Genomic DNA, 143,742 nt, shown 5'->3' on the forward strand with positions numbered 1-143,742 from the left:
TATTTAAGTTTTTGTTGACATTATAAATAATGCAATAGCGTACATCTATAGCGTACATCTACATAAAGTTTTTTGCAGTATTGAGAATAAATTTTTGAATAATTTCTGAGGAACAATATTAATAAGTCAAGGAGTCTTCACATCATAAATCCAGAATGATTAATATTGGAACAAGACATACTTTATCACTGATTGAAATTGGGTAATAGTTTCATTCTTAAAAAGCATGTAAACCTTATACAATACATTGCCTTGACATCTTTCTATCTTTAAATGCATTGCTTTTATTTGTTTCACATCTGTTTGGTGGCATGCAGTTCCAATCAGGATACCATGGGCCACAAAAAAAAAAAAAAAAAAAAAAAAAAAAAAAAAAAAAAAAGAGAAAGTTCTTATGGAGCTCATAGTGGAGCAAAAGAGACTGTAGGAGACTTTACAGACGTGAGGCGAGGCGTTTTTAGATAGCAGTGGCAGGATGTGTGATCTGTGGGATGTAACAGAGACTTAATGATCTCGGAGGGAAGTTATGAGGAAGTAAGACTATGATGTGATCTGAATGGCAAAGTAGGGACCAAGGGCAGGATTATGTCAGAGTTCTTCAAAGAGGCAGAACACTCAAACTGACAGGTATATGTATGCGTACGTATACACATGGCAAGTCACAACTGAGATTTATCACACCCAAAAATTTGTGCCCCCGTGGATTTTTTCCCACTTCTTATCCTCTCGCCACAACAACCTTTGATGTTCATATTCATCCTATAATTGTGGTAAAGCGTTTGTTTGTTTGTTTGTTTGTTTGTTTGTTTGTTTGAGACAGGGTTTCACTCTGTAGCCGTGGCTGGCTTGGTACTTGCTATGTAGCCCAGGCTAGCCTCAAGCACATGTCAATCCTCCTACCTTAGCCTCCCAAGTGCTGAGATTCAGACCTGAGACATTGTGCCTGGCTGTCCTAGAATTTTGAGTAAATAGAATTACAAACACTTGGAACCCAGAAGAATTAATACCATAGATTGCCTGGTGCAGGCTTCATTTTTTTTTTTTTCAGCCCTGGGGCTAGATCCCAGGGCCTTGTATATCCTCCATAAATGTTCTACTACTAACCACACCCCTAGCATGTTTTTTTAATTTTATTTTGAGGCAGGTTCTCACTATGTAGCTCAGGCTAGTCTGGAACTCACTGTGTAGCCCAGGCTGACCTTCATCTTGAGATTATCCCGTCTCTACCTAGTGATCTCTGCTGTTACAGGCAGGTGCCGCCGGGCCTTGTTCACATTGTTTTAGCTTTGAAGTCCTCTCTGAATAAGGATAGGAATCTTAGGTCCTGTCCTGAGAGACTCTGCATGGCCCCATTGCTCCTACTCTCTTATGACCTTCAGAACCATTTCTGTACTTTCTGCATCTTAACAGGTCTTGTTTGGCAGTATTTTTTTTTTATTTAAAACTATGAATTTCTCTTTTTTGAATATGAATAGTACTGTACCATGAAAATGTGAGTTCACACCTCTGTCACCCGTGAGAACCACTTGTCTATTCCAATGATCAAATGCCCACCAAATATGCTGCCCTGCTAAAGGATGTTCTGAAAAGGCACAGGGTAGCATTCCCTCATCCTACCTCTCCTTAAGTGCTTGCCTTTTATGGATACCAAATATTTAACGATTCCAAACCAAAGCAATTACTCATGTCTTTGTTTTACGTCCCTTGGCTTCCTGATATTATTTTTAATAGCTTCTCCATAACCATGTAGCAGCCTTATTTCTAAAAGGTCACTGGGCTCCGGGAAGTAATGACCCTTCAAATAGGCTAGCCAACAACTTCAAATAGCTGCGTGAGGCAGGACGGTCCCCAGCTGGGCTGTTAAGGCTGGCAATGGGACATTTAGATGTCACAGCAAAGATTTTAAAATAGCCATGTTGCAGACGCAGAAGAGAAGATGTTAAGTGTTGGAAATCTAGTGTGCCTTCATAGCGACATTTACAGTCTGACTAGTGAGAGCAGAGTGCGGGTACACACACGCACACAAGCGCGCCCGCACGCACCCACAGAGACAACCTCTTTGTCTTCTCTGTCTTCCGTGTGGTGTGTTTGTGTTCACCAGTATGTGTGCAGGAGGCCAGAGGTTAATGTAAGGTATCTCCTCAATTACTTTCCACAGGGTCTGTCACTGAACCGAGAGCCAAACTTAGCTGGCCAGTGAGCACCCGAGAGCTACTGTCTCTGCCTCCCCTTCACGCCCTTGGTACTAGAGATCACACGCACTTTACTCCCTGACTGCTCTTCCTTGGCCCCTCGCCTTTGCTCTTTGTAAGAGCCATGTTCTAACAACAGTTTCAAACTTTGTCTTCTCTTTCAGCTCAAGTCCCACAGCTTTTTAACCCACGCACAATCTATCAAGCAGCAGACCTCAAGAGGAAGATTTTTTTTTTTGAGACAGGGTTTCTCTGTGTAGCCTTGGCTGTCCTAGACTCTCTCTGTAGACCAGCCTGGCCTGAAGTCACAGAGATTCACCTGCCTCTGCTTTCTCAAGTGCTGGGATTACATACACGAGCATCATTGCACCGGCTAAGGATGATTTTTTTTTTCAGGTTGAGAAATAAAAAGAAAAAAGGAGAGAAGATATTCTGGTTACTGTAAAATCTGTGTAGGAGTTGAGTGAGCAGCAGTAAGCCGATGCACTATTTTAAGCCTCCTATACTCCTGTACACCTTCTGGCAACTTTATTACAAGGTTCCTTCTTGTAGAAGGATTTGATACAATGTCTTACAGTATAGAGTTTACAGGAAAATTCCCTCTGGTTTCAACCAGGAATAAATATTCTTTCCCCCAGAAACTAATGGCTTTAATCTTGGAGAGCACTCTGGTTATGTAAAATTGATCCCATATTTTCCCTTTCTCCTGGAACTGTTAACACTCATGGAGTCCAGCTTTATGGCTGCCCTAACAATAAGACTTTACAGCTTTCATTTGTTCCTGGCTTTGCTGTGCTCTTAAAATTTTATATTTTCTTTATTCTGATGTACCCATTTATTATTATTATCATTATTTATTATTATTATTATTATTATTATTATTATTATTATTATTATTATTATTATTTTACCACGATGGGCTATTGTAAAAGAATTCTGATACTTTACATTGTCTTTTTAAATGATAACATATACATAAAGTAAAGAATTTAAAGGGGGGAGCTACTCATTTTAGTAGGAATTTTGGGGCCTGTTTAATTAACAGAAATTTTATTATAATTTGAATTTTTATTGAGAGCAGTGTATTGGAGTATTGTAATGCGTCCATTCTGAATACTGGCTAAGGACAAGTTCAAATCTTTCCTAATGCCAGCATAACATAATGAGACCATGACTCAAAAAACCAAACCGAACTAAATAACAACTATGAAAACAAACCAGTCAAATATTTTCTAATTTCCTGATTGATCTAAGGTACTTTATCTGTGCCTCACTTCCCTTAAATGCAATAACAAAAATAACAATTTTTTATCAAATTAGATAAAAAGCGTTAAGCACATAGAACTGTGCCTGGCATATAGTTTAAGGTGAACAGTGTTAGATGTTAGGACTCACTGCTAAGCTTTTCCAATTTTTCTTGTAAGACAGGAAGCTCAGCCCCTTGACGTGCTGTGCATAGCAGGAGCACCTCCTCCTGCAGTATATAAGGTCCAGTTGCTAATCTCAGCTCTTTGTAATTAGGTTGTCACTGGCTTTTCGTCACAACCTAGTTAATAAATTATATGCATATTACCATGTGACAAATTATCTCCAAATTTGTCGGATTAAAATAAAATATAGAGGGCCAGAGAGTGGCTCAGCATCAGTTAAGAGCACTGGCTGCTGTTGCCGAGGACCTGAGTTCGACTCCCAGAACCCAATTGTCTGTAATTCCAGTTCCAGGGGCTCCAATGCTCTCTTCTGGCTTCCTCAGGCAAAACACCACACATATATTTTTTTAATGTAGTTTTTTAAAAATCTCACATTAGCAAGAGCCAAAGATCTGAGAAGGGCTTAGCTGGGGGCTTCTGTTTCCAAATCTCATAAGGCTACAGAGAGTCTCAGCTGAAGGCTGACCTGGGGCAGAGCAACTGCACCTTAGCTCAGCTCACTGGCTTGTTCGGTTTCAGTTCCTCCATGTGTTGCCCGTTGCCCGAGGCTTCCTTCGGCACCTCCTGTTTGTCCATCAGGACCAGCATGAAGGGCATTCTGCTATTCAGACAATAGTCGCAGGCTTTGGTAACATAATGTTTTGAAATTAAAACAAAAAATGTGGTCTTCTGTTTCTTAAGAGATGACTGCTACCTACTTGGAATTTCCTGAGTTTTCAGGAGTGAATTTGTTAGTCACAGTGAGCACCCTCAACTGCACCTGAGTTAACTAAGGAATTGACTCATTATGGGCCCACACAGTTTCGGAATCCCGGGGACTCTACTGGAAAGACCAACCAAGGGATTGATCACAGGGCCAGAGCTATTTATGGGATTTCTTCTCAAGAGAACAGAAGGAATAACATACTCTGGATTTATGTACTTGTCAAAGGCTTTGGGTTTCCTTTTTTTCCTTTCTCCTGACTATGGAAAGTAAACAGCCACAACATCCCATTGGCTCTTTACACAGAGGGAGGTGAAGTAATTTGCTTCGGGTCATGGGTCATATTAAGACCTTAAGTCTGTTGGATTTTCAGCCCTTTACTCATTTAATTTTATTTTCTGATTAGCCTGGTAGCTCCTAGACACCAGTCTTGGAAATGCTGTCATTGAGAGTGACACCACCCACCTATTGCTCTCCAAACATTCACAGCATGAATACATAACCACCAGGCCGATTTCTACCTGACAAGTTGGTGGATGGCTGCCATCCAGGCGCTCTCTCTCTCTCTCTCTCTCTCTCTCTCTCTCTCTCTCTCTCTCTCTCTCTCTCTCTCTCTCTCACACACACACACACACACGCACAGTTAGTAGGAATATCTTTGAACAAGACCCAAATATGAAAATTTTAAATTGAGATTTCCACTAGAATCCAGAAAGACCAGCTTCAAGCTTTACAAATGCTAAAACACAGTTTCCTTCCCACTTACGTTTTACTAGTTCTAACACCTAAAATGTCATTAAAACTTGAGCTTTGGAGAGGCAGGGAAGGTCTGTTGTCATCAAGAACAGGCCTAGCTGGTCCCCATTGTACTGACCCAGGAAAAGTGGCTTAGTCCTCTCAGGGCACTGTTCCCTATATAACAATAATAAAAATAACCCATCAGGATAAGGCTCCTCCTGAAGAGTGAAGGTGACAAATGGCAGAAATGTCTTTAATGTAAAGGGAAGTTGTGATTAGGTTAGACTAAGAAACCATTGGATAAAAAAAAAAATGTTGTGTTCTTAACATTATCTAGTGTCACTTCTTGGCCAGCAGGTCATTGTATGTGTGTTATTTTATGGCCACATTCTAAACTCTCCCAGGAAATGGTTCTTGTCACGATGCTTGACACACCCTTACATCACAGCACTGGGTCTGACAATATCACCTTCATCTTTATAGCTTGAAAAATAAAACCGCCCCACTTCCTCTAAGCGTTTACAGAGCACACAGTATTCTTTCCTCTGCAAAAGACTGGCCTCAGAGTGCATATTTTGAATGTTATTCTTTTGAGACAGAGAATTGCTGAGTGCCATTTTAGTGTGTTCCTTTGCTGGTTCTGTATCCTCTTCCTTCTTCCTCTTCCTTCTCTCCCCTCCCCCTCCTCCTCTTCCTCTTCCTCCTCCTCCTTCTTTATACAAATGCCTTTCTTGTAGGACAGAGAACACCACACAGGTCATTCCATTTCTCCCTGAAGATATTATAGTAGCATTCTGCCTTACGTGTTTCTTGGGAAAAGACAAGTCTAAGCTAATTATGGTACCAGAGTGAACTCGTTCAGTGCATCCACAGGAATGTGCCACCATTTGAGCCCTGTGGTACCATAACTCACAAGGCATTCGTCTCTAGCCTTAGGCAGTTGTACTCCTTCAACATGACGATGGACTCTCCAAATGTTGGACATTAAGATCTCTTGGGATTGGGCTTTGGTTGCTCTTTGGTTCACTTATCTTCTATTCTGTGTTAAAATGTATTGCTGACCTGCTGAGCACCGTTTAAGTTGGATACAGGCAACATGCCTGAGTCTAAATCATATGAGCTGATGGCTCTTCATTGGGAAGTTCAATGAAGCTTTATGTCACCCAACAGAGTGCTTGTTTTGGTGTCCTATCATATTATCCATCTCTCTTGTCCCTCTTGAGAAATAACCACATCCCAAAGAACTATAGCATGACATAGGCAGACAGAGTGGGCTTGAGAGAGGGAGGACTAGTGAGACACTGCTGTGTCACTAGTGTCCATGCCTGGTTGAAGTTGAGTAAATCTTTGTTGAATGACTGAATACAATGATCCTAAAGAATAAGTGGTGTTGGCCTTAGTGAGAAGTCATTGTAGTTTGGTCTGCTCCCATTCACTACCTACAGTCTTCCTTTCCTGTTTGCCAGTCTTCACTTTTGCTGTGGCTTAGGTAGAAGGGAGGAGGGCAATTTGCTTTGAGGGACCCTCACTTGTGGCTGATGGTAGCCCAGAACAAAGATGTTTGCCAAGACAAGGAGGAGAGGGGAGTAAAACAATAAAATAAGGGTAATGTTCTTAGTTGAGCATGATGGCGAATGCCTGCAATCCCAACACTTGGGAAGTGGGACAGGAGGATCAGGATGAGAGAGAGAGAGAGAGAGAGAGAGAGAGAGAGAGCCAGCCAACCAGGCTGGGAGGTACAGTTGCTTTGCACCGTGAGAGAGGTTGTTCCACAGGGCTTGCTGACCAGTCAGCCTACTTGACAAATTCCAGGCCAGTATGAGACCCTGTCCTAATGAAAAATAAGTAAATAAGAATGGTATCTACCACAGTTGAGTGGAGAGTGTGATATGACTTTCTCACGTACTCTGGTGCCTCACATTTGACCATGTCCCCTGGAGGGGGAGACCTAGTGGCACTCAGAGGAAGGACAGCAAGTAGCCAAGAAGAGACTTGATACCCTATGAGAATATACAGGGGGAGGTAATCCCCCTCAGGAACAGTCATAGGGGAGGGAAATAATGGGAAAATGGGGGGGAAGGAATGGGAGGATACAAGGGATGGGATAACCATTGAGATGTAAGAAGAATAAATTAAAAAAAAAAAAAAAAAAGAATAGTATCTAAGGAATGTCACCCAACATTGTCCTCTGGCCTCCTTATTCCAGTGGACACATATGTATGTACATTTCCCAAACCTGCATCTCTGGGCACATAAATTTTTTTTGTGCCCACACAAGATAATATTTTAATCCAGGGAGGGTTTTGCTTTGTGATGACGACTTGGTTTCTATGAGGAGAGCCTGATACAGCATGTCCATGACCTAGCAAAGGTTCCTTTAGACCCTCTGCAGGAGAGCCCAGCCACCAGTGAGCCCTCATCTTCTAGATCAGGCCAGGTCAGTCCTCTGGTGCTCACGGCTACTTGCCCCTCCAGATCCGCTAACTTGGATGCGATTCCAGTTTCAGCACCATGAGTAGAATCTAGGGCATCAAGTTATTTTGAAGATGAAGTGAGCTCGTGCATGAGAAGCACTTGGAATCATGCCACGGGAGTTATATAAACATTTGATGCCATCATGTTTTATTTTGACTAACTGACGGTAGCAAGCCCACGCACCTCCCTCCTGCCCTTCTTTCCTTGATTTTGTGGGGGGAAAGGATGCTTATAGGACAGGGAACATAGAATCTCCTGTTCACTAGACAAGACACCCACTGTGCTAACATCCTCACACCCCATTTTGGTTCTTTTTGTCTTCTTTTCCTGGGCTTGAGTGTATGTGGTCTGCATGTATATGTATGCATGTTCTTAAAAGTGTGTGGGGCATGTGTATGTGCACATGTATGCACACTGGGGTTGAGGCCTGAGTTTGATGTGAGGCATCTTCCTTGATCATTCTTCCACCTCAGTCTTCTGAGGCCGCGTTTCTCAGTCAAGCTGATTGTGGGTGTGGCCAGCCTCATTGGCATCATGCTCTGAGGGTACCCTGCCCTCCCCTTCTGAGGCTGGAATTACAGGTACAGATGGGCTGCCACCTCCACTTGGCATTTATGCAGGTTCTGGGGAGCCAAACTCCAGTTCTCTTGCTTATGTGGCCAGTGCTTCAACCACTGAACCACCCTCCCCTTTTTTCTTCTTTTTAAAGGGATTTTCTTCTTTTTTCTTTTTAAAATTAATTTTAACATGTATATTTATGTTATTACACATGAATAAAATAAACTACATACAGCAGGAAGAACCATGAGACAATCAGGAATTATATAAATCATAGTGAGTTGGCTCTTTGTATTTGTCAAACTCGAAGACAGCATCTTTCCTATCCTGTACGGTCTAAATTTCTGAATGAAAATCAATATATATCATATCTCATCTCTATTAACTTAAAACATTTATCTTGATCTAAAAATATTTTAACCCCTAACCAACTAAGCTTAATTGTAAGACTAAACTATCTCTTCAACACCATCAGAGGCTTGATAAGGGATAAAACTTAAATACCCAGGTGAACCGGAAGTGCAGGTTAGCAGCTTCCAAAATGAAAAAATGACCAAGACAGTTTACTGCCTGAACAGTCACCCAACAATTCTCTATAACGTTGGCGTATCATCTTCGGTCTTCTAGCCCAATATCTCTGACAGACATATTTGCAAGGCAGGAACTATTGAGGACTTGCTTGCCCTGTCTTGCCAGAGTTTGGCTGTAGGTTCTGCTTGCATCTAAGCTGCCCATTTTTAGGTAGAATTCTGTCTGTGGCAGAAATGAGGGCATTTTGCCCAGTGGCTGGTTTGTCACATTTGAAGCCAACTCCATAAGGAAGTTCTTTGATGTTGCTTGTCTTCTTTGAGGACTGCTGGGTCTTCCCAGGAGTTAACTTGTCTTGTTGTCAAAGAATCTTTAGAATAATAAAAACATCTCTAAATGCCATATTCTGTAGGTCTCCGAGGCTTTTGAATACCTTATTTAACTATTTTACCTTATGTATCTACAGAATCATATCTATCTGTTAGACCTAGGATATATATTCTTTTGATAAATTAGACTAGTTTTTGACATGACCACGATTTGCATCAATATACAAAATTCTATACCAATGAATTAAAAATAACCTTATTTGTGAGTAACAATTAAGGCCTTGAGCTGGGGAGTAGATTCAATAATCTGCATTTTGTTCTATCCTCCCTCAATATTCCTATATCCTCCTTTCTTTCTTTTCACCTCCTATCTCCTTACCTATGAAAGAAAGATAAAGAAAAAGAGAGACATCCCTGAATCCAACCTAGTTTTCTCTCTGTCTCAGACCAATAATAACTTATAACCACCTCATGATGAAAATAAGCATGTGTAGCCCAAGAGAGGAAACAGAAACCTACCCAACCGCCCCCCTTAGAGGAAATGGGACGTCGTTCTCTTAAGGTTTCTTCAGGATGATTTAGGGCGAATAGTACCTTTGAAGGCCCCCCAAAATTGAGGGAAAATGGTTAAGTAGGGATAGCATTTGTGGTCCAGTTTCTAAATGTTGAGAAATTCCAGGCTTAACAGGAGTCCTGTGTAGGACAGTCTGAAATGCTGGACCAATTGGGATCAGATGCTTTCTACACTGCAATCCTGAAAACTGTTTAATTCTGATCTGTGACAGCAACTGAGGCGCCTGGGGCTGGAACCTGGTGGGTGCAGGATGTTGGTGTCCAGCATGCTGAGAGGAACGCATCCTGTCAGGCCTGATCCAGCATCAGTGCCCAGTTCTTTTGCTCTGAAAGCATAATTTCTCACAAGCGTTGTACAGTTCTAGCATTATAATTGCATGAGGTGTGCGGGTTGCACAGAGAAATTAAGGCTGAATCTCTGCTCATTGTATGCGCAGAAGTAAGGCATCTGCAATCTTCCTTCATACTAAGAATGGCCTCTAATGATAATTCATAGAGAATCCGTGACCAACATGAGGCCTCGTCTATGCATAGACAGTTGTATCTCAGCCAGTCTCAGAGCTATTCTCATGTAGTGGGATTAGCAATATAAGTTACCTGCTTGTTCTGTAGTTTGAATTCTTTACATCCTGATTGCATGTCCCCCACCCCCAAAGGGAATTTCTTTTTGAACTGGTTCCACTAAGTCTCCTAAATTGGCATTGTGCCCGGAAATCCTCCTGCCTCAACTTTCCCAGGAGCTGATATTATAGGTGTGTGCCACCACACCTGAAAAAAAAAAAAGAAGTCTCATAATTTTGCTAAATTTTCCTCAGCAAGCAGAACAGACTTAGCAGCAGACACCAGTGGGAGCATAAACAGGTCTATTCACAGTCATGGAACATTCGCTTGCTGGGCGATGAGTACATAGTGAGTGTGGAGAGGGTGTCCCGAGGGCATCACATCCTTTCCTTCTGTGGGTGACAGATCCAGGCCTGGCCAATAGGAGTGTCCAATCGATCCTTTAGTCCATGATAACCCAAGGCTGGCCCAGATACTTGATTTTTGTTGTTGTTGTTGTTGAGGCACTGGGGTAGCCTCCAGTAAAGTGAACCAGTCCTTCTTAGGATTCTGCTGGTGGCAGAAACAAAGAGCAGGCTGGCCTTGAATTCTCAAATCCTAAAGCTGGAAGGGTAAGAAATGGTGGAGACAGCAAGACCTCGTAGAACAGGGTGTATAGGAAAGAGAGGGTAGCTCTTCCTCATGGTGAGATAGACTCCACCCCTGGATACGAATGAGTTGGTGAGTTCTCATATGTGAGGTAGAGAGTTGGCATGGTGACCAGTCACTTCACACCTAGTGCATACAAACAGATACTGTCTTGGCTTTCACCGCATTCTGAAAACTGGAGTAAAACCGCTGAAGGCTCTGGCAGATGCTACAGAGCTCTGGGTAGGGGGACCCTCTAGGTCAAGGGGTCAGAGAATGGATTGTATGAGCCACACCCTGAAGGATGCGTAGGAACTAAGCAGGTAATGGGCACGTGTGGAGAGGGATGAAGGTGAAACCAAAGAAGGGCGCCATCTTTGTATGATGAAGTAGTGGAGGGAAAAGATAGTGCACACCTGTAATCCCAGCACTCGGGAGGCAAAGGCAGGTGGATCTCTGTGAGTTTGAGGCCAGCCTGGTCTACAAAGTGAATCCAGGACAGCCAAGGCTACAGAGAGAACCCCTGTCTTGAAAAAAAAAAAAAAAGAATTTTTATCTCTTTCTGATCGCTTTGTCTTGCACCGAGGTAATGAAAAGTCATTAAAATATGTAGTCTAAGGGATGGCAGGGATTTCTATTTTAGAAAGGGCATTCTGTACAGAGTGGATTGGAAGGGGACAAGTCTAGAAATAGGGAACCTTTCCAGCTATGTAGGACATTGGTGTTGCTGGCCTCAGCTGAAATTAGAGCAAAGTGCATAAAATTGAGAAATCCCTGGAAGATGATTTGGTAGTCTGTGGTGCCTGGGCTTGCCTCCTCCTTCTCAGTGTTCTAGCTATGTACTTATGGCTTTTCCTCTGGCCCTTCATTACGGCCCTTCTCTCAGACTTGGGTAGTGGGCTGGGACACTTTCCGCTTCATTCACCATTATAGGCTTTTCCTTCCAGCTGTTTCTCCTTGTTGGTGTTTTTAATCAATTGTCTTTAGTTAGATTACTTGGTACCTCTATTTATTTATTTATTTATTTATTTATTTATTTATTTATTTATTCTTGTTTCAAAAAAAGTTTTTTTTCATGTTAGGCATAGCGGCTGATGCTTATGATTCAGCACTTGAAAGGCTGAAGCAGAAGGGTAGCCTGGTTTACAGAGTGAGACCTTAGGTAAAAAAACAAAAAAACAAAACAAAACAACAACAACAAAAATCAAACCAAAACTTAGTTTAAAAATTTCCGTTGTAGCTATTGCGCATATAAGGAGTCAAACAATCTACACAGTTTGCTACGGAACATAGTTCTCCAGGCAGAGACAGTTTGTAAGGGTCCACCCCCCCCTCGTTTGATGGGTATGTCTCCATCCTGCTCAGGCCTCAGTCCCACTAAGAATTTATTCGCCCACAGAACTACTCCCACCCAGGCTCCCTGTTTCTAAACACCGTGGAGATGCTACTCTTCCGTAGTCTTTGTATTTTGAACATTATCTAATGCCCCCTACCAAGGCAGAGAAGCACTGAGTGTCACCACTGTCCCACCACAGCGCTACCATACATGTCTGTGTCCCTCTTGTTCTCATCCCAACATGAAGCTAGACCACTCCCGTCCCATTCTGGATGGGAAAAGATTCCATGTTTTTATCCTAACTCTTTAAATAATAATTACAAGTGAGCCAGGTGGCACACGATGATCACTTGCCCTTTCTTGCACAACGTTTTATTTTCCCTGAGGTTAATAATTGCCATGCTCTTCTTCTCTTAATGTCTTCTAAAGTATAATTAATTTAACAACAAAATCTCCATGGTTGTGTAAACCCTCTCCCCATGATTGTAGACTTAGCATTCATCTATCATTTTCATCTTCTCAGAGAAGCTTTTCCTGTGTCCTCCCACTTGTTCCAGCCTGATTAGGCTGCTCTCTGGGGCTCCTGGATGCCCCCACCCCCTGCGACATGCAACTCCCTGTCTTCAGGATGATCCTAGAGACACTCTGTGTCTGCATCTTGAGTTGAATTTTATTTCTTCTGTCTTCTTCTGTTGCCTTCTTGTCTTGCTGGTATGTGCTTTACACTAGCTTCCTGAGAAACTAGACCCAGGACGTAAGTTCTGGAAAACAGAAAATATCTTCTTCCTTTATACTTAAGATCATTAAAAAAAAAAAACCGCTCTTTTGTTTTGTGTGTGTGTGTGTGTGTGTGTGTGTGTGTGTGTGTGTGTGTGTGCCTGCATGATTTTACATGTACCACGTGTGTGCAGGGGCTCATGGTGAACAGAGGGTGTCAAATTCCCAGGAACCGAGTTCCAGGTGGTGTGGGTGCTAGGAACCACACCTGGGTCCTCTGAAGAGCGATCAGCACTCTTAACCGCTAAGCCATCTCTCCATCCTCCTGGCTTTACACGGAGTTGATGTACAAGGCAGAATTTTGAGCCATAGATAATTTTCTCTCGGACTTCAGAAAGCAAGGACACCCCCCTCACCCCAATTTCCAAGCATTCTATTTTCTAATTCTTTATACGTGGCCCGCTCTCTACTCTGAAAGCTTTTATGATTTTTCTCTTTACCTCTTGTGTCTTTAAGTGTCACATATATGTGTTTTTCAGTGGCTCTTATTTTTTTTTCTTTTTAAGCCAGAAATAGTTATGTTGATTCATTTCCGATTCAGTCTCCAGCATAAGTGCACGTTCAGAGATGGTTGTGTCCAATATGACCTAAAGTATCATCTTCCTTCTTCTTATTGCTGGAGAATGTTACATTTTATTTTCCCACGTGATGGATAACCAAGCAGTGTATTCTTCCCTGAGAAGACTATTTCTCCTTCTCCCAGCATTCTTTAGTTGCCTCTAGTTCTTTGGGTGGGGTTGAGGCCTCTTAGTCCTTCCCATGTGCACTTTGGAAATGTTTGTTTATTGTTGTCCTTGTTTAGGTTGTATTTAAGCAGTCATGTTGGTGAGACTTCATGGGTGCAGAATGAAGCTTTTTGTTTTGGTTTGGTTTTAAAGATTTATATATTTATTATGTATACAGTGCTCTATCTGCATGTACACTTGCATGCCAGAAGAGGGCATCAGATCACATTACAGATGCTTGTGAGCCACCATGTGGTTGCTGGGAATTGAACTCAGGACCTCTAGAAGAGCAGACAGTGCTCTTAACCTCTGAGCCATCTGTCCAGCCCACTTTTTGTTTTTAAGCTATTGTGCTGGGCATTATGTGGGCCCTTTCCACTTGATAACATAAAAATTTCTGTTCTAAGAAAAATTATGGGATTATTTCTTCTGTTTTCCTTATTGCTTTCTTTTCTGTTAATTTTAAAAACGTTTTCCTCATAACTTTTTCTTGTTAAAGTGTTAGATATTCCTGAATATTTTTCTTATCTCCACAATCTTATACTCCCTTTGTCATTTCACTTTGCTCTCTGAAATTTCTTCACTTGATTTTCCAAATCTTGTACTGCCATGCTCATGTCTGCTAATGGTCTCTCTCAACTTGCAAATGTATCTTCTTGGCTTTCTGAGATGCTAGCTGTAGCTTTGTGGTGATGACTTTCTCTCTCTCTCTCTCTCTCTCTCTCTCTCTCTCTCTCTCTCTCTCTCTCTCTCTCTCTCTCCTTTTTTGTGATCTGTCTTGTACGCTGGAGATCTTCATCACCTGTCTGCTTGATCTTAGATGTGTGCATATTTTACAGAAGACAGCCTTGCAGTCAGCTTAACGCACTGCATGTGTGGGTGGGGCTTGTTTCTGGCCTTCATCTGTTTTGGAGGAATATTTAAAGTCTGAATCTTTCCTCTTGGATTGTTTAACAACTTCTTCTTCTTCTTTTTCAGTTTTTTTTTTTTTTTTTTTTTTTTTTTTTTGAGACAGGGTTTCTCTGTGTTATCTGGGCTGTCCTAGACTGGCTTTGTAGACCGGGCTGGCCTCAAACTCACAGTGACCCACCCACCTGTCTTTGCCTCCTGAGTGCTGGGATTATAGGCGTGCACCACCATGTCTGGCTAGGTTGCTTAACATCTATAGAAGATCATCCTTAAGTGCTTGGTAGGTAAGAGGCTGAGCTGCTTGAGTTCCTGCCTGGACTTAACCTGTAAACCATCTTTCCTTCCAGGAATCAACTCACCTTGTTTTTAAAAATTACTGAGTTTTAAATTATGTATATGTATATTTATGGGTAATGTGAGTGAGTATAGGTGCCCATGGCGGCCAGAGGCATTGACTCCCCCTGGAACTGGAGCTACTGGTGGTGGGAGTTGTCCCACACGGGACTGCGAATCGAACTCAGGTTCTCTGCAAGAGCAGTTTGCACTCTTAACCACTGCACGATCCCTGCAGCCTCTACTAACCTCTAAGATAACCTTCATGCACTGGGTCTATTTTCAGCTTACCTCATACTTCTGATTACTGTTTCCTTCCTGACTTTGGGGGAGCATGTTGAGTTTGTTATTGTTTCCCCCACTGCTGGCTTGAGGACTAAGTTTCTCAGATGAGCTAAACTGGCTCTCACTTGCCTATCCGCCTTCAAAATTCTAAAATTATGTTGATCACAATTTTCCAGTCACAGCTTTTCCAACCTCATCTTTGTAAATCTGTGCCTTTAGAACAAAACAAAGCAAAGCAAAGCAAAACACCACATGTCGATTTATTAGGACTTTAAAAGGAAGCTAAACTAAGCACAGAGGTTCAGCCTGCCCTCTTCACGGTCCCTCCATTAGGCTTCCTGGTTACCTCTGTGTGGTGGCTAACCTTTGTAGTCAGCTTGACACAGGTGGAAAGAGGGAACCTCAGTTGAGGATCGACCTCAGATTGGCCTGTGGGCATGTCTGTGATGCACTTTTATTGATTGCTAATCCACGCAGGAGGGTCCAACTTGCTGTGGGCAACCCATCCCTAGCAGGTGGGCCCTGACTGTTTGAGAAGTGTAGCTGGCTGTGAGGCCGGGAGTAAGCAGTGTTCCACCTGGCTTCGCTCCTGCCTTGAGCCTCTGCCTGGATGCGCCGAGAAGCTGAAATAAACCCTCTTGTTCCAGAATTGCTTTCGATCATGCTGTTTCTCACGGGAGTAGAGAACAAACAAGCGAGGGCCCTCTGCTTTTCTGGAACTATTTCTTGTTCCTTCTTCCTTGAAGGTCGTTACTAAACTCTTTTCGCCTTGAACGCTTCTTAGAGGATCTTTCAGCACTAACAAGATGAAATCCAACAGAGGTAAAAGTGCAAAGTTCTACATTCAAAAGAAACCAGCAATTAAAAGACACAGAATTAAGGAAGCATTGTTTAATCTCCATAAAGAGGAAAGCATGGAAGATGAAAATAACCCAGTGACATGATATGATATGATATATGACCATCCTTCAAATGGCAAGAGCGTGATGTGGTGGCCTGTGTTACAGGCGCATAATGCGCAGGACAGGAGTGAGGAAGTGTATTTGGAAAAGGCTCTCCCTATTCTTGCTGTTTGTCAGTGAAGTCTGTGGCATCCTCTATCCTGCTCTTTGAGAGGGACAATGACAACTTATGACAGAAATGGAGAAGAGTGAATGGGCAGAGAAGTGGCTGAGAAGTTCAGATGAGGACCGTAGGAGGCAAGTGACGATTCAGTGTGTGCACCTGGGATATAGGGGGAAAGTGTGACATGTCGCCTGGGCTGTAGGAGCGAGTCTGGGTGACCTGCGAAAGAATTTGGATCTCTCAGAAATGAGGGTGTCTGCTGAAAACACTAGGAACTATCTGGAGAGGATATGGATTGGTAACAGGAAGCTCTCCCTGTCTCTGGAAGGTTAGTGGTGAAATTGAGCAACTTTTAAAGTATCTTCTGGCTCTGAGTATGATTTAGAAACATCCCCCACCCCCACCTCCCATTTTAGAAAGAAATCAGAAGCTATCCAATCAGTACCTGGGCAAGTCCTCCAACCAAACCGTCTACTCCCTGTGGAACATGCCTTCTGGCCCATGCTAGCTTTTTATTGTCCAAAATACCATTGTTATTTCAGACAGCCTAACACATTTGAACACCAAGAACAAGAGTGCAAACCATGGAGACACATGTGATTGTACACCCTACCCTGGGAGTTTGTTTGTGAGGACAGCTTCCTAGAATTTATGCACTACGCATAGCTTCGAAGCACTCAGGTCTTAAAGGAACAGTGAACTTATTTTCCCTGTGGCATAAGAGACATTGTTGGCATAGCACAACAGGTAATGATATAATCCTGCCTTGGGAGTAAGCACACACCTTTAAGGGATGTGCTCTGTGATTTTAAGGGATGTCCTGAGATGGAAAAGTCTGTCACCTTTTATTGTCCGAATGCTACCTATAATTTATGAAGCTCGTATGTATTAATAAGGAAATGTAAGGTCTCACAGTGAGCCTATGTCCTCAGTAAGCATGCTCACTGAACCTTGGCTACTTCAGACTGACAATGCCTCCATTGTCCTCACAGTGTAAGGATTGGCCTGGTCCAAGTCCAAAGGTGAATGGTGCTAACGGAGCAGAGGCAAGCTGTGTGCATGCAAAGCACAGGAGAAGGCATGTGCTGTTGCCAGAGGTCAGGCTGAGTCAGGCACTGTAGAGAGAAGTCATGAGTCAAGGAGCGGAACAGACACAAAGTTCTGATTTGAGCAGGCGGGCTCTGGTCATCTAGCAGCACACGAGTACTGAGTTTGAAAGTCATTGTCTTTGTGGTTGTCTGGTGGGAGAAGAGGTCAGATTCTAGGCGGGGTCTGCTGATTTAATCAGAAAATAGGTCTGAAAGAATGCTGCACTTCCTCTTAATTAGCCAGGAAAAAAACGCAGTATGGTGACCTCATAACTCCTAATCCTCCCACCCCAAACACCAGTTAACTCATTCCCTTACACTCCTACTGGGGAAGGCAGCTCAGTGTAGGGCATAGGACGGGGGCAATTACCATGATATATTCTCACGCTTCCATTTTAGGTCTTGCTGTGCAAACGTTGAGGCAGCCTGGCCTGTTGGACCATCAGAAGTAAGGCACACTCGCTAACGGCCACGTCTGACCCCGTGAGTTTCTCTCCCTCTGTGGGCAAGCAAGAGCAGACTACCAAGGTCTTTTGGCTGGACATGAGTCAGGAGGTTATAGCTGTTCTTTGCATGACTAAACCCCCATTTCTTCCCGGGCAGGATGGATGACCACAGATGAAATGCTCTGTAAGCTGTGGCCAGGCCACTGAATCATCTGGCTTAAACCGACAGGCTGCTATTAGAGTAAATGACACAGTGATGAAAGGAGGCCAGAAAGGAAGTGCTGGTCGCCTTCTTTGTAAAGCTTTTCAGTTTCTTCCCCTAGACTCGACTTATTTTTAGGCACTATAATTATTCCTCTTGACCCATCAGACAGCGTTTTTTCTTACAGTTTTTTTTTTTTTTTTTTTTTTTTTTTTTGGGCAGGACTTGAGTATAACAACAGTATCCCCAGGAGCCTTCCTGGATGTCTCTAGAATGAGGAGGGGAAAAAAAGGGGGGAAATATGTAAAGGACTTGTTAAAAGCATGGCTGCAAAAACTTTTAAAGGGTATTTAATTCTTCTGAGTCACAGCTGCTCTTGGAGTCTGAACTGTTTTAGAAATTGACTTTAGAAATCTGTCTCTGTCTCTGTCTTCTATCTGTCTGTCTCTGTCTTGCTTTCCCTACTGTTGGAGATTGGATCTAGGGCTTTGTGCATCCTAGGCAAAGCTCCTCTCCTGAGCTGTACCCCTCTGACCTCTGAATTGCCTTTTTTTTTTTTTTTAAAGATTTCCATAGAAGAAATCTAACCAACCCTGTCCCATAGACAAACATGTAGGAGTTAGGCTTCTGAGAAGCTCGGTTCACTTCTTTCTAGGAAAGATGGAAAAACCCCAGGAGCCCTTGTGGTTTTACAGATTCACAGGAAAACACACCAATCACACCTTCAGTTGGCCCCATCTTAATATTGGCAGTAGGCTAGCGCTTTGTTGTTCAGGCTGGCCTCCAACCTGGCCTAAGCGATCCCTGTGACTTCATGGCTGGGTTTAGCTGTGTGCTTCTGCGTGCCAGCTGCCGACAGAGTCCTGAAGATGGTCCTAGGAGACGCTGTGTTTGGCAACTACAGAGGGAGTAGGAGTCGGAACTCTCTCACTGTTAGGCCACACTGCTTTTCAGACAAAGCTGATGCTTCCTCTCACGGTAAAGTTGTATCCAGATTGTGGTTTCTGTATGCTCAGAATCCAAAGCGTGAAGCTGATGTGATCTGTAGGGCTTGATACAGGTGACTGCAGGGAGGTTTTCATGAGGCAGGTTTATAAATGAATTAGAAAGACATTAGGGTAAAAACAAACAAGAAAACTCCCTTTAAAATGACTGCATCTCTCGTTGGTCCTCACTTCAAGATAATGTAATGATGATGTCAGAAGGGGTCTGTGCTACAGGTAACTGCGTAAGTTACACCCAGCAATCTCCCAAGAACAAGGAACAGAGCCAGCAAACAGGTTTGCCTAAGCTGGGATCTTCCTCAGTGATGGATAGAAGACTTGCCTAGCTCTGGATTCGATACAGGTGAGGGTGGGAGGCAGGATGGATGGATGGATGGATGGATGAAAATATAGTAGGTTGCCCAGCCGTCGGGGACATTTTCAAAGCTGGTGTCTCCAGTACTGTCCCAGACTGATATGAACCTATATGGCTGTGTCTCATGCAGGTCATGAGGAATTGACCTCATGAAGCCAGGAAGGCCTGACCGTGCCTACTCCAGTTTAGACCTGCTGCTGCTGCTTTTCCTTGCCCTATGAGAAGCCGAATCCTCAAGGACTGAAGAAAAATTGTCTTCTGACATGGGGCACAGGTGTGTGTGTGTGTGTGTGTGTGTGTGTGTGTGTGTGTGTGTGTGTGTGTAAAACTGATGAAAGACAATGGGGTTATCTTTTATCAACCACCTGTATGGGGGTTGGGCAAGGTGTTTAGCAGTTTGCTTAGGATACAGCTTCCTTTGTTTTCGAGCACTAAGGAGCCTGCCAGGGAGGTGCCATGTTGGGGCTACCTGGACATTGATAACACACTCATTGTTACTTTCACCCTGTGCTTTTGACAGGAAGTGGTACTTAGATGTCCTTTCAGGTTGGACTTGTGGCAGCTTTACAACCCTCTCTCCTTCCTTCCTCTTTTTGTTTTTGTTTTGAAAACAGGGTCTCACACACTGTAGCCTCAGCCTGCCTGGAACTCACTGTATAACTCAGGCTGGACTCAGACTTGCCACAATCCTCCTGCCTCAGCCACCCAGGTACTGGGATTATGGATTTGAGCCACAGCACCTGGAAGATTCATTTCTTTTCATGTCTTCATTAATGGGCTTTTGTTGAACCATTCTCGCTTTGCACTTTATGAGTCAAGATTTACTAATCTTTTTGTCTTAGCTTGTGTCTGCCCAGCACATTATTGGCCCTGAAAAACCTCCTTGTGTTTGTTGTTGGCGTCATAAATTACTGCTCAGAATATCAGACAGGCTTTGCAGGGCGCTGGCCTCAGATGTGTCCAGCACACTCTCATAAACACAGCGTGACTACTGTGCTCCTGTCAAGTTAATGACTCAGTTCAGCATCTGCTGGGCACTTGGAATAAAGATGTCAGCCTCCTCTGTCCATCATCCGAACCTATGGCAAACTGGAATTCACGGCTCATTTCCCTAACCTTTCCCCCAAGTTTCTCCATAGTGGAGAGTACTGGAGGGTACGAAATAACAATTGAGTTTCAAATCCGGGGTCCCTCCCCCTAGCTAAAGTACCAAAGTCCTATGACTAGAATACTTGGAAAAACAGAACTAAATCACAAACCTGACTCTCTCTCTCTCTCTCTCTCTCTCTCTCTCTCTCTCTCTCTCTCTCTCTGTGTGTGTGTGTGTGTGTGTGTCTGTCTGTGTCTCTGTCTGTCTGTCTCTCTCTCCTCGTCCTCCTCCTCCTCTTCGTTCTCCTCTTCCTCCTCCCTCTCCTCCTCTTCCTCCCTCTCCTCCTCTTCCTCCCTCTCCTCCCCTTCCTCCCTCTCCTCCTCTTCCTCCTCCTCCTCCTCCTCCTCCTTTCTTGAGACAAGGTTTCATTCCCTCCCTTGCTGCCCTGGTACTCTGGTACTTGCTGTGTAGCCCTGAGTGTTTTCAAACTAATGGTAATCCTCCTGCCTGAGCTTCCTGAATTCTGGGAAGTACAGATGGAAGACCACACATGGAGCTTAAATCTGCTTTCTTAAAAGATATATATGCCGGGCTAGCAAGATAACTCAGTGAGTGAAAGCCCTTGTCAGGCAAGCCTCAGCTCGGTCCCTCGGCTCCACTGTGGAAGGGGTAGACTCCATCCCAGAAGTTGTCTGCTGCTTTCACACACATAAACATAAACATAAAATAAAGTAAAATACAATTTAAACAAAGATTTGGCTAGGCGTGAGTCAGACCTATGGTGCTAGCACTCAGGAAACTGAGGCAAGAGGATTGCTGTGAGTTCAAGGCCAGCCCAGGCTATATGGTGAGTGACAGGCTGGTACGGTGGTAGGGGTTACAGTATGAGACTCTTGTCTCAAAAGTAAAAGAAAAGATTTCGTTTCCTATTTCTCACAACTGAGGAACATCTGGAAACTTTGTGTTCCGCTATGTGACAGCTAAGGAACGTAGCGCTCACAGCTCTTAAGTTAACTATGAATGCCCATGGGTTTGTCTCCTGAATCACATACTTGGTCCATGAGATTAGATAGAAGGAGGAAGGCTGCAGATAACACAGGAAGGTGGCCTGGAAGTCCTCCACCCCTGCCTGTGTCCCCAGATTTACCCAGGGATTGGAACCCTGGATGCACCCCTTTTATCTCCTTGCTTTCAACTCTACCTTTGCTTCCCTAGTTATACAATGAACTCTCCACAGAATGACTCTTTGTAAAAGGCTTGGCTCAGAATTTATAGGCATAACAGGCTTTCCTTGTCCAGTCTGGCCTCGGCTGTCCATGTGTGCATGGTTGTTCTGAGCTTTCCTTGTCCAGTCTGGCCTCGGCTGTCCATGTGTGCACGGTTGTTCTAAGCTTTCCTTGTCCAGTCTGGCCTCGGCTATCCATGTGTGCACAGTTGTTCTGAGTTTTCCACACCCTCTCACATCAACCATTTTCATGATGTCTCCACTGACATTCCTCAGTTCCCGCTCCCATTTTATCCCATAAATGAATTTGCCATTTTCCACCTCAGTGTTGTGGTGCATGCCTGTCATCCCAGCCCTTGGGAGGTGTAGACGCGAGGATCAAGCATTCAAAGTCATCCTTTTCTATAGGGCAAGTTCAAGCCAGCCTGGGCTACATGACATCTAGCTAAAACAAAACAAAATTTCCTCTTTATATTTGATCTTTTCTATAAGCCTACCATGTAGTAGACATTTTGTAAATATTTGTTAAAATTCAAGTGGAGGGCAGGAGAGATGGCTCAGCAGTTAAGAGCACAGACTGCTCTCCTGGAGGACTTGCAAGCTCCACCCTCAAATGCTGAGATGGGAGGTTCCTCATTACTGAGTAGGCAGGTGTTATGTGAGAGAGAGAGGAGGAGAGAGAGAGAGAGAGAGAGAGAGAGAGAGAGAGAGAGAGAGAGAGAGAGAGAGAGAATATGTGTTCTGTCTCTTGGGACTTCCTGAAGTTGTAGATACATCCAAAGATTGGACTTTCCTGGAAAGCATCCCCCAGTTTGCATCCTGCAGTCTACCTGGACAAACCGTTATTTTGATGCTTCTTTACACAAACATGCTGGTCTGAACTAATGGAAAAGAAGAAAAGACGATGTCTTTGAACGCCTACTACAATCTGCTTGCTTTAATGACAGATAGCTGAAGAGTGGTCCACTGAGTCAGCAGCAAGGGAAGTCAGAATCAAAACCGAGAGAGGTGTTGTCACCAAGGAATTCTTTCTCGGAGAGACTTCCCTATTCTTTTTATTGTCTTGGTAATGTCACACTGGGACTTGTCACTCGGAAGTCTGATAGATCTCTCCGTGGAAGGCACTAATTACCATCCTATGAAAAAAAAATAGATCTGAATTTAAATGCTGCTATTTAATCACCCAAACTATTTCAAAGGCTCATCAAGAAGCCTCAATGATGAGTGGTGTTCTGTCATGAATGAGCATCTCAGGAAACGCCACCGAAGCACACTGTGCGCTTGCCTTTGTACTGTGCAGTTCATCGCCATTGTTTTCCTAGCACAGTGCATTTCTGCATTTCTGCAGAAGAATGGCGGAAGGCAGGGGAGCAAAGGGATGGTTTCCACTCACTAGCAAATCTTTTTGGTGTGAGGTATAGGTGTGTGTGCATGCCCCCATGTGCATGTGTGTAGGTGTGCATGTGTGTAGGTGTGCATGTGTGTAGGTGTGCATATGTGTAGGTGTGCATGTGTGTAGGTGTGCATGCATCCATGTGCGTGTATAGGTGTGCATGTCCACGCACACATTGTGGAGCTGGAGGCTAGTGAGTATCCTCTTCTATCATTGGCTACGATTCCCACACACACACATCAGGAGTGGACAGGAGCTCACTGATTGGCTAGACTGGCTGGCCATAGAGTCTTAAAAGTCCTCCCATCTCTGCCTCCTGGTGCTGGGATTACAGATACACACCACCACAGCCAGCTTTTATGTAGGAGCGTGGGCTCTGAACTCAGGTCCTCACGCTTGTGAAACAGGCACAGTACCCACCGAGTGCCACCTCCCAGCCCCTCCGCGTGCCTAACTCCCATCATTTTGCACATAGAGTAGTGATGTATTCAGCACGTAACATTTTCAAGGAGATAAAGAGAGAAATCCTGTTGATTGACAGTGACAGCATGCCTGAGGAACCTAGCAATGAGGAGGAGGGAGTAAGAGAATTTGTAGGAGATCTTTATGGCCAACCCAGAACCACTTAAAATGCTTTTGTTGTGCAATTGAAGTGGACTGAATTGAAGAGCCTCTTTATTTTTCCACTCACTCTGAGTCAGCTGAGCTGTCATTTTCTCATTTGGCCACCAGATGGCCTTGATTCTTGCACAGGGGACATGTCCAGTGGGGCTGTGGACAGTCTGTCATGGGGCACCTCAGGTGGTGCATCAAAAATCAGTCCTACCTTAAGTATTCTTTGCTCTGCCAGGAACAACCCATTTCAGAGCCCATCTGCTCCTCCGTGTCCTGCTGTCATGCCTGCCAGATGGACACACTTCCCTTTGGGGATTTAAACAACCATTTGCACTAAACCTAATGAGCGCTGCATTATAAACGTCGCTGCTCCAGGCTCGTCTTCTGCCTTTGATAAGCTCTCTGAGTAGACTATAAAATTGTGACAAGCACTCCTCTCCTCCTTAATGTTCTGGTTGTAATAGAATGTTATGTCTCATTTTAGAATTACTCGGTCTATATAGCTTTATTCTAGAAAATAATGTTTCCATGTGCTTCGTGTTTTGCTGTGACTATAAAGAGCACTGATGGGAACATGGGGGTTTTGTATTTCAGAGTAAAATTAGAGGGCCAAAGAATGATTTCATAGTTCGTGTTATACATTCTTATTATAGAAATGCTTTTTGGTTGGCACTTTTGCCTGAAGCCTCTAAACCCTAACTGAATAGTAAGTTGAATAGTAAGTTGTAAGGGGCTGGGTGGCTCACCTGGCAAAGGCATCACCACCAAGCCTGATGACCTGAGTTCAGTCCCCAGAACCCGCATGATGGACGGGGAGAAGCGACACCTGCAAGTTGTCCTTTTATCACCCCTGGGCCTCAGCACACGCACACACATGAAAATGTAATAAAAAGAAGAAGTTGTTTGTGTGGGTATCTACCTGTAAAGTGCTCTCTCTCCATCACTTCTTTTTTTTCCATTTTAAATTTTGTTGTTGTTGTTGTTGCTGTTGTTATCATACAAAATAGTGAGCATCAATCGGGCGTGGTGGCCCACGCCTTTAATTCCAGCACTCAGGAGGCAGAGGCAGGTGGGTCTCTGTTGAGTTTGAGGCTAGCCTGGTCTACAAAGCAAGTCTAGGACAGCTAGGACTACAAGAAAAACCCTGTCTCAAAAAACCAAAATACGAAAGAAAGAAAGAAAGAAAGAAAGAAAGAAAGAAAGAAAGAAAGCAAACATAGTGAGCATCATGCCATCTTTCCTATATATGCAGCCTTGTGTTGACTGATGGTCACATCCCCATTGTCACCCTGGATTCCCTCTCTCCTGCTTACCTCTTCCTGTGAAACAGTTCAGTGTGTGAACTTGCTCCTCCTGAAAGGGCAGAGTGCATTTTTCAGATTATATTTTAATGTATTTCTGCAGAAACACAAACCCACAAAGAGGTGAAACCTAGCGGGAGACCTTGGTTATTGAGGAAGGAAGGACACATCCTCAGAGGGGACTCTGACGGTGCAGCTTCTTTCTCATCCTCTCGTTCCCAAGCAGCTATGAGGCGAGCAGCTTTCTCCACCACATCCTGCCCATGATGTACTGTGTCTCTACTGATCCAAAAGCAACACAGTCAGATGCCAATGGAAACATCCAGAACCGTGAGCCAAAAATCACCCTTCTCTCCTGTAGTTAGTTATCTAGGTGACAGAAAGCTGATTCACGCCATGGCCGGTGAAGATCTGCGCACCAGCTTTTAACAGTTTCTGTTACTTTGGTTTTTTTTTTTTTTTTTTTTTTCATCTTTATTTTCAAGCTTTTTACTTAAAAGTTTAAATTGTATTTTTCTTCCAAAGTGATTTTAAATGTAAATATTTTTAAGTGAGTAGTAAAGTTTAAAAAGTTCAAAAGAATAAAAATGAGAAGTAAATTCATTTACCACTTTAGTCTCCCAATTTCCTTTCTTTAAGGCAAGCACAAGGTAACCAGCCACATTCCGACTGGGTTTGAGGTTCATTCCATGGTAAGAATCCACATCTGACACTGTACATCCTGTCAATACCTCGTCATCAGGGTATGACACAACTGTTGTCAACACTCTATCATGGAGGACGGAGGAGCACATGATGTCCTGCCTTTCCCTGAGGAGCTATAGGCAGTTACTGGTTGTGGGAGTGAGAAAGAGATGTTTTCTTCAGTGGTGTCACCATTGATAAGTTGCCAGGCTGGTGAGATGGTTCAGTCAAGAATGTGCTTGCAGTACAAGGACGAGGACCCAAACTTGATCTGCAAAGCCTATGTAACAAGCAGGCAGCAGGCAGCAGGCAGCAGGCAGGCAGGCAGGCAGGCAAGCAGGCAGGCAGACAGGCAGTAGGCAGGCAGGCAGACAGGCAGTAGGCAGGCAGGCAGGCAGGCAGCAGGCAGGCAGGCAGGCAAGCAGGCAGGCAGACAGGCAGTAGGCAGGCAGGCAGGCAGGCAAGCAGCAGGCAGGCAGACAGGCAAGCAGGCAGGCAGGCAGGCAGGCAGCAGGCAGCAGGCAGGCAGACAGGCAGTAGGCAGGCAGGCAGGCAGGCAGGCAGCAGGCAGGCAGGCAGGCAAGCAGGCAGGCAGACAGGCAGTAGGCAGGCAGGCAGGCAGGCAAGCAGCAGGCAGGCAGACAGGCAAGCAGGCAGGCAGGCAGCAGGCAGGCAGGCAGGCAGACAGGCAAGCAGGCAGGCAGGCAGACAGGCAAGCAGGTAGACAGGCAGCAGGCAGCAGGCAGCAGGCAGGCAGGCAGGCAGCAGGCAGGTAGGCAGCAAGCAGCAGGCAGGCAGGCAGCAGGCAGCAGCAGGGCAGGCAGCAGGCAGGCAGGCAGCAGGCAGACAGGCAAGCAGGCAGGCAGGCAGCAAGCAGACAGGCAGGCAGGCAGGCAGCAGGCAGCAGGCAGCAGGCAGGCAGGCAAGTAAGCAGGCAAGCAGGCAGGCAGGCAGCAGGCAGGCAGACAGGCAGACAGGCAGACAGGCAGCAGGCAGCAGGCAGGCAGGCAAGTAAGCAGGCAAGCAGGCAGGCAGGCAGCAGGCAGGCAGACAGGCAGACAGGCAGACAGGCAGCAGGCAGCAGGCAGGCAGGCAGCAGGCAGACAGGCAAGCAGGCAGGCAGGCAGCAAGCAGACAGGCAGGCAGGCAGGCAGCAGGCAGCAGGCAGGCAGGCAAGTAAGCAGGCAAGCAGGCAGGCAGGCAGCAGGCAGGCAGACAGGCAGACAGGCAGACAGGCAGCAGGCAGCAGGCAGCAGGCAGCAGGCAGGCAGGCAGCAGGCAGACAGGCAAGCAGGCAGGCAGGCAGCAAGCAGACAGGCAGGCAGGCAGGCAGCAGGCAGCAGGCAGGCAGACAGGCAGCAGGCAGGCAAGCAGGCAGGCAGGCAGGCAGCAGGCAGGCAGGCAGGCAGCAGGCAAGCAGGCAGGCAGGCAGGCAAGCAGGCAGGCAGACAGCAGGCAGCAGACAGGCAGCAGGCAGGAAAGCAGGCAATCAATCAATCAATTAAGCAAGCAATCAGGCAAGCAGGCAAGCAAACAAGCAAGCAAGCAGGCAGACAGGCAAGCAAGCAGGCAAGCAGGCAAACAGGCACACATGCAAGCAAGCAAGCAAGCAGGCAAGCAAGCCAGGCATAATGGTGCATGTCTGCAATCCCAGTGTGACGGTTAAAGACAGGTGGATCCCTGGGGCCTAGTAGACAGCCAACCACCATAACCAGCAAGCTTCAGGACAGTGAGAGGTCTTGTTTCAAGAAATTACTTCTTAAGCGTGACACTTGAAGCCCGACGAAGTGGCACACGCCTTTAATCCCAGCACTTGGGAGGCAGGGCAAGCAGATCTCTGTGAGTTTGATGCCAGCCTGGTCTACAGAGCGAGTCCAGGACAGCCAAGATAACATAGAGAAACCCTGTCTTGAAAAACAAACAAAACAAAAAAAGTGACACTTGCATAGCCTGGTGTGGTGTTGCATGCCTTTAATCTTAGCACTTGGGAGGCAGAGGCAGGTGGATCTCTGTGAGTTTGAGGCCAGTCTGGTTTGTAAATGGAGTCCAGGACACCCATGGTGACACAGAGAAATGCTACCTCGAAAAACCAAAAAAAGACAATGACTAGTTTGATCCCTGGCCTCCACAGGCAGACACATGTAAATGTGCACTCACACAAACAGACACACAACTTAAGTCTGGATTTAGCATTGGTTGTCTCTCTTACTCCCTTCCTCAAAACACAGATGTTTGCCTTCTCTTTTTGCGAGTTTGATGAAGGCTGACAACATGCAATCCCATGTAGTCAGATACACAGACAAAAAAGCAAAAAAATTATCATTTTCTTTCTTTCTTTCTTTCTTTCTTTCTTTCTTTCTTTCTGGGGGGCGGGGTGGTTTCGAGACAGGGTTTCTCTATGTTATCTTGTCCATCTTGGACTCACTTTGTAGACAAGGCTGGCCTCGAATTCACATTGATCCACCTGCCTCTGCCTCCCAATGGTCACTTTCAACAAAAAGGATACTTGCTGTGTGCCTTCGTTAGGTGCCTTAGTTAGGGTTTCTATTGCTGTGAAGAGACACTATGGCCACAGCAGCTCTTATAAAGGCAAACATTTAATTGGGTCTGGCTTATAGTTTCAGAGGATTAGTCCATTGTCATCATGGCAGGAAAGCATGGCAGCACACAGGCAAACGTGGTGCTGGAGAAGATCCTGAGAGTTCTACATTCAGATCCAAAGACAGCAGGAAAAGAGAGAGACACTGGGCCTGGCTTGAGCATCTGAAACCTTATAGCCCACCCAGAGTGACAACTTTCTCCAACAAGGCCACACCCACCCCAACAAGGCACACCGACTAATAGTGACACTCCCCATAAGCCTATGGGGGCCATTGTCATTCAAACCACCTTGTTATGACAGCCAAACCAGCAAAGATGAGGTCCCAGAGGTAGGGGGGATGTTTATCAACCCCACCTTCTTTTCAATTTTGAAAAGCCTTCAAGAGTGACATCAGTGGGCTCGAGAGATGGCTCAGAGGTTAAGAGCACTGCCTGTTCTTCCAAAGGTCATGAGTTCAATTCGCAACAACCACATGGTGGCTCACAACCATCTATAATGCGATTTGGTACTCTATTCTGGTCTGCTGGCTCACATGTAGGCAGAATACTGTGTGTGTGTGTGTGTATGTATATACACACCCCGTTATGCTGAAATGATATTATTTTGAATACAACAAAATACATTATAAAATTTAAGTTGATCTTTATATATATGAGTTACATGAGCCTTCAGATCTGTATGCTGGAAGGAGCCTGAGGAGTTGAGTGTGCTGGTGGGAAGGTGGCTCTGAGGTTGACAGTTTCTTGACTATTACATAGCAACCTTTATTTTGGAGATCAGAGTTACTGTTACGCTGATCTACAAGGCAGCCATTAAAATGGGCTTCTCATTTTCCTAGTTACTCATTAGACAAAGCATCTTATTCTTTAAGGGCTCTTCAAAATGAGCATAAAATATGTATCAATTATGTGAACGTGACCTTTCAGGTGGTGGATAGTGTTTATTTTTACAACTGACATCTCCTAAGAGGAAGCTCTAGATATCCTCTGATTTCTTTCGAGAAACTTTACAATTTAGCATTAAAAACAGTGTGTGTACGTGGGTGGAGTGGCACATACCTTTAATCCCAGCACTCGGGGAAGTAGAGGCAGGTGGATTTTGCTGAGTTTGAGGCCAGCCTGGCCTACATGGTGAGCTCCTGGACAGCCAGAGATGCATAGTGTGACTCTGTCAGAAAAACAAACCAGCAAGGTTGTGTGTGTGTGTGTGTGTGTGTGTGTGTGTAAAAGAGAGAGAGAGACTTAATTTTTTCACTTGTTTAAAAAAATAAACCAACCTATATCACCCCTCAACTGGCTCCAAATTGAAAGTATCATTCACACAACATTAAAACATTCAGAATTTAATTTTTAATTATAATTGTATCATTTTGTATGCATGGGTGTTTTGCTCACATGTGTCTGTGTGTGTTCCACACGTGTGTAGTGCCTGTGGTAGCTAGGAAAAGGTACCGGGTCCTCTGGAGCTGGAGTTACAAATTTTGGGAGCTGCCATGTGGGTCCTAGGGCTTGAGCTTTGGTCCTCTGGAAGAGTACCCAGCGTTCTTAACCACAGGGCTGCTAGTCCAACCTTGATATTTAGAATTTGCTGTGGTTATCATATTGTGCTTCTAGGTTGGGCTATTACATCTTTGACTTATGGTTCACAGTGGATGTTTTCAAGGGACCAGAATCACAGGAGTACTGCTGTGTAGACGGAAGCAGGTGGTCAAGGGCTGCCTTGGGTCTGGGTGACGATTAGTGAGTGGCTCGTCTGACGACAACAGTAATGACAGAAACTAGGAGACGTCTGAGCAGATGATAGCCAGGCATGACACCAAGCAGCATGTCTGTCATCAGCAGTTTTTCCTGAAGACCATATTTCCTGATTCTTCCAAAGGAGTATCTGGTCTGTGCCAACAAGGTTATTCCTGCAGCTGTGCGATCATGAGTTCTGGTCTCATGTTTTCAGTTGCTTTCCCAGCTCTTTCAAGCCAGTAATACTGTAGTCAGTATGAGTGTCTCTTAGAAGGAACAGAATCCACATTTTGTAGGTCCCCAGTCTTTGTGTTCCCCCGCGGTTCTCCCCCAAGGCTGGAATACGCAGGCACAGGAAACGGCTCAAGCCAAGACTGCAGAGGCCAGAAGAGGGTGTTGATCCCCTGGAACTGGAGTTACAGATGGTGGTGAGCTGCCCTGTGGTGCTGGGGATTGAACCCTGGCTGTCTGGAAGAGTTAGGTGGTGCTCTCAATCGCCAAGCCACCTCTTCCAGCCCACACACCCTGAGTTTTCTGGTTTAGGGCTTGCGTTTTGTTCACCTGTCATGGTGGTAGACTCATGCCTGCCATGCTGACAGTGGGCTCCTGTGTTGTGAAGATTCCAGGAGAATCGTGTACAGAAAAGGTTTTTCTGTCCAGGGACCAGGCTGCCTAGACCTCACTCGAACGCAGCCCTCTGGAGATATACTGCCATTGTTTCTAGTGTGAGGGCTCTTGGTGACTATGTAGTCAGTCAAGTAAGGAGGAATCTCTTCCTTAAGCATAGAGTCCCTTGAGAAGAGAGCACTGTGGCTGAGGGGGGATGTCACTCGTGTCCCTGCTAGGCCTGATGAAGACTCCTTTCTCATCAGAAGATGCTTCTCCAGTGGCTGCTCTGACGAGCTTAGGAACGGGTCTTGGATCTTGGATGGGGCTCTGGGCTACTTTTGCCTCCTTGCACCCATCTCCCAATCCAGGACAGACCTCTGACACTTCTGTGTCCCTTTTTGCCAAACTGAAACATTTTCTTTTGGAAGAAAGAAAGAGCCTTCTAAGATGCAGGAACCTAAGGAAACTTTCCAGAAGCCCCCCTTCCTCAAGGCTGTAAAAGCAGAGGACAGTTGCAGGGAGAGGGTAGCTATGGTGGATGCAGGAAGGACCAGCGATGCAGCCTTTGTGAATCATCACCTGTGCTTGCGATGGGCTTTCTGGCGATGGGACACCCTTAAGCTCTTGTGAGTAGCCCTTGTAAGCTCGTTGACCCACCTAGACTTGGAAGGAGTTGGCTTGTTGTGCATGCCCTAGCTTGGGTGAACAGATAGCATTTGTTCATATCTCCCCAGGAAAACTCACCCAACAGATTCATTCTTCCTTTACCATCGTTGATTAGTGTCACAATCAAGGGCAACTTCTGTTAGCCCTGCAGAGGACAGAGCCAAATGTTCAGGATCTGTCTCAGATGCTTCTGTCGCTCTGTCAGAAGTCTGGGAAGGACTTGGCACCTCGAGGTTTTCAAGTTAACTAGCCTGTTACTTACAATGGGAGAACAGTATGACCCGTTTTCTCCACTGCCCCAAGCTGTAGCTTCAATAAAACAGGGGACATTCCGTAGGTGAAACAGTGTAGAGTCTGTGGACTCCTGCAGCACACTGTGCGTTCCACTTCTGCTGTTTTCCAGTCTCTCCTTATCCCGGGAGGAACAAGTAGTGTCACCACACAGAACGCGCTGGGATATTCCCTTGGTCATGGCTTTCGGTGTGAATCATTAACTGCCGGCTTCTGAAACTTCTTTCCCATTACGCCAGGTTTCAGGTGTGTGTGTGTGTGTGTGTGTGTGTGTGTGTGTGTGTGTGTGTGTGTGTGTTGGAGATCTTCTTTCAGATTCTCACAAGCACTAGAGACTGAGCCAGTGACATGAAGACCCTGAGGCAGGCGGTCTTTCAAGGAGAAATCCCAGAGGGTGGAAGCAGACACCACTCAGGGCCAATGAAAGCCTCCAGGATTGTTGTTAGGTTGGCCCAGGGGTGAGAACCAAACAGGATGAGTCATCCCAGGAAACGTAATCCATGGGTGGAGCTGGGAGACAACGTCACACTGCATGCTCTTGTTTCATAATTACTTTGGTATTGATCCACATAGTTTGCAGCAAGCCACAAGCATGTAAGCTCCCGTGTTATCACAAGGGTAAGAGAGTAGGGCTGTTGACCCCAAGGGAAGAATGCTGACCTGGGCCCTGATGCCATTGTCCTTCAGCTGGGAGCCCCCAAGTAGGTCAAGATTACACAGTAGCAAACACTGGGATTCAGAACTAATCAGACTTGGTTTTAATTACAGTTCCTCCATTTACTCAGCTCAGATTACTTTACTTTTTAAATCTTTGGGTTGTTGTGGTTGGTTTTTTTTTTTTTTTTTTTTTTTTTTCTCTCCCTTTGTAAAATGAAGATGAAGCTACTTTGTGGAGCTGTGAGAATTTAACAAAACGATATAGTGGATGTGCTTGAAAATTCACAAGCGGCCTGTCATTGAAGTCCTTGCTGCTTGGAAGACTGAGCAGCCATGACAGTTTTCAGTCTGTTCACAGCTTTGACAAGTCTCAAGGCCTCCTTTCCAGCTCTGCCTTTTGGATCTTGGGTCCTGGATCTGTTTTCATTTTGGTACTATCAGTTTTATCAAAATACCATAGCGCTGCTGCAAACTCAGAACTGAATTCTGGTTTTGCTCCTGTTGCTGTGTGAAGAGCTGAGGGTAGGGCAGATTACGCATGTCTCCACAAGAAAAGAAGCTTGGCTTTAGTTCTCGTAGACTGAACACTTGGGTTCTGGGCGCATTAACCGTGAGCACTGTCACCAGGCGTGTGACGTGGGTGAGGACTGAGTGGTGAGATGACTACCAAGCACAAGTCTCCACTAGGTCTGTGTGGCTAAGAGATATTTTAAGAGCTGCAGGTTAAAGATGTCAACCAAATGATGATGGATAATGACAAGGTAGTACCCCTATGCGACAGAATTTTATTGATCTGTAAAGAAAGATCAAATTTGCAGTAAGTAGACGATCTGGAAAACATTATACAGAGTGAGGTAATCTAGACCTAGGAGGGCAAAGGCTCCATGTTCTCACTCATATGTGGATCCTAGGTCTGTGTGTTTAACTCAGAGTAAAACTGGACAATCCAAGACACTAGAACGGGGCACTAGTGAGGAGGAGAAGAAAGATCCTAATGGAGAAGGCTAGTAGACACAGGTGATATGGGGGGAGGGGTAGACACAGGTGATATGGGGGGAGGGGTAGACACAGGTGATATGGGGGAGGGGTAGACACAGGTGATATGGGGGAAGGGTAGACACAGGTGATATGGGGGAGGGAATAATGAGGAGGGAGGTTTAAGTTGGGGAGGGATAGGCGAGAAGGGTGAAGGAAGAGGTAGGAAGAGGGATAAGTAATACCAAAGGTGTTTGGGAAAACCGTATGGGGCTGATGGGGTTGTTGCTCTTGCAAAGGACCTGGGTTCAACTCCCAGCACCTACATGGTGGTTTATAACTATCTTTAACTCTAGATCCAAGAAATTTGGCACCTTTTTCTGCATCTGTGAGTACTAGGCATGCACCTGGTGGACCTACACAGATGTAGGCAAAACATCTGTCCACATAAAACAAATAAATTAAAAAAAATTTTTTAAAGTTCAGTGGGTGTTACCCTATACATAAAATAATGCTCCTCCTAGAATCCATAAGTTGCCAAATAAAAAGCCCAGTCTGAAGAATGGGATGCTCCCCCTTGAGTTGTGTGTCAAGATTATCCTGGATACATCCTCAGACAATACAGGCTATTGTCATTGCTAGTGGTTGTCCAGCAGAGCATGATGGGAAGACCCTATTATTAAAGATATCACACACTTTGGCCATAGGACATGGAGAAATCAAGTTGTTACCTACCAGGATGCCTCCTCCTTCCTACCTAGCTCTCAGAATACCAGAAGGTGCTATTCAGCAGCTGGGGAGAAAAAAAAAAGTCATCAACAGTCTCATCCAACTGTGAACCCTGTGATTCACCAGAATGACCAGCATGGCAAGAAATGCCCAGGGGTGTGATAATGGCACGAATGTTATAGGGATAACCAATTGCTCTCTAGTTGGATTTAAGGCCTGCTTCCCAGGAGGAAATGCATGCCTACTGTGAATTTGTCCATGGTTGGGAAGCTCATCGGTTTGAGGGATGAATCTACAACTATTATTCTGCTAAATAGAGTCTCAAACTTCCTTCTAAATTCCAATCTGTACACCCACAGATTAGTGCAAACAGAGGTTGGGGTCAACTAGAGTGAAAGAGTATCTTCTGTACATGACAGGAATGTTCCCCCAAATTCAAAGCAGCTGTGGTTTCCTGCACATGATCCAAACATCGAGCCAGTTAACATGAGCCCCTACTTCTAGCTGAGGAACTGTTAACAGTTGATGACCACACTCTAGTGGATGTCCCCAGACTCATGAGTAAGTGGGAAGCATAAATTGGAATCTGTGGGCTATTAAAAAAAAAAAAAAAAGGTACAAGTTGTCATGGGGTGGAAGGTGGAGCTGGGAATAGTTAGAGGGAGGAGTGTGAGGATATTATCAGGATCCAGTGTATGCATATATGAATTCCAAAAGAAATATACATAAGCAAACAAAGTAGCTATTTTTGTGTTCCTCATTCCTATACACAAAGAGTAATTGACAGCTATAACCTAATAGTTTATGATAAAGAATGGGGGATAGTGTACATAAAATAGGAATTAATGATTATTCTACTAGTTGCTTATCTCATTGCTTTGACCAATATCTTACAAAAAGCAACTTAAGGAAGGAAAGATTTTATTTTGATCTACAGTTTGCAGATGCAGTTCATCATGGTTGAAAAAACGTGGCGGCAGGAGTGAGATGTGGCTGGTGACATCACATCTATAGTCAGAAACTTTGGTGTCCTCTTAGGCCCTTCCTCTGGACCATCTCCTGCACAGTCTGTCTTGCGGTGTTTCTGTCACTTTACCCATTCATGAACTAACATCCATGAACTTGGATTCTCTGGCATGGAATGATTAGTACAGGTGTTGCCCAAAGCAGAAGCTGATTCTAGGACCTGGATAAACAGAGAATAGAAGTGAGGGAGAAGTGAGACAGTGAAAACAGAAAAGCTAGCATCAGGATGCATTACAGTGGGAACAAATTACTTGAGCCATGGACATGTGATCTCCTGGGGGACCATGAAAGAAAGATGAAGAATGTCTTCCAGAACACCTGTGAGGGAGAGAGGACAGACTGTCATTCAACACTTACTTCTGTTGGTTGAGGAGAACCCTGTACTTCTTTCTGGTCTGTGCTTGCCCTGTACCCAAGGGGACAACGAGAGTTCTAGAGAAAGCCTGCGCCATCAACTTAAAGACTAGTGTTTGTCACCTCAAGTCACAGGTGGTCTGATGTGATGCAATACACACTCGTTCCCCAGTGTCTGGTGACTGGGCAATTGAGATAGCTAGCATCCTAATTGATTGTCCTGTCTCTGCATGTCTGGCTCCAACCCATCCTAAAGTCAAAAACAACTGGATCTTCCAAACAGCTCTTACCACGCATTCCTCCACTTGAAAATCTTTAACATTATCCTTTCTTCACGATAGTCTGGGGGGAAAGCCAGACTCCTTTTGGTGACCCTTCAGGCCCTTGTGAACTTACTTCAAGCTCATGAACCTGACAGAAGGTTGGGAACACTCAGTCAGCATTATTTGAATATGCCACATCTTTATTTGGCACACTCTATCCTCCGCCTGTCGTTTTTCAGGACAGAGTTCTGCTGTGTAGCCCTGGCTGTCCTGGAACTCACTCTATAGACCAGGCTGTGCTCAAACTCAGAGATCCCCCTGCTTCTGCCTCCCGATTAAAGGCGTGCACCACCACCACCTGGACGTCCTTTCTCTTTAGATGTTGAAAGACTATCCATCCATCAAAGGATGGTTCAAATGCCACCTGTATTGCTTTTCTGTGGTTGCATAACAATTTCCTGGGCTCATAGTGGCTGCAGTGGTTGGAATGTACGGTCTTTCTCAAACTCATGCTGACATTTAGTTGCCAGTGTAACAGCATTGAGAAGTGAGGCCTTAAGAGGTTCAATTCCAGCAAGCAGATCTCTGTGAGTTCAAAGCCAAGCTGGTCTACATTGTGAGTTCTACATAGAGAGATCCTGTTTCACTCCTCCAAAGTATACCCCAGGGTATCTTAGCAATGGAGAATTTGTGGTACTTTTTACTACCCCAGCCAGAGAAAAGTGCACTTTTTAAGAGGAAAGAAGAAGAAGAAGAAGAAGAAGAAGAAGAAGAAGAAGAAGAAGAAGAAGAAGAAGAAGAAGAAGAAGAAGAAGAAGAAGAAGAAGAAGAAGAAGAAGAAAAGACAGGGTCTCTCTGTGAAGCTCTGGCTATCCTGGATCTTGCTCTGTAGTCTAGGCTAGCCTTGAATTCACAGAGATCCACCTGCCTTTGCCTCCCCAGTGCTGGTGCTGGGGTTAAAAGCTTGGGTCACCATTCACAGCTGAAAACTGCACTTCTAAAGGGCTTCTGTGATGAGACTGGTCCCACCAGGACATAAGGCAACAGAACCATGGGGGTGACGTCTCTCCTATGCACAGATTCCCTTGTCAGAGGAAAAAAAGCATGCGAGGGTGAGTGGGTGTTGGGATTAAGATTAGAACTCTACTTTAGTGCCACTTCCAGAAGTCTTGTCCTGACTCCTGGTAAGGAAAAGAGTTTTTTTCTTCCAGACTTCACAGCACGTCATGCTAATGAATTCATTGCACATGCACGGAAGTACTGGGGATCTCATTTTCCTCTCAACTGAGAGTGAAAGCCCTTGGTTTTTGTCTTAGTGTTGGTTAATTAAAATCTAATTACTATTATGCTAGAAGATATTTTGGTAGTGCCTGAATTTAATTAGAAAAAGGACATATAAAAGACAAAATGTAGAGCCAGGAATGGTGGTGCACGCCTTTAATCCCAGCACTCGGGAGGCAGAGGCAGGCAGATCGCTGTGAGTTCGAGGCCACCCTGGTCTACAAAGTGAGTCCAGGATGGCCAAGGCTACACAGAGAAACCCTGTCTCGAAAAACCAAAAAAAAAAAAAAAAAAAAAAAAAGAAGAAAAGAAAGGAAAAAAAAAAAAACCAACCCCCCCCCAAAAAAGACAAAATGTAAAAGCCATGAAAAGAAATGTAAAGTGAAGTATACAAAAAGTATGCATGTACTACATACAATCAATATAAGGAGGGGCACCCCTTGCTGTTGTATCCAGGTTGGTTCACACTCCTGGGATCAAGCAATCCTCCTGCCCTAGCCTCTGAAATGTTTGGCACAATAAATGAGTGTCAAAATTAAAAAAAAAAAAAAAATGAGTGTCACCATGCCCAGCTGTAATATAATTTTGGCAAGCCTTTTGTCATGCTCTTTTTTTTGCTCTACCTTTTTGGTGAATTGAATATAAAATATCATTTATCTTATTGCTATTTTCTTAAATGCTGTAATGTGTTTATTGTGGAACTGAATTTTTTTTTAAAGATTTATTTATTATTATGTAACAGTGTTCTGCCTGCCTGCATACCCGCAGGCCAGAAGAGAGAATCACATCACATTACGTTACAGACAGTTGTGAACCAAGATGCGGTTGCTGGGAATTGAACTCAGGACCTTTGGAAGAGCAGGTAGTGCTCTTAACCACTGAGCCATCTCTCCAGCCTCCAGAACTGAATTTTTAATAGGGTGTATGTCTTACCAAAAACAACAACAAATCCCAAAAACCCAAAACCATTTGATTGTAATTTTAAATTTTAACCTAATAGTCTATCTTTCAATTGGTATATTTTACTATCTTATATATTGTGATAATATATTTAGACATGTCCTGTTGTCTAATTTTGTGAATGTGTGGGAGTTAGGAGCTAACTACCTTAAAAAAAAAAAAAAAAAAAAAAGACAGAGTCTCATGTAGCCAAGACTTGCTGTGTAGCCAAGGAAGACCTTGAAGTCTTGATGCTTCTGTCTTCACCTCTCAAACGTTGGGATTACAAGTGTGCACAACCACATCAGACACTACCCTTTTATTGTTTTGTCTGCCTATTACATTGGTAATTTTTTCTTTTTCTTCCTATGAGTTTAGGTATAATATTTTGGTGACTAACAACCATAACTTTTGATATCTATGCCCTTTTGGCCCCATTGAAGTTGAAAGTTAAAGTACGTGATTTCAATTTCCTTCCAAATCTTACTCCCATGCTTATTCTGATATTGGTTTTATTTAAGTTGCTTTTAAGCATGAAGAAAACACCAGTATTATTATTATTATTAATCAACCACCCAACATGCTTGATATTTAGATATACTGCTATCTAATATTAGTTTGCTCACTTTTAGTCTTTGTATGTTCTAAGTTTAATTTTTTTCATCCTTGGTAATTTTTCAGTGAGAGTATTTAGGTGGAAATTTTTCTAAGTTGCCATTTGGAAGAATTTAATTTTCTCTTTTTCCACTTTTCAGTTCCTCCTTGTTGAGATCTGATGTGTTTACTGGTGCCATAGTACTGTTTCTTCCAGCCTGTCGCATGGTTGGACTTTACAGCTTGCTCCTTTCAGACCGTCTCTTCTGATTAGTATATGTTCTTTGAGACTGTACTTTTTAGATATTGTTTTGACTATTTGCATAAATTTATGTTTTCAGTTTTGTTGCTTACATACATATACACACATACCACAAATATTACACACCACACGTATACACACACACACACCACACATACAAATAAGTATGCACATAGAACACATACACACTGCACATTCACAGTACATAGTCACACTACACATACATAGCTTACACATTCTACATATGCATACACACACACACACACACACACACACACACTCAACGTCCTGGGCTTCTGAACCATGGGAGGCTAGGATCCTGAGAATACAAAGAGTTGGACTTGTCCAGAAGACTTGCTCTATATTACAGCATTGTCAACACTGACAGTAAATGGTCCCTTGCAGAGGAAATGACATGTGCAATAATAATAGTAGCTATTGCTTATGGAAGCTTAGCATGAGCCAGGTTATGGGGCTGACAGGTTTGTATATGCAACCTCCTGTAATTGTCCTGGGAGGTAACCAAACTGATGCCAAATTTAGTGTGGACATCTGGTTGGCATAGCATGCACTACAGTCTAGAACTTCTAGACTTGAGTAGTCCTCCTGTCTCCACCTTCGGGGACTATACGTGCTTGGCATGCTACCAAGCCCAACAAAGGTACAGCTTAGGCTGCTCTAAGGCTCACCTCCTCTTGCCTCACCTCCTCTTGCCTCATCCCGTTTAGCTGGTTGATTGATCGATGGGATCTGGCCACAGCTGGCTCCTTTAATTCTCACAGTAACACTAAATTGAAGACGTTACCTCTTTTACAGATAGCAAAACCGAGGCTCCTGGCAATCAAAGAACTTGTCTAATGCTGTCACATGTCATAAAGTAGCAAGGTGGCTCTGTTACAGTTCTGTGTGACACTCAGTTCACGATTTTAGCCACTCCATATATTTCCCTGCAAGACTGAAGTTCCTAAACACCAAATGGACTTTATTTCAGGGCAAGGTTCGGCAAATGGGCTTAAGTTATCTGTAAATAAACCGACCGAAAGCTGGACAGTTAGTTCTGTGGTAGAGCACTTACCAAGCAGGTACGAAGCCCTGTTTCAATTCAAGAAACAAATAAGGTGGGAAAAAAAAAAAAAAAAAAAAAGAGAAAAGTTTTCTTTTCCTGTGTGTGAAAAATATTTGTTCATGGAGAAGCAACTGGCCTTTGATCTCTTTTATGAAAAATTTCTTTTATTTTTTTGAGATAATACAATTACATCACTCCCCACTTCCCTTTTCTCCCACCAAGCTCTCCTACTAACTCTCCTTGCTCTTTCAAGTTCATGGCTGCTTCTTTCTTTAATTGTTGTTACATACATTATATATATGTCATATGTGCATATATATGACACATACATATGCATGTATGTATGCATATTCCCAAATACATAAATACAACCTGCTCAGTCTGTATGATGTTTCTTGTATGTATTTTTTAGGTCTGATGACTTGATGTTGGACAGCTGGCCAATCAGTGTGTCTTCTCTGGGGAAGACTCTTTCTCCGTCAGCGTTCCTTAGTGGCCTGTAGCTCTTTGCCTAGGGTTGAGGCTTTGCAGGCGTTTGCGGTCTGTTTTATTTGCCATGTCTCTTATTATTGTCCTTGTTTAGGCAGTTACGGTGTTCTCTGATCTCCTGATCAAATCTGTTTCTATCCTACACGCTGTGGTGCCCAAGAACTAATGCATTAAATGTGCCATTTTCCCCAATCTGTTGAAAATTTCCTTCTGGCTGTTGACCTGTGCACTCTCTTCTCTTAAAAATGTATTCTCAGACTTATTAAAAGTTCACAGTTACGCATCTGGCACCATCTGAAAGGAACCACAGTCCACCAAGACAGGCAAACACCCCTCGTCATTTTTAGGCTCAGACAGTTTGGGGTTCTCAGGCTTAGCTCATCACCAGCTCACCTTCATCTCTCATTCTCACAGGCTGCTTGTAAATATTGTCTCCCTAAACCCAAACATAAGCATCCCCAGCAGAGCTTGTGCTAACCTGGTTGATGCTGCTCACGCAGCCACGAGGCCTCTGCTCATCTCAACCTTGCTTTCTGGGAGGACCCAGGCTGCTATTTGGGTTAACGAGCTCTTCCAGTTAACCTGAAGTCCAGGAAGATGCTTCTTGATAGTTGCATGTGAAATGTGTCCTCAGTGGGACTTTTAGATCCACACAATGTACTTGGGGCCATCTTAGGACTCAGTGAATTATAGCCCTTTTTATGGGCTATAAAGACTTTTGCTAGTCTTGAATACAGTAGAAGAAATCTGTCAGTTAGTGACCTTTTGTGGACAACTGCGTTATTGTAGCCATATAAAGAACCAGGTAGGCTGACTGTAAGAAACCTCTCCCAGTCCTTGCAACTTCCAAAACGGCAAGACATTGGATGCATCCACTCTATCTTTATGACACACTTTGAATCTTGCAGCCTTGAGCATGCTAACAAAAGTCACACTCTTAGAGTTTGCATCTGCTGCTGCCACTGCTGCCATTGCAGCTGACAGGTGCTCCTTAGGGGCTTCTCCCGGCATTAGAGGGCACTATAGCTTAGGTTTGGGAGCAGAAGCCCTCACACCCACTTCAGGCAAAGATGGGGAAGTTGGAACAGGGGCTGCCTTTGCTGTGTACAATCAGAGAACCAGACAAATTGGATGAGGGAACTGCTCCCTGGAGCTCGGCAAATGCTTTAGGAAAGGAAGCTGATGGAGTGAGCATGCTTGAACTGGGAGTAGTTTCCAGACTAAGGCGTCACTGGGGAGAGCCCTGACAGGGCAGGGAGGGGTCCCTTTTAATCTGATAAAGCAGAGGTCAGACTCAGGGCTGTTGACCTGGCTTTGGCCTACGGGACTGGACAGTAGTAATGAGCAGCATTTTGCAAGGAATGGAAAGTGATTATTTTAAGATATGAAAACCAATGGGACAGGATGACAGAGGCCAAGTTAACTAAATGGGGGCGGGGGCAGCTGTCTATTCCAAACTTGCCTTGGAAAACTAGATATTTGTAGAAGAAAAATTAATTTGGATCCCTTATTTCATTATATAAACACAAAATTACTAAAAATAGACCACAGGTATAAAATTATAGAAGTGCTAGCAGAAACATAAGAGGAAATCTTTGTTTGTTTTTTCTCTGCATTAGCCTTGGCTGTCCTGGACTCACTTTTGTAGACCAGGCTGTCCTTGAACTCACGGCAATCTGTCTGCCTCTGTCTCCCAAGTGCTGGGATTAAAGGTGTGTGCCACCATGTGCAGCTCATAGGAGGAAATCTTATAAATTTTGGTTTAAACAAGATTTCTTAAATAGGATACAAGAAAGACAAAAAACAAAACAAAAAACAAAACAAACAAAACAACAACAACAACAAAAAAAAAAAACCCCAACAAGTTTAATCTAATCAAAATCAACATTTTTGGAAAGATACTATAAGTTAATATCCTTATCTGAAATCCAAAAGTGTTTTGAGGTACAGATTTTTTTTAAATCTGAGAATGTTTAAATATGTATAAGATATGAAGGTATACTGGATATAGAATCCAAGTCTACATGTGAAATTATATTTATATACATCCCACACTCATAGCCTGGAAGCTATTTTTATATTTTTAGTTCACTTATGTTTGACTGTGACTTGTTACAAGAGGTCAGGTGTGGGATTTTCTATTTCTGGTAAGTCAGTACCAACAAATGTTGAATTCTGATCTCAGATTTTTAACTTGTATAAAGAAAATGAAAAGACAAGTCACCTGAGACAAAAATTTCTCAGTACACATGTGTGCCCAGGAACTTTTCCTCACAGTATATTTAAAAATGCTCACAACTCAGTACTAAGGTGCATAACTCACAGGGGGCTGACCGCTTTGTGAAGGGAGACATATCAATGACCAGTAAGTACAAAGCACAAAGCATTTATCACAAATCTTTAGAAAATACCACCTCATCCTCGAGCTGGAGGCTAGCCTGGTCTACATGGCAAGTTCTGTACAAACTAGGATTATATAATGAGACTCAGGCTGGGTGTGGTGGCCAGTCAATCAATCAATCAATCAATCAATCAATCAACCAATCAACCAATCAACCAGACAAACAGACAAACAAACAAACAGAAAATAGCAGCTGCTTTTGAATATGTGGAGCAACTGGAATTCTTTCATTTTATTGCTGATGAGTGTAAAATGTACAAGCAGGAGGCTGGAAAGATGGCTCAGTGATCAAGAGCACATGGTTTGGTTTGGTTCCTAGCACCCAAATGTTGGCTTACAGTCATCTATACCTTCAGTTCCAGGGGATCTGACATCCTCTTCTGCAGGCACCTGGGATGTGTGTGGTATGCATACATACATACATGCAGACAAACATTTATACATATAAAATAAAAATAAATAATCTTTTTTGGGGGAGAGGTTGAGCCTAGTCTTTAATGACTGATCCATCTCTCCAGCCCAAAAGTCATTTTTTTTTTAAGCATCAGTGTTCTGGGAAACAGCCCCACTCTTCTTTTTTATGAAGGTAAATGTACATCAAACAATGACTCAGCAGTCCTACCTCCTAATATTTACCAAAGAGAAATGAAATGTACATTTATGAACTAACTTGCACATAAGCATTCATAGCAGAGTCATTCATAATAGCCAGGAAGTACTTCATGTGTCTATGAACAGGTAAAGGGACAGAAACACTGGGTGCGTGTGGATGATGGCGCATGACCAGCAGCAACAAGGAGCACATTACTGACGTGCTTAATGACATGAACGAGTCTCAGATACATTGTGCAGATTATATGATGCTTGCTCAAAGAATAGGTGGTCAATATCATAACCAAAGACACACAGACAGAAGCTGTGGGTGGAGGCGAAGGCACTCAGTCAGTAGTTTTACTGTCTGTCTGTAGGCCAACACATCATGCTGTCTGTCTTAAATGTCTATGGTTTTGTTGGTTATGCCACCACAATAAATGGACAAGGGACTCACAGTTTTAAAGAAGACAATGGAAGATCATAACAGAACTTTGCTTTTATTTTATTATTATTTTAAAAAATCATGTTTAAAAGTGAGCCTGAAAACGAAAATCTCTTTTCCAGGAAGGGATGCTTGATTCTGGCTTACGTGCAGGGTTTGTCAAATAATAACACCAAGAAGGCAACACTACAAATGCTGAGCAGAGGTCACATGTAAAGGCGTAGTGTTGAGCAGAGGTCACATGTAAAGTAGTGTTGAGCAGAGGTCACGTGTAAAGGAGTAGTGTTGAGCGGTGCTATTTACACATTTTAGGACAGGCAAACACTGTCTAGTGTCAGGAGGCAAATCTCTCGTGCCCAGAAATGGGTGCTCAATGTGAAGGAACATGAGGATCACAGAAACGTATGTAGCTTTATTCTGCTGCATTTCCAAGAGTTTATATATGTGCTCAAACTAAAGCACTATACTCTAAAGCATATGCATTATATAGGACATAAGTCAAACCTCAATAAATTTGAGTCAGACGAAGACCACGTTTATGTATCAGGGTAACCAACTTGCCACTACTTCTCATTAGTAAATTATCTTGGACAAGGTAAACTAGGAATACTATGGGGATTTAACAGGATCCTGAATTGTGCCTTCTCAGGGCTTGCCACGGACCTTAAAATTAAAGGTCAAGAGCTTTCCCTGATCAGTCCTTTTGAGAAGCTGCCCCTTTAGATCTCAGGGGCCGTGTGTCCTTCTGTCTATCCACCACCCACATATCACACAGGCAAAGACACAAACTTGCAGTAACCAGCCCAAAGAGAGGAAGGTTTGTTTTAGTCAGCTTTGGAGATTTCTGTCTCAAGCTGCTGGGCCCATGGCTGCTTTGGGCCAGTGGGGGGAGGCGGGGAGGATATTTTGATGAGAATGGAATTGCTCATTTCACGGTATCCAGGAAGTAAAAGGAGAGACAAAAACAAGCATCCACTGTCCTCTTCACAGGGCACACTGCCAGTGACCTAACTTTCAGCTGGCTTCTCTATGAAATGTTCTCTATGAAATCACCTCCCAGTAGAATCACCCTGGAGTCCAAGCCCTTAATATGTAGGGAGACATTTCAGGTTTAGACTGTAGCATTATTCTCTGGAAAAGCATCTTCCAATATATAAGCAAGCAACAGGGGGAAAGGGCAATAATTTCCTTTCCTAGCTGAGTATAGTGTTTTGCTTCTAGATACTGGGGAAAGTTCTGGCTCTTTAAGGGAAAAATCTCATCTGTAGGAGAGGAGACATGCTGTCCAGTTATAGTCAGGCAGACCTGAGTTAAAATGGACTCATCGCACTCAGCTGGGTGTCAGAACGTCGCGTCTCTCTTTGACACATCTGTGGTGTCACACTTCCCTAGGGTTTCTGCCTTTCCTGTTTATGACATCTTGTCTGGCAGCTTGAGCCTGCCCTGCCCATGATTTTGTCATCTGCCACTCACCTTGTGATTACTATCTCAACAGCAACTCCCGTCTGAGCTTAGCATCTTCTCCCACACACACTGCTTAGCCACAACCTGACCAGCAGATCCCACCTGTCTCTTTTAAAACTTTTGGCCCGGGGTGGCTCTTGACTGCTGACCATGCCTCCCCTGGAGCCTTCAGAAGCATGGAATTCTTCAGGCCGAATGGCTCTCCCCTCACACCTGTGAGAGAGGGCCAAGACTTCTTGGCAGGAAGCTTATCTGGGTTTCTGAGCCGAAGCTTCGCAGCTACATTCCTGCATCCTTGTAAGGGATTCCACTCTAAGATAAGAAATGCCAATGGAGTGGGTTGAGTTTGAGAGCTGAGTTAGATGAAGATACATTTATACTGTTGGTGCAATGCCATTCCCTGTTCATCTGTGTTCATTCTTCCAGGAAGCCTTTCTGCTTGCAGAGTTTCTTCCATTTTAATTTTTAGTTCCAGGGATCTTTGGATGTTCTCGTGTTAATTTAAACGCACAGTCCATGGTAACGGTGTGCAGAGCTTTCTTCCTGTTTATTTAGGCGGCGTTGCCTGGTGTGGAGTCTGGGCTTCCGTCTCAGGCGGATGAGGATCTGGATGTCAGCTCTGCTGCTTGTTAGCGTGTTGGTTCAGAGGACAGCTCGCTGCTCTAGACACTAGGGATGGCTCTTGCTCATCGAACATGCCAGTACCAACTCTCTCAGCATCGTTGCGCTTGCTGTCCTCTGCCTGGTACCCCCTGTGTCCAAGTCTTCTGAGGGTAGCTCTTGTCATTGAGGTATCACTCTAAATGTCATCTCTTTGACCACTATTTCCAACCCCACCCAACTCCAGTCTCTTTGATGTTATCTTATTTTACTTTTCTTTTACTATTGCTCTATTTAGTCATCCCAAATAGAATACATAGTTTTTATTAGCAGGACAGGCCCTTATCTGTCTTTTCCACAACCAGATCTCTAGAGTTTTGAATAGTTTGTACCTAGCCCGAACAAGGTAAATTCTTTAGACCTGTTTGTGGAATGAATCAGGAAGGCAGCATCTCTAAGCTTTAGTGTCTCTGTAAAATGCAGACCATAGCCTTTCCTTCTGGGTTAGGGAAGGTTAACATTTACGAACAAATGTGGCGTGAAGTGAGTGTATGTGTGGCATGCACTGAGTGGGCTATAAAGGACAGACCTAGTTAATAGCTATCCCCGCCCACTTTTCTCTCGTCTCAAGCATATAAATTAGGAACTTTGTACAAAGTTCCTAGAGGAATTTATGTACACCCCATATTGTTATGTACATAGGATGAACACAATGAAACTTGGTTTATTTGTTTATAATTCATTTGAGATAGGGGTCTCATTTGTGGTCCAGGCTGGTTTCAAAACTCCCAGACTCAAGGGACGCTACCAACTCAGCCTCCCAAGAAGCTGGGACTACAGGTGCACGCTGCTGCGCCTGTTTATGAGTTTAGTCTAAGTAAGATTTCTTCTTAACTTAAAGATAGTTCTTTTTTCAGTCTCAGCTTGGGAATTCTCCGCCTTGTGTAGTTTTTTTCCTGATGGCTCACAGGTGACTATTCTCTGTGTGACTTTGACTAGAGAGCTTTACACATTCAGTTCCATTCATAGTTTGCACGTAGATCTTCCTTTCCTACACACCCTTTGACTCTTCTTTATTGTGTTCTCAATGATGGACGCAGGCCTGGTGGTACTCAGGATGGAGGTGATGAAGGGTGGGATTGTGGTAGGAGAAAAACAATGGCACAGTGCTTAAGGATGAGAGTTCAACCTCCAGCTTCTGCACGAACCTCCTGTAAAACTGCCAGCAAGGTACTTTACATTTCTGGGCCTCCAGTCCCTTATTCATAAAATGGGAATGCAAATATGAGCTCCACTATTATCATAGTGATTGTAATAGTCTCTTCAGGTGGGTTTCTTTAAAATGTGCCCCAGACAGCACATTCTGTAATAGGCATTCAGTAGCAGTCACTGAAAGATATGCAAATTAAATATTTTTGGCAAATAAAAACATAATCAAACAGGCAAGAAGAACTTGTTGTAGCTGGCCCTTTGTAACACACATAAATATATCTTACTTAAAATATTTAATACATATTTTAATAAAGTGTGTTTAATTTTGATTTTTTTCAATTTCATAACCATTCTATTAGTAAATGTGATGTAAATGTGGCATAAATGTGAAAAAGGATTGAGAATAAATTTATAAAATTTATATTTGAATTCCAAATCAATTTATAAACACTCTTAGAATACAAATTAAGAGAAAGATGTTTCGGTGGTTACAATTCTGAAGTCTTCCCAAACACTTACCTCACCCTTTTTTTGTCTTCTGTTTACCTTGTGTGTGTGTGTGTGTGTGTGTTTGTGTGTGTTCTTTCATCATGCTCCTGTGTATTTTAAGTACAGCAGCAACAAATTCCAAGTTTAGAAATGTTACATTTCCTTCCGTAACAAGACGGGCAAGAACGGTGTGTTCTCATCTCTCAGTGAACAGCTGACTTGAAAATTACTCCTAACAGTTACTACAAGTCAGTTGTGGAGTCTTCATGAGTGAGGCATACATGACACAGAAAGTCATGTGGGGTAGGTCTTGAGCTCAGTGGTGGAACATTTGTCTAGCATGGACTACTCTGCATGTTCGAGTCCCCAGAGGCCCATGTGTGTTTTCCAAAAAACAGCTTTCCCTTTTCTAATTGTTTTTCTTTACCTATTTGGAGAAAGCTTGTGTAGTGCACACAATTGGTAATAAAACACTGTGTGCTATGCTCACAGAACAGTGACACCTTTGCCTGTCTACCACAAAGACAGTGTGTCTTTCCTAAGTGTTAGTCTTCAGTCACTGTGACGATATACCTGAGATAATCTACTGCAAAGGACGAGAGTCAGGGCTGCAGAGATGGCTCTTGGTACTCTCCCAGTACCCATAGTAGGCAGCTCACAGCTGCCTGTAACTCCAGTTCCACCTAATCTCAGGTGGCTTCTTTGGCCTCTGGTCTGTTTTGGCCCTCTTTGGCGCACGCGCGCGCGCGCACACACACACACACACACACACACACACACACACACAAATATATCTCTTAAAAGGAGGAAGGTTTACTTTGGCTTGCAGTTTTGCAGGTTCATGGTTGATTGGCCCCATCACTTCTGGGCCTAAGTTAAGGCAACACATCACTGCTGAAGCCTGTCACCTCCAGTTATCCAGGGAGCAGAGCAGAAGAGGGGCTGGGGTCCCAATATCCTATTCACGGCATACCTCGATCCATAATATAACTTCCTTCTATTATGTCCCACCCCCTAAAGATTCCAGCACCTTCTGACAGTGCTCCGGGCTGGGAAGCCTTCAACACACAAGCCAAGCTATAGATCTCATCTATGGCAGTATTCTCCAGAAAAAGAAAGCACAAATAACCCCTGCCCTGACACATGAACTTTAAAAACGGTTTCAAAATGACTATGACAAAGTTCATTCTTATTTGATGTGTATTTTGGTAGGGATGGGGAGAAAAAAAGTCATGTACATTTCTCACAGTGGAATGAAATTCCTCTGTACTAGGGAGAAGAGAAACTGCAGCCGACTACGGCGGTAGCCAGTGAGCCTTTGGGAGGCTTTGGCACAAGCGGTGCTTGAGTATTTTAGACTAGATTGCTTTCAGTTGTCAATCGTGAAGCCTCTACTTAACTTCCCTCTCCACCTTTATCATGTAGGTTTTCTTTCTTTTCAAATGCTGCATAATAATGATAAAGTTCTCTATGGATAATGATGCCAATGTGTGCCAGCAGAACAGGAAGCATGTGAGGGTTCCACAGATCTTATTCAAATATAACTTCTTACAGGCATTTATGAGTTTATCAGTTGGGGGTACAGTATGTCTATGACCATAAACTTGGGAAAGGTACAAAACACTGATTTGAATCTCACAAGTTGCAGACAAATAACCCACAAGTGGGTCAGGGTTTGTCCATTCACCCTTCACACTGCTATATCCTGAGCCTTGTTTTAGGTACTGAAGGATTCGTGCTGCCTAAGGATGAGCAAAACCTCCTGACCCCACGGCTTACAGTCTAAGGGAAAGACAGATATTATTTATACAGTATTCTGCCCCCATGTGTGACTGCACGCCAGAAGAGGGCACCAGATCTCCTGGTCTCATTATAGATGGTTGTGAGCCATTATGTGGTTGCTGAGAATTGAACCCAGGACCTTTGGAAGAACAGACATTGCTCTTAACCTCTAAGCTATCTTGAGAGAGACAGAAGTTAACTGGAGAGCACAGTGACCAAGACTGAGTTTCTGAATACTCACTGGCAATAGAGTGTGCAGGTGAGGCCTTTAGACTTGTGGTGTAGCATGTGCTGGAGGTGTTTGTTATGCCCAAATTCTGAGAGATGTCCCCTTGCCCCCTGCAACAGACCACCCAAGAGCCGAGTCCAAATTCAATGGCAAAGAAGTCTTTATTGCAGGTTTGAGCCGGGCCACACCTCCTATGCACCGACAGAGCAGATGCAGGGAAGTGGCCCTGAGTTTCAATTGAGAGGGGTGTTTACAGGTTTTAGACAAAGAAATGAGTTTTATAGTATATGATTGGATGGCATTTGGGCAGAAAAGCTGCAAGCAGGGAGTTACAAGCCTTGGCGTTTCGTGATTGGGTATTAGGTGCAGGGGCGAGTTGGCCTGTAGAAAAGATTGGTTGAGCAGTCATGGGGCCGTTAGAAACTTTGGCCTGGCTTCTCCTAATTGGTTGTTGCTATGTGCCAGACCACCTGCTAGTCAGCTTGAGCAGTAGAGAGTATATTTGGACTGTCCCAAGGTGAGCTGATTGTGTTGCTAGGGGGATTTCTCTGTTTGGACTACTTTGTGGTTTTCCTGGAATCTGGGTTCAGACAAAATGGAGTTTGTCTGGTCCTTACAGAGGAAGCACAGAAGGCAAGGGAGACTGAGAAATGACAGTGTGGCTCAGTCTCAGAGAGGGAGAGGGCTGTGGTGTGCAATTAGGCTGGAGGGAGTTGGAGGGGTGACTAAGGAAGGACTTTCATCAGGGCTATCTGAGGATCAGCTCTATGGAGAACTAAGGGAGCTCAAACAGTGCTATGGTGGGAGATAAAGGGGAGTTTGGGCCACTTAGGAGATAGACTAGACTAAGAGATAAACATATTCAATCCTGATTCCTACCCTTGTGGTTTGGGGAAATGAATATGGTGCTGTTTACTGTGACAGGAAATAGGAGAGCATCAGGCTGGGAGAGAAAGACTATGGGTTTGATTTTAGACATGGAAAGCTTGCAAGAGGAAGCCATCAAGCAGGTAGCTGGATTTGTTGAACTACAGACAGTGTGATGACAGAGCATTCTTCACAAACCATTCAGTGTTTCAGCTATTACATACACGTGACCATTTAACTTTAGTTAATATAAAAGCATTAGAGGACTGAAGAGATGGTTTTCCAGAATGCTTGGGTTCGATTTCCAGCACCCACGTTGGGTGGCTCACAACAGCCCATAACTCTTATTCCAGAGGAATCTGTTACCTCTGGCCTCTACAGGCATCTGTAGACACACACACACACACTCGCAAATCTTTAAACAATTTAGTCTCTGTTCTACTAGTCACATTTCAAGTAGTCAATAGCTCTCTATGTGGGGTTTGAGGTTGAGATGTAGTCAGAGGCAGAAAATGGCTTTGGCATGAAGAAGGATTTGGAATCTATCCTCATTATAGAAAAATAAAAGCTCTTGGTAGCTAGCAACTTTCATTTCTACAGAGCCTAGAGAGGCAGCCTGGGGTTGGGAATTAAAAAAAAAAAAAAATTGGTGCTCGTGTAGATAAAGTTTAACAGTGTAGGAAGAGAGTGGTCAGTGACTGTGAGTCGGTTACCTTCCACATGCAAGGGCCAGTGAAGAATGGAAGGTTTCAAAGGGCAGAGAGAAGAAACAGTCAGAGACAGAAAGAAGAGAAAATGCTTAAAAGTCAAAGGAAAAGTGGTGCAGAGGAGAAGGGCGGAGCAACAGACGCACAGTGCTGAAAGGAGGGCAGAGGGAGATGAAGACAGAATTTGCTTACTCTATCATAATTAGAGATTCCCGGCCACTCCAGCGAGAGCTGTTTCAGTGGAGGGTGGGGTGAGAGTCGGATTGATGACAGGCGAAGTCCTGGAGAGAGAACTGACAACAGAAGATAAATTCCTTATTCCACAAGTTGTCGATACAGTTGCATTTACAATTTAGCCAGGTAGAAAAGAATTAATATTACGGACATGTCTTCAGAGCATCGCACCTGCCCCTCAAGGTTACCAATTCTGAGTGTTTTGTCATGAATACGAACGAGGAGGCACACATTCTGTGCATCTCTCTTATCCTGACTTGGAGGGCGGGTAAGAGGGGGACCGGCGGAGGCCATGTTAAGGAGTATCATTTAGCCTTACGACCACAGAACATAACACAAGGGGGTTCTTTCTTTTTTGTTTTCTAGAATTTAGAGAATGCACAAGGAGACAGAAGAGTAGAGACCTCCAACGCCTTCATCCTTTAGCCCGGCCCCACCCTTACCCTATCCACAGGAATGGAAAGGTTTTAGTCTGAGAGCAACATGATTACACAGGTGTTGAAAAACTATTCTTACTTAACACACACACACACACACACACACACACACACACAAACTATATTTTTTTCTGGCCCAAACTCTTGGGCTCAAGCCACCCTTCTGCCCAAGTCACCAGAAGAGTTAGGACTATTGCCACTTCTCCATGCTGGAAAATAAAGACTGAAAGCCTTGCAGGCCACACAGGTTCTGCTGCAACTTTTGGATTCTGCTGTTCTTCCCTGAGAGCAGCCCCAGACTGTATATTAATAAATGTGTGGCTGTGTTCCAATAAAATATTATATATAGGAAGTTTTCGTGTCTTTTTAATGTGGCACAAATCTTTGGCTTCACCCCTTTTGATTAAACACACGCACAACACACACAGAAACCATATTTTTGTAGGGGTAGGCTGGTGGCACAGGAATATATCCCAATTGTGTGAGAGGTAGAGGCAGGAGGATGGCACGTTCAAGACCACTCTGGGAAATTTAGCAAGATTTGTATCAAAATAAAATTTAAAAAGTGAGAAGAAGCCTGAAGACGTGTGTGTGTGTGTGTGTGTGTGTGTATTTCAGTGGTACTTTCCTTGGTTCAATCACCAGTACAGTAAAACAAACAAACAAACAAACATCTTTTGCTCAATAAGCAACATAAAAATAGGTGGAGAACAGATATGGCCTGTGGTTTGCTACTCATTAGGTTAGAGAAGCTGTTCTCAATCTGCGGGTTGCAACCTCTCCACAAGCCTCTATCTCCAAAAATATTTACATTATGATTCATAACAGTAGCAAAATTACAGTTACGAAGTTGCAACAAAGATATTTTTATGGTTGGAGTCACCACAACGTGAGGCACTGTATTAAAGGGTCGCAGCGTTAGGAAGGTTGAGGACCGCTGGGCTAGACAGTAGCTGGAGGTGCAGATGCAAGATGCCCTGGCCAAGGCACGAGTCAAAAGAGCCAATAGGCCTAGGAGGCAGGCTGGGAGGGGTGCGCAGGGGGGCGGAGAGACTTGTTAGGTAGTGCCCATTTCACACTTACTGAGTGGATACTACGCTATAGGCGCAGTGTTATGGCTGATGCTGTACAGGTCTAAGTATTTCTTGCCACTGAATCCAGTTGGATGTGAGCGTTCGTGCATGTCATGTGGCACATTGGGAAGCAGAGGCTCCTTAGCTCCTCTTGAGAAGCATCAAACAGTACTTTCCAGAGTCATGTTTAGGTGGGGACTTGAAAGATGCACAGAAGCCTCGTCACATAGGTTAAGTGGTATACTCAAAGCCGGGAACATCTCTTTGTCTTTGAATCTTGCTGATTAAGGAGAATGCAGGAAAAAAAAAAAAAAAAAAAACTGGGTAAGTTTACAGGTCAAGCAACCTGTAAAATAGCTATGGTTGACAACAATTAATTGGGTGTTTCATTACAGAAAGATTTGAATGTTTCCAGCACAAATAAATGTTGAATGTCTGAGAGGAAGATGTGCCAGTAACTCCACTTGGTCATTAGACACTGTGTACATATGCTGAAATACATATATTGTACCGGTAAGCATGTACAATTATTATGCATAAATTAAAAATCTACTTAAAAGTTGTAAAGGTGGGAGGACAATTGAAGCATTAATTGTCCTGGATGCTCCAGACCCTTGCTTCATCTTCCGGCTTTTACCACTCTCCACCTTCACACAGCTCCAAGCCCTTTTCACTACTTCTTTAAGATGCCAAGCACAAGACAGTCTCAGGCCCTGTGCCCTGCCTGTTCCCACTACTGTTGGCTCAATTTTCTTAATCAATATTTTTTATTACAACTTATTAACCAAGCATATGTCACTTATAACCCGACTAACCAAACCGATAGGAAAAGAGGATTAAGGAACACAATAACAAAACTGTAAGGATATCGGTTCTGAGGAACGATTCTCCTGGCATAATCAGCAGGATTTCTTCTGCTGGAACCGGGAGTAAACAGGATCCGGAACCTCAGCAGGAGCCCCGAAGCCCTCCCTCAAGTGGTTCTCTCTAGGAGCATCTCGAAGTGGAGCAATGAACAGCCAAAACTATCTGAAGTCTCCAAAAAACCCGCCTCCAGTTCTGCCCTCATTTATATATCTCCTCCCAGAGTCTGTTCACGGGATCTTTTCAGCTGGCAACAATCAAGCTCCCGCGTGAGGTGGTCAGTCTTCTAGTGGATTAACCTCACCTGCTCTCTCACAAGACTCTTCCAATCCCACACTTGGGATGGTAAAAAGCCAGGCTTCTCTCTCCTTCACACTACCCAGAGTCTGACCTCTTCATCCCTGTATTCCTCAGGGGCCTCTTTTTGTCATCCTGTCTACAACAGACACTATGCAACCAGGGTTACTTGATTGCGCTCTCCTCACTGCCGCATTTGTGACTGCACCATTCAGCTGCCTGTTGTCCAAGTTCTCTACTCAGGCTATAAGCTCCGAGAAGGGAGAGGTCTCTCTTGCCTCAAAAATCTAGAACAGTGCCTGGCAGTTTGCTCTCCATATCCTCAGGCTCTGCATATGTAAAGTCAACCAACCTCAAGCTGAATATTTTCAGGAAAAAAAAAAAAAGGTGCGTCAGATCCGAACTTGTATAGCCTTTCTTTCTTGTCCTTAATCTCTTAGTAATATAGGATGGTATTTGTAAGGAGTTTACATTGTACCAAACAATATGAGTAATACATAGGTGATTTAAAACACATAGAAAGATATGTACAGGATACATGTAGTTATATGTAGTCTGGCTGACGTGTTGATGGTTTTGTGCCTCCATACTTGTCACGCAAGTGGCTGAGCATCTGACGAGTTTGTTATCTAGGGGAACTCCTGAACCCAGTTCTCCACGGATATGAAGGAACGAGTGTGGTAGTCAAATCAATCAGAGAGGTGGGAAGAGGGGGAGGAAGGCACCTGAAGGGGAGCAGGAGAACGAAATTGCCAAGGTGCAAGATCTGTAGTTTCCATCTCACCAAGCAACACGAGAAAGCATCATCTGAGAGGGGAGAGGAGCCAAGGTTTGGAGCATCTGTGGGAAATGGGCAAGCGCTGCGTGGAGAAGACAAGCCAAACAGATAGGGAACTGCCTGCTGCCTAAGGGTGGGGTGAGGTCGAGCGAGAAGGCAGCTCCTCCCCAAGCAGCTGGTGGTGATTTCATTTATCTTTCTTGGAGTCAAATACAAAATTATGAGGCTCTTAGAGGTAAAGGTGGGAGTATGGAAGAAGTGAGACTTGGAAGGCAGCTTCCGAGCGGCCTGACAGCTCTGAGTGGCTTCCACAGAGCTGAAGGGAGTCAATGAAAGCACACACAGGGTTTCTTCGGTTTCATGCTACTATGATTAAAAAAAAAAAAAAATCCTCAATTATAAACATAGCTGCTATTTGGCAGCTGGAAGTTCTCAGTTGGCTGGAAGTGAGTTTCAGGACAACTTGCCAGCAACTGTCCCTTTCTCTCTCCCTTTCCTTGGGCAGGGCATTTGTGTAAACGCAGTAAAGACAAACAACCAGGGACTGTTATTTACATTCTTGTCTCCTTGATTCCATTTTCACTGCAATAGGTTTTGTTGTTGGTTTTAGTTTTTAATGATTCATTTATTTGCGCTTCATGTGAATTGGTGTTTTGCCTACCAGTCTATTGCTATGAGGGTGTCAGACCCTTTGGAATTACAGATAGTTGTGAACTGCCATGTGGGTGCTGGGGATTGAACCCTGGTCCTCTGGAGCAGCCGCTGAGTCATCTCTCCTCCTTCAATTTATTTAAATTTATTATTATTGCCCACCCAGTGTTGACAGTGTTCCAACTATTGTGTAGCCAGTTTTCTGGGAGTAATGAGATGTTCCCACTTCCTTGACCCACTGAGAACTAGAGCAATTGTGACTCACAGGAATTTTTTTACTGAGCTGGGCAATGGTGGCACATATCTTTAATCCCAGCACTCAGGAGGCGGAGGCAGGCAGACCTCTGTGAGTTTGAGGCTAGCCTGATCTACAGAGCGAGTCCATGACAGCTAAGGCTATGCAGAGAAACCCTGTCTTGAAAAACCAAACCAACCAACCAAACAACAACAACAACAAAACTTCAAATAATAACAACAAGAGTTGTTTTTTTTTTTTCTGGATGATTATATGTAGACTATTTCTCAGGCTGCCTTTTGTTACAGGAAAGCAATCACGATAACAAGTAGAATGTGAGAGACTTCTAGTGTAAAATAGTCCCTGTGTAAAGGTAGCTGAAAAGAACTTACTTCCCACAAATGTGCAAACATTCAGTATTAATTTTTTTTTCTTTTTCTTTTCTTTCTTTCTTTCTTTTTTTTTTTTTTTTTAGTTTTTGTTAAGGTTTTGGAAGTTAACATGTTCCTGACTGACTTCCTCTTCTATGAAACCTGTTCTTCTTAGAATGTTACCCATTTCAGTCTGTGGCAACTTTCATCCTTCAGGACAAAGATCTTGGAGTAACTCTTGACTTCTCTCATGTTCCGTATCTAATCCTTATGGAAGCTCTGTGGATCCACCTGTTAAAGAATAGACCCTGCACCTGACAGCTTGTCACCACATCCACTGTGACCACCCATACCCAAGCGACTTGCATCTCCTGTCTACAGTCAGTGTTACAAGGGCCTCCTACAGATTCTCTAACTTTCAGTCTTTTTTTTTTTTTTTCTTTCTAGTAGCTGGAATGAGCCTAATAAAATATGATAGTGCACAGTGCTTTTCTGCTAAAAGCCTTTTCTCATTGTTCCCCTATTTTTTCTTAGTAAATATAACAGCAACAACAATAATAAAAATTATAATAATAGCCCAACAAGACCTTTTCATTTTGCCTGCAGGTTTGTGCCATGTGCATGCAATGCCTGTGGTGGCCAGAAGAGGGCATCGGATTTCCCCAGAACTAGAGTTAAAGACCGTTGTTACTTGCTTTGTGGATGCTGAGAACCAAATCCAGGTCTGGTGGAAGAGCAGTAATTGCTCTTAGCTAAGCTGCTTGCTCCTCCAGGCCGTACTCAACCCTTCGCTTCATCCGATTTTATATCCTACTACTCTCCTTAGCTATCTTGGCTTTTTTGGTGGACCTGAGCACACTAAGCAGGCTCCTCTCTCTGGGGCTAACTTATGCAGTTTATTCCTTCACTGCCTTCAAGTGTGTGCTTTTCAATGAGGCCTGTTTTGAATATTCTATTGAAAAATACATCTCTAAGTCTTATCCTTTTACAATCTATTTCTCCCCCCAATAAATATAATTGGTTTGTAATTATTATCAAACTACTTAAATACTGGCTTTATTGTCCACTCAACTTTGCTTTGTTCATTAATGCATCTACAGTACTTAGAATACCTAGTACATAGAATGTTTTGACAAATTTTACTGAATAAATGAAGGTCTGGATTTCCATTACTTACTTTTGGATATTCTTAAAATAGACTCTAAACTAGGTCTTGTTTGAACATTCTAGTTGCAGTGGTCATAATTTCATATTTAGGTATAGTAGATGGGATGATGTCAATTTGGAGTTTGATGGTGATTTTGGTAAGGGATATGTTAAAATAAGAAAAAATTATTTTTTTAATTTGTTGTTTATTTATAAGGCCTAGGCTGGCCTTAGACTCCAATTCATCCTGCCTCAGGCTTTGCAGGACTGTGATGACAAGTACATAGCACTACTCCAAACAATGATTGTTCATTCTTGCTGCTGTGCTTCGAATTAAAACCAGGAGTTTATTCATGTTAAACAAACTTTCTATTACTGAGCTATGCATGTCTCCAGATTCTTTTTTTTTTTTTTTTTTTCAGTTTATATTTTGAGACCTATGCTGCTAAGCTGCCCAGGCAGGCCTTAAATTTGGGATCTTCTTGCCTCAACCCTCTGAGTACTTGGGAATATAAGTCTGTGCCACAGGTCATTGTTTTTTCTTTCCAAGACAGGGTTTCTCCGTGTAGCCTTGGCCATCCTGGACTTGCTTTGTAGACCAGGCTAGCCTTAAATTCACAGGGACGCACCTGCCTCTGCCTCCCTGAGTGCTGAGATTACAGGTGTGCACCACCGTGCCCCGCTCACACGCCAATTTTTAATTTAATTTAAAAAGTGTTTTTTGAGGTAAGGTCTTCCTGATCTTTCAGCTCAGGCTGGCCTTGAACTCACTACAGTCCACCTGCCTCAGCCTCATAAGTGCTGAGATTACAACTGTATGCTACCACATTCATCTGGCTCTATTCTTGAAACTACATAAATTCAGGTTCTTCATTTCGTTTTGTTTTGGGGAATTTTGTGTAATGATTTGGAATTCCGAGTGAGCTTGCATGGGCAACTTCATTTGAAATGAGCTCCTGGGAATTAGAGTTCCTGAAGCCTTTGTCGCTTTCTGTAAGGAGGAAGAGGGCAGGCTCCTCAACTAGCTCTGCTGCCCTGTCAAAAGTGAACCACTTCAATGTTCCCAGCCTGAGCTTCCAGTGCATTAAAAGACGATCCTCGTGTTGAGTGTTTGTAGGGTGTGGCGAGCTGAAGAGCACCACCTCAGGAAGCTGGTTTACAACATTTTCAAGTCCTTTTGACTGGCTGGATTGTTCAAAGCATACACAAAACCTACCACGTCAGTAATGCTGAAGTACTTTTTTCTTCTCACATTACAGCAGGTAACAGGACTTGTGCATGAGGCCTTGGACTTTTGCTTGAGGAGTGGAAGGAAGGACAAATCCAAGAGCGCCTTCTGTGAAGAACGTGCTTCTTTCTGCCCTGGCGGACTCCCTCGTCTCCATTTTGTGGGGCGAGTCAGGTGTCTGAGGTGTTGCCGCCCTGGCCTCTTGCGTCCAGCGCCGTAAAGCAGGCTCACGGTTCCTGAGAGGAAGGGCTCAACTCTTGAGCAATTCGGAACTACCAAGGTGAGGGACACAGCCCTGGGCTCCTTCCCCGTGTTTTACGATTATTGTTCTCCTCAGGCGCCGCCTTCCCGCTCCTTGGCTCCGCCTGGAGGCGCGTTCCGGAGCAGCTACGCCGCCGGCCTGCACTTTCGTCTCCACGCGAAAAGGTTCTCGCCCCCTCTGGCACCGCCCCCAGAATCTGCGCATGCGCCTTCGCTGCCCCGGTCCGCCGCTCCCCTCCCTTTCCTCAAGCCTTCGGGCGCGCCGTAGGCGGGGCCTTGTAGGGGGCGGGGCCAGGACGCCTCGGTGGGGGCCCGGCCGAGATTAGTTGGTTTCGGCGAGGAGGTGGAGGAAGGAGTCGGGGCCGCCGAGACAAAGCCGCAGCCCGGTGACCGGCGCGGGAGTGGGCCCGGGGCTGCGCGGCGTCCCGGTCGGCTGAGAGGGCTCGCGCGCCGCTCCCTCGCAACAGGTCGGCCACCGAGCGCGCGGCCTCGTCCTCGCTCGGCTTCCCCGGGCCCCGCGACCCCCGGGCCACTTCTCCTCGGCCAGGCCGCGGCTGGACCCCCGGTTCCATGCGGTTCGGTTCCAAAATGATGCCGGTAAGCGGGTGGGCGAGCTGCGGTCGGGGCGGGGGTCCCGGAAGTGTGCGGGACCGAGGCGGCGGCAGGGTCAGCCGAACCTGTCGAGCTCGGGGCATAGGGACATCGAGGCTTCGTCCCGCGCGGCCCCCTCGAGGGTCGCGGTGCTGCCCCGCAGATCAGTGCCGCAGCCGTGGCTGCTGCTCCAAACTTTGCTTCTTGGATTGAGACCCTGTGGGGGCTTGTTTTGAAGGTCAAGAGCCGAGGAACCGGGAGCCTTGCTCTTAGCGTTTTCTTTCTTTTTACTTGTTTAAGCTTTTTACTTAAGTGAAAAAACTTGCCTCCTCCCCTTCTTTTTTTCTTTCTTTCTTTCTTTTTTTTTTTAACTTGAATTTCGATCTGATGTTGGCGATAGCAGCCAAGTCAGTCAACCTTATCTCTTTGGGGAAACAGGTTTTAGTAAATGCAGCCTTAAAAGTTTTAGTTCGCAGGTAAACTTCTGTGCCCCACTCCCACCGCTTGTTCTGCAAGACCTCTTAAGAAAGATGAGTGAATTCTTTAGACATCTGATTTGACCATCAGACCACAGGTGACCTGCAGGTTGGACGGAGTTGTTTCTGAAAAGCCCGTTTTCCTTAGCGAGCGCAAGATCTGGCTGGTTGTGGTGGCTTCTGCAGTCGTGTGTTTATATTTCCTCATGGCTGCTATAATTTCTCTCAGGCAAGATCAGTCTTGCAATCAATTTAAGTTTTTTTAAAATAATAATTTTTACATGTTCTTTGAACAGTGCATATCCGTTTGTAAATTCTCCTCAATCCATAGTGTCATTTATCTACGAAAACAGAACAAAAACTTAAAACAGCTTTTTTGCTTTTGTAAAAAATCCGTGGAATAGAGTGATAAAATTTGTGTGTGTGTGTGTGTGTGTGTGTGTGTGCGCGCGCGCTCTATTTTGTTGTTTTTGTACGTACAAGTGCAGGATGCACTATTTTGTCTCCTTGCCCTCTTGTGTTGTGGAGGGTGTCCTAAATTTTCCTACCTTGTACACATTCACAGTAATTTGATTATCCGAGTTTAGATGGCCTAGGGATGGTCTGTATTGGTAAGAGTCGAGGGATTTGGAGTTGTTAGCTTGCTTACTGAGTTAGGTTTGCGATGTGACTATTCTGAAGTACGTTCTGTTAACCTTTTCATTCCTTGTGTTTTTACTTGACTGTTGTGTAAAGAGTTTTGCAGGTTTCTTGTCAGCTTTCCCTGAACAGTAAAAGGAAAAAATAGGTGTATTTTATTGCAGTCTGATTTCTTCCTGAAAGATCAGTTTACTATGAAGGCGTCCTTGGTATTTGTTTTCCATTCTGTTTTATGTAGGGATGGTTTTCCTCTCAACTACATAGCAGTTCATCAGAATTCTTATAAAAAGTTATGACCCTTGTGACTAAAGTCACTTAGTAGTATGGATGTTTTGACTGCTTTTCTGATGTCAGTAGAATCTTAATAGAATAGGTGTACTATGCACGGTTTTCTAGCTTTGGATTTTTGCACAGCATTAGTAATCCCAAATGTTTAAGAAGACTTTGTCTCTCAGCTTCATCATCTGTAACTGGGGGATGATAGAATTCCAATTCTTGGAAGGTGAGGGTGACTGTGAAGGAAGGGGTTAATACAGTGTTGGCTTGGAAAAGGTGCTAGTAGGTAAAATTTCTGAATTAGCAACAGTGATTAAACATGAGATTCTTAACTCTGTGACACATAAAAATGTATGCATTTTCCTTTAGCAGCCTTGTGGTCTTTCTACAAAAGGTTTACTTTATGTATATGAGTGTTTTCCTTGCATGTATGTCTGTGTACCATATGTGCGCCTAGTGCCCACAGAGGTCACAAGAGGTCATCAGATCCCCTAGAACTGGAGTTATGAATGGTTGTAAACTGCTGTGTAGGTGTTGGGAATTGAATCCAGGACCTCTACAAGAATAACAAGTTCTCTTAATGGCTAAGCCATCTCTTCAGCACCCAAGCTTCATGTTGTAAGTGCTTTTATGCTTGGTTACTAGGGTATTTGAAAATAAAACTGTATGTTGTGTGGTACAACCCAAGACCTTGTATACACACTAGACAAGCTCTCTGTGTATTTTAGTTTTTTTGAGACAGGATCTTGCTATGCAGTACCTGGCTGGTATGGTACCTACTCTGTAGTCCAGGCTGCCCCTTTAGCTCACAGCAGTCCTCCTGCATCAGCATCTGGAGTGCTGCGATAGCAGGCATGGGTGACTATTCCTGCTTTAAAACCATTTTCTTAACTGTGGTTTTCATATTTAGCTTTTAATATGCTTGGGTTTTTATTCTAATATGAGTAAGGTTTTGTTCTATTTTGTTTTTACTTTGGAAAACTAACCAGTTTATCAGGAAAAGCATCATGCTGATGAAAAGAGGTGCATTCAGAACATAGGCTAATTGCCTTGATATACTTTCTTAATGTGCTAAAGTATGTATAATTTATAATTTTACAGCTCTAACCATTTCAAATGTAGTTTTGTGGCACCAAGTGCATTCTTTGGTTGGCTTTGCATTATATTAAATATATAGGAATAAATGGTATTCGTGTATTTTCTTACCAAATAGCCGACTCAAGTAGTTTTCCTTTGTGTGGTACATGAAGTGATAATTGGTTACAAAGCCAGAAGTGAAGATGCATTTTAGCAGGCTAACTAAAAATAAGTAGAGAATCACAGTGGGGCTAATCATAGGGTACTGCTCTCAGTTTCAGATACCTGCCATGGCTAGCATCTCTTGTTCTTTGGCATTTCCACCACTCAGTGAGGAGAAACTGATTTCATAGTTGGCACCTGACCTTCATTTAAGAAGGGTTGTTTGTATTTGGAGAGATGGAGGCAATTATCCGAAACAAAAATTCTCACCCACTTGAAAATTATACAAGATTTCTTTTATGTATTACTTTCATTTTGTGAAGTGTTACATTCAACAAGAATATGTTTTAATGAAAGATCATACATTTGCTGCTCTTTCCAGAAAACAGCATTGTAAAAAATTCTCTTCTATCTGCTATTAAAACAGTAAATTAAAAGCAAAAATCACCTATGAAAACACCACACCCCGTGATCACCACTGCCCCATACAGAAGGCCAGAGAGCTTGGATTTGCCTGTATTGGAGCATTTGACACACTGCTGTGGACAGTGAGGTATGCTGTCCTGTATTATCTGACAGTGTCTTGTACACAATGCCTATTGTGAGTGAGGAACTGAACTTGAAAAAAAAAAAAGGATTTCATTTTAATTATGTTTAAATAGCTGTATGTGCCTGCTGGTGACTGTTTTGCATGTGCAATCAAACTGAATGTCGTCATGCTACAGATAATGTTTTCCAGACACAGGAGTTTATTTTTAAAAAGCTCAGTTCATCTGACCACGGTTTAGTTTTAGATTTGTGGCGTGTTTTCTGTCAGTGCTGCAGGGGCGTAATTACTTGAAGCTGTTTTGTGGTGCTGGAAAACAAAATCTGATTCTTTGAGCTTCTAGGATCTGGTACAGTTAATGGTTCTCTCAGTGACTCCTTTAGCACTTTGACACCTGGTCTGCGCCTTTTCTGTTTCTGCAGTTTTGCTTTTTGCAGAGCCTAACTTCTGCTTACATACTCTATTTTCAAAAGTCTTTTTTTTTTTTTTTTTTTTTTTGCCAAAATTTTTCAAGCTGAAATTGTTTTTAAGTTACATATGTGGAGCATAGAGCCTGTGTGGCTGTCCTGAGCTCTGAAAGAATTCCTTCCAGCGGAATAGAAACCTAAGATGGTAGCATATATTGGGTTTTATTCCAGAACAAAGTTTGGGTTAAGTTTTTAAAGATGAGTTCTTATCTTTAGAGAATTGTAATTCTCAAAGGCTGTTGAATCATCTGTTTTTTAAAATGTGCAAAAGATCTCACTTTTCATGTGCTTCAGTTTTGTGGCCTTGTGACTTCAATTATATTACGTGCGAAACACATTTAAAAGTTTCTCGGTTCTTTTTTTTTTTTTTTTCCTTTTAGAGAAGCTAAACTTAGTGTAAAGAAATGTAAGCAAGCATGTGCTGCTCCATATTTTAAAAATTCAAGTGAATTAGCTTATGTGGGAGAGGCCTAGGAAGGCCATCCTTACTATTGTAGGAGGGACTGGCAGTCCCCTCTTCCTAGCTAACTCAGGGACAATGAGGACTTTCTGTGCTGAAGCTCTTAAGGAATACTGTTGCTGTTGTCTCCTGGTGATCTCCGGCAGTGTGGCCCTCCTTTAAAGGCTTCTAAAAGCTGTCTTAACATGGAGGGAGCCCTTGCGAAGTCAGCTTCCTTCAGCTCAGACAGGATAACTGAGTAGCAGGGCGTGCTGGTCAGATACATTGTCACGTGCTATAAACCTCTCCCTGGATTTCTCACTAGCAAGTGTCTCTGAATGAGAGGCATGGGATGTAAGAGCTTAGGAATCCAGAGTGTTCTTTCAGCTCATGCCACTTAACCAAGCCAGACACTACTTAAACACTGGGCTTTGATAGTGTACAGCACACATTTTTCTTTAATCAGAATTGAGAAAACATAGATGAAATGGCCACATATGAAATGTATTTTTCGTTGGAGTGCTAAATAAGACTTTTAATATTCTACAGCGTATTGAATGTAGAAGTTTTGGTCATAGGTGCTTTTTAGGGAAGCAGGAAGCATTAAGGAGACAGCATTATTAAAACACTAAATGCTGCTTTATCAGAGAAATGCAAAGTCTTAGTTTTAGATTGTGGGTAAGAAACTTAGCAAGTATACATTTTGGTTGTTGTAGCTTTTTTTCTATGTAAAATAATTTAGACCTTGTTTTATTTAGATTATACTACCACCAAATTGTCAAAAATAAATGTCCAATTAACTCGTCATAACTCCTGAACTTCTGAAACACATTAGTTGCTGTCTTAGAAAAATTTAGAGAGAGGGAGGGAGGGAGGGGGAGAGAGAGAGAGAGAGAGAGAGAGAGAGAGAGAGAGAGAGAGAGAGAGAGAGAAGGTATGTGCATTTGAGCGTAGGTGCCTGTGGAGGCCAGAGGTATCAGATCCCTCGGAGCTTAGAAATTTAGGTAAAGTTCAAACATATCAACTAAAAGCCCTATAGAAAAGTAATATTATAGAAAACTACATTGAACAATTATAAAGTACCCAAATTTAAAAAGATGGCTACCAAAACAAAACAAAAGCTAGGTGTGGTGCTGCAAGCCTTTAATCCCAGCACTCGGGAGGCGGAGGCAGGTGGATCACTGTGAGTTTGAGGTCAGCCTGGTCTACAAAGCGAGTCCAGGATAGCCAAGGCTAATACAGAGAGACCCTGCCTCAAAAACCAAAAAAAAACAAAAAAACAAAAAAACAAAAAAAAAAACCCAAACAAAACAAAACAAAACAAAAAACACCAAACAAACAACAACAAAACAACAACAACAAAAACCCAAAAAAGATGGCTAGGGCGCTTCACTGATGTTCCACTGTGGGACAAACTGAAAACCTGGAGTTGGCAGTGGTAAGGAGGGGTGGGAACCTGTCTCCCCTCGTAGGTCAGTCAGGCAGAAGGCTTCTCTTCAGAGCCTCTTTGCCTAACACAGCCCAGTGACCCAGAGAGCTGTCTAGCTAATCTCCCTGTTGATCTTTCCATTTCATTCAACAGAGTTGGAAGCTCAGAGTTGGTTCAGTACTTTGTTCCTGGCCGGTCTACTGAAGTGAGATCTGAACTAGCTGTTTGCAGGAATGCAGTCCGCTCAAGCTTGCAAGCCCATAGCTTGGGATGTGATACTTCTGTACCCTGCAGAGCAAACAGTTACTGTGTTATTTTGGCTAATGGCTAACGATAACTTCAGATATTGTTCTTCAGAGGCCAGAGAGAGGACTCAGTGGTTAAGGGCTCTTCCAGGGGACTGGAATTGGCTTCCCAGTGCTCAAGTCAGACAGCTCAGAACAGCACCTGCCTGGGGACTTGATGCTCACTGCTGACCCCCACAGGCGCCTGCACACTCTCTCTCATACACACATGTACATAAATAAAAATAAATCTTAAAAATTCTCTCTAGAATGTAACTAATTGTTGAAGTAGAAAAAGAAAACAGATATTTTCTATTTAAGTGCATACTAAATGAGAAAATTGGCTAAGTTCTTACCAAATTCCCACTGAAAGGCAGTTGGTTACTTGCCCCAGGTAAAGGAAATATCTGTGACCTTTAACAAGATTCCTGTCTACTACTGTCAAGCGCTCCCCAGATCCGTCTCCTTCCCAGGGAGAAAGGGCTCGATAGTTACCTTCTTTATGAGGGATGTCTGATAAGTCTCCTGCAGTGGTGGGCACTTTAAACAGGCTTTGAAGGAGATGGTGTTGAAAACAAAGGATGGAATAGAGGCACTGGGGAATACTGAAGACAGGAAACCTGAAATGGCTGGGCTTGTTCTGCAACCATTTCTAGTTGGTTTGATGGTACAAAAGGACCTGAGGAAGTGTAGCTGGTGTGAGTTGGGGCATCTCTTCTTGCTCACTCAGGACTGCCCGTATGGCGAGTGCAGTGAGGACTGATCTCAGTGGACTCAGAATTGGATCATGGGTCTTCATGTTTTTCTCATGATGGCTATTTGGGGACAGTCCATGTTCAGTGCATGTTAAGTGAATACACTTAGCATTTCAGGCTCCTTTCTGAGTGTCATGGATACAGAACAGGACAACTTCCAGGGATCCAGCTTGGCCTGTCAGGCATGCACAGCAAGCACTTATCTGTTGAGCTGTCTCGCTGGCCACCAACACTGTTATTTAACGATGTCTAGGATCTTTGGTGTTTTGGTTGTTGCCCTTTAGAGCCAGAACCACAGATGTTTATGCTCCTTCCTTTCTTTTATTTTCTTTCAGCCATTTGGTCAGGTGCACTTAGACCTTTTATCTCCAGTCTTTTTTTCTTGGGATGATGCAGTGCTCACCTTGATTGTTATTTTTGCTCCAGTCTATACAAAATTGTGTGTTCCTTTTGTTATTTCTGAACAACTGTTTTTACCTCTCCAGGATTCTCCAAGACAGACCTCTACTACAGCACAGTAAACTCCTCAGCCAGATACCAAGTTCCTTTGTTATCTCACTCAATGAAATTAATCCTTTTTGTGTCAAAGGTACATTCAATTTCAGAAGTTTTAGCTACCTACAGGAAGTGACCAAAAGATTCAAAACACCAACATCAGCATGTGGAAGAGAGCATCTGGTCATCCTGCCTTCTGGTTTTTCTCCTAACACAGTTGTGTCCTTTTGTGTCTTACTGGACATAGCCAGCTCTACTCCATTGGACTTCGCCATCTTTCTGCGTGAAAGGCAAAATGAAATATTTAACAGTACCTTCATGTAATCACAGAGTAGCAGTGCCCACTTCAGGGGTGTTAGTCTCACCGCAACATTAATTGCACAGCATAGTTGCAGACAGGAAGACTTCATTAAATACCTTTTATTTTTTATTCATTTGTGACTGTGACAGCTGCTGAAAGCAGAGTGACCTCAAGGGGCATTGCTCTGGCTGATGTGTTTGGATTTTGACAGAATCAGTTTAGGTACAGTTGACAAGTAGGTTTTTAAATTTGTCTCCAGATAGGCAGTGCTCATCCCTTCATTTGAGACATTGTCTAGCTTTGAAAAAGCTCACTTCGAAGTAATGCTATGTGTTTACAGGTAAATGTTTCTTGAGGCATGCATGCTACCCTCATGTTTAGTCTCCTGTAAATTTTCATGAAGTGCTAAATCTCCGACTCAGTGTCATTAGTTTACTCAGGCAGACACAGATTGCAGTTGCTGTGTGCAAGGGCTCAGCGAGCTCAGGGAGTGCGATGTGGGGTGGGGGAGTGACTTGACTGGCAAAGAGCATTTACCTCTTCTGTAGTTGGGTGTTTGTGTAGGAGCAGCTGGAGGAGGTTTTATGTCTGAGTTAGCCTAAAAATTGTAGGGATGGCTTCAACATGAGGGAATGGGCAGATAAGCTGCTCCAGGAGAGAAGTGAGGAAAGCGTGGATTTTAAGTTTCTTCCATTGTGATTTGAGGCTATTTGGAGTAGATCATCTAATGTGAGTTTTAGGTCTTTCCCCTTGATATAGGGCTTTCCTATGTAAGCCAGAGTGGCCTGGAACTTGGGATGATCCTTGTGCCTCAGTGTCCTGGGTGCTGAGGTAATAGGTGTGAGCTATAGCACTCAGCTGAGCTTTAAGCACATAGAAACAAAGCAGAACAAACAAAACAACCTCCAAAATCTGAAATCCTGAATGTGGACAGGAGGACATGAGTAGTAAATTTCACATCTGACCTCAGGTGAAGTGTAGCAGTTAAAAATGCAACCTTTATGGATGGTATGTGTATTAGATACATAAAAACATAAATTTTATGTTTATACTTGAATCTCTTTAATAAGATTTTCATGGGTATTTGCAAATGCCCCAAAATACAGAAATAAAGTGAATTCTGGAACATTTGTAGTCCTAAGCCTCTTGGGTAAGGAATACTCAGTCTTTATTTCCTATAATTGATTTGCAATTACCTGAAATCAAATCACGCAAAACTGCTCTAATGACTTCCCCAGCAATAAAGCTTACACTCCTTACTTCTTTAAAAAAACATTTTATTTATCTATTTTTATGTGTATGGGTGTTTTGCCTACATGTATACCTGTGTACCATGCACGTGCAGTGCCCATAGAAGCCCAAAGCAAACTGGGACAGAGTTACAGTCATGAGCAACCGTGTGGGTGCTGGAAACTGGATCGGGAGTGTTCTGGAAGAGCAGCCAGGTCTCGTAATCACTGAGCCATCTCTCCAGCCCAACACTCCTTATTCTTGACCTTCCATAATCCAGTGGTGTGTTAGTAATCATGTGTTCCTTTTACTTGACCTGTGTCTGCACAACAGGCCCTCAGTACATGCTAATGAGTGCATGGCTCAAAGACATTAAAGGTAGCAGGGAGCTGGTGTTAGGACGAAGACAGACCAGGAGTTTCTTTTGAGTGACTGACTTTGATGAGTACCATGACAAAAGCAGACCAGGCTGGCCTCAAACTCAGAGATCTGCCTACCTCTGCCTCCCAGAGTGCTAGGATTACAGGCATGCGCTGCCACAGCTCTTAATCTGCTTATATAGGAATGGTTATGTTATAAGACAACAAAAACCAGTAGGTTTCTTGCTTATAAAACAGTATTTTTCATGTATAATCCCCTTTTGCTTTAATTAAAATAACCACAACTTACTGTGTAACCCCCTCATGTTGATTATTTTAGGAAATGATTATCTACATGGTATTGAATGAGTGCCAGCATATTTTATGTATGATTAACCTTCTCACAGAATATTCTTCAGTTGATACTTTATGTGTTACTAGCTAATTCTAACTTCTTATAAGTGGCCCAAGAAATAGTTGCAGATGTGGGGAAAAAAAAGGCTGATAGAGTCTGGTAGACTTAGATTAAAAGTAAGGCAGGTTAAAAGGCAGTATATTTAGTGAGCACAGAAGAGTTTTAATATGATTGAGTATTAATAGAAGATTGGTAGGTAGACTTCATGGCAATTTTCAATGTAACTTGACAGCCCAGAGCAGATTCTAGGTAGGAGAAAGAGCTCAACCAGGATGACAGGCTGTGGTGAGAAGCGACCTTTTGAGATGTATTACAGCTGGGGAGGGGGGTCCTCGGGGAGGCTGGGAAGGGGTTCAAAGAGAAGTGTGCCTGGGGCTCCTGAAGGATGCTCCACGTCCACCGAGGGACCTATGTGATGAATTCTAACTGGCTGGGGCAGAGCATGCCCGCACAAGGAAGCCTGCAGACTTATCTGGTGTTCTCCCTGCCGGCAGAGTGGCCTCAGGAGCAGGAGGCTGGCTGGAATGGTCTGCTCGCCTTTTGAAACCCTCTCAAGTATTGCATAGCTGTGGTCAAGCTGAAAGTCCTCATGAGAGTTTGAGATAATGAAAGAAGCTTTGATTCATGGTGTGTGTGTATGTGTGTGTGTGTGTGTTTGTGTGTGCACGCGCGTGGGTGTGTGTAATCCTTGTTCGGCCCCTGAGCAATACCACAGTCTTTAATTTTTTTATTAAAATATTTAATATTATTGTTTGTGTGTGATACCCCCCCCCCCACACACACACACATGAATGGCAGCTTTGTGGAGGCACTTCTTCCTTTCCTGCAACTTATCCACTGAGGCAGCTCATGGCCTTGCTGTTTCTTAAGTCTTTTCTCTGGGGTTGGGAAGATGGGTCCTTGGGTAAGGTGCTTGCTGTGAAAGGACAGGACTTGAGTATGAATCCTCACCATCTGCTTAAAAGCCAGGTTTGGCCATACACAACTGTAGTTCCAGATCTGGGGGCAGATAGGTAGGTCAGCCAGTCGACCCAGTTGTCAGTTCTAGTTTCAGTGAGAGACCCTGCTTCAAAATGTAAGCTGAAGAACAATAGAGGAAGACACTTGATGTCAGTCTCTGACCTCCATGTGACACACACACACACACACACACACACACACACACCACCACCACCACCACCACCACCACCACCACCACCACCACCACCATCTTTTTTGAGTCAAAATGCTTGGAAAGTATTGAGTCAAAGTATTTTGCAGGGCCAGGTTAAAGGAGCTTCTTTGCATTGTTCTCCAGAAAACCGCCTGGGACTTTGAGTGGGCACAACAAAGTACAAGATTGGAGGGACAGTTCACATTTGCTCTTCATAGGAGCATAAGAAACCCCTTGCTTTCCTCTTAACCTCACCACTACCTAGCAGTTTTGTGGGAAGTTTCTTATGTGTTAGAAAAATTTGAGAAAGATTTTTGTTCTTTTTATTAGATTGTCCATTTCTTGTTGAGGTGCAAGTTTTCTCCTCATATGCCTGATTTCCTCCAGGTAAGCCTCTAGGGTAAGTGTGAGTTTTCACAAATGGCAATTGAAGGTTTAGTGTTAGTCTTTACTCCCTGTCCATTACAACAAACATCCTAGACCCACAGTTCGGTTCTCTTACTCTGTGACTTCGCATGGCTTTTAAAACCAAATTAGTAGGGCAGCAGAGGTGGCTCAGTGAGGAAAGGTCCTCTTTGCCACCCTGACAACCTGAGTTTGATCCCAAGGAACCACATGGGAGGAGGAGAAAACCGATAGCTGCAGGTTGTCGTTGACCTCTGTGCCCACAGTGATTTGTGTGTACCACTTCCAGGACATAAATACATCAAGTAACCAGACTTAAACCTCTGACTCAAAGTACATTTCTGGCAGTGCCCCAATGCTCTCTGTGTGTCCTCTTGGAAAGGCTGCTCGTAATTCCACCTGAAGTAACTTCTCTTTGAAGACGATGCATTCTTCTGTCAGTGAAATAACATTAATTACAGTGACAGCATGTTCTATCACAATGGGGCTTAAACTAAGTCTGTGACCTGTTCTTTTGACTGAATATTATCTGTGCTCTTGTGTTTCTGGAAGTTCTGTATAGGTAGGGCTTTGGCATGAATTACTGTGCAGTGTTCTGGAGGGTGCATTTTATCTTTTCCTGCATGTTGTCCCTCTGAGGCTGATTATTCTAAGAAGCAGAAACAACAATAATCTTATTAGTCATGCTGTCAAGCTGTAAATTATTTTTAAAATTTCAACATTGACTTTTTTTTAATTTAAGGGAAATTGGTGTATGCTGATCTGATACTATCTCCGTGTTTCCATGTTAGTCAGTTGTTTGGACATCTGTTTATTTTGGTTTGGAATCTGGGTTTATTTCACTATGTGTTCCAGGCTGGCCTTCAACTTGAAGCACTCCAGTTTCTGACTCTCCAGTGCCAGTATTATAGGTGTGTGTGCGTGTGCGTGTGTGCCTGGCTTGTTTATTTTTTCAGTTTTGAAGGGTTATAATCTACACCTTAACATTCTGTCTTATAGTTTTATCTTAACACTTTTTAATTCTCTTTTATAGTGACAGTAGTTAGTACCTGGGGCACAGTCCTTCTAATATTTGTATTTTGACTGAATTCTTCCATGTTGCTGGATAGTTTTTCCTTTCATTATTTCCAATCTAACACTAGTGAAAATCTTCAGGCACTTACACTTTTTCTTTCATTGCAACCATTTCTTTGGGATAAATTCTAGGAATAAGGTTATGAAATACAACTACTTTTATAACTTTTGATACATGGTTTACTTCTTTCTTTTCCTCTTTCTTTCTTTCTTTTTTTTTTTTTTTTTTTTTTTTTTGAGACAGGATTTCTCTGTGTAGCCCTGGCTGTCCTGGAACTCATTCTGAGGACCAGGCTGATCTCAAACTCAGAGATCCCCTGCTTCTACCTCCTAAGTGCTGGGATTAAAGGCGTGCCCAGCCTTTTGATGTTGTTGTTCTGTGGCAGAGTCTTCTAGTCATTAAAAGTGAAAAATTGTAAGCCTTTCATAGACTGGGCAAGCCCCCATACTGGCTCACAACCATTTGTAACTTTGTTACAGGGAATCCATTGCTTATGGCCTTAGCAGGCACCTCCTGTGTATAGAGGGGTTTGTGTGTGTGTGTGTGTGTGTGTGTGTGTCCACGCACGTGCGTGCGCGCATACGTGCACAGTACACATTTATACATGCAAACAAACACTAATTACATAAAAAGAATTAAATCTTTAAAGAAAGGGGATTATAAACTGTGTGGTCTTTTGTGTCTTGCTTCTGTCACTCAAGGCAATGGTTTTAAAGTTCATGTCGTCACATGTATGAGATCTTCATTGTTGTGGTTATTTTCATTCCATTGTAATGTTATGGGCGTTTAAGATTTGTTTATTGTGGTGCCTCACATTTGACCATGTCCCCTGGAGGGGGAGACCTGATGGCACTCAGAGGAAGGACAGCAAGTAGCCAAGAAGAGACTTGATACCCTATGAGAATATACAGGGGGACATAATCCCCCTCAGGAACAGTCATAGGGGAGGGGAATAATGGGAAAATGGGGGCAGGGGGGGGGAGGAATGGGAGGATACAAGGGATGGGATAAACATTGAGATGTAACAAGAATAAATTAATGAAAAAAAAAAAAGATTTGTTTATTGATTGTTTCAGTTCGTTTTTGACTAAAGTTGAGGCAGCATGGTTATACCAAAAATGCACTATTAAATATGTTTTCATCTCACAGCAACGATGTGGGAAAGTAATATGCGTGAAAAAAATGGTACTTTATGGTTGTTAGTTTCATCATTGGTTGCTTAAACAAAATTTACCATATAATAGTTGGCTTGGAACTTAAAATTCTCCTGCCTCAGTTTCCCAGGTATGAATGCTACCATATCTGACTTTAGAATTTGTTTGATTTTTCATAATGGTTACTCAAAAATCACTTGGTCTGAACAAAACAGTAACTACTGAACCGCTGCTGCTGCTGCTGCTGCTTCTCCTTCTTCTTCTTTTTGCTTCATTTCTGGGAATTGAAGTGTAGTTTTGAGAATACTTGGATCATTAGGAGAGCACATTTGTAAACAAAACTAAAAGGAGGTAGCAGTGTGCAGCGCTCACCTGCCTGCTGCCTTTACTCACACCTGCACTACAGTTTAACCTGCTGCCTTTACTCACACCTGCACTACAGTTTAACCTGCTGCCTTTATTCACACCTGCACTACAGTTTAACCTGCTGCCTTTATTCACACCTGCACTACAGTTTAACCTGCTGCCTTTACTCACACCTGCACTACAGTTTAACCTGCTGCCGCCTCTTCTTTCTCTTCTTCAAGGGAAGGAAGGAAAAAGGAATTGGTGTTTGTTGGAAACAAGTCTGCATTTCATTGTCTTTATAGCATTTGAAATACAATTACACGTTGTCATTAAAGTCCATCATTGTGGTTAGATTTTAAGTTTAGAGATTTGAAGTGATATTTAACCTTTACAATTTAGAGGAATACTTATGACTGAATAGGAAATGGTTGACATGATTTTAAAAGAATGTTTTAAAGGTATAGTACCTTCATTTTGTTCTCATGTTTTCCAAGAGGAAGAAGCAGCAATTCTTCATCATCTTCCTGAGGCCCTTGACAACCACGGATCGATTATGATTATTATCATGATGATGGTGGTGGTGGTGGTGATTTGCCTCCAGGGGCCTATAAATTAAAATCCAAGTTTCTTGTTTGGCCTTTCACAGTGGTTCCTGGTAGGTTCTAGACCAGTTGTGCACCATCTGGGACTTATTAGAGATGAAGTCTCCGCCCCCATCCTACCCCTGCTGATTCAAAACCTGTTGGGTGGGTTAGCAACCTGTGTCTAACAGCCCTCTGTCCTTGCCAACACTTCAGAACCACTGCCCATAAAGACTTGCATAATGGTCTCTGCTTGTTCTTGTAGTCTTTTCTTTTTCTTCTCTCTGCAGAGGCCTCACCTTCCACAAATGTGACCAATTTGTTCCTTAGTGGGGCCTTTGTTCTCTGTGTGACATACTGCTCAACCTTCCCTAGGCTTGTTTGTGACTCTCTTTTTGTTTTTTAAGGATAGTGGCTGCTTGCCTAAGAGTCCTCCCAGCATTATAGAGAGGAGCTCAGCTTTTCAGCTGGTATTTTCTGCCCCACGGTTCCTTCTTTTATCTCACCTTGTGCCATAGGAGGGTGACTTCTGTGTGTGCACCAGAGCTTCATAGCCATCTGCTTCTCCTTGGGATTGCTCAGTGGGAAAGAGGGGCGAGAGGGAGCCAACTTGAGTCCCTCCCTGTGTCTTTTCCATATAGCTTTCATGTTCTCCTTCTGTCATCCCCTTCTCTCCCTCCCTCTGCATTTTGTTCAGTATTAACTATTTCAGCAGAGACTGCTGCTACCTTAGAGTCCAGACCATAGGTCATCTATAAATGTTGAGTGAACAGAAAGAATATTGAGGTCAGAAATAGAATGATGGTGGTCAGATGTAACTGAAAAAAATCAAGTCTACAGCTTGTTGTATACTATATGCAGGACCATTTAGTGATACCTGATTAGAACTTAACTGAAACACACTAAGGGCAAGATGGTGTGCCCTGGGCCAAAACATTTTGCTGAAAGGCAGAACTAGCAATAGCGACAAGTGTGGCCCTGTGTGTGCTACTGATGATGGTGACACAAAGTTCTATAGCAGTTGAGAGCTCAGTCTCTGGAGGAAACCAGCCTTCATTTTAGATTTTGGCTTTGCCATTTCATAGCTTGCAGACATTAACTTGCTCTAAGTGTGTTACTGTTAAGGGCTGCAATGCATGTTGTGTGAGGAAGCTTGAGGTGCTGAAGGCTCACTAACAAAGACAACCCTTGTCTACATGGCACTCATATTTGTAATGAATGGTAAGCTCATGATTATCAAGTACAGAACCTACTCAGAGGGAGTGGCATGTGCGAGCATGCGTGCGTGTGTGCATGCATGCATGCGTGCATGCGTGCTGTTGGAATTTCAGGTGAGGTGGCCAGGAAGATGTTACTGAGAGGGTGACACCTGTGGAGACAAAGAGACAGAAACAAGATATGTTGCTTAAGAGCGTGCTCAACAGGAGTAGGAAATGCAAAGTTCCAAGGTGGACTCAGGTCTGGCCTGTTATGGTAACAACTTGGAGGACTCTGGTAGAAGAAGTGAGGAGTTGTAAACTTAATGGGTGGCAGTGTCGTTAGTATGGGCAAGACATATGGATCTTGTTGTCTGTAGTCAGTGTTGGCTTTTATTGTAGTACCTAATGAAATGGCAGCTATTAGGGAGCATAAGACTCATTTTAAAGATAAGAGTATTTCAAAGAGGTGCCTTTCCTAAGGCATTGGGTAGAACAAGTGTGGTGTTCTTCTTAGATCTGTTCAGAAACCCAGCAAAATGCCATTGCTAGTCCAGCAACTTGGAATTCAGCACAGGTATTGATATCACCGCAGCTGGTCTTTATGGGGAAGAAGGGCATTGGCTTAGGAACTTGCCATTCACACCAGAGCTCCATGGGGCAAGTACCCTGGGAGGAGCACCTCTCATATTCTTATAGCAGTGGTGCTTTGAGGTAAAAGCTAGATTGTGGCTGGCTAAGTGGAGGATTTCCTAATGTTTTCCTACCCAAAGCATAGACAGTGTGAAGAGTAGAAGATAGATCACAAAGAGTTGTACTCTGTCCTTGTTTCAGTAGCCAGGGAGATCATTGCTCTGGGTCTTTTTCTTCATTGATAAAGAAAAAATAATGCCTATTTTGTTAGTCTGAGAGATGACTTAAGTCTGATGGATGATCCTGTGAAAGCAGTGGGCAAGACAGAGTGCACAAAGTCTCTTATGTAGCAGTGCTTAGTTGCTACTGTAGTGTGTGTAGTGCCTGTTCTTCTATCTGGTATTAACTTACAGTGAAGACAGTTCTTTTGAAGCTTTAAACTTCAGAGAAAGTTTTGGTGTGGGTGGGGAGTATGTGGAAATACTACTTAATACCTTGTTGCTGTGGGTAAGTATGCTGGGTATTCTGGCCCAGCAGCAACACAGTAGCATTCTCTGAGCTTGATTAATCATTACTTTCTCCAGTGTTGTCCAGACACTATGTGTAAGGAGCTTACCTGCAGCCTGTTGGCTGAGTTAAGGCTTAGGACTCCATACTTGATGCATACAGTTAGCAGAGTGCACAAAGCCTGAGATAATTAGCTTGAACACTTTCAGTTCCTACTAGGAATCTTGACAGCATTTCCTCCTTTTTATATGACCTACTTACTATTTTAACAGAATCTACTTCTAATGGATTACTTTGTATGTGATACATGTTTATATGAGTTAGGGGATGCCTTTGCAAAAAGTGGAGGTTAAGTGCTCCAGGGAAACAGGCTGTAGCACTGAGGAGCAGAGCCCAGGTACTTCCAAATCTTTTGGTCCCCAGTGTGATGTCTGAGTTGGTTTCTGTGTGCTGCTCTTCACAAAGCGGCTGGGGCAGCTTTCTCACTGGGATGATACCCAGAGGAGTTTCAGCCTGCAAGGGTGGTCAGGTGACTTTTGGCAAACCCTGTAACTCTGATACTGCTATGTCACTGTGACCAGACTGTAGTTTCTACATACTCTACTTTTATTTTGAGTCCTAAACCACATACTTTCTCAGTGATCACTATAGTCTCATTTGGTTATTTTGAAAGACAATATCCAGGTCTATTGTTTATCAATTTCCCATACATTTCTTTATTCTGCATGACAGTGGGATAACTCCTTACAGGGTTATTCTTCACATTGATGGGCACCAGTTCACATGGAGGAAGTGGTTTGCTGCTTGTGAGTTTCTTCAGCTTTAGAAATTAACAAAAATTTTAAATAATTTAATAGGCATAGAAATGTGAATTCTCAGGTAGCAGTGCTTTTTAAGCTGTTTGCTTTTACTAGGAGAAAGACTTACAGTGAGGTTTAGTTATCTGTTGGACTGAGTTTATATACAAGATCATTTAGGTTTTGATAAACTAGCTAATTTCTACTTACTCTCATACTTTAGAGTAGGTATTGAATTTGACTGAAACATTTCAGTTAAAAATTTTTGGGAATAGTTAATGTATGCATGTGATATAAAGATAAATTTTCCTTGTATGTTCTGGCTCCTGTTTCTTGTTTCCCACCATCAGAATCCGTACTTACTCTTTTTATATGTCCTTCTAAAGAGAAGTGTATCCATAATATGTATGTGCGACATTCACTCCTGAGAGGTCATCATATTGAAGCCAAACTTAGTGCAGAACTCCTGAACTAAGCAATCCTCCTGCCTCAGCTTCCCAAGTAGCTTGGACTACAGGTGTGTTCTACCATATCAGACATGTATAATATTATCTAATCAACTGTTAGAGGATTCATGAAAAGATTTATTTGATGTCTTGATCTAGCTCAGTTTTTGCTAAATAAATAATACAAATGAAACTGGCAGAAAAAGATTTGCTTTGTCCTTTTATCTGAAGGTGGCCTATGGCTGTCCTGTGGTGTTTCCAGTTCAGCAGGCAGTCCCTTGGGGAGGACCCAGTGCTTTGGGCCTAGCCCAGTTCCACCCTTTGTTTGCCGGCAAGGATCTAAGGGAAATGCCACCTGGGGAGACAAGACAGGTAATGGCTTCTCTCTATTTCAGATGTTTCTGACAGTGTACCTCAGTAACAGCGAGCAGCATTTCACAGAAGTTCCTGTTACACCAGAGACACTATGCAGAGATGTGGTGGATCTGTGCAAAGAGCCTGGAGAGAGCGACTGCCATCTGGCTGAAGTGTGGTGTGGCTCTGGTATGGACCTGGCTTTCTGCTTTCTGCTTTGGTTCTGTGGTCTTCTGCTGCCTTTGGGTTCTAGAATTGGTACTGTGGGGAGTGTTCTTTTTCATCTATAGACAGCAGGACAGCCCGCACCTTAGAGGATCATGTGTTTGCTCAAAGTTTGGTGACATAAAACCGCCTTTTCTTTCTCTGCAACAGAAGGAAGTCACTGAACAAGGACAGGTGACAAAAGTGTTGGGTGGAAGCTTCTAGGATACTTATGGTCAAGAGCTAGGTACTCAGGTTTTTGTATGTTTACACTTTGCTTTCTGGGCATTGGTGGCACAGGCTTTGAATCCCAGCATCTGAGAGGTAGAGGCAGGCAGATCCAGAACAGGCTACACAGAGAAACCCTGTCCTGAACCTGCCCCCCACCAAAAAGGAAAAAAAAAAAAAAAAAAAGCTTTACTTAATTAGAATTTGAGTCTTTCTTTCCCTTCTATTTTCTCCCTTGTCTTCCCTCCCATCCCCTTTGATTTTGGCGATTGTCTTAGTTTCCTGTTGCTGTGATAAAATACTCAGAAGCAACTTCTGAACCACACAGTTCAGGTTGTCATCCAGCATGGTGGGCCTCACAGCAGCACGATCGTGAGGGACTGGTCATGCTGTAGCCACAGCCTAGGAGCAGAGGTAGTGAATGCTTGCTGGGCCAAGACCTCTAATCCCAGAACTGAGAAAACGGAACAAAAGAAAGAAAGAAACAGACAAAAATCAAATCTCAGTCCAAGGCTTTAAGTGTATTCATTCCCTTGTTGCTTCACTCTCTAAATGTTAAAGCCTCCCCTCCCTCCTTCCCTCCCTCCTTTCCTCCCTCCCTTCCTCCCTCCCTCCCTCACTTCCTCGCTTCCTCCCTCCCAGGTTTGTAGTGCTTTGGGAAGAAGTGGAGTGTCTGTTCAGAATTTTACCCCTTTTGTGGGGGACTGTAGAACTTGTGTGATTGTAGGAAGTGGTTGTATCAGCACTGTTACTGAAAGTAGAAGCCGGACTGCGTGTTGTTTGTTCCAGCCAAGCAGATTAAGTTCGGTGTTGTCACAGAGTTGGCTGCTGAGTGCTTGGCTGCCCTGTGTCTGTCCATGTTGTTTATTTAAGGCTTTGAGAGATGGTGTCTTTGATTACTGATCAGTGTCTAGTTTCATAGGCCATTTTAACATTCTTATACAAATTATATTGATGTCATTGAGAGTTGAGTTTGTGCATTTTCTTCTTAACTAGTACACTGGGTTTTTAAGTCCCCTTTCCTTTCCTAAAGTAGAAAGTTGTTTGTTTTTGTTTTTATAATTCAGCATACATTGTTTCTACTGAAGCTCTCAGCTATTCGAGTATTTAACTGTGTCTTTTGTTTGTTTCTAGAAAAGTTCTGAAAGTCTTACTGCAGAAGGGCCAGATATCTTCTCATTGAAATATTTTTTTTGTTTGCAGATGAAAGTTGCTTTTAGTTTTTTCTTCATATATTTAGGGACTTGTAGGACATTAGTATTAGTGAGAATGGATCTGTGACTGTATAGATCACACAAACCATTGAAACTCTCAGAAGTTAAATGGCATGCTATAGATATGAAGGAGCCACTGACTTAGACTCATAAGACCCTGACAGTGGACACAGACCCTTTCTTTCTATTACTTTATCCTGACTTGACACTGTGGAAAATCTGTGATATATGATTTTTTTGAGTTCTATTAATGAAAGAAAAATTATGTGAAATATGATGATTTCCTGTGTCTCTACCGTAGTTTACATCAAGGGCATATTTGTCTTCCTTTTCCAGGTAGCTAATGTAATTTTTTCTTTTAGAACGCCCAGTTGCTGATAATGAACGAATGTTTGATGTTCTTCAACGATTTGGAAGTCAAAGGAATGAAGTTCGCTTCTTTCTTCGTCATGAACGCCCGCCTGGCAGGGACATTGGTACTTAATATCTTATAAATCATAACTAGAGGTTAAGCTTTTTGTCTCGGGCACTGTGATGCTAGAGAGAGGCATAGGATGAACTGGGGCACGGGGGAGGTAAAGGGAAGAAGGAAGCTAGGAGGTTAGAGCGGGAGGCAGGTTTCTTAGTCTAGACTTGACAGGCAGTGGGGAGAAAAGGAGATGCCGGTTCCTTAAGGGTTTGTATAGTGTGTTCTGGCAGGAAGTCAAACTGGCAGGATTTTGAAGCAGCTGATCACCTCACATCCACAGTCAGGAAGCAGGATCAATGAATATTTGTGCTTGGGTCACTTTCTCCTTTTACATAGTTCAGGGTATGAGAGTGGCCCAATTAAGGCAGTTTCAAGCCTTAATTCACTTGATCAAGATGCTCCCCAACAGGCATGCCCAGAGACTTATTTCATGGGTGACTCTAGATACAGTCAGATTGGTAGTTAACTCTGACCACCATCATGGGGGGTGGGTAAGAAAGGGAGGGCTTATGGGGAAGAGTAGATTGCATCCATTGGCAAATCTCATAATCAGATCAATAAACAAATGTAGGGGAGAAATGAGTAGTTAAAAAGCAGAATGATTAAATATGAAATGTCAGATGGAGACCACTTTCAGGGATTTTTTTTTTCAGGTTAGACCCTGAAAATGAGCCTGATTTAGAAACAGGTTGGGCACAGAATTTAGATGATATCTTGGATGACAGAGTTCAGAATGAAGGCAGACGACTAAGTCTTCATAACTGACAGCTGTAGCCTGAGTTGATATAGGACAGAGAGGACAGAAAGTAGTAATACAAGTGGAGATGTGTGGGCTGCAAGTGTTGTCAGCCCTAAGATGTGGCCTGGCCTGTAAGATACAAGTGAGCCTGTATCAATCTGGGGAAGCAACAGGTTGAAACAGGATTACTCTGTATTTCTAAATATGCTGGGATTTTTAAAGGAAAGGTAAGGATAGTTTTCTTGGGAGTAAGAATGTAGATAGCATCTTAATTAGTGGATAGTATGACATCTCATTTTTATTATTTGCTATTATTTTAATCCAAGTGTCCACGTGGTACCTGAACATTAGAAATGATTACTGTCAGGGGCCAGAACTGACTCAGTTTGGCAGCTTTTACTGTACAGATGAGAAGGGTAGATATTCAGGGTTAAGTGGCTTGTCAGGCCACACACTGAGCAGCAGACCCAGGAGTGCAGATCTGAATCAGCCAGACCAGGCTGAGTTAGCTACATGCCTTTTAGGTGTGTATTTTTATTTTAAATATATATATGGTTTCCCCCCAATCCTTCTTTTAAAAATAAATTTTAATTGACATTTGAATCATGTTTACATTTTGTTCTGTATTTACAATACTGTGTACATTCTGAGTTCTAATAAGTTGAATTTTGGCTAGCCATCTCCCAGTTCAAATATCTTGCTGTGTGCAACACTGGGTAAATTATTAAATAGTCTCCCAGTAGTGAGCTATGCAGTTTCAGTGTGTCTGTAATGTGAGAAACGAAGTGTTAAGTAAGACAAAGGAGCTGTTTGCCCATTGTTGCAAACACTAGTGCCACGCAGTGCTTACACTGGAATAGAGCAAGGTGGCTTTCCAGTCTGCAGACAGGAGTTTCCACTTCCCTGTTCAGACTGCTAAGGATTAGGAGACTGCTGATGGCTGCTGTTTAGCTATGACTGTGACCCACAGTGTGTTTGAAATGATTTTTAAAACGTTTGCTTTTTACCCTATGTATGTTACTGGCTATAAGTAAAAGCTAGTTGAATATATTTTCCCTAAGACAAAAAAGAAAGCAATTATTTGTACTGTGGAAAATATTTTTCTTACAGAGATATTGTGATAAATTATTCAGATTTATTTTATTAGTCAAACAGCATTTAAAAACTAACATTAGAGTTATATATATATATATATATATATATATTTATATTTGCTTCTGAGGCTAGTTAGTCACAGATACTTAATTATTTCTTGACACAAGAATTTGTTCTAAGTTTCCTGATAGGTATAATAGACATTTGATTCAAAGAAATGTTTGTCTTAAAAATCTCTCAAATAATTGTAATGATTGTTTTAATTTCTGGAAAGTGTGGGTATGTGTTTAATGCATTTAAAATGTTATCTTTGTTAATATTTCATACATGTACTAGTTTAAGTTTATTTCTTTCATTTGTTGTGTATTGAGTAGTGCCAAGACACATGTTTTGGCTTGAAAAACTCCTTTTAATCAAAAAAGCAGAGTAGTTGTTAGTTTTTTGTTAATTATCTCAAACCAAGATAAGTGGAAATATTTTCATAAATTAATAAGGATATGCTTCATAGCATACTTATGAAGTTCCACAGAATGTCCCAGTAAATAAAAATCAAAATACCACTGGTTCTGTTTTTAAAATACTTCCTTCTTGTATATGATTTTGTTGTTGTTGTTTTAGTTGTTTTTTTTTTTTTTTTTTAAACGTTAATGAGTACACAGGTGGCTGGGTTGCATTTTCAGTTCTTTAATCGAATACCTCCCCACCTTATACTAAGCATTGTCAGGAAAGCACTCTACCACTGGCCTATCTCCACACACCCCTGCCCTCTCACATCTGTAAAAATTACACTTAATTATTTATTGATTTAGTGTGTATGTGTGTGTGTCTTGTGTTTGTACATGTGCTCATTCTATGGTTTGTGTGTTGTTGTACTGTATACAGCATGTTTATAGGGTCAGAGGAAACTTTTGGGAGTCAGTTTTCGTTGTCAGTCCTGTGGGTCTATGAAATCAAACAGCTCACTGGGCTTGGTGGCAAACACCTTTTTACCTGGTTGAGGTGTTGCTGGTCCCCAGAGACATCTTTTGACTTTGAAACAGGCCTTGAACCTGGGCTCCTCCTGCTTGAGCCTCTGAGTAGCTGAGGCTGAAGGCCTGCGCCACCAGGTCTCCAAAGTGCTTTCTCAGCCAGTTACTGCATGGCCTAGAGCTAGAACAGCTATAAGCAAACGGAGCCAGAGAGTCATTTCCTACCGTTGTTGAGTGACTCTAGCAGCTTCCTAGGAAATAGGTAGAATGTGAGCTGCTTTAACACTGTTCACTGTTTCAGATACTTGCGTTTTCTTTTCTTTTTTGTTTGTTTGTTTGTTTTCTTGAGACAGGGTTTCTCTGTGTTAGCTTTGGCTACCCTGGACTCACTTTGTAGACCAAGCTGGCCTCGAACTCACAGCGATCCACCTGCCTCTGCCTCCCAAGTGCTAGGATTAAGGCTTGGACCACTGCACCCACTTGAATTTTCAAAACAAGTCTAATTGTGAGACCTAACCTCTGTTGCTGTTACGTATAGACCCTTAAGTATCAGACAGCAGGAAAGCAGAAAGCAGAAGGAAACTGCTACATAGGAGAACTTTGCAATGCTAATGTAGGTTTTGAATCTGTATTTAGTGAGTGGACCAAGATCCCAAGATGCAGGTGTAAAAAGAAACGGTGTAAAAGTTCCTGGTGAGCATCGGAGAAAGGAGAATGGAGTAAGTGGTCCTTTTTTATCTTGTTATATGTCACAGTGATGTTTTTCAACTTTAAGTCTCACTCATTGTCATTTTTTAATACAGAGTATCAGAGATGACCCTTTTAAGGGCTTTTTCTTAAAAACTTTTAAAAATGCAAAACAGTATTAATTATTATATGTGGAGGAATGGGTCAGAGGAGTGTTAGCTTACCTGGAACTGGAGTTAAAGGCATTGTGAGCTGTCTGCTATGCGTGCTGGGAATTGAACTTGGGTCTGCTGTAAGAACAGTGTGTGTTCTTTGCCACTGAGCCATCTCTTCAGCCCCTTTACAAGTTTCTTTAAATAAAATTCATAGATATTTCCATGGTTCTTATATGTCTACAACTCTTAAGAAGCTAGCACTGAATATTCCATAAATTCACAACAAAATAAATGTTTATCAAGTTCCAGGAAATATATGGTGCTTTTACTTATTGCTACAGTCACTCTTAGAAAAATGGAAAATTATTTATTAATGATCTTGCTGGTGCGTATGAATTGAAGTGTCTTTGAAGCTGTTCTTTTCAGAGCCTAGAGTTTTGAATTTCCTGGGTTATCTTACTCTATTCTGCCCGCGCCCCAGGCATCTGAAGTACCTGCCACAGATTCCAGGTTCTTCCAGGCTCTGTTCTTTGGTTTACAGGTGCTGAGGCCAGTGGAGGATGACAAAAGTAGTCTTAGTAGAAGGGTATTTCTGAGTGCAGTCTAACGCATAATTCCTTCAAATTGCTGTTTACTTTTCCAGAGGAAGCTTTATGTCAGTTTAATTGAGATACAACAAATTGCCTCTTTGTTTTTGAGTTAGGACCTTACTGTGTATCCCTGGCCTGGCCTCCTTGTCTAGATCAGGGGCCTTGAAATTGTGACTCTCCTCCTGCTCTGGATCTTGAGTGCTGAGATTTTCTTAAGCTGTTTTTTTGGGAATCGGAAAGTAGTTCTGTTCCTCATCCCGCCCAAGTGCTAGGATGTAAGCCTGCACTGCTAGGCCCAGCCAGTGCTGATTTATGTTTAAATTGTGTTTTGATGGGCTTGCTATTAGCACGCTAGTACCATGTTCATGCAGCCAGTCTACTGTCCAAATACACATTAACCACAGGACAAAGTAATTCTGAATGTTTCTGTTTCTGACCAAACTATTTAAATAATTAAAATTTTACAACTGATAGTTTAGAATTTACAACTTAAAAGATATGTATGAGTATTTTTATATCTTAATAAGTCAACTCAGTGAATATTAAAGTAAGAAACTAATACCTGAATAATTTTGTTATGGTTAGTTTAGATGGAGCTTTTAAGTGGGCCTTGAGTAGAATATCTGAACATAATATGGAAGTAGATGGTGGTGTGTTTCCATTTGTAGGTTAATAGTCCTAGGATGGACCTGACACTTGCGGAACTTCAGGAAATGGCATCTCGCCAGCAGCAACAGATTGAGGCCCAGCAACAAATGCTGGCTACTAAGGTAGGGTCTTCATAGACTCATGGCCTACTGCTGCTTATGTCTTTGTTCACTGTTCACAGTCTTCACCTGCTTATTTAGGCAGTTGCCTCTCACCTCTCACATAGGATTTGATGTTATCACCCCAAGTTACCAGCATTTTTCAGAAATCCTTGTATTGTTTTAGTTCATGATTTTCCTGATCCCTAGCTTTTGTCCTGATTCCATTTTCTTTTTGAGTTAGGTGTCTGTCTCTGTTACCTTTGCTGGCCTCAAACTCTTGGACCCAAGTGATTTCCCCTTCCCTGCTTCTGGCTCTGGAATAACTGAGGTTATAGGCTCACATCACTGTGCCTGACCTAGTCCTTGATTTTGATAAAGGTTAATTACCCTGTGCTGAGAGTCAGTGAGATGGGAAAGTTGTAAAGAACACCTTGCTTTGCTCCCTGGAGATTACCTGGGCTACAGTAGAAACATTTACTAATACTAACACTGTCGCCTCTGCTACTTGGCCTCAGTAGGGGAAAAAGGTGCTTATTCACAATCCCAGACCTGATCTTGAGTATGAAAAATATGTCCTAAGAAACTTCTAAGGGGCAGTCTCACTGTTGGTGCTTCTGCGGCCACAGGCTCAGAAACTGCGCAGGTGCGGCAGACTGCTTCTGATAGTGCCATAGTCAAACCTTAATCTTTGTGTGTCGCTCTGCCTCCATGACAGTTACTCAGTTTTGCCTTCTAGCCACAGGTGTGTGTGGTGTGGTCCAGTAAAGCTTGACTTACAGAAACAGCAACATTGGACCTTAGTGGGTAATGTCCCTGTTGTACAAGTGTCAGGATCCAAGTTTGGATCTCAGACACCACAGAAAGCCAGATGTGGTAACTTGTGTCTGTGACCCCAGCATTCCTGTGAGAAGATGCCCTTCCCACACACAGGGTAGTGGGGAGAAGAGAAAGAGATTGATTGATTGGTTAATTGGTTGATTGATTGAAAACATAAAAACCTGGCAAGGCGGTTTTGCCTTCAGACTCTAGCTTGCCAGCCATCAGTTTGCACACTCAGGATCCTTAACTTGGCCGTTCCTTAGTGACTGGAGGGTTCTGGAAGCTGGGAGCCATGATGACTTCACAGGTTACCACTGAGTGTTTGAGGTAGTGGCGAGGAGATCTTTTAGCTATTCTCAGCGTGCACTGTGCTCTTGCATGCACCACTTTCCTGTGCTCCTATGCATCCATCTGTCCTTGAGTGTAATATGGGCGCTACAGTTTTCAGTCATGTAGTGCATTACTTCTCAAACTGGACCTAATCACCTAGATCCAGTTTGGGATCTAGTTAAGAAATCTGATTCAAAGTTTGGAGTCTGAGGTCCTGCATTTCTAAAACTCAGGATAAGCTGATGTGCCATCACAGTGAGTAGTGAGGACATACATTCATGTAAACAGTTAATTATTGGAGAGTGAATCTCTAATTTCAAGACTTTCACTTTGAAATTTCATGTTATTTACATGTTTTAGGCATATTCTGAGATGTTTACCTTAATTTTAGATACTGTAACTGATGGCTGAAAATTGTAAGGTAATAAAAAGACATTTTAAATTGCACAATAGCAGTTTTCTAAAGGTGTTACCCCTTTTGCTCTTTACAGTTCCTACCTATGGCGTATACAATATATAAGATACACCTTAAATATCTTAATCCTTGCCACAGCAACGTGAGTTGTTATTGCTCGTTCCCATGTTATAGATGAAGAAAGAAATGCCAACTCTTGGTGAAGCTATATAGGATCCTCATAGGAATCCATTGTAAGCTTGAGTTTGAGTCTGAATTTTATTGTAGAGCTTTCACGGACCCACTTGTGCCATAGATAAGACATGAGACTCTATATAGATTAAAGCTGTTGGCCTTTAGCTGCGGCAGTCTCTCAGCTAGTTCATCTAAATCTATCCTAACTTTTCCACCATCTCCTCTCCCCACATGGTTCTCACCACCTGCTTACAGCTCCATTCTATCCCTTCTGCTTTCTTCTGTGTCTTTCTCCTTTTGTCTCTCTTGCTCATTTAGCTACTTTCTTACATTGCTTCCCAACTCAAATGTGCTCCTTATTAAAACTAGCCTCTTTTTAAAAGTTAGAATTTTTTTTCACATGGCTAATATTTATATTATAAATTATTCAGATTACATCCCGACTGTTATCCCCTCACTTGTATGTTCCCTTCCCACCCTCCCTCCTCCCTCTTCTTCTCCCCTAGACCTCTGATGGAAGGGTGTGTGTGTGCATGTGCACATTATCTCTTCCACAGTACAAGTGTGGAAATCAGAGGAAAACACTTTGGAGTTGGTTTTCCTTTCACTATGTGGGCTTTAGAGATTTAACTCGGTTTCTCAGGCAAGTGCTTTTACTTCTTGGCCCCAAATTAGCTTCTTACAGATGGCTTTGGGGGTCAGAGAGTCAGCTCCATTGGTGTAGTCCTCTTATGAAGGTAGAGGAACTGAGTTTGGATCCTTGGCACTCATGTAAAAGCTGAGCACATTGGCAGCCTCTGTGACCTTAACATTGAGGGGTAAAGGTTATAGAGACAGGAAGATCCCTACAGCTCATTGGCTGCCTAGTCTGGCCAATCCAGGCTCACTGGGTAACTCATCATCTGTCTGTAGAACCCCCTCCTAAGGCTCAGGGATCATTGCAGAAGAGGGAGCAGAAGAGATTGTAAGAGCTAGAGACAGTGGGTGACTACAAGGAAACAATGTTTTTCAGACACAACAGGGCATTTCCACATATGAACTCATTGCATTTATGACAGCGTGTATAAGACCTGTGCAATCTCAAGCCAGACAAAATCCCACCATGGAGAAGGGGGTTGGGCATAGCATGCAGTCCCTGGCTGAGGGGCTGTTGGCAATTGATAACTTCTGGGAGAGGAGAGGCAGGCACACATCCAAGAGTGTATGAGCAGCACAAACTGTACTTGATGGTTTTAAAGTGGGGAGAAGGCTAGCAGTTACAAGCATGTGCTGCTCTTCCAAAGAACCTGAGTTCTGGGCCCAGCACTCATGTCAGGTGGTTGTGGGGATCTGAGTCTGCTAGCTTCTGTAGGCACCTGCATTCATGTACACATAATCAAACACAAAGACAGTCACATAATTAAAAATAAATCTTTTTATTTTTTTAAGGACGCAGAGTTGGGTGGGTAGGAAAGGAGGTATGGCTGTGAGAGGAATTGGAGAAGGGTTGAATATGATCAAAATTCATTCATCACACAAAACTCTCAAAGAACTAATAAAAGGGAAGGGGGAAAATTGATCAAGGAAGCTATCCAACGTTCCTCTGCCCTTTCATGCTGGCACACGTACATAGATCCACATGAATATATACCCATACACATTACACATGCAATCTATTCTATAAGCAGATCTTTATGAAACTGTTTCCAGGATTACCACTTGCTTAGTGTGTAGGAGCCACTTGGATTAAAAATACTAATTTTTAGATCTTTTCTCGAAGAGCTTCTAGGTAGGTCAAGGAATGTGTGTTTTGAATACTACCCAGTTGATTATGGTGACAGCACGTAGAATATGTGGGGAGAGCCAGTGTTAGAGGAGCACCAGTCTGGGCATGCAAGGGTTGAGTGAGGTTCTGTTGAGGATGGTAGTGTGCCTGTCCTACACCGCAGGCCCAATGAGTGCTTCTCTTTTCTATCTTTAGGAACAACGCTTAAAGTTTTTAAAACAGCAAGATCAGCGTCAACAGCAACAAGCTGCTGAGCAGGAGAAGCTTAAGAGGCTTAAAGAAATAGCTGAAAGTCAGGAAGCGAAGCTTAAGAAAGTAAGAGCGCTCAAGGGCCACGTGGAGCAGAAGAGACTAAGCAACGGGAAGCTCGGTATGTTGTCACGGTGGATGGTGGAGGCTGCATTTGACGCTGCTTTGGCATAAGAAGCCAGCAGCACAGGGAGTTAGTTTATATGGATTTGTCAGTTTATATGGATTTGTAGTGTTTATATTTAAAGAAAAAATTTTTTAAAAGTATTTTGCTATAATTTTGATGTTGCAAGTTTTTTTTGGTTGAAGTTAGCATTGGGTGTTTTAGGTAAGATTTTAAAATAACACTTTTAAATTATATTTTTCTTAAATTCTTGGTCAAGAATTTGATGGGGATAAGGATTTTTCCTTATATGGTACCTCCAGTTATTATATTGCCATATTATTAAAAATTAAAGTTTTTGTGATTCAGTCACTACCATTATAAAATTGAAAGCAAAGGTTCTAAAGAATTTGATTTCTAAAATTTAGAGTTTAATGCTTACTATATTTACCATCTAAATTCTTCAGAGTCTTCAAATGTCTGTTTCCAGACAGAAATGCAGGTGTTCACTAATGTCTCTGTTTATTTCAGTTGCTTCTAAAAGTAGTTTGGTCTTAGGACATGCTCAAAGAGTTTTCTACTTATTAGAAAGTTCATTATAAAGCTTGGTTGCCTGGGAAGTAGTTGATTTTTATTTTCCACTGTGGTGGTTCTCTCTATTCTAGTGGAGGAGATTGAGCAGATGAATAGCTTGTTCCAGCAGAAGCAGAGGGAGCTAGTTCTGGCTGTGTCAAAAGTAGAAGAACTTACAAGGCAGCTAGAGATGCTTAAAAATGGCAGGATTGATGGCCACCATGACAGCCAGTCAGCCGTGGCTGAGCTTGACCGCCTCTACAAGGAACTGCAGGTACACGCCCCGTTCTAAATGCAGTGTGAGCCCCTCCCTGAGGGGCAAACTGTAGGCGTGACCATAACCCTTGGGCTTTAGGTGCTTGTCCTTGAGGTGGGTGGAAATGGGAGGTCTAAATTCCAAGAGTCCAGAATAAACTCCAGATGCCTTAAACAGGAAATTTGAGGGTTAACCACAAATGCCATTTAAGTTTAAACCAGGAGGTAAGGTGTACAGCGAGGTGGAAGCACCTTAACATTTTTAGAAATTATGTACTAGTTAACCATGTGATTGCCTCTCTTTCTTTTCCTTGGCTATCTTTTTGTTTCTTTCCTGCTTTGTTCAGTTAAGAAACAAACTGAACCAAGAGCAAAGTGCCAAACTGCAACAACAGAGGGAGTGTTTGAACAAGCGCAATTCAGAAGTGGCAGTCATGGATAAGCGAGTTAATGAGCTGAGGGACCGGCTGTGGAAGAAGAAGGCAGCGCTGCAGCAGAAAGAAAACCTCCTGGTGAGTAAGTGGGCTGGAGGGAGAAGCAGCTTCCTCAGAATCCTTTTGCAGTGTTGAGTCTGTGGATCTGTTGCTTTCTTACATTCTGTTCTTACCTATGTTGCTTAGCTTTTCTTTCTAGTACTTGCAGCAAGCTTGCAGGAGAGTTTGATGTGAGGTGTTTCCTTTTGGGACATTTTTTATAGATTCTGTGGCTAAATTCTGAAAGTGCTGATTCTGAAGTTTTCAGTCTTTTCTGAATTTGGTCATCTAGTAAGACATAAAATATTAAAAGATATGCGCTTTTTAACTAAGGTTTCACCTGATGGAAATCTTCCTCAACAAGCAGTGTCAGCCCCAAGCCGTGTGGCTGCTGTAGGTCCTTACATCCAGTCATCCACTATGCCACGGATGCCCTCCAGACCTGAGCTGCTGGGGAAGCCAGGCCTGCCTGATGGATCTCTGGTTATGCAGTCAGCAGAGGGGCCAGTGAAGATACAGACCTTGCCCAATATGAGGTCTGCAGCTGCTGTGCAAAGTAAAGGTAAAAGCAGGCTATCTCTAAGCTCTTTCACATGTATTTCTTCTCTACCCCACTGTGTTTTTAAGTTTGGTTTGTTTTTAAAGTTGTTTTCATACTCTCTACCTTTAAAATCTCAAACTCCTTTTTTGTTTGCCAGTGATTTTAACCTTAACCAATACAGTTGGACTCAGGATAAAATCAGAGTTATTTCAGAAATGTCTTTGCTGGGTGTGTGGTATTCTCCTGTGAGTCCAGCACTCTTTGCAGAGGTTGAGGCAGGAAGGTTGTGTTTTCAGGACAGCCAGGGCCTATACATTAGGATATTATCTCAGAAAAGAAAGTAAGCAGTCTTTGTTATGAAGGAAGTTTTGGTCTGATGTTATACAGTGAGATCTTTCCATTCTGTGTGAAGAGACTGTATATACATGCCAGCGATGCCATTTTTACAGAAGGCCGTTCTGTGTGAAGAGACTGTATATACATGCCAGCGATGCCATTTTTACAAAAGGGAGTTGGGAACCCATTCTCTTTGGGTTCATGAACTCTTCTGCACGAACATTGCTTCCTGACAGATGTTAGAATAAAGGTAAATGCTTGGGGGCTATAAAGGTGGGAAGAGCAGAGGCTTCTTGCTTTAGTTGTCTTTGCAGCCAGTGTGGTCATCAGGTGCATGGAGAGGTGCAAGCTAGAACTTCATAATGGAAGGATAGATGACAGGAAAGATTTGGGAAGTGCAGGGTCTAAACCCTCTTTTTGTTTTGTTTTTTTTTGTTTTTGAGATAGAGTTTTTCTGTGTAGCCTTGGCTGTCCTGGAACTCACTCTGTAGGGGTCCAAACATTCTTATCATTCAAATAACCATTCTTTTTCTTCTTATTGTTACAGGAGGGAAAAAACTAATTTAAAACTATTTGTTGTTTTGCCATTAATTATTACTATGAAGTATTAATAGTATTACTTTTTTAAGATAAAGAAGCCATGACACGTGTGTGTGTGTGTGTGTGTGTGTGTGTGTGTGTGTGTGTGTGTTTCATTGTTGCTATTTTTGAGGTAGGATCTTATTCTGTATAGGCCGGCTGGCTTTGAACTCAAAGAGATCAATCTGCCTCTGCCTCCTGAGTGCTGGGATTGAAGGCGTGCGCCACCACGCCCAGCTGGCATTTGAAGTGTGAGTACCTTACATACTGAAGACTGGGTCACAGTGATGGGCACACACTCACTGCCTGTAAGATCCAGCTTAAGCACTTCCATTTGCTGTGTTGGAGATTGTCTTCCGGGTGATGCTTCCTTACACAGTCAAAAATAATGAAACGGGGCTTTTCTGGTTCAGGCCAACTTTTTCTTTGCTTTGGCTGTTTTTAAACTGCTTGAGTAAGGTGGAAAATCTAAAAGAAGAAACAAAAACTAACATAGGTATTTTCTAAATAAATTTGCTTGGAGGCTGTGTGCCCACACTATAAAGCTGTTTTTAGAGATTAGAAGTCTTAGCATTAAAGTGACTTGTGGCTACTTTCTGCATTCTAGGCTCTAAAACTCACCCCGCTGGCCCCGATTGGAACCCTTCCAATGCAGACCTCTTACCCAGCCAAGGCTCTTCAGTACCCCAGAGCGCTGGAAGTGCCGTGGACCAAGGTGAGGTTTGTTTGTGCCACCCCTGAACATTTTGCTTTGACTTTCTAAAAGGTATTTTTGTACATTTTTCTCTAGCTTGGTTTTTAGTTTAAGACCAGGGACAATTTATATGATTCCTGTCATGTAACTAAGGAACTAAGATATTAGCATTGTAGTGTTTGGGCTATTCTTTTCCCAGCTTAGCATAAAAATATGAAAGCACTTAATGGCATGGTGTTCATCAAGAACTAGGAGAAAAAAACAGAAGTGATGAGCAGTTTTATTCCAAATAGTTTGAATATCAAGGTGGATTTCTTTCTTTTTTTTCAGTTGATGATGGGGAGATTCCACTGAGGGAAAAAGAGAAGAAGGTGCGTCCCTTTTCGATGTTTGACACAGTGGACCAGTGTGCTGCCCCACCCTCCTTTGGTACCCTGAGGAAAAACCAGAGTAGTGAGGACATCTTGCGAGATGCTCAGGTACTTAGTGTTCTCAGTTGCTATCATCTAATGTCTTTCTCTGGTGCATTGTTAAAGGAAAGACATACAATATGCCTGTGAGGGACAACAGAAGAAAGACACTATCTGGAACACTAGGAATTATATTAGGACTCTGTTACTTCTACTTCTGTTGTGTAGATATGATTGTGCACTCCCTCTTTATTGGGGGTGGCTGGCATATTTACTTCTGGGTCATAGGTTTTTGCAATTTTTTGAAGTGTGTAAGTACACTATAGAAGAAAGTATTTGATTGTCCAGGTTTGTTTGTTTGTAGGTGAATATGGTGGCTCAAGCCTTATTTCCAACGCTGGAGGGGCTGAGTCAGAAGGGTTGCCTTAAATTTGAAGCCAGTGTGGGCTACAGAGTAAAATTCTGTCTCAAAGAATGAAAGTACAACAAACATCCATGAAGAAATCTAGAGCCAGAGTTATGCAAAAGACAAGATAGTGAACGTTGAGTGACTGGAGATCTTCATTTAGGACGAGTGGACCTGTGCGTGCAAGTTAGGTGGTGTTTCAGTGCATACAGCTCTGGAATTGCTTGTTTTGGAGCCGCTTTTTGAGACTTGGTTTTATTCTATAGCTAAGGCTGGCCTCAAACTTGTCCTCCTGCCTTAGGTTGCCAAGGCCTGGGATTAAAGAAATGCACTTGTGTGCTCTATTAGGTTGTACAACACTTTGATGAACAAGAGTGTTTTCTATGTACTGATGCCGTCCGTGGATATGAGAGGTAGCTGTAAAGAGTTTTGCCCAGCTCAGAAGCAAGACTAGGAGATCATGGGGTTGGGGGAGGAATTGCATTATATCACTGTAAGTCCTTTATTAATCTGATTTTTAATTAATTTTTATTTTTTTATTATTTGATTTAAAGCTTTAATGATTTTTAAAATATAGAATTTTTCATTAGTGTTGTCTAGTGTGCAGGAGTATATGTATGTACATATGCATGTTCATGTGTGTGGGTGCATATATGTGCCAGTGAGTGTGGAGGTCCAAGGTTGATGTTGGGAATTTTCTTCAGTTGCTTTTCTACTTGATTCTTTGAGGTAGGGTCTCTCAGCCACACTCAGAGCTTGCTGATCTGGCTAGACTTGCTAGACAGCTTGGAGGCTGGAATTGTAGGCGAGCTCCCACTCAGCATGTATGTGGGTTCTAGTAGTTCAAACTCCAGCCCCCTTGTTGTGTGGCAGTTGCTTCAGTCCTTGAGCTAGCTGGAGACCCAAGAGCTGATTTTTTGTTTGTTTTTGGTTTTTGAGACAGGATTTCTCTGTATAGCCTTGACTGTCCTAGACTCGTTTTGTAGACCAGGCTGGCCTCGAACTCAGAGATCCACCTGCCTCTGCATCTTGAGTGCTGGGATTAAAGGTGTACGCTACCTCGCCCGGCTAAGAGCTGATGTTTTTCTAGTATGTGCTTGTATTTGTGAAGTGAGCTGACTAGAGTATTCCATATGCTTTTGTACAGTGTTTTAACTGCCTTGCTGTGTGTATGCATATGTGTTACAGGCTGCAAATAAAAACCTGGCTAAAGTACCACCTCCTGTTCCAACAAAACCAAAACAGATTAATTTGCCTTATTTTGGACAAACCAGTCAGTCACCTTCTGACATGAAGCCCGATGGGAATCCCCAGCAATTGCCAATAGTTGCTACATCCATGGGACCGAAGCTCAAGCTAGCAGGGCCACAGCCACGGGTGCTACTGTCTCCGGGTGCACCTTCAGGTGGCCAAGACCAAGTCCTGTCTCCGGGATCTAAGCAGGAAAGTCCACCTGCTGCTGCAGTCCGGCCTTTTACTCCCCAGCCATCCAAGGACACTTTCCCTCCAGCCTTCCGAAAACCACAGACAGTGGCAGCCAGCTCCATCTATTCCATGTATACCCAGCACCAGGCACCAGGGAAGAACTTCCAGCAGGCTGTGCAGAGTGCCTTGACAAAGACACATCCTAGAGGCCCCCACTTCTCAAGTGGTAAGGCTCCACTTACTTGTGTTTTTAAGTGTGTTTTGGGGAGGGGGAGAGCACTTGGCAAGAGTGCACTTCTTGCATCGGAGCTCCACAGATAGGACTCAGGTTTGCAGGCTTGCATGCTAAGCACTTTTGTACATAGCCATCCCGCCTAGCCCTCGATTGGTAAGGTTCTTGGTTTTGGTTTTTACCTGTTTTGGGCTTAAGTCCTATGCGAAGCTACCAGCAGACAGTAAAATGCCAAGTCTCTAGTTACACTGTAAGAATTTTAAATGTGCTCTGAGTGCCTGCTACATGTCACCACCACAGAAGTCTCTGATGACACTGCATTATGCCCTACTTCCATAGCTACACTATGATAGAAACGCCACAGAAGGCAGCGCAAAGGAGTTATTTTGGAGAAGGCAAGGCAGAAACTCAAGGAGCTGGTCACATTGTAGTCACAGTCATGAGCAGAGAGAAATGACTAAACCTACTGTGCCTGCTTGTTCTCAGCTGGCTTTCTTCTGTCTCATGTGGTTCAGGACCCCTACCTAGGGAATGGTGCTACACACAGTGGGTGAGCCCTTTCCACATCAGTTAACAGTCAAGAACCCCACAGGCATGCCCACAAGCCAGCCTGATCTAGACAGTTCCTCAGTGGGGCTCTCTGCAAAAGTGATTTTTCTCAGCTGTGGCAAGTTAACAGTTAAAAAGTAACATGACTGATGAGTTGGGTGTCAGTTGTGAAGGAGCTTGCTGATGCAGGCAAACAGGTTCACAGAAGGCTGCATTCTTGCTGTTGGTTTCACTGCTCTTGGTATGTGGAAGATGGGACGATTACGCTGTCTCTTTATTTTTAAAAGGAGAATTCTCTTATATTCTACAAGGATCTAGTAAGGATACCACCACTAAGTAAATATGAAACATAGTAAAATCAGTTTGTGTTAAACATGCGCAGTCTGGATGTGTGAGGCTTTTCTGATGTGTTACATCGTAGAGCTCGATTACAATTGGACATGATTTGATCGATTAAAAATGGCTTTAGAGTTACAAAATAGGCATATAATTGTGGTCCAAAGCTGTCATAACAGATATTAAAGTACCAGTGTATTGCTACCCTTTGGTCTTTTCATTAACCTTGGTAAATAGTGCTAATATAATTTGGAAATTAGATAATTTTGAGATAATTGGAATGTTTTGGGGGAATGTCTTTGGGAAAGACAAGTGGTTCTCAGTTCTGTGAGTCAAGTATGATTTCGTACACTGGTCTACATTTGAGTAGTGTGTGAGACGGTAGTGTATGTTTAGATTTAGTCTGTATTGTGTACAGATTGCCAATTTTCTTTGATGCCACAGTCCATGGTTTCTTATAATTGGCCACACTTTCCTTCTTACTGCTTCATAGAACATGGTATAATCAATCAATGGGGATTGTAATTCTGTAGTAAATGCAAAGATGGAGATCCTTGCTCTGCCTTTGTTATTTTAAGAAGTCAAGTGGATGTGAAAGGAATAATGTAGTGACTGTGGAACCATTAGCTCTTTTCTACCAGTCTTGTTTAGTTAGCACTAACTTGGGCTTTCCCTTTTGTTCTTCTATGACTAGTGTATGGCAAGCCTGTGATAGCTGCTGCCCAGAACTCTCAGCAGCACCCAGAGAATGTTTATTCCTCCAGCCAGGGCAAGCCTGGCAGTCCAGAACCCGAGACAGAGCCTGTTTCTTCGGTTCATGAGAGCCATGAACATGAAAGGATTCCTCGACCACTCAGTCCAACAAAATTGCTGCCTTTCTTATCTAATCCTTACCGAAACCAGAGCGATGCTGACTTAGAAGCCCTACGAAAGAAACTATCTAATGCACCAAGGCCATTAAAGAAGCGTAGCTCCATTACAGAGCCAGAAGGCCCCAATGGGCCAAATATTCAGAAGCTTTTGTATCAGAGGACCACCATAGCTGCCATGGAGACCATCTCAGTCCCATCATACCCATCGAAGTCGTCAGGCTCAGTGACTGTCAACACGGACAGCCCAATTGACATCCCAAATCCATATTTACACGTGGAGCCAGAGAAGGAGGTGGGCTCTTCAGTTCCTGAACCATTGTCCCCAGTGGATATGGGGAGTGCCAGTCCAGAGAACAGTGATGTGCCAGTTCCTTCTCCGGGCCTTGATTATGCACCTGAAGGCATAACAGACAGCAGTTCACATCACCAGAACAACACAGAAGAAGCAAGCCCAGAGGCCCCCCATTTGCTTGAAGTATATCTAGAAGAATACCCCCCATACCCGCCTCCTCCATACCCATCTGGGGAGCCAGAGGGGTCTGAGGAAGACTCAGCACGCATGCGCCCACCTGAAATCACTGGGCAGGTGTCTCTGCCTCCTGTAAGTGATGCAGTATCCCATGTTCACCCCTGACTTTCCCTTGCAATGCTCATTGTGGTGCCTGTACTCTTTTTTATCTTATGATCTCTTGGCATCAAGTGGATCTTAGCAGTCTTGGTTTCTGATAGCGCTGGGGCTCATTCATGCTGAGCTATGTATCGCAGTCCCCTCCCCCCTTTTTTTAAAAAAAAGAGTCTCAGTTGCCCAGACAAGCCTCATGTCTCTGGAGTAGCTGAGATACAGACCTTGGCCACCAAGTCACCCTCAGGGTGGAATTATAGATGCTGTAACACTAATGTAAGAACATTGCTGTATTTTGGTGTATGTATGGGTTCTTTATAAAGGAAACAGATTTCTATTCTTATGCCTGTAAAGATACCTGGTTTTGTATGGATCCCTTGCTTAGCTCTGAGGTCTGCAGCTTACGCTGTGTCACTGCTTCCAAGCTTTGATTTTTCTAGCAGTGAGGCTTTTTTTAAGGTATTCTTTTTCATTTTATGTATATGAGTGTTTTGCCTACCTGTATAAATGTGCATTGTGCATGTGTCTAGTACCTAAGAAGTGCAGAAGAGAGTGCCAGATCCCCTGGAACTGGAGTCACAGATGCTTGTTAGCTGCCATGTGGGTGCTGGGAATCGAACCAGGATCTTCTGCGAGATTAACCAGTTCTCTTAACTGCTGAGCCATCTCTCCAGCCCCACCCTGAAATTTGTTTTTAATGAAATGTTAGCTTGAGTATCAAACTTTGAACAATGGTAAAATTAAAAGGATTGAAGAGAGGGGAGGAGAGAGAACTGGGCAGGGTGGAGTAGGCTTCTTTGCCTCTCCCTCCCCTTCAGTGTTGTTTGGAAATCACTAGCAAACACCACAGGCTCTTGTTTTCCTTTTTCTCTAACATGAAGTTCTTCTAAAACTATGCCTCTGATATGAAAATGCCTTCTACATTTCCTCCAAGTATTAAAATTATTTTGGAGGTTATCATGTCACTTTGAAATAGGTGGGAGAAAGTCATAGTGTCTGCAGTCTGCTTTTTTAAAGCTTGGTTGGAAGTCATTTTTGTTTCCTTAAGCACAAACAAAACAGAATGCTGAGCTGTGAATTTAACACATAGTAAAAATCAGAATGACACTTTTAAATGATTACTTAAATGGGTTTTGTATGTCTGACCCATATTTTTTTTATATCAGTTTGTACTTCTTTGCAAGCTTGTTATTTTCTTTCTAGAGAAATGACTATTCTCCTGTCCTAGGGGAGAAAGATGCAACAATTGTGTTTCTTTGAAAGTGTGTGGCCAGGTGCTTGCCTTATGAAGCATCCAGAGGCTGTTAGCACAGTCTCAGGCTCATTACACTTTCTGATACTTTGTTTTTCCTATCTTCAAGATATAGTATTTATTACTTAATGCTTTGCAAAGCTCTGGCTCTTAATTCACATTGGAGATAAAATGAAAAAGGGAGCCAGTAGGATAGTTCAGTAGGCAGACGCCCTTGTTACCAAACGTGACAGTCTGATTTTCATTTCTTGGACTCATATTGTGGCCAGAGAACTGGCTCCTGAAAGTTAGCTTTCCTCAGACTTCCATACTTGCACTGTGACACATGAATATGCATGGCACATACATACATACATACATACATTTAACTTAACTCTGATTGTGTGTGTGAGTGTGTTTAAAACTCCTGCTGCATAGGATGTTAGATCTCTTTTTTTAATTGCCCTGTTAAAGCCTGACTTTCCTGCTAAAGTGTAAAGTTCTCCCTCTGTGTATCTATCTAGTTATCACTGTCATCTTTTTATTTAGCCTGATAATTTTCTTGTGCCTTGGGAAGGATTGTGGTATAAAATATTTACAAAGAAGGGCTTACTTAGATCCAAATTCTGGTCCTGATGCTTTCTGACCATGTGCCTTTTCCTTTTGTGGGCAGCAAGTACGGTTGGGTTTGTAGTGAGAAGTAAATGATCACTTGTGTGTGAGCTCTTAGAGTGAGGCTCACCCATTGTACTATTAGGTAAGTGATTCAGAGACAGCTTTGTCTGGTTATGGTCCTCAAAAGAAAGCCAGTCAGCTCGCTGCCAGGTTTAGTTGACTCTGGTTACATAGCCAGGCATTTAGCAGTACACGCCTCTGACTGCAGGGCTTGGGAGACTGAGGCAGAAAGACTGCAAATTCAGAGTCAGTCTGGGCCACATGGTGAGTTTCAGGGCAGCCTGCTAAATGTTGAGGAAAATAAAATAAATAAATAAATAAATAAACGAACGAATGAATGAATGAATAAAGTAGATTGATCCCCAAACAATGGTTTCTTTCACTAACTCAGCTAAGTGCTGCCTCTACCCTTGTTGCTCTAATTTCCCACACATTTCCTTTACAGGGCAAAAGGACAAACTTGAGAAAAACTGGCTCGGAGCGGATTGCTCATGGAATGAGAGTGAAATTCAATCCTCTTGCTTTGCTCCTAGATTCATCTTTGGAGGGAGAATTTGACCTTGTACAGAGAATTATCTATGAGGTGAGTTTTTAAAAATATAACTATTTTGTTTTAAAGCTCAAAATAGAAAGCTACTATAGAGAAATTCTGTTTTTAAATCTTCTTCTTTGGGACTGTGGAGTTGTGGAGAGGAATATTGAGCATGCTTCAGAATAGGCTGTGCTATTTTAAGCGTGTTATTGTAAGATTTGGTAATGTTGAAGTTGAGTTTGCACGTGAAATATTTTAGTGTATATCTCTTTGTTAGAGAGAACATATCTCTATGAAAGTTGCTGTGTATGTGGTCGCCACTTTTTTTTTTAAGCTATGGTCTTGTTATAAAAATGTCAAATTCATGATCATCCTACCTCAACTTCCTGAGCATGGGAATGGCAGCGTGTGCCACTGTGCCCAACTCCTTTAAAGTGTTTTTAGTTGAACTTCTTTAGCTTCCCATAACAAATGGGATGTCTGCTTAGAAACCAGTGTGTGTTGGGGTGGAAGGAAGAACAAGGATGTAGTTTTTGACTCTGATTTTTTTGTTTGTTTGTTTGTTTGGTTGGTTGGTTGTTTTCGAGACATGGTTTCTCTGTAGCCCTGGCTGTCCTAGACTCACTTTGTAGACCAGGCTGGCCTCGAACTCACAGAGATCCACCTGCCTCTGCCTCCCTGAGTGCTGGGATTACAGGTGTGTACCACTGCATCCAGCTGATGCCATGATTTTTAAACAAAACTTTCTTATAGTAAGTGCTTACTTAGTTTGGCTATGCTGTCTGCCCTATTTTCTAAGATTTTTCTTGATAGCTTTCTTGGCTTCTCTGTGTTTCAGTTATGAATTTTTAAATGTCACCAAAATTTTTGTTTTATTGATCCTAAGAAGCCAGTTAGTAATGACGGTTGATGTGACCTGAAATTGGAGGGACTCTCACCCTTTTTATTGGTGGGACAGGTTGATGATCCAAGCCTACCAAATGATGAGGGTATCACAGCTCTTCATAATGCTGTGTGTGCAGGCCACACAGAAATCGTGAAGTTCCTGGTACAGTTTGGTGTGAATGTAAATGCAGCCGACAGTGATGGATGGTAAGTTTTGCATTTAGGCTCCAGTCAAACATCAGTGTGCCTGTCCTCTGTAGAAGCAATGGCATAGAGCTCTTAGAAGGCAAAGCAGTGTGCCAGCATGCATCCTTCACATGCTGCCCGTGTGCTAGTTTTGAGGATCTATTGTGTCTTCTTGTAGTAGCCATTTTGTTAAAATTATAAACAGTGAACTGATAAAATTGCTAGCATCCCTCCTCTCTACTCTGAGGTCACTGTGTAAAGTGAGATTTACTAGATCACATGCACTGTAGTACTGGGACTGTCGAGGTGGGCGCTAAGTGAACAGTGGGCAGGTGGCCCGTACTATAGTGGGGACACTCTGGACAAAGTGCTGAAGTCACATTGCAAGGGGACAGTGCAGGATTCTATCATGCTAGTCAAACCAACCATAATTTATAACCTCAAAATTAACTTGCAATTTTCTCTAATGTTTTGAGAGCTCAGTTGACCTCATCTATTTTGATACTTCAGAAAGTGAAACCATAGGAGAGACAAAGCTCTTTTTGTGGAAGAATATGAAAACTTTTTCTATAAAGGACTATAATTCAAACAAGAAATGATTATAGGGTTGGGAAATCCAGAAAGAACCAAATCCATCTTATTCTGTTCCTTTTAGATGACAGTGAAGACTCTCCTAGCCCCAGTGTAGTCCATTGCTTTAGATGCTTTCCTTTGTAGCTGTAACTCTTTTATTGGTACAGTCATCTGTCTTGACTGAACTGATTTTAAAAGCCATTTGTGAGGCTAGTAGGAAAGAGGCTGAGAAACTTTTTTTCACAGACAACGTACAAAGTGGGGGTTGTTCAGCTTGGAGAAACGTCTATAACCAGTTCTGTGTCTTACTTCATAGGACCCCATTGCACTGTGCTGCTTCCTGTAACAATGTCCAGGTGTGTAAGTTCTTGGTGGAGTCAGGAGCAGCTGTGTTTGCTATGACCTACAGTGACATGCAGACGGCAGCAGACAAGTGTGAGGAGATGGAGGAAGGCTACACTCAGTGCTCCCAGTTTCTCTATGGTATGTAGCTAGCACAGTCAAATGTGTTAGTTGCCATGTTCATTTACCCCTTTGTCTCTAGGGAATAGCTCAAAGCTCAGTAAGTATTTTATTATTTGCTCTACATAGCTCTGAATGCTAAAATTAGGACAGCCTCAGTCCCAGATACAGTGCAGCTTCCATGCACGTGCCTAGCAAATGCTGTTGTCAGAGACATCTTCAGCTGCAGCAGACTATTGGTGTTAATGAGTCTTTGTCATTCAAAAGACGCTCTGTTACGACTTTAGCACGCAGTGAGTTACAGCATGATGTGAAACAAGATTTAAAAAGACAACATAACACATTATGGTTTTGATTACTGTCAAAAATGCCCTATTAGGGCTGTACCTAGAAACTGATCTCTGTTTAGAGAAAAATGGGACTGAAGTCAAGATGAGTATATGTTGATTGCCTTTTATATAGGACTCTTTTTTTTTTTTAATCTGCAGTTGAAGTTAATTTTTCTGTTCATTTTGGCTTGAGAGGACAGGAAATCAGGCAATCTCAGAAGACTAGATTGCCAAAGGTCTCAAAGTTTCTTAACAATTGTTCAAAAAGCTTCCCGATGCTGGGTGTGGTGGCACATGCCTGTAATCCCAGTGCTCAAGGAGCCAGAGGCAAGTGGATCTCTGTGAGTTCGAGGCCAGCCTGGTCTACAAAGTGAGTCCAGGACAGCCAGAGCTACACAGAGGAGCCCTGTCTCAAAACACACGCACGCGCGCGCACACAAATACACATACACACACACACACACACACACACACACACACACACACACACACACACACACGATGGAGTGCGGGCTGCTGGAGAAATGGCTCAGAGGTTAAGAGCACTGGTTGCTCTTCCAGAGGTCCTGAGTTCAGCAACCGCATGGTAGCTCAAAACCATCTATAATGAGATCTGGTGTCTTCTTTTGGCGGGCCGGCACACATACAGGCAGAACATTGTATACATAATAAATAAATCAATCTTTAAAAAAAAAAAAAGAAATTTCCTAAGAGTAAAGGCATAGGCCTTTGCATTCTATGCCTGGTCATATTCCTTAGGTGTTTCTGCCGATTTCAAGTTGTAGGTAAGAAAAGAGAGGGTGCTTGAAACTCTCATCTTTCTAAATGTTTTTCTTTATTTTTCTGCTGTTTGTTTTGTGGCACTAGTTTTGAACCCAAGACCTTACACTTACTAGCAAATGTCTACTACTGAGTGACACCCAGCCCTTCAAGTTGTTTAGATTTCATTATTGAAACTTGTGATTACATTTTGTTTGTTTTCAACTTTGGGCTGATAGAATTTTTGACATCAACATTACTTATAAATTTATATGATAGACTATGACCTTTTTTAAAGACATGAAGGATATTTGGTCAGACCTTCTGATACATGATTGCTCCACAGACGTCAGGACTGCTGATGATACAGTATGGAGCTATCTACTGGCGACTGACTGAGCACAGTAGGTCTGCGCACAGCCGCCACCTAAGGCAGAAGAACATGCCTCTTGAGCCCTGTTTGTAGATTTCAGCATCTAGAACTTTGATTTTTGTTTTAGAGTGACCGTGTGTAGACTTTTATCTTATCTAAACTGCCGTAGTCTGCATTCTAACAGACGATACTGCACTTTTTTCTTCTAATAACTAGCAGTTGATGTAGGCGCTTTAACAGCTGGCACACTTCTGAAAGTTTTCCTGTTTGGCTATTATGCTAAGAAGTAGGTCAAAAGTTGACAAGCATGTCATTTTCTTTTTTAATGTCATAGATTCAAACCATTTTCCTTTTATTTCCTAGGCTAACAGAAGCCTTCCTCTCTGGGAAGGTGAGCTTTGTGAGATACCTAGGATGTGTTCTCTGTTGGCTTGTAGCTATGGCATCACTTATATTCTGTAAACACTGCTGATCTTCCAGTATCTCTCCCATGCTGGGGCATTTATTTCTTGAATGCTTAATGTTGTGGTTCTGACATTCTAGTGCGTATTTTTTCCCCGTCTGTCTCCGAGTCTAAAGTTCTTATGGTGGTGTAATCTGAGTGCTGAGTCCCATGGTCTTTCTTCTGTCTCCTTTGTAGGAGTTCAGGAGAAAATGGGCATTATGAACAAAGGAGTCATTTACGCGCTGTGGGACTATGAGCCCCAGAATGATGATGAGCTGCTCATGAGAGAAGGAGATTGCATGACCGTCGTCCGCAGGGAAGATGAGGATGAAATCGAGTGGTGGTGGGCACGCCTTAATGATAAGGAAGGATATGTACCCCGCAACTTGCTAGGAGTAAGTCGCTCCAACACTGACTGTGTTTCATTATGTGGTAAAGTAAAGCTTTATATGAATTGCTGTGTAGATTCAGTACAGTTTACTGCTCTTTGTTAATAAGACATTATGGGGCTAGAGAGATGGCTTAGCAGTTAAGAGCACTTGCTGTTCTTATAGAGCTGGGTTCACTTCCCAGTATTCCATGGAGCTCTCAACTGTCTATAAACTCCAAATCTAAGGGATCAGGTGCCTGCTCACTGCACACACATGGTACACATACATAAACGCAGGTAACACACTCATACACATAAAATCTTTATTAAAAAACACTTTGAAACTTAAATTTCTGATGCTCTTAATTTAGACTCACAGCCACATCTGCAGTGTACCTGATTATACTTTAGGAACATGTTAATAGCTTTGAAAGCCAGAATAATGTGTTTCTAAATTTTTGCATTAGGCTTTTTTATAGGTTTAAGGAAGGTGCCATATAGGTCATGCCCATACTCCCAGCACTTGGGAGATGGAAGTAGGAAGATCAGAAACAAACTCTTTGATGGGCTTGGGTATTCTTGTGTGTGGCCAGTGTACAGCAGTGTGTCGGTTGTGTGAAAAACTGAGAGAAATAGTATAGGTAGATTGAGATAAGGTTTGAAGGTAAACATGCTTGTGAATCTGCTATTAAGGAATAGGAAAGAAGCTTAAGGGAAGGAAGGGTGGGTGATGTGTACATGGCGGCCACAGGCACTGGGTTCCCCATCTCTGCTGACCCACTCAGAACATGTCTGTTCTGGATAAGCAGGTGGAGAAGACTGGAGAAGCTGCCTCCTGAGCGTGGTGTGCAGACAGTGGAGGGAGACCACATAAAGCATCAGGAGGTTTTTATCAAGTATAAATAGACAAGGCCTGGGAGGTTTCGCCAGCGTTACATGGGGAGCAGGGTTCTGTTTGCTAAGGTTCCTCTGCTTGGGTGTTTCAGGTGCCTGTCACATGTCTATTACAAGTCATTGATGCAATTTAATTACTGTGAAGTCAGCTGCTGAGCCATCTCTTTAGCCTCACCGCCCCTTAGTCTCTCAGGAGCTGGGATTATAGCTGTTCAGCACTGCGCTTAGATGAGTTCCCTCCTTGCCCTGTCCCCTGTTTCTGTGGGCGAGGCGATGAAAAGGTTTTACTATGTAGCAGAGGCTGACGTCACACTCTGAATTCTATCTTCCAAGTGCTAGGTTTACAGCTATGTCTCACCTACCTACCTAAATTGATAACCAATTATGCATATTTGTGGTATATAACATGATTTTTAGAAACATTTATTTTTTGTGTATGTGTGTTTATGCATGTGCCACAGTAAGTGTGTGAGATCAGAAGACATTTTGAGGGGGTTCAGAGATTAAGCTCAGGTCATGAAGCTTGGCAGCCAGTATCCTTACCTGCTGAACCATCTTGCCAGTTCTTGTCTTCCCAGCACCTACCCAGCTTAAAATAATGATTTATATTTATAAAATGGCTAAGTCAAGCTAATTAACATGTATAATCTGACATAGTTAGCTTTTTATTTTGTGATGGAAATAAAATCTATTAACCAGTTTTCAGTTAGTATGCATGGCTTTTAAGTATAATTCGTATGTTGTACAGCAGAACTCAGAACAGGCTCATTTTTTTAGTGAAAAAATTCCCCTAGTTAATGAGGTGGGAGGATTATTCTTGGGAGGGGAGACAGTTAAGAGATTCTGTTGAGTCTTCAGAAGGTTCTGAAATCAACAAACTGGGATAAAGGTTTTAATTTAGTCTGAAACTTAGATACTCTTGGTTCTTCGGCAGTCTCTTCTATAGAAGTGTGCTCTATGTACCATGTTTAAGTATCTTTTGGTGTTAAAAAAAACAAAAGGAAATTTCACAATGTTGAATTTTTAGACAGGATCAACCATGAATCTGGAAAGTGCATTGGCAAATATACTCTTAAATGACCACAACACCCCTTTTATTTCCTTGTCTGTAGGAGAAAGGAGGAGGGGGAAGGGTTTGTATAGTTTGATGGTTGAAGTTCTAGTTTGACTTTCTCTGGGCGTCTAGAAGGGCCTTCTAACCCTCACATAGCTTCTCCTCCACCATGTTATGGGAAACACCGCCAGCAACATTCTAAAGCTTCCCTCCCACCTTCCCTAAGTATGCTGACTCAGACATTTTGTTCTTGATAGGCTCGGATCCCACCCATAGTGCCGTGTCCCTGGAAATAATATTGAAGGGGTGTGGTTTGCTTCCATGGTACCAGCACTTTGGAGGCCAACGCAAGGGGATTATTAGGCTAGCCTGAGTTACCTTGAGAGACCCTGCCTTTAAAGGAGGGCGAGTTCTGTTTTGTCGTAATGGGTGTTCCAATGTCTGGAGCATACAGCAGTTTACAAGCACTCTTCAGCAGTTTGGCTTCCCTGGACTGCTATGTAGTTGAGCAAACTGCAAGTTGAGTTCATGACTGGAGTTTCTCTGTCAGTGTCTAGTGATACTGTTCCAGCTGGTAGACCCTGTGACCTTCAAAGGTCTTTTGGAGAGTAGCCAATGAGACCAGTGCTACGAGTGAGCCCTGTGTACTCAGGCAGGTAGCATGCTTCTGCAGCCCACTGCTGCCTCAGTTGGTTTCCTGTGTCGCATTCCTTGCCCTCCTTTCTGTATTTATTGGATTGTTGTAGAACTTTCATACATATGCCACATGTAAATACTTTTTTAATTCTGTTGCAGCTATACCCAAGAATTAAACCCAGACAAAGGAGCTTGGCCTAAACTTGAGTTAATGAAGAATTAATAAGCTACAAGAAGTACGATGATTGTTCTGGAAAAAAATTCAAAAGACTTACTTTAATGACAATGTAGCTGGAAAGCAATGAAGAATGTCCTGGAAGAAATGAAGGATTGAAGAAGTCAGCATTAGCCAAGGACATGGGCAGCAGGGATCAGGATGCCCAGTCAGCACCACCTGTGCTGAGCAAAGGCTCGTTGTGCCATAGATAGCAGCAACGATCCTGTTTATGTCAAGAAATGGGACCATTTGTTGGGCTGTGGGAAATCATCTTCTTTTCCTGCTTAGGGTGCTTTTGGCACTGTTCCTATACCAGTCTCCTGCCAGAAAGGACCAGTGCCATCTGGCACCATCTCCAACTGTCCCCTAGCACCGGCAGGCTCTGGGGACCCTGGAGCTGCATACTGTGTGTTATCATTGAAGAATTGTTAGCTGCTTATCAGTGAGCAATATCCATTGTATGTGTTCCTGTAGCATTTAAGCATTATGCATATATTTGAAATACTGAAGCTAAAGTACACTACCTAATCTAAATTAGATTTAGAATCTTGTTTTTAGGTTGAATTTGAATCTATATTTATTGTCTTTTTTGTATCTTGGAAATTAGAGATTTGTAATAGATTTAGCCTTATTTGTCAAGAACATAGCTGATTTTAAAAATGATTGTAATAAAATTAAACTTTATGACTCTAAGCCAGTTACTGGTTTTCCTTTTAATGTCATAAACAACTTTGGTGATAGGTTATAAGCCATTGAGCTGTCTCCTGCACAGCTGAGAAACAATGAACTGCTTGATTGATGTACATGAGCTGTGGTCAAATTTCCTTATAGTCATGTGATTGAGAAGCAGCTCTTATTTACAAAAAACAGCTTTGCAGTTCATAAGTCTGCATGGCTAGACTGTTGTGCTTATTTTTAAGAGATCAAGGGTGCACACGTGCATATGTGAGTGTTTCATCTGTGGAGGCTGCAGGGGATATCAGATCCCATGGAGCTGGCTTTTAAATGGCTGTGGCACTGATGGCATCTGAACTCTGGCCCTCTGCTAGAGCAGTCAGTGCTCTTAGCCACTGAGCCATCTCTTCAGCCCCTACTTTTGTAATTTCAGAGAAGATCTTAGAGGTCATAGTGACAGGAAATTTACATGGACCCTCTGCTGGGTCATTTTAGTGTCCTTATTTTTTTTTTTCACAGTTTTTCCGTTTAAAATTTTTTTTATTTAAGTAATTTATTCAGATTACATCTCAATTGTTATCCCCACACTTGTATCCTCCTGTTCCTCCCTCCCTCCCTCTTTTACCCTATTCCCCTCCCCTAGGCCTGTGACAGAAGGGAACCTCTTTCCCCACCATGTCATCACAGCCTATCAGGTCTCATCCTGATAGCATGCTTACTCTTCCTCTGAGTGCCACCAGGCCTCCCCACCAAGGGGAAGTGGTCACAGGGGGCACCAGAGTTCATGTCAGAGTCAGTCCCCACCAGATCTGCCAGCCTTGATGGTCTTCTTGTGGGTTTCTAGGACCCTCTGGATCTTTCTATTTCTCCATTCTCCCATACCTCTCTCACCTGGAGTCCCAGCAGGAAGTCCCAGTATCTCTCCCAATCTCCTGCTAAGTGAAGACTTTAAGGGGACATCTCTTTTGGGCTAGTGTCCAATTATAAGTGAGTATATGCCATGTGCATCTTTCTGGATCTGGGTTAACTCACTCAGGATGATCATTTCTAGTACCATCCATTTGCCTGCAAATTTCAGGATTTCCTTGTTTTTAATAGCTGAGTAGTATTCCATAGTGTAAATGTACCACAGTTTCTTTATCCATTCTTTGACTGAGGGACATCTAGGTTGTTTCCAGGTTCTGGCTATTACGAATAAGGCTGCTGTGAACATGGTTGAGCATTTGTCCTTGTGTGGTGGAGCATCTTTTGGGTATATATTTTTCATAAAATTATGTTTGTTTATTTTTACTGCAAATCAAGTTAATGAGTTGTTTTAGAACCCATTTTGCTTAGTGAAACAGTAATTTAATAGATATAAATGTAAAAGAGGTGGTTCCTTTTCTTTCTTTCTTTCTTTCTTTCTTTCTTTCTTTCTTTCTTTCTTTCTTTCTTTCTTTTTTTTTAGATGTTTTTAAGAGCAACTGAATTCTAACAAGGACGATGGATGAAAACCAGAACACAACCTTCCTTCCAGATAATGGAGAAAAAAAAAAAAACAAATGACCACATGAATTAAGTATGGAGACTGCACAGCAGAGAAAATTCTAAACCTGAGAGTGTCCCTTCCCCAGTTAGTGAGTCTGGCATAGATGCAGGGATTTTTTTTCAGACTATTTCCTAATCAGCTAACACCATAGGGAGATCAACGGATTATTCAGGTGGGCCCCGAGTAACCACATGAGCCCTTGGAAAGCTGATGGGGAGGCAGGAGCTTGAGGCAGAAGGGGCAGTCAGCAAGACTTAGGGTATTTTTGAAGATGAAAGGGGTCATGAACCACAAAGTATAGAAACTTAAGAAAAACTGGACTGAAAGCCTGCAAGGTGACAAGACCTCAGCTTGTAGCATGTGTGCCTGAGTACACCCCACCTGGCAAAGTGATCTGTCTGGAGGTGAGTCAACACGTGAGGGGTGGGGCTGCACTAATGGAACTTGTGTTGGACCCTAGTCTACGTAAGTGTGAGGTGATGGGTATTTCTTAAGCCATTAAGTTTGTATGAAATGTTAGAGTAGGGAACGCATGACACGGATTCTAGAACTAGACTGTTGTACTGCCGTAATTATTTGTAGGACCTCACTAAAACAGTTGCCCTCTCTGAGACTTGTTCTGCTGATGTAGATTGTGGAGAGAAACCAAGTAAAGTGCTATAGAGACTGCTGAAGAATTATGCAAGTCTGTGAAAACAAAAGAAGAGAGAATTAGGAAACCCAGCCTGTTGCAATTCCTTGATCTTACCACTCATTTTTATTCTCTGTAATTTTTTACTTGTTTGATTATTAAAGTGTCAAAGCTTCTTTGGGGTAATACTTGGAAACATAGAAAAAGGTTATTGACAAAAACCACAGTTTTCAGGAGAGTAAGAGACAGTTTATTATGGAGCCAATTTGAATGACCAAGGCTCAGGAAACATGGAGCCAGGTTACTCCATGGTTCTGTATTCCTACCTGAAGCAGTTTCATGAAACTTTATAAAAATAGTACAAGGAAAGGTACAAATTAAGGCAATTTAAAAAGAAATTGGTGGGTACATCAGAGAGGCAGTTACACAAGATGGAGAATCTCTCCTGTAGGTCTCAGATGCTATCTGATGACATTCTTAGACGTTAGGTTAATAGACTCTATTAGTCACCAGATGTTAGTCTGACATACAGGTGGGCAAGGAATGGCTATTCAGGAACTAAAAGTAACCCCATATACAAACCAGGCCAAGATAGTCCAAGCCCTGCATCTGCAACACTGTAGTCTCTCCACATCACTGCGTTTCTAATCAGTCTTCAGGCACCTTCTGTCTAGGGCTTCTTGTTTAGAGTTAGGCAGTAGATACTGTAGAGAGACTGTTGGACATAGTGTTTTGGAATCTTAACTTTGAATTTTTAGTGCATAATTGAGAGCATGCTGTAAGCAATTCTGTGTTCTGTTGCTTGCCACTGTGGGTTAAGATTCAGTGGTAATATAAAACTCATAATAGTTTATCAAATGATTTAATGCTTAATATGGGCTGTTTTTTCAGTTATGTGTATTGTTATTGTAGTCATCTTTATTTTGTTTTTTAAGTTATATATTCCCTTCACATCCCAGTCAGAGCCCCCTAACCCCTGTCACCTTATCCTCAGAGAGGGAGGTTCCTCCCCTTCCACTGACCCGGCCCAGCACATCAAGTCATGTCAGGACTGAGCTCATCCTCATCCACTGAGGCCAGGCAAGGCAACCCTGTTAGGGTGAAGTGATCAAAAGCAGGCAACAGAGTCCATGTTAGACAGCACCTGATCAACTTACTAGGGGACCCGAATGAAGATCAAACTGCCTGTCGGTTATATATGTGTAGGGGCCTAGGTCCAGTCCATGTATGCTCTTTGGTTGGTGCCTCCATCTCTGTAAGCCTCCATGGGTCGATGTTGGCTCTGTTGGTCTTGCAGCATTCTTGTCCCCTCAGGTCCTCCACCCCCACACTTCCACAGGACTCCCTGAGCTCTGCCTAATGCTGGGCTGTGAGTCTCATTCCATTTGATTGGCATCTGATTTCAACAGCTGCTGCTTGGGGCCTCTCAGAGAATGATTAAGTTAGGCTCCTGTCTGTAAACATAGAGTATTGTTAATGGTATCAGGAATTGGCTCTCTCCCATGAGGTGGGTCTCAGGTTGGACCAGGCATTGGTTGGTCATTCCCTCACTCTCTATTCTTTCTCTCTGCATATCTTTTGGGCAGGGTAAATTTTGGTTTTAAGGTTTTGTAGGTGGGTTGGTATTTCGCTCCCACCACTATAGGTCCTGCGTGTCTAGAAGGGGACCTCAGTTTCCTGTACCCTACTGCCAGGAGACTTAGCTAGCGACATCCCCATATCCCATACCCTACCTGTAGATTACTGTTGCAGGTCTCCAGCTTATCTCAGTGATGGCCCCACCTTCGGTTTCCCTTTTTTCTCCAAGCCCTCAAACCTCCCCTCCCCACTCTTCCTCACATCTGCCCCACCCCCTTGTTTCCCTCCACACACCCTCTCTTATCAAGTTCCTGCTCTACTTCCATTTCTACTGTCTATTCTATTTGCCCATCTGAGTGAGATTCAAGGAGGGCCTCCCTTGGGCCCCCTTGTTACTTAGTTTCTTTGGATCTGTGAATTACAGTATGGTTATCCTGTAATATATGACTAATATCTGCTTATAAGTGAATAATACTGTGTGTATGCTCTTCTGGGTCTGGCTTACCTTGCTCAGAATGATCCTTTCTAGTTACATCCATTTGCATATAAATTTCATGATTTCCTTGTTTTTAATAGCTGAACAGTATTCCATTCTTTGGTTGAGGGAGATCTAAATTGTTTCCAGTTTCTGGCAATTATGAATAAAGCCACTATGAACATAGTTGAGCAATGTCCTTATGGTATGGTAGAGCAAGCATCTTTTGGGTAGATGTCCAGAAATGGTAGAGCTGGGTCTTGAGGTAGAACTATTTCCAATTTTCTGAGAAAGCATCAGATTGATTTCTAAAGTGGCTGTACAAGTTGGCACTCCCACCAGCAATGGAGGAGTGTTCTCCTTTCTCCACATCCTTGTCAGTATGTGCTGTCACTTGAGGGTTTTTTGTCTTAGCCATTCTGACATATGTAAAATGGAATCTCAGTCATTTTGATTTTTATTTCCCTGATGACTAGGATGTTGAGCATTTCTTCTTGGCCATCCAAGATTTCTCTGTTGAGAATTCTGTTTAGCTCTCTACCCCATTTTTAAAATTAGATTCTTTGGGTGGGGTTGAGGCCTCCTAGTCCTTCTTCTGTGCACTTTGGTGTTTTTGTTTGTTTGTTGTTTTATAGTTTTTCGAGACAGGGTCTCTCTGTGTTAGCTTTGGCTGTTCTGGACTCGCTTTGTAGACTAGGCTGGCCTCCAACTCACAGCAATCCGGCTGCCTCTGCCTCCCAAATGCTGGGATTAAAGGCATGCGTCACCACTCCCGGCATACTGATGATTTTTTTTTTATTATTATTTTATCCAGCCCCTTTGCTAAAGGTGTGTATTGGCTGTATGAGTTCTCTGGTAGAATATTGCGTCATTTGTGTATCCTATCATATCATCTGTGAATAGGGATACTTTGACGTCTTCCTTTCCAATTTGTATCCCCTTGATCTCCTTCAGTTGTCTTATTGCTCTAGCTAGAACTTTAAGTACTGTATTGAAGAGATATGGAGAGAGTGAGCAGCCTTATCCCTGAGTTTAGTCAAATTGCTTTGAGTTTCTCGCCATTTAATTTGATGTTGGCTATTGGCTTGCTCTATATAGCTTTTATATGTTTAGGTATGGACCTTCAATCCCTGATCTCTCCAATATTTTTTATTATGAAGGGGTGATGGATTTTGTCCAAGGCTTTTTCAACATGTAATAGGATGCTCTAAAGCCATCTGGACCTTGGTGTTTTTGCTTGTTTGTTTGTTTGGTTGGTTGATTGAAAGACTTTTGATGAGTACTTCTATTTACTTATGAGTTTTAGGACTGTTTAAAATGTTTGCCTGAACCTGATTTAACTTTGGTAAGTGAAATCTATCAAGAAAAATCGTCCATTTCTTAGATTTTCCAATTTTGTGGAATACAGGTTTTTGTAGTAGGACCTAATGATTCTTTGGATTTCCACAGTATCTGTTGTTATGTTCTCTTTCTCATTTCTGCTTTTGTTAATTTAGATACTGTCTCTGCCTTTTAATTAGTTTGGCTAGGGGTTTGTCTATCTTGTTGATTTTTCTTAAAGAACCAGCTCTTGGCTTCATTGATTCTTTGTATTCTCTGTTTCCAAGTTACTGATTTCAGGCCTGAGTTTGATTATTTCCTGTGTACTTTTGCGTGCATTTGCTTACTTTTGTTCTAGAGCTTTTAGATGTGCTTTTAATTGCTAGTATGAGAACGCTACAATTTCCTTATGAAGGCCCTTAGTGCTGTGAACTTTCCTTTTTGCGCTGATTTCATTGTGCCCCATAAGTTTGGGTATGTTGTGTCTTCATTTTCATTGAATTCTAGAAGGTCTTTATTTCTTCTCTGACCCAGTGGTCATTAAGTAGAAAGTTGGCCGGTTCCCATGAGTTTGTATGTTTTCTCTTGTTTCTGTTGTTGAAATCTAGCTATAATCCATGGTGGTCTGATAAGATATAAGGCGTTGGTTCAATTTTCTTGTATCTGTTTAGGCTTGCTTTGTGACTGAGTAGGTAGTCAATTTTTTAGAAGGTTCCATGTGGTGCTGAGAAGAATGTATATTCTTTTGTGTTTGGATATGTAGATATCTGTTAGGTCCATTTGATTCATGGCATCAGTTAGTTTAATTATGTCTGTTTAGTTTCTGTCTCATTGATCTGTCCATTGGTGAGCGTAGAGTGTTGACGCCTCCTACTATTAATGTGATTTAAGTTTTAGTAATCTTTCTTTTGTAAATGTGGGTGCCCTTATATTTGGGGCATAGATATTCAGAATTGAGATGTCATCTTGGAGGATTTTTCCTTTGATGAGTATGAAGTGCCCTTTCTCATCTCTTTTGATTAATTTTGGTTAAAATCTGTTTTATTAGGTATTAGAATAGCTACTCCAGATTGCTTCTTGGGTCCCCTTGCCTGGAAACCCTTTTTCCAGCTCTTTACTCTGAAGTAATGTCTATCTTTGTTGCTGAAGTGTGTTTCTTGTATGCCGCAGAATGATGGGTCCTGTTTACACATCCATTCTGCTAGCTTGTGTCTTTTTGTTGTGGAATTAAGTCTGTTGATGCTGAGAGATATTAATGACTGATGATTGCTAGCTCCTGTTATTTTGATGCTGGTGATTGTAGTCTGTTTGTGTGCTTTTCTTCTTTTGGTTTTGTTTCAGCCGAGTTATTTATTTCCTGTGTTTTCTTGTGTGTAGTTCCTTTGGTTGGGGTTTTCCTTCTTGTCTCCTCTGTAGGGCTGGGTTTGTGCATAGATATTTTTAAATTTTGGATTTGTTCTAGAATTACTTGTTTTTTCCATCTATGATGATTGAAAGTTTTGCTGAGTATAGTAGTCTGGGCTGATATCTGTGGTCTCTTAGGGTCTGCAAGACATCTGTCCAGGCCCTTCTTTTATTTAGAGTCAGGTGTGATTCTGATAGGTTTGTCTTAATATGTTACTTGAACATTCTCCCTTGCAGCTTTTAATATTTTTCTTTGTCCACTTTGTTTATTATTATTATTTTTTAATTTAATTTTATTTTTTTAATTTTTTATTATTAATTTATTCTTGTTACATCTCAATGGTTATCCCATCCCTTGTGTCCTCCCATTCTTCCCTCCCTCCCCTTTTCCCCTTATTCCCCTCCCCTATGACTGTTCCTGAGGGGGATTACCTCCCCCTGTATATGCTCATAGGGTATCAAGTCTCTTCTCGGTAACCTGCTGTCCTTCCTCTGAGTGCCACCAGGTCTCCCCCTCCAGGGGACATGGTCAAATGTGAGGCACCAGAGTACGTGAGAAAGTCATATCCCACTCTCCACTCAAGTGTGGAGACTGTTCTGACCATTGGCTAGATCTGGGTAGGGGTTTAAAGTTTACCGCCTGTATTGTCCTTGGCTGGTGCCTTAGTTTGAGCGGGACCCCTGGGCCCAAATCTGCCTATCATAATGTTCTACTTGTAGGTTTCTAGGACCCTCTGGATCCTTCTACTTTGCTATTCTCCCATGTTTCTCTCATCTAGAGTCCCAATAGGATGTCCTCCCCTCAGTTCCAGTTTCCTGGTAAGTGAAGGCTTTCGTGGGACATGCCCCTTGGGCTAGTATGCAGACATAAGTGAGTATATACCTTTTAAGTCTTTCTGCTTCTGGGTTAACTCACTCATTATGATAATTTCTAGCTCAATCCATTTATCCACAAATTTCGGGAATTCCTTGTTTTTAATAGCTGAGTAGTATTCCATAGTGTATATGTACCACAGTTTCTTTATCCATTCTTCTACTGAGGGACACTTAGGCTATTTCCATGTTCTGGCTATTATGAATAAGGCTGCTATAAACATGGTTGAGCAAATTTTCTTGTTGTGTGCTGGAGCATCTTCTGGGTATATTCCAAGGAGTGGAATAGCTGGGTCTTGAGGAAGCCCTATTCCCAGTTTTCTGAGATAGCACCAGATAGGTTTCCAAAGTGGCTGTACTAGTTCGCATTCCCACCAGCAATGAAGGAGTGTTCCTCTCTCCCCACATCCTCGCCAACATGTGGTGTCGCTTGAGTTTTTGATCTTAGCCATTCTGATGGGTTATTATTATTATTATCTGGTGGGAGGAATTTCTTTTCTAGTATAATATATTTGTTGTTCTGTAGGCCTCTTATATGTTTATAGGCATCTCTTTAGGTTGGGGAAATTTTCTTCTATGATTTTGTTGAAAATATATTCTGGACATTGGAGCTGGGAAATCTTCTCTTTCTTCTAGTCCTATTATTCTTAGGTTTTGTCTTTTCATAGTATCTTTGATTTCTTGGATGTTTTGTGTCAGGAATTTTTTTAGATTTACATTGTCTTTGACAGCTGTATCAATTTCTTCAATTGTATCTTCTGTGCCCAAGATTCTCTCCTACATTTTTTATATTCTGTCAGTGATACTTACATCTGTAGTTCCTGTTTTCTTCCATAAATTTTCCTTCTCCAGGATTTCCTCCATTTGTGTTTTCTTTATTGTGTGAATTTTTATTGTAAGGTCTTGAATTGTTTTGTTCATTTCCTTCACCTGTTTGTATTTCCCTGTATTTCTTTAGAAGATTAATTCATTTCTTCTTTAGGGCCTCTATCTGTTTGATTGTATTTTCCTGTATTTCTTTAAGGGGTTTATTTGCTTTCTCTTTAAAGACATCTATCATCTTCATAAGCATAGATTTAGGGTAATTTTCTTGTGTTTCAGTTGTATTAGGGTATCCAGGGCTGCTTGCAGTGGGATTACTGGATTCTGGAGGTGCCATATCAACCTGCCTTTTGTTGATTGTTCTTATACTAGCCTTTAGCCATCTGGTGTTAGCTGGTTGTACCTTGTACTCATTGGGTTTCTCAAGAGGGTAGGAAGAGCCCTGGCTAGGAGGCAAATGTTCCTGGAGTGGCACTCCTGGGTATAGTGGGTATGGTTGTGGACTGACTGCTGGATCTCAGGGAATAGCCTGATGTTCTCCTTAGATGGCCGTGACCCAGTTATACCCACAGGGAGGGGTTGGAGTGCTGGTGTCTAGCCTGTATGAGCCTGAGAACCAGCAGGTCTCTTCAGGAACCCAGGAGCCCTCCTCTTACTAGGGAACTCCCAGAGTCAGCAGCCCCACCACTCCCTTGTTCACTCCATGGTCTCTGAGCTCAAGCAGCTCAAACTGCATGCTTGATGGGCACTGTCATTTTGGACTGAGATCCTGTATGTTCCTGAGGTCTGGCTGGTCTCCTCAGATAGATGGGTAGAGCCATGGACAGGAGTCTGGGACCGCTTTCCCTGGATCCCTGGAATTGGGTGGCCAGTTGCTGGAGCCATTCTTTCTCAGGAAGGTAGGAATAGCAGGTGGACAGAGGCTGGAACCAAGCATTTCGGGACCTGGGAACTTTCCTGGGGACAGCAGGAATAGGCGGATGGCCAGAGGCTAAAACTCTCTTCTCACCTGGGAAACACAGACGCTGGCATTTTGGAGTCTGCAGCATGGCCCCCTAATTGCTCTGCAGTCACTGCGGTCCTGCTGCTCAGATTCCTTGTCACTGGGTGTTGCCATCTTGAATTTTTCTATTGTAGTCATTCTAACACCAGAATTTATAGGTTTTTGTAAAATAAGGAGAAGGAAGCACTGAGCAACAGGCTATGCTAAGGAGGAAAGAATAAACTTTGCTCAGATAATACTAGGCAGCGAAGCCTTGGCTGCAGGTAGTGTCATGTGACCTGAGTCACAGTTGACAAAGGAAACAGACAGAAGCAAACTAGGGTATTGTGGACTCAGGTCTCAGGAAGCAGTGAATGGGATTAAAGGCAGCAGAGTCTGGCGGGGTGGGGGTGGTCTGGGCGCTGAGACGTGTTCCTAGGAGTTGGCATGAGGGAGAACTGGTCCTTAGCCATATAAGAAGACTGATAGGCTATCAATTAGCTAGGTGGTACCAGGTGGAAAAGTGATTTGGGGAACAAAGAAGTAAATCTAGAAGGGACCATTTAGAATCTTTGGCCCCAGGTAGGGATAGGTCAGGGTAGCAGCCGTGAGATTAGGATGCTGCTGAGAAAGAGCTATGAGAAGAAAGACTGAAAGAGATGAGTGTACCTGGTCCACAAAAGGGCCAAGATAGGTCTGGGCTTGCAATTCAGGGCAGAGGTTTAGGGGAGTGGGGGCAAGATATAGGCTAGGTCAATCCCTATGGGGTCAAAAAGCTTGGGAGTTTATTTCTTCCCTGTAAAATGGACACTGACCAGTTTTTTAATTTGGATTTGCTTACTTTTATGTTTATGTTTGTTTTGCCTACTTAACATAATTGTATACTATATGCATGCAATGCCTATGGAGGCTGGAAGATCTACTGGAACTGGAGTTACAGAAGGCTGTGAGCTGTCACGGGGTGTTGGGAACTAAACTTGGGCTCTTCTTGCTCCCCTCTCCCCCACTGCAACAAAGAGCAAAGTTGACAGCGAGGAGAGCACCTGAGATTAAAGTGTAGCAGGAGGGCTGCCAGCTGCCAGCTAGTGATGTCTAGAACAGCCTCGGCCACTTGGGAGGGGCCCGTTCTGCTCTATCTACACCTTACCCAAGACTCTTCTCCTCTCAGCTTATTAAGACAGGACCCCCACGCTCATGCCCGCCTGGGTCTCCTAGCCTCATATTTCAAACATCACCTTCCTCAATCCTAGTCCACCTACACTACCCTTGTCACCATGGTCCTGAGACAACCCATTCCTTCCTATCCCAGAACCCCTCAGTGTTGAACAGAGAAAGTTGATGCCAGTGACCTGAGTTAACTCTGTATTCACTCTCCAACCTCTTGGCCTTCCCAGCCCATTCTAGCTGCATTTGAGAATCCATCTACTTACTGCTAGTTCACATGGTGCTATAAATCCTGATCTGTGGAGGTAGAGGCAGGAGGAAGAGGAGTTCAAGGCCAATGTTAGCTACATAGTTCCAGATCTGCCTGGACTATATGATAGCCTCTTATTTTTTTTTAAAGATATTTATTTATTTATTTATTTTTATTATGTATACAGAAGAGGGCATCAGATCACATTATAGATGGTTGTGAGCCACCATGGCGTTGATGGGAATTGAACTAAGGATCTCTGGAAGAGCAGTCAGTGCTCTTAACCTCTGAGCCATCTTTCCAACCCATGATGGCCTGTTATATATCCCCTGCCCATGGGAAAAAAAATCTGCCCACTAAACTCTCCATGAGATAGGTAGCATTTTCCTATGGGGTCACCTATCTTTCTTTCTCATTTTGTGATTCTTCAAGGATCACCAATGACAGGCCTAACCCTAGATTAGTGATTTAACATGTGGGTTCTCTCAGCTCCCTTGCTGGCTCCCATTAGAGCTGGCATAAGTGATGAAGCCAACAATGATATAGGGCACTTCCTAAACAAAACCTTCCTAAGCAAACCCAACAAGCAGGTGAAATCAAGGCTGTCTTTTCTGGTCAAATGACCAGACCTTCTGAACTAGAATTTTAAAAGATTGCATAGTTCCAGAGTTTAATTATAGGTAAGATGTCTTTTCATTGTATGACTCTTCGGAGTGGCAGACCTCATTTAAGTAGATAGAACCCAGCTGTAATCCTGTGTGCTCATAAACCCTCCCACTGGAGCCACATGGTAGGAAGAAAAACAAGGCTTGGCATGGCTGCGTTGCAATTCTTTATTGACAGTACATTTGGAAGGAGATAAGGCAATATGTTTATTCTGCTGCTAGCATTTTCCCAAGATCAAGAAGCCAGCTTGTTTGTTTTAAGAAGACCTTCTGAGCCCTGCCCTCCCCAGCTGTAGACACAATGCCTGGGCTTAGTGAAGCACATACATTTGGAGGCAGCCAACAGCTTGTTTGTCCTTTATCATAATCTTCTTGCAAACTGGTTCAGTTGGTCAGGAGTAGAACACTCTCACTGCTTACTACTTGTGTAAGGCCAAATACGGTCAAGTACTTAGGTTCAAGAATGACTTGCTGTCCATGAAGGTGTATAAAAAAAAAAATCTCTTGTTAGACCCAAACGTTGGTAGCATGCTTCTTCTTCTCCTCCTCCTCCTTCTTCTTCTCTTTCTTTTTTAATTGACATTTGTTTTTTGAGAGTCTTGCTAGGTAGCCCAGGTTGGCCTTGTCTCCAACTCCTGTTGCACCACTCACCACACCTGGCTCCTGGATTCTTTAGATGTCTCTACCAGACTGCTTCAGGATGTTTCATCATATTTCCTAGTTTGTTCTGGGCAAGTGGCAGTCCCTGGGCTGCTGTGGCAGATGCTACCAGTGCATTTGAAAAGCTAAAATTTCTTTTAAAATTACTATCAAGGCCTTGTGGCCTCTGAGATTGATTTGCTGTTTGCCCAGTTATTTAAACCTCTCTGCATTCCTTCCTGATTTGATATAGCTATGAACAGGGAAATGCATAGAAGTAAAAAGTGTATACTATTTACAAACATAAAGCTTTCTTCGAGATTCCTAAGGGTTATGTAACTCATCTGCATTTGGTTTAATGACACACAAATCTTTTACTCTGATATGTGAAAGTTCATCTATCTCAGACAGTTATATTCTTCAGGTAGAATCATCCGATTAAGTGAATGTTCCCGTAAGTTCAAGGTCCAGATACAAAGTGTTTAGAAGTCTAGGCATTGCCTGTTTTCTTCCATTAGAAGTCTCCAGGTACGTGGCTTCAGAGTACTGAAAAACTCAGCCACTGTGTGAAGAGAAGGACCAGTCATTCCAGGACCATCATTAAAATGAAACTTTTTATTCTAGGAGATTGCTGAACCCGAAGGCTTACCAAGAGTGAAGACATCAGTGTCCTAGCAGGTCATTCTATCTACCTACCTTCTGGAGTCTAGTCTTAGCAGTGTGATGATTTGCACATTTGGAGCTGGTGGATGGTGTGGTGCTGAATGCATGAAGAGAGCGAGGATGTTTGAGTGTTGAGTTAAACCAGAGTTCAACTTAGCCCTGTCTTCTTGCCATTCTGTTCTGTGTGACATGGAGAAGAAGGGATGACTATAATCCCCACCAGCACTGCATCCTTCTGTGGCTTGTACCCCACCAGGCCCTGTGGCCAACACCAACAGAGTCATGTGGTCTTAGATTCTCTGCTGCCTTTAATATTTTCTGCAGTGCTGGGACTTGAACCTAGAGCCTTATGAGTAGTCTCTGCTACCCAGCTGCTTCTGTGAATGGGAGCCTTCCATTATCAGGATGACAAGAGGATGTCTATGCTGTCTTTGGTGAAGTTGCCTACCACACTGATTTAGAATGATCTCAGAGGTGTGTGTTCCAGACACATAAGTCTCTATCATGGCATATGACAAAGGTTCACATTGTTGTTAGTTTCATTTTAAAGAGGAGAGAGAATAGAGAGAAGCAGTTGTCTTAGAAAATACTCTGAGCAGATATGTCCTAAGAACGGCAGGCCTTCCCAGAACCCAGCCTGAATTCCACCCAAAGGGTTTCATTCTACAAGCACATACTCTCAAGTGCTGATCAGCTCTTTCCTCAGCCATCTGGTATACCTTGTCATCTTAGTTTATAACCTGGTGCTTATGCTCCAGTCAAAGCTCACAGGACAAGAGAGCCAGCTGTGCTTCTCTAGGCTGGGGAATCAGCAAGTAGTTTAGAAATAGCATCATGGGACTTTACAAACATTTATAGGCTTATCCCCAACATACTAGAAAAAAATTCAGAAGCAAAGTTTTCAAAAGAATGTCACCCTAGGAGCAGCCTGTTCAGGTCACCCTAGAAACAATCTGTTTAGGTCAGTTACCCTGGAAACAGCTTGTTCAGGTCACCCCCAAAACACCCTCCCCTGACCCATCTTCCACCGGCCTTCCCAGGAGCCAGGGTTGGCGTGAGTTGCTGACTTACAGAGATAAGGTTGAGCTCTATCGTCCCAGTGTTCTCGGGGTCCAGCTGTTTGAATATCTCTGTGGAGGGAGGACACGGGTGTGAGAGACGAGGGAGCGAAAGTGCAGATGGCAGCATTGTCCAACTTGGCAGTTGATTTTGGTTGGCTGCCACAAGCTACTACTCTTTCCTAATTCCCCAGTTTAACAAAAGGAGAAATTTATTATCAACCCACAGACAGACACATCCAGTAACTGCACCCCTGGTGAAAGATAAGCTAGGTTAGTGGCTCTCAACCTTCCTAATGCTGCCGCATTTTAATATAGTTCCTTATGCTGTGGTGACCCTAGTCATTAAATTATTTTCATTGAAAAAAATTATTTTCATTGCTACTTCATAATTTTAAGCTTGCTGCTGTTATAAACTGTAAATGTAAAAATCTGTGTTTTCGTATGGTCTTAGGTGACCCCTGTGGAAGGGTAGTTCAAGTCCCAAAGGGGTCGCGACCCACAGGTTGAGAACCACTGAGAGAGGCCTTAACTCCTGGTGAATGGAATGGGAAGAGCCACGTACTGAATAGTGTTTCCAGCCGAACCAAACAGCGGACAAAGTTGTCAAAATCGATGATGAGTTCATCATCTGCAAACCGGGCAACGATGACTTGGTGGAGTTGACAGGGCAGCTTGAAACCTGGAGGTGAGTGCACAAACGAGCATCCGCTGAGTGTCAGCCCTACCATCTAGCTCAGCTCACAGGCTTGGGGACCAATGTGAACTGCACACACACACTCTCTCTCCCCATTACTTTATTTTTATATTTTAAACAAGTGTATTTGTGTGTGTGTGTGTGTGTGTGTGTGTGTGTGTGTGTGTGTGTGTGTACCAGCTTTTCTATGTATGCACTACCTATATGTAACGCCTACAGAAGCCCGAAGAGGGTGTTGGCTCCTCGAGAGCTGGAGATAATACATACAGGTGGTTGTGAGCTGCCCACTGTGGCTGATGTGTCCTTGTGAGACCAGCAAATACTCTCAACCCCCAAGCCATCTTCCCAGCTCCCTGCACCATGTGACACTTTAAATTACCCCTGTAACTGATTTTGTCCACAGGAGGTGTGGCTGGTTGAGTTTTGCAATGTAGTCCCTTCTGATATTTTATTTCTAAACTATCCCATCACCCTGTTCTATTTCCTCACTACCAAGTAAAACTTCTTCCGCCTGTGCGCTTGTAATGGTCATGCCATATTGGCCGCCATGATCCCATTTTTTGTAAGTTAGTTCTAAATCATCTTGGAGATTAGTTTCTTCCCAGATTGAGGTAGCAGCCTCATTGTGGCACAGTCATTAATATTCCTAGTAAACAGAAAGGGAACTTCAATGGACCCATGGCTATCTGGGCATGTTGACTGCATTTCCCAGCTTTGCTGGCAGCTGTATAAGACCTTGTGAGCGAGCGAGTTCTGGCCAATAGTGTGTGTGAGCAGAAGTCATGGGTGTGGCTTCAAGAGCAAGGAACCCTTTGTGTGTGGCCCTCCTGGCAGCATGTGATGGTGGTGACCTGTTATCCCAGGTCCCTAAGCAGTAGATAAGAGGAGCCTGGGGTCCTAACAGTAGGAGGCCCCACCCCAGCCTTGGCTCTTTGAGGGTAAGCAGCACCCTGTTTAAACCACTGTTGTCTGGAGTCTCATGTAGTCAGATTTGTCCTCAAAGCACAGAAGTCTCCTTTGTTGGTCTTTTGCTAGGTTCACACCCTAGTTACTGACATCTGAAGGCTGAGCTGACATGGTCGGATTCTACCAAATCAGCTCTGCAGGAAACAGTGTGAGGATTATGGACACCGCACTCACAACAACACGCATGCACGCACGCACGCACGCACGCACGTTAAGAGCTGGCTTTGCCTGCTTCCTCTATGAGGTTGTTCGAGTGAAGCTTGGATTCAGGAGGATGGTAAGGGCAGAGCTTCTGGGAAGGTCTTTTCGAGGGCAATGAGAAGAAAGCATTTGTATGTTGTTTTAGACCAGTGCTGCTTTATACCACAGCTCACTGGTTCCTAAGTGTTTTTGTGGTGCTGGGGAGGGAACCCAGGGCCTTGCGCATGGCAGGCAAGAGCTCTACTCTGAGCTACATTTCCAGACCCACCAACAGAGCTTTATCTTGGAGGGTATAGAATGAGGCTCAACAGAGAACACAGGAGGAGGCAGTGCTAGGAAGGGTCACCTGCTTCTTCCAGGGCTTTCCGCATCTCGTAGGAATTCATGGTTCCAGACCTGTCAACGTCGATTTCCCGGTAAATTTTCTGGAAGATGCAAAATGGTAATTAGAACCATGGCCCAAAGCAAAGCAGGTGTCAAGGCTGTGTGTGTGCTGAGTTGGCATGAAGGCCTCCGTCTCTGTCCTAACAGTTTGGCCTGGCTGGACTTATTCTCACCTTCAATATCCATTAATGCTGTTGCTTTTTTTCTACGAGCCGATTTCTCAGTGTACACATCAAGTGGCCTAGCCGGTCAGCATAGGCCATATTATGTTTTACATTCAAACTACCACAAATCTGAACTACAAGGGGCCATGCAACCTTTTCAGGAAACTCTTGACCGTGACCTCTGTTTCTGGCCACTAATCAGGCAAAGGCAAGAACAAGGCTACTTTACTTGCTGAGCCCTTGCTTTGCTCATTTGTCTGGCATAGCCAGGTCCTTACTCCTGCTGAGTCCTACTATGGATAGGATAGAGTTCAACTCCCTTGGGAATGGCCCCAACCCTCCAGAGCAGTTGCATCTTAAAGTGTACGTTGAGAATGTTTCCCCCAGCACTGATCTACCCAGCCCAGGGTACCCAGGACCCTACTTGGTATTTCTGAATCTTCGTCCAGAGGATGTAGAACTCCTTCAGTCCCAGCTTGCCACTCCCATCTTCCTGCCCTCGGTCAAGGAAAGCTCCTGGAGTGTCCAGTCACTGGGTACAATGCTATCTGGCCGGACTGTGGGCTGGCTCTGCTGGTCTTCCCAACACCCCCCCCCCTCCAAGGAGGTTCTGCAGAAGCCCTCTGATTTTTCCCCAATCCCGAGTTTCCACAAAAGGGGCAGCAGGAAGGCTGTGATGGAGCCCTGCTCTCTGCTGCCCTCAGATCTTGCTAGCCACTTGTTATGAGATGACAGACTGATGATTGGACCGTTGAGCATTATGTGAGTGGTTTGAAGAGACGTCTTGTGATGGGGGCTCCGTTATAAGCATATGCCGTGTGGCCCGGGAGATACAACGCCACGGAACCTTGGACTGTTCTAGTACTGAGCTTCAGAAGTGGAGAGGGAGGGGGCTGGAGAGATGGTTCAGCGGTTAAGAGCACTGACTGCTCTTCCAAAGGTCCCAAGTTTAATTCCCAGCAACCACATAGTGGCTCGCAGCCATCTATAATGAGATCTGGTGCCCTCTTCGGGCCTGCAGGCAGGCCACTATATACATAATAAATAAATACATCTTTAAAAAAACAAAAAAGAAGTGGAGAGCAGGCATGGTTAGTCTGCTCCAGGGACACGTGGGCAGTCTGGTGGCGGCAGAGGGCAGCTAGGCTAAAGAGAAAGAATGACAATGTAGGCAGACCCTCATCTTCAGGTCCAGAACCCCGCCCCCCCCCCTTTTTTTTTTGAGACAGTCTTGCCCAGGCTGGCCTCAAACTGGAAGTCCTTCTGCCTCAGCCCTATCAGGTGCTGGAATTAAAGCACACATGGTTTTAGAAATCTTGCCACAGACACACATTCTTTTTTGGGGGGTGGGGGTGGGGGACCGGGTTTCTCTGTGTAGCCCTGGCTGTCCTAGAACTCACTCTGGAGACCAGGCTGGCCTTGTACTAACAGAGATCCACCTGTCTCTGCCTCCCCAAGTTCTGGGATTAATGGCGTGTGCCACCACTGCCCGACCAGACACAGGTTCTTATCCAATACGCTATAGCTTAGGGAAACTGTGCTTAGGAAGAGCAGGAGAACACCATCACTCAAGAAGCCACCGAGACTGTTCTGGGTAGAAATGGCGCATGTATGGTCCACGTTTCTAGGCCCAGATCTGACAGGCTATCCGTCTGCACTCCAGGCCTACGAAGGCAGATGGGTTGTGGACTCACTTCCCTTTATCTGGGGAAGCAGACTCTATTCTCTGGAGCACATTAAAGGATACATCTAGCATGTCCACCATGATTTTACAGGTCTCGATGCTGAAGCCATCTGACTTGATATCTTGGCCTAAAAGACAAAGTAAGCACATGAAGATAGGCTTCCAGTCCAGCATTGCCTGACACTTTCCACAAAGATAGGCACATCTTTCCTCTGTGCTGGCCACTACAACAGCCACTTGGATGGCTTTAGCCACATATGGTAATTGGCTGTCAAACTGGGGTAGTGCAGAGGGTCTCACACGTGCTTGATTTCTCTTTATACCTATCATGGACAAACAGGGCTTTGATATTAAAGTAAGAAACTTAAAAAAAAAAAAAAAAAAAAAAAGAAAGAATGACTGGACTGTTGTTGCTGTTGTTTTGTTTGACAGAACTTTGCCATTGATCTCAGGAAGGCTTCAAACTCACACTTCTGCCTCACAAGTGCTGGGATTAGAGGCATGTGCTACTACACCTGGCTGTGGCTGAGCTTTTAAATGCCAACAGGGCGGAAAACTGCATGTAGTTACACACAGCCAGACAGCATGTGTGTTCACTGTAGGCTCTGAGCAGAGAGAGGAAGCCAGCTCTTCCACTGGTCTGTGTGCAGACAGTTGTGTTGTGTCCCAGCTGGCTGAGACATCCAAGGACCTAGAACCTACTGCACTTTACTGGGTGAGGCCTGTGCCATTGGTGGTGGCTGCTGGTGTGAGATTCTTGTCACGGACCTCACAGATTTTATGAAGAACAATGTACAAGTGCGTGCATGTGTTTGTGTGCAGCATGTGTGTGTGTGTGTGTGTGTGTGTGTGTGTGTGTAAAATGAGGACGATAGCAATGTTGTGTATGATGGATGTGTGTGTGTGTGTGAGCATGGATGGGTGTATACCACGGCACATGTATAGAGTCAGGACAGCCTTGGGTGTCGGTCCTCAGTTTTCACCTTGTTTGAGGCAGGGTCTCTTCCTTGTTTGCTAGACTGGCATATCCACCAGCTTCTGGGAACTTGAGCCTCCATCTCCTTCCTTACCACAGGAACAATGAGATTACAGGTGCGTGCTACTGTGCCTGGCTTTACATAGGTTGTGGGGATTCAAACTCAGGTCCTCAAATCTGTTTGGAAAGCACTTTACCCCCATAGCCATTTCTACAGGACACAGGGAGCATGTGGAGATGTCACTGTAGAATATTCAGGCCTAGTCTGTCATAAAGTTCTTACACCAGACACCAACACATTCTCCAGTATGGGCATGGGGCTGTATGGGGACACTTGGGCAGAAGGCTGGACTTATCAGGCAGGCAGGCAGGCAGAGCTCAGAGGCCCATGCATAGCACGCGCTTTGCTCTCAGCTAGGAGCAGGCTGGACCAAGCGTGGCTTAGCTCTTTCTGCACTCCAGCTGTGTGGAACAAAGAGACTCTGTCTTCCAAAGGCAGAACAGCTGACATCTGAGGAGCCCTGTGACCACCCTTGTGCCTGGCAGCCGCAAGGGCAAACACTGTTCTGTTGTCCTGGAAGAGGGAGAACGTGGTTGGGCTCAGCCCTGGGGAAGCCCTGCATTGGTCTGCCTGGATGCTGGCCCTAGGCATCCTCACTCTGACTGCTGAACACTCTGTGAATCACAGATGCTAGTGTGTGTGTGTGTGTGTGTGTGTGTGTGTGTATATATATAATATATATATATATAATATATAATATATATATATATATAGTGTGGTGTGTGTGATATATATATATATATATATATATAATATAATATATATATATATATAGTGTGTGTGTGTGTGTATATATATATATATATAAAATCTCCTATAGCCACAGGCTGTATCCCATCGTGTCCCATATCTGTGACGGACACAGGCCAAGCACAGATGACTCTACAGACCTTAGGTTCTTCTTTTGGCTTCCAAACAAGGATTTATTTTTATCCTGAGGGGTCAAGTGGGAGGCTGTCTGGTCTGGTATCTGATGGAACGGCAACCCCTGGAGGCCATGGGAATGTCCATGATGGCTGCTAGAGCTGATGTTTGGGAAGTCACAATGTGTGTGTCTGTCTCCCAGCCCCGTGTTTGGGAAGTCACAATGTGTGTGTCTGTCTCCCAGCCCCGTGTTTGGGAAGTCACAATGTGTGTGTCTGTCTCCCAGCCCCGTGTTTGGGAAGTCACAATGTGTGTGTCTGTCTCCCAGCCCATAACTTCAGGCATTGCACACTGACTATTCCACTATCTTATCAGAAGCAGCACGATTTGTAATGATTTGAGAGCAACAGCAGGGGAATGGAGCACTAGTCTTTGGAAATTTTTCTATTTAAGAAATTGCTAGAAGAGCTAGCATGGTGGATCACACCTACGGTCTCAATACACAGAAACCCAAGGCAGGAAGATGGCTGTGAGATCAAGACCAGCTACATACTGGGCTCAAGGAGGTCATCCTGGGCTACAGAATGAGATCCTATCTTGAAGTTAAAAAAAAAAAAAGAAAAGGTCATCAAGATGGCTCAACAGGTCAAGGTCCTTGTCAGCAAGCCTGAGAATGCACACAGTGGAAGGAGAAAACCAACTCCTGCAAGTTGTCTGCTGATCTCTACGTGCGCACTGTGGCATGCATGTACACACACACACACACATACACACACACACACACACACACACACACACACAGAGGCACACACTCATACATGTCAAAAATAAGAGCTATAGGGAGCCGCTCTTCCACAGGATGCAGGTTCAATTCCAGCACCCACACGGCAGTTAACAACTGTCTGTAATTCCAGTTATACCAGTGAACATAAAATAGAACGAAATAAATTATTTTAAAACATAAGAGCTATGCTTTTTTAAAAGCAAACAACAACAACAACAAAAACAACAACAACACCCAATAGCTGCAAGCTAAAAAAAAAAAGTCTTGTTCCTTCTTTATGGGAACCTCTAGCTTGAGCCTGAGCAGATATTTCTAGAATCTGGAAGTTATTTTCTTGGCCCATTAGCTCAAGTGAATTGAAGGTCATTTAGGTTCCATGTGGGGAGCTGAGACTTGGTACTTCCACCTCCCTCAGCCTGAGTGTAAAATGGCAACGTTATCCTCCATTCTGGCCAACAGTGAGATGTGACCTCGTCCCTTAGACACAGGCAGAGAACTTAAAAACTCAGGACTCTGGAGCCCATCGTCTGGGCCGACTTAGCCTTTTCTTACTGTCTAGTCAGTATAAGAACTTCCATTTACAGCACGCAGGCTCTGCAGCAGGCCAGTTTTGTATGTTACTTCCTAACAGAATGATCAGCCGCTGGGAAGAGGAAGTCAAAATGTGTCTATCTGCAGATAGGGGCGGTCAGACCCATGGTCTAAGTTGGTTCGGATCACAGAGCTCTTAAGTAGAAGACTTTGGATTTGATCTATCATCTCTAGACCCAGGAGCCTTTGCCCTACAGCATTAATACACTCAGACCCTCCTCTGCCCTGCTCTTCCCTAGTGCTGCGAGTGCAAAGGCAGTGGTATTGCAGGAAGGAGCAGGGACTGATGGCTTAGCCACAGCTGCTTTTCTGGGCTGTGTCCCCTTGTGTCCGCAGAGGGAAGAGTACCATGAGGGAGTTGCAAAGGGGCACTTACGCTTGGCCAGAACTCTTCTCAAGATGGTCTGCAGCTCAAAGGCAGAGATCTCTGCATCCTGTGGACACACAACCAGACTGTTATTACATGGTGAACCATAGTGAACATCTTAGCTGACTCTTGTCTGCCCTGCTAGTGCTCCAAGTGATGTTGGTGCGGCTGTCCCCAGCCTACACTAAGTGCTGCCCTGGCCTGTGTTCAGCACACACTAGGTGGAGTTAGTCACCCTTTCTATGTGGCGGGGAGCACGCTCATGGTCTTCCTCAGCCTAGTTCTAACACACCATTCCTGACAGGCTCCTCGCCACTCTCTTACGTGGCAGCCCACTCAGACCTTAGACTTTTTGAAACCGTTTAAGATCAGCCATCTCCAAGATGGCTCAGCTCCCTTCTGGGGCCATTTTCCAGGGCTCCTCAGACATGGTCCAGCTCCCTCTGTTTGGGTAGGTGTATTTGCATAATCTGGGTAACCTGGACAAGGCTATGTGGAGAGCGGTTTGTGTGATTCAGTAAAGTGGAGAGAGTAAGTTTCTCTGAAGTGAGGCCCGGTGGTGCCACAGGCAGACGGCATCTAGCTTAGCATTTGGATAAGTCTGTGGCTAACCAGGGGTGGGCTTCACGGTAACGCTGGAGAGAGCTACCTAACGGAGAAGGACACTTTGCTTCTGGAGTTGCTGGGAAGAAGGGCTGACAGGCTTTGTAGGGGGACTATAGGTCTAGGGGACTGTGTTAAGAAAAAAAAGCAATGCTTCGGTGTGAACTGCTTCCTTTCTAGAGGAATGGGACCCTTCCATCTCAGGTGTGTTTATTGGGGGTCAAGCTTCATGTTGGCATGGGACAGAGAAAGCAAAACAACCTCAAACTAAGGCAAGGATCTTAAGGGACTGACCTGAACAGAAGAGGCCCTGGAAGCCAGCAGAGGCCTTGACAGGGATGGGACCAAGGAACATTGAGCTAAGGGTCTGAGCAATGACCAAAATTCTTCAGCTTCTGCTTGGATTCTTTTCTTTCCCCTTAAACGGAAGTCTCCTCTAGGAAAACCACTTGTCCTTTATGTCATCAGGATTTGGGTGACACCTACCTCCCCTGCCAGCTGAGCAAACAGCCTTCTGAACCCATCTTCAATGTCCTCCTCATTGGCTTCAATCTAGAAGGGGAGACACAGAAATTAAAAAATGGGTTACAGTGAAGAGTGACAGCTAGGCATCCTCTCCTTTCCATGCAGTCCCTGGCCCCCCAATTTCCAGTCTTCCTGTTCCCCCAGGCCAGAATTCTAATGATACTGTGCTTACAGTGAATAGCGGTGCGAAGGATTAAATATTTTGGTTTGTTTTAGACAATGTCTCACTCATATAACACTGGCTGGCCCCAAACTCTTCCTGTGGTTGAGGATGGCCTTGAACTCTTGATCCTTTCTGTGTCACCTCCCACATGCTGGGATTACAGGTATGTGTCACCACACTTGTCTGTTAAGAATTTTTTCCTTCTTGAGACAGGATCCCAAGTAATCCAGGGTGGCCCTGAGCTCACTATAGAGCCAAGGTTGCTTTGAACTTTCATCCTTCTGTTCCTACCTCTTCTGTGCTGGGATTACAGGTGTGCACCGCCATGGCCAGCTAAGGTGGCTTGTTTTGTTTTGTTTTGTTTTGGCTAAAGCCCATGAGAGGGAGTAGAAACTACATGGCAGGGAGGTTATGCTTTAACTTCTTGTAATTCCAAGTATCTTTAATATATAACTAAAATGACCTTGTGGGGTCTACTCCAACAGGGACCAGGTGGAATGCTGTGGAACAGTTTGGCCAATGACAAACCGTTTGCTGTCTCACTGGGTCACCAGGCTTCAACAACTGTGATCCAGTCAAAGAGTCACCTCAGGGCCTCAGAGGGAGGAAACAAGAGCCCTTCCTTTCTCTAGCCTGTGGTACTTCTACTTGGATTTGCTAAGATTGGCCTTGGGTGACATTTCTGAATTATACCGATCAGGATTTATCACTGGGTCATTCTTAGACCCCTCAGAAACTTGAGAAGTCTTGTTACCCTTTGAGTCCATTTTGTATATGATAAAAGTGAAGTTGAGGAAGGCGAGTGAGCAGAACCCGCCTGCTCGGCGTGCAGCATTGCTGTCCTGTCCTTCCCACCATCGTCCACGCCCCCTGCACGTGGAAAAACTGGGCTTTTATGAGGAAGAGGCTGACTGTGTAGCCTTGCTTTCAAAGTGTGTTCAAACAGCCCACGGGGTAGCCAGGCCCTCAGTGTTTTTTTTTCCTCTGTGTGTCCATCAGGATGAGTAGAATTAGAGAGTTAAAGAAGAAATACCTCTTCAATGTTGGCTTCGATTTCATCATCAACAGCTCTGGAAACAAAAGGAAAGTTTGTTACTAGAAGGCTGGGGAGGGTGAACAGGAAGTAAGAAGTTATCCTATGAAATGCAACAGCAGTGATTAAATCCAGCAATGCTGTGGTAGAGGGGGGTCTCTGCTGTTTCTGTAACAGTAGGGCCCCTTGGCAGCAGTAGCTGAGACAGAGATACTCCATTGGTTTTGGGTCTTTATGAAAGAATGCAGTCTTCCCATGTGGTATAGAGCAAGGGCTCTAAGGACTCCGTTAGCTTCTGGCTGGACAGATTCTTGACAGTTCTTTCTTCGTGTTGCTTTTCCTTTAAGTACTGGGCCTTGCACTGCTGAGCAAGCACCTTACCAAAGAGCTACATCCCTTACCTCAAAGGACAACTTTGAAGTGCCAGGAAGAGGACGGTAGTGTTTGCCCACATGAACCTCTGACTATGTCCCACATTGGGCTGGAACAAGCTCTATGGAACATGCTGGCAAAGTTAGCTTATTTTCTTTCACACAGTCCCTTGCCTAGCATGGGTCCTCAGTGAGGGCACTTAAGCCTAGGAGGGGTTTCTTGGGTGCCTCTAATCTTAAACTAGGTTACTAAGAGTCCCATCTGCAGGCCTCAAGCATCACAGGAGGGTAAAGGGACTTCTAAGTGCCGCTAAGTGCCAGGGTAGGTCAGATACCCTGGGTCAGGGCAGCAGCTTTGAGGGGAAGGGAGCTCATCCTAGATGGAGGAGAGGGGCTGTCACTTCTCTGGGAGATGTTTGTGGTTAGCAGGGCGGGATAGGGTTTGGCCAAGAGCAATGCCTTCATAATGACATCAGGGCTTCTCCTCATCTCATCCGTGGAGACTCAGCTGGACGCACTGGGATTCCCCGAGTGAAATGACCCAACAGGCCCCTTCCCTGTAGCAAGTGTCAATAAAACCAGCGAGCTTGTCATGGCAGGGAGCCACCGCCACACTCTATCAGCTTACTGCCTCACAGCTGTTGGGAACTGATATTCTTTCTGTATCATTATTATCTTGAAGGGAAGGCTCGCTGGTCTCTCTCCCACCGCCTCTTCCCTTTCACCGGAGGTGATGGCTGGGGACTGGCCTGTGCCCACCCAATCAGATACAATCTATGGGGCCTTTGGGTCTTTGGCACAGGTGTCCCAACCATGGTCGTCCAGAGCACACTTGTTCCTATCCTTCCCATTTTGTTCCTGCCCCCCCCCCCCCATCAATGCTGGGGCTCCCACAGCCTTTCTGTGATCTTCCTTTTGCTTACACTGTCCAGGGTTGGTTAAATGATGAACACAGTGACAGAAATGGCAGAAGCTACTGCGAACTGAGGCCAGTGACAATAACAGGAACTTGTGATATCTGCCTAAAAGCCCCCCACCAGAGACTTCCTGACTAAAACAGGGAAGGTTCTAGACACATGGACTATCAACACTGTCATTTACACTTGGCCTGGGAAAGCAAGGGTTATGCAGACCGTGGGCTCATAGAGGGTGTAGGCAGTCATTAAAATGATATTGACAATTGGTAACGCAGAGATAAGACCGTCAAACTGGACTGCAAGCCACTCACTTCCCCAGCTGCCGCATTCCAATTTAGCACATCCTGCTTCCTTGAGTAGAACCCTCAGAGCTCTCCCGTCCACCTACCCCACCCCATGGAGCTGTCAAGTAGGTCAGTATTACAGAAAAAGGAAAATACAGGGCATACGAGGGCTGGGAACAGTGCGGCAGAACCTACTGGTAGTCAGCCTTCTTCTCAGAGAAGACACGGACGCAAAAGTCACCATCCTTGTGGGGCTCGAAGGTGGAGGGAACAAGGACGTATTCTCCCGGGGGCAGCTTGAAGCGGTTGAGTACCTCTCGCAGGTTGATGAAGGTGTCTGACCGCTCCCTGGCTCGGGTTGTGAGGAAAAAGTTCTTGCCAAGGTGGATGTTGGTCTGCCCTGTGAACTAATGATTAAACAAAGAAACGAGGAAGGAGCTCACAAACGTGCCGTTTTCATTCACAAAGGGGTGATGGGGACAGTGTCCGGATCATTTGAGATGAGAAGCGAAAGAAATTTCTACCCCGTTGCCACACATGACTGCTAAAGAGCTCAGGCGTGACCATGTGTGGTGGGAGCACTCCTCTCCCTGTCCTCCTTGCTCTAGGTGACTCTCGGGGAGCTAGAGGCCCCTCCCTCACAAAGGATGCAGGTCAGTTCTGTGTTGTATCTCATACACCGATAAAAAGTATGACTAGGCTGGGGGTAGGGAGAGGGGCTCAGCTCTATCAAGCCAGATGTAATCAAGGCTGGGCCCACAACTCCTAAGGTAGCCTTCATAAAAGCTCAACCATCTACTGATGAAAGCAGGATGCCCACGGGTGGGCCAGGGCCCCTGGATATGACCATTTAATACCTGGCCTTTTGAGTCACCTGACTGCTCTGCATCTTATTACTGTTAACTATGACCTTCTATGATCCAGTTCACGTCCACAGTGCCCAGGGAGGTGATGGCTGGTTACTTATACTGGGAAAGAAACTAAAGCTCAGAGAGAACATGCCACATGTACAGGGTCACATAGCCTGGGAATTGAGTCCAGGACAGTATGCAGTTTATCTTTCCCCTCCTTGCTTTTTCTCTGGGCTACACAGGCTTTGATGATGAGCCTTCTGCAGTCCAAGGGGCAGTGGGGTGCCACCACAGCCCAACTCTGCACAGATTCTCTAGGGTCACGAGGAAGCAGTACACGCCAATGAACTCGCTAGATGTTTTGCCCTGAGCTTAGTCCAGCGGGATCCAGAACCGGATCCATCCCCTCAGGGCCTCAGCAAAGGCTCACCCTTCAGCCACCAGCCCCTCCAAAGCTCCCCCTACTCCCTGAGGTCAGGCAGGCTAAGCCTCAATTATGCCGGCAGCTGGAGTGCTGGGGTTAGGAGCTGACATGGGCCAGACGTACCTCTTCTGGAACCTGAAAAAAATAAAGGAGGCCTGACTCAGTTTTGGGGAGCAGAGTGTGAACACACTAGCACTATGACTGACTCTTACGTGGCATACTTTTCTACATTGCTTCAGTGCTATTATAACTAGATTAACAAACAGCGATTGTTTTTCAAGGAACTTGAAGTACTTTGGCCGCATTGGAAGAAAACCCTCTTAGGGCCTAGCTTTCCTTTGGCCTGGAGTGAGAGAAGGTCCCATGAGCAGCGAGGGGTCTGTGAGAGCAGGGCTGCAGCCAGCAGGCCCCAGGGGACCCTAATGACCTTTCTTTTTATCCTGTCCCGGGCTCTCTCCCATCCAGGCCAAAGACTTGGCTGGGCTCTGACCATTAGGACCTATTGGCTCAGCCCAGCCAGCACAATACTTCTTGGTGTGCTCTAGAATATTCTGTTCTAGCTTAAATCTTTCCTATTCTTCGAAGTTTGCCGGGCCAAGCAGGATTCCAGGATGAGGGGATGTGAAAAGGGACACGGAGGTCTTTTTTTCCAAGCACAGGAGGTCCCTGGAGACACAAACAGCTGTACAGAATGCAAGGTCTGGCTGTGCTGGCGTCTTGTCTTTGGCTGGGCCAAGCTCCCTGTCCTCTGGGGCTGGGAAAGGGAAGGGAAGGCAGAGAGCTGCCACCGTCTGGCCGCACCTCGTAGATGCCGAAGCCGATGGTGTGCATGTCCTCGCCCATCTTCCTCTGCCGTCGCCGGTGCTTCTGGATGAGGCCCACCAGGAAGGTGCAGCCTCTCTCCCCATCCTCATCATCTTCGTCTTCTTCCTCCAGCTTGATTAGGTACTGGGGGTTCATCCAGAAGGTATCTGTGGAACAGGGACAGAGGAGGCCAGCCCAGAATAAATGCCCAGGAGCTGGGAGCTGCGGTGGGCCCTGGGCTTGTTGCTTGGAGGTTGGTGGGACAAGCATGAGAAAAAGGGAGATGGTGGGAAATGAAGAAACACAGTAGAGGCTGAAGTGGCTATCGACAGAGGCGGGCTATGAAGGCAGACCTGCCTGCACCTATCATGAGAAAACGGCTTCCTCGGGCTCTCTCCTTCTGGCACAGGGTTCATATAGCTCAAGCTGGCCTCAAACTTGCTATGTCTCCGAGGGTGACCTTGAATTTCTGACCCGTGGGATTGCAAGTATTCGGGGACTGATCAGGGCTTCATGCATGCTAGGGAATCACACGCATATTAGAATTGTGTCCTTGGTCCTATTATGAAGTCTTCCCAAAGGTTTATCAGAGCTAATGGAGGGCCAGCGGGGTCCAGTCTGGATCTCAGAAGGACCTACATGAGGAACTTGCCTCGGTACTCCCTTAACGACGCCTTGGCTCACTGTGCCAGTCTTTTGGCCCTACTCCTTGGTGAATGCAGAAGCTAGGGAACATCAGTGCCTCTTGGCCACCCTCATGGTGCCTCTACCACCTGCACTTCCAAAGCCCACCTGCAGGAGGCAATGAGTCCCTCCTGGCCCAGCGCCCTCTGGGGGTAGAATTAGAACCATGGTCTTGCATGGTGTGGCATCCACGTTACACTGCTTCTCTGAACTCAGGTTGGCACACACTCATTTGGATACTCAGTTCCTAGGCTACCTGCTGAGGCAGAGCACCCCACAAAGCCAAGAACTTCACTCTGAGGTCCTTGAGAGAGAGTCTGCCGACCCTCCCCCTCCCCCATATAATGGGTACAAGGTGTTTTGTGGGTGGAGGAGGGGCTTCCCAGTGGTGGCCTCTAAACCTACCCCTTGGTGACTGCATGCTAGTCAGTCTACTTGCTCTGCGGCTCTGGCACACCACCTAGAGTTGCCAGGTCTGCAGCAGAGTAAAAAATATGACCATGGCCTGTCACCAGAGTATGAGTGACTCCACAGCCATAGACAGAAAGCTCTGTGGCCTTAGGCCAGTCTCTTCCCCTGTCTCAGTCCCTTCATCTTCAAGATGGAAAAGAAAATAGAGTTTGTCAGAAAGGTTAATACACAGACGAAGCTCTTTGGGACAGTTCCTGGTACTCCACGGATGCCCCACCCTATGACTGGCAGTGCCATCAAAATCAGATAGTTTTTAGGGGAGGAAAAGCAGGGGAAGACTGAGTCACCAAGACGACAGAAAAGATCAGCAAAGGGGGTCAGCAAAGAGCAGAGAGAGCAAAAATCCTCTCCCCCTGTGAGCGGGGCTCAGTCAACATCTCTCTCTCTCTCTCTCTCTCTCTCTCTCTCTCTCTCATCCTTCTTTTCTTTCCTCTTTCTTTTTTTCTTTTTCTTTCTCTTGGTCTTTTTGAGACAGAGTTGCCTGGTCTGCAGCAGAGTCAAAAATACGACCATGGCCTGTCACCAGGGTAAGAGTGACTCCACAGCCATAGACAGAAAGCTCTGTGGCCTTAGGCTGTCTATGAACTCACAGTGTAGACCAGGCTGGCCTGGAACTCAGAGATCCACCTGCCTCTGCCTCCCAAGTGCTGGGGCTAAAGGCGTGCGCCGCTGCCACCACCACCCATATATAAACACTGTATAAATTTAATTGATGTACAAGAGGGTGTCGGACTGCAAGGAGAGGCTGGTGTGTGCCCAGGACGCACTTCATGAGGGCCTAGGGTGGCTACTTATGAACTTAGCCTTAGGCATTAAGTTAAGACTTGGCACTGCCTCCCTAAGCCTGATGAAAGGCATAGGCACCAGAGCATCTGGGACCCAAATGATGTCACAATAAATGAATGCAGGCAGCAGAAAAGGATGCTGAGACCAAGGCTGGTGGTGAAGGAAGAGAATGAGGGCCGCCTGGGTGAGGGGTAGCCAACTCCCCTGGGTTTCCAGGCTGATGTGCAGGATGCCATGGCGCTGCAGCCTCGCATGCCCACGACCCTTACTTGGGTAGTTCCTGCAGCCCCCTGCAGTGGAGCCTCGCCGCCAGTTCCCATCCATCTTGGTGAGTTTCCACTTCTTGTAGGAGTCGCAGGTGAGGGTGTCGGGGGTCAGGTTGCAGATCTCCAGGCGAGAATAGTGCCTCAGGAAGTCACTGAAGGACATCCTAGTAAAGGAGAGGCAGGGTGTCCCCAGTTACAGAAGACTCAGGGCCAGCCTTGGCCTTCTACCTGGTCAAATACGGAGCTGCATGAGACCCGGTGGTGGGCACCAGGGCCAGAGTCAAAAGGCCCCAAAAACAGTCCTGTTCCATCCACTTTCTAAGTGGTGACTTTGAGAAAATTGATGAGGCCTCTTTGCATCTCAGAGCTCTCAGATGAAAGCCATGAATAAATACCAACTGAGACAACATTTGGGCTCTCAGGGTAAACAGTAACCATTGTAGGTGTTCCGTGGGGGGCAATGCACACACAGGGGGCCCTCTCTCCTCTTTAAGGAACTGGTTTCTTTCTTTCTTTCTTTTTCTTTTTTCTTTTTTGGTTTTTTTCAAGACAAGGTTTCTCTATGTAGCCTTGGCTGTCCTGGACTCTCTTTGTAGACCAGGTTGGCCTCAAACTCACATCATCTGCCTGCCTCTGCCTCCCGAGTATTGGGATTAAAGGCGTGAGCCACCACATCGGCTCTTTCTTTTTAAATTTTATTTTATTTATATTATGTGTGTTGGCTTTCATGAGTGCATGTGAGCCTGAGGAAGCCAGATACCCTGGAACTAGAGTTACAGGCAACTGTGGGGTTGGGACCTGAGCTTAGGTCTGCGTGAGCCATCTTAACCACTGAGCCATCCTATGCTTGGAACTGGTTTCTTTTCTTTCTTTCGTTTTTCAAGACAGGGTTTCTGTGCATTCCTGGCTGTACTAGACACACTTTGTAGACTAGGCTGGCCTCGAACTCTGAGATCTGCCTGCCTCTGCCTCCTGAGTGCTGGGATTAAAGGTGTGCACCACCATGCTATGCTGGAGTTGGTTTCCTAAAGAGCTGGGCCCTCTTCCTCTCCCTCTAGAGACTGGTGGGAAAAAAGGTCCCATCTCTCTCCATGTTTTCTCTTGGAGTCTGAACATTACTGAAGGATTTCCTTTCACGAAGCTGCCCAGGTGTCAACCCCATGGCTGAGATGGACAAATTGAAGAGATTTAAACACCGTTCAGGATCATATGGAGAATTATTATTTCCTTTCTTTGAAAACAGTTTCTTGGTAGATAGCCCAGGCTATGCATCTTGGCCTCTAGTTTGAGACTCTCTTCCTCAATTTCTAGAGTGCTAAGATTACAGAGGTGCACCACTCTGCCTGGCAAAGATGCATGGAAGCAGCAAAGCCAGGAGGCCACACCTCATGCCCTCAGCATGCTGGATGTATTTCTTACTGATGCTCTCGGTTAGTGACTTCCCAGTAAAGAGCACTGGGGTGGGTAGGGATCTTTCCCTCGGATCCTCCACCATCTTACCAGAATTCACCGTCCTCCTGCCGTTCTGTTAGATTCGCCCTCACTTCTGGGTCAACTGTGTTCCAGCTGGGGCAGCTGGTAAGCAAAGCAATAGGAGAGGTCTTAGGAATGAGCGTGTGGTAATGGCCTAGTCTCTCCGCAGATCCCAAAAGCTGAAGAGCAGGGCACACCCACCCACTCCTACTACTGAGTGCCTAGGCCTCGGAGAGCAGGCAACCATCCCACCCCAACCCAGACCCCACTGAGAAACACAGAGTAGCCTTGTACAGGGAGCAAGGGGAGAGGTCACGCTCTCCTGGAAGATGATGGTGGATAGAAGAGAAGAAAGTGAGCCAGGCCCACCATCAAAGGATGAAGGAGCATCGCCTGTGTCAGGTGAGATGCTCCTAGCTCTTTTAGGGTCAACTGGAAATCCCCAAGGATACCCCCCACTCTACCTCCCCACCCCCAAAGATAGCAACCTGGGAGAAAGTCTGCCAATAGGCATTCCTCTGCTGGGACCAGGGCTGCCTAGAACAATCCGTTAAAGAGGTGGAAGAAAGGTGGGTGTGCATCTAGGGAAAAGTGGAGGGACCCTGAGGAGAGGCTCAAAGGAGCATTTGCCCCAGAGGGTTGAAACTTAATAGCCTCCAGTAAGCCGTGGAGATCAGCAGGTTCATCTCTGCTCTTGGCACAAAGTTCATGGCTTTGAAATGCAGTGTTATCAGGCTAAGGGTGCCTTTTCTTTACATTTTTTCCCCTGTTTACACTGTGTGTGTGTGTGTGTGTGTGTGTGTGTGTGTGTGTGTGTGTGTGTGTCGTGCGCATGCGTATTTGCTCGCACATGCCAGCAGGGTGACGGTGTATGCTTATGCCATCGTGCCTTTGTGGATGGAGGTCAGAGGCTAAGCCGTGATAGTTGGTTCTTTCCTTCCTCCACGCGGGTTCCAGGGATCAAATTCACGTCATCTGGCTTGGTGCCACTGAGCACCTTTGCTATGAAGCCATCTCAGCAGCCTATGAGGTGCATCTCCCCAGGGGATCCAGCATCAGAGTGAATTAGAGTTGTAAAAGGACTGGCCCTGAGGTAGGGAGGAATGAACACCCCTGGAGGCCTGCAGGGGGCGCGGGGGGGGGAGGTTCCCCTGTAGGGGGAGTGGTGACCTGTTTACAAACCCTTTAAAGGGCCACAGCCCTGGGGTGAGTAGTGACCGCGGAACCTCATTTCTTGGCGCCTGCGCACAGTGCCTCATCTCTGAGGTGCAACTGGCCCTCCTAGAAGACCGCGTGCGCCCCGACCCCACCCTGCACCGCTTCTCACTTGTCATTCCACTTCCCGGTCCACTCCACTTGTCCCCAGGGATTCCGGATTCGGATCAATTTCTGCAGGGTTCCTGAGCTTTCAACCTGAAGGATCCGATGAAAGAAAGGAGGGAGAGGCTGAGGGCCACGTAGGCACAGTGGGGTTTGCACCCCCACACACACCCTCTTCAGCACTGGCTCAGTGAGTGGAAGTGGCTGAGCCCTCAGACCCTCAGGGCTGCCCAGCTAGGAGATCTCACTCCACGTTCCAGGGAAAGCCAGAGCCACGTAGTGAGACTCCATTTCAAACAAGTAAAACAAAACAGACACCAACAGTCTGCCCTGCCCTGGCATCTGTGGTTGGGGTGTTAGGGCTAACTCTGAGTTAGCTAACTATAATAGCATGTACTTTTATCACAGGCTCTCAGGGAGTTTTCTCAGTTGCTTAAAGGTGTTGGATGAAAAGGAAGACTGCAGTTTGGGGATTTTTTTTTTTTTTTTTTTTTTTTTTTTTTTTTTGACAAGGTTTCATTGAGTTACCCAGGTTAGTCCTGAACACGTGGCCCTGAACACTCCTCTGATCTAGGCACCGAAGTAGCTGGGACTATAAGCCCATGACAAAATGCCTGCAGCTTACTTGTAAATGGCTCGGGAAATCCAGCATACATACGGAGACAGCATGTGTGACAAAACTTGGCAATATTAAACTATACATAAAAATAAATCTTTAAAAAAATTCTAGCACTTGGGTGATAGAAGCTGGATTTCAGATGTGAGCCACCACATCCCACGAACAGTATTTTTGAAGAGTATAACATAGTCTACAGACGCAAAGTGCTGTGTTTGGGTGTTGTTTTTAACGATGGTCCAGACATTAAGTCGGTAACATAAGACCGCCTGCAGCCGCCGCTGTGGCCAGCAGGGGGCAGCGCACACCGGACAGAGGCAGGCCTGGAAGCCCCACCCTGGACAGCCACGTGCTAGAGCGGGGGTTGGGGGGGGCGGTACCTCCTCGGCTCCAGTGACAGAGTATGCATGTCCTTTCACCAACTTCTGGTACGTAACAGCCTCGGAATCTGCAGCGCTGGTGATCTGCAAACACAGGAACAGTCAGCAGCTGCTTCTGCCCGGACACAAACCGCCCGGGCCAGGCTGGGGGAACACTCCGTATTCATTCTGTCACCTGGAGGAGCTGCGTGCCACTTTCAGTTGCTGATCGCCAAGGAGCAAGGTGGCACACCCCACCCCACCGTCTTCTGTCTGGGGAAGGCATGTGGGGACTCACCTTCGAGACAAGAAGGGTCTGGCGCGAGGGGCGCTAATGACACCCAACGGGCATCTGTGGCCAAGATGCTTTGATTTCCCCATACCTACTCTGTCAGGCTCAGTTACACATGCTGGCCTTTCTTTGTCCCTAACCTCACTCCAGAATCCACGTACTGGACTGCCAACTCCTTAAAGGCGGCCCTTTCCCATCTTTTGGGCACAGCCCCGCCCCCAAAAGCTCCTGGGACCTGGCCCATGCCCGCTTCCCACCTCCCTGGAGAGGTTTGCTTGCAAACGCTATTTTGGAGAAACAGTTCCTTCTGGTACTCTCTGCAGTCTTCTCCAGGGCCCATGCACACTGGGACAGAGTGAGCAGAGGCTGTTGGGTTGCTCCAACAGCCCTGCAGTGGGGGAGAAGGTGTCAAGACCGGCGGAAGGGGTATGGGGCGGCAGGGGGCGTGTACTTTCCTGGAATCTGGTTTCTGTGAGTGGAGTGATTCAGAGCAGAGTTAGGATGGAAAGTGGGCTGGGGATGGAAAGGCTCCAGGCAGCATGATAGCTAATGCCTAGCGACCTTGGCCTTTAGGTGAGGAGCACCACGGTGAAGAAGAGATGCAGTGATGTCTTAAAGCGCTTCTGGGCTCAGTCAAGGCGTGCCCCCCCACCCCCACCCCCAGCTACAGCAGACTGGAGGGCTTGGAGAGGCTGGCTGCTGGGGACTTACGTCGATGGAGCAGCCAAGCAGAGAGCCTTTCTGTAGAGCCTTCTGGATGATCTTGAACAAGTTGGGAGGAGGCTTCCTTAGCTCGTACCACTCGGCAATGCCTCCTGTGAAGTCCTCAAAGCCCTCGGTGGTGGCTCCCCCTGAGAGTGCCTCATAGCATCCGTTGATCCTGAAGGAAGGGAACGTAAGCTACCGCTTCTTGTCCTTTATGTTGCCCGCTGTGCGCCCTCATCCCTGAAAGTGCCATTCCAACTCAGACCTTCCCCCTACATGGGAGCTCATGGGGTCACTCTGCCTTCATTCTCCTTCTTTCTCCCCAACTTGGGGTGCCCAGGAAGGTAAGGCATTAGCTCCCTAGTTATTCTCCCTCTGTGCCTATGGCATGTTTTAGAAATTGTACAGAACCCCGGGGGTTGGAGGGACTTTTAGTGATGATCTAATCCAGCCTCTGGCTGACTCTGCCCTGGACACAGAGGGAGGTTGGCTAATTGGCGGTTAGTGCTTAAAGAGCCACTTAGTAATGGACCCAGCTTCCCTGAGAAGCACATGGCCGGTTCCTGTGGTCACTCCTGCCGGCTTCTCCATCAGTCGCTGGGCTCTAGGCTCCACGTTCTCTTGCCTGAGAGTGTGAAGTCCCGTCCCCCCCATCCTTTCTAGCCTAGAGCTGTGGGGGAATCCTAAAGCCACCAGCTCCCATCTCAATGCAGGGAGCCCAGCAGCACCAGGGGTGGATGGACCCAGCACAGCTTTGGGCAAGCTGAGTGAAAAGTGGCTAGGATTGGAACTGGGAAGCCACTCCCCCAACCCTGTGATTTGTTTAGGGTGAGTCTCCACCAATTTCCCTACCTCAGCAATGGGTAGTTTTCGCCAATCGGCAAAGCTTTTGCTCTTTTCAGAAGACAAAATGCAATTGGGCCCACCAAAGAAGCAGAGCTCCCTGAGCTCCTAGGCCCAGAATGTTCCAGTTCACTTGCTCAAAACCAGCAATGACTGCCGTGTATTGGTACATCATGGGACTAGGCACCATGCCCACAGAGCATCCTTGAATTAAGAGCCCAATTTGGGCCAAAGTCATCCTTTTATAGAACAGAACTTCTTACTCCCCAAATAGCTCCTGCTGTTTTGGAGTCCAGGGCGGCAGGGGCAGGATGGGGCGTGGGGAAGGGCATGGCTACTCACTTGGCATAGGCCTTCTCCAACAGGGCACTCCAGAACTCGCTCCCCTCCGCTGAGTGCACAAAGAGCAGCTCCCCGTCCTTAGTGGGCAGCCTGTCGTCCACCACCACCTCCACCCATTCGCCATATTGCCAGAACTACAAGGCAAGGGGGACAAGAGAGGGTGGCACTGGGATTCCAAGCCCAGCCTCACTTGGCTCTCTCCTGCCCAGCCCCTTGTTGTAGGTTCCCATGATGCTCTTTGGTGTCCTATGTTAGGCATGATCGCTTATCAAGCAAGAGGACAGTGGAGTTCCTCTGTGTCCCCAAAGGCCACACGTACTTCTTTTAAAAATATTATCTGTCATTTGGCCTGATAAAGGAGGAAGTTTTAAAACTTCTTATCTTAACCCTCCGATAATAAACTTTAAAAAAAAAAAAAGAACACCACTTGGAGATTACTTCCTGAACACACTACTTCCTGTGCAGCAATATCTTCGTCCATGGACCACTCCCACCCCCTACTGGTAGGCATTCTCATGGGAATCGTGGGCAGACTGGGAAAATCTTGACTCTCTCTCCCAGCATCTTTTGCAACCCACCAAAGACTGAGAAGCTGAAGAGCCAGCCAAGCTGGGGGACCCCGCTGAGCCCCTGATCCTGGGTGAGGAGGTGCCTCAGCCAGCGGTTAATTTACCTGGAAATGGAAGATGCCTGCGTAGTTTTCCTGGAAGCTCTGATCTAGAGGCACAACCCGAGCCAGGACTTCTTCATTCAAGGTGAGGGAGGCGATGGCAGCTAGCAGCCAGCAATCCCCTGAGAACACAAAGCCAAGAGTTCTGGTCAGGTCTTCGTTCCTGGAGGATGCTAAGTCTTGTTCCTGCAGCTGGGTGCTGGAAACCCAACATTACTCTGGAGTGGATGGAGTGGTGCTTCAGATAATCCTGATCTGAGAGATAGATCACCTGGTATGGAGAAAATTTTGATAGACCCGCTAAGGGAGAAATGTTATGTTGGGTGGATGGCTGGGTGTGAGAAGAGAGGTTCATTCTCTGGGAAACTCAGAATACTATGGCGGCTGAACGGTGGCGTCCTTGGAGCCCAGCTCTGTGCCTGACACACAGGAGCTGTGACCACAGAAACTGTGACCATTTATGGCTGAATGAACTTGACTGGGCAGTGGCGGCTTCAGTGAAAAGAGGTTTTTCAAGGGGAGTTTGAACAAGGAAGGGAATGCAGCAGTGGATTGGAA

At 44.1% G+C, this 143,742-nt stretch overlaps 2 protein-coding genes across 2 annotated transcripts in view; one reads left to right on the forward strand and one right to left on the reverse strand.

The window, feature by feature from the left end:
- Positions 1-58,789: 58,789 nt before the first annotated feature.
- On the forward strand, positions 58,790-106,613 carry Tp53bp2 (tumor protein p53 binding protein 2). Its single transcript, XM_051148053.1, has 18 exons — positions 58,790-59,045; positions 77,081-77,228; positions 79,048-79,161; positions 82,593-82,675; positions 84,057-84,158; positions 87,836-88,010; positions 88,658-88,839; positions 89,168-89,332; positions 89,627-89,855; positions 91,357-91,464; positions 91,774-91,922; positions 93,448-93,910; positions 95,496-96,274; positions 98,647-98,784; positions 99,692-99,825; positions 100,694-100,860; positions 102,941-103,140; positions 105,859-106,613. Exons 1-18 carry the CDS (start codon positions 59,019-59,021, stop codon positions 105,898-105,900), a joined length of 3,405 nt encoding a protein of 1,134 aa, XP_051004010.1. The 5' UTR covers positions 58,790-59,018; the 3' UTR covers positions 105,901-106,613.
- Positions 106,614-121,104: 14,491 nt separating this feature from the next.
- Positions 121,105-143,742, reverse strand: part of Capn2 (calpain 2) — a 22,881-nt gene continuing 243 nt past the window's right edge. The window contains exons 2-18 of the mRNA XM_051148373.1: positions 143,188-143,383; positions 142,515-142,648; positions 141,336-141,504; positions 140,354-140,437; positions 139,365-139,450; positions 138,065-138,139; positions 136,568-136,728; positions 134,355-134,524; positions 133,677-133,688; positions 132,474-132,685; positions 130,707-130,743; positions 129,472-129,537; positions 128,392-128,449; positions 124,803-124,867; positions 123,480-123,548; positions 122,854-122,932; positions 121,105-121,325 (exon numbers count right to left, since the gene is read on the reverse strand). Coding sequence (XP_051004330.1) covers positions 121,120-121,325; positions 122,854-122,932; positions 123,480-123,548; positions 124,803-124,867; positions 128,392-128,449; positions 129,472-129,537; positions 130,707-130,743; positions 132,474-132,685; positions 133,677-133,688; positions 134,355-134,524; positions 136,568-136,728; positions 138,065-138,139; positions 139,365-139,450; positions 140,354-140,437; positions 141,336-141,504; positions 142,515-142,648; positions 143,188-143,383 — 1,879 coding nt within the window. The 3' untranslated portion in view covers positions 121,105-121,119. The remainder of the gene's footprint in view (positions 121,326-122,853; positions 122,933-123,479; positions 123,549-124,802; positions 124,868-128,391; positions 128,450-129,471; positions 129,538-130,706; positions 130,744-132,473; positions 132,686-133,676; positions 133,689-134,354; positions 134,525-136,567; positions 136,729-138,064; positions 138,140-139,364; positions 139,451-140,353; positions 140,438-141,335; positions 141,505-142,514; positions 142,649-143,187; positions 143,384-143,742) is intronic.

The sequence above is a fragment of the Acomys russatus genome, chromosome 6 (assembly GCF_903995435.1).
Source record: "Acomys russatus chromosome 6, mAcoRus1.1, whole genome shotgun sequence".
Lineage (NCBI taxonomy): Eukaryota > Metazoa > Chordata > Mammalia > Rodentia > Muridae > Acomys > Acomys russatus.

Coding starts and splice junctions, on each gene's coding strand:
- Tp53bp2 (XM_051148053.1), top strand. CDS start 59,019: ATGCGGTTCGGTTCCAAAATGATGCCG. Junction 89,333..89,626: donor AGCAGAAAGAAAACCTCCTG/GTGAGTAAGTGG, acceptor TTTTTAACTAAG/GTTTCACCTGATGGAAATCT. Junction 91,923..93,447: donor ACATCTTGCGAGATGCTCAG/GTACTTAGTGTT, acceptor TATGTGTTACAG/GCTGCAAATAAAAACCTGGC.